At 43.2% G+C, this 144,179-nt stretch overlaps 6 protein-coding genes across 6 annotated transcripts in view; 3 read left to right on the plus strand and 3 right to left on the minus strand.

Annotated features, from left to right (window-relative positions):
- Positions 1-202: 202 nt before the first annotated feature.
- Positions 203-34,683, plus strand: LOC134747692 (V-type proton ATPase catalytic subunit A). The gene is made up of 14 exons (XM_063682298.1): positions 203-315; positions 2,446-2,549; positions 3,855-3,967; positions 4,464-4,691; positions 8,137-8,274; positions 8,443-8,594; positions 10,096-10,220; positions 10,840-10,986; positions 12,016-12,231; positions 25,918-26,077; positions 27,272-27,341; positions 31,746-31,882; positions 32,907-33,096; positions 33,702-34,683. The coding sequence occupies exons 2-14, from the start codon at positions 2,465-2,467 to the stop codon at positions 33,792-33,794; spliced, it is 1,854 nt and encodes a 617-aa protein (XP_063538368.1). The 5' UTR covers positions 203-315; positions 2,446-2,464; the 3' UTR covers positions 33,795-34,683.
- A 1,453-nt stretch (positions 34,684-36,136) lies between these two features.
- Positions 36,137-62,803, plus strand: LOC134747918 (uncharacterized). The gene is made up of 19 exons (XM_063682596.1): positions 36,137-36,312; positions 38,033-38,110; positions 38,617-38,691; positions 40,607-41,543; positions 45,854-45,895; positions 47,626-47,795; positions 54,657-54,794; positions 55,118-55,210; positions 55,827-55,915; positions 56,209-56,315; positions 56,546-56,658; positions 57,168-57,264; positions 57,685-57,797; positions 58,446-58,523; positions 58,872-58,994; positions 59,315-59,458; positions 61,519-61,703; positions 62,122-62,248; positions 62,630-62,803. The coding sequence occupies exons 1-19, from the start codon at positions 36,217-36,219 to the stop codon at positions 62,801-62,803; spliced, it is 2,979 nt and encodes a 992-aa protein (XP_063538666.1). The 5' UTR covers positions 36,137-36,216.
- Positions 62,804-66,016: 3,213 nt separating this feature from the next.
- On the minus strand, positions 66,017-102,281 carry LOC134747693 (uncharacterized). Its single transcript, XM_063682299.1, has 3 exons — positions 102,095-102,281; positions 77,866-80,435; positions 66,017-66,154 (listed from the first exon to the last, which is right to left on the minus strand). Exons 2-3 carry the CDS (start codon positions 80,433-80,435, stop codon positions 66,046-66,048), a joined length of 2,679 nt encoding a protein of 892 aa, XP_063538369.1. The 5' UTR covers positions 102,095-102,281; the 3' UTR covers positions 66,017-66,045.
- A 12,900-nt stretch (positions 102,282-115,181) lies between these two features.
- LOC134747919 (uncharacterized) lies at positions 115,182-132,739 on the minus strand. The gene is made up of 7 exons (XM_063682597.1): positions 132,660-132,739; positions 126,017-126,381; positions 124,403-124,553; positions 123,862-123,980; positions 119,836-120,030; positions 117,313-117,462; positions 115,182-115,317 (listed from the first exon to the last, which is right to left on the minus strand). The coding sequence occupies exons 1-7, from the start codon at positions 132,663-132,665 to the stop codon at positions 115,182-115,184; spliced, it is 1,122 nt and encodes a 373-aa protein (XP_063538667.1). The 5' UTR covers positions 132,666-132,739.
- Positions 132,740-135,414: 2,675 nt separating this feature from the next.
- LOC134747739 (uncharacterized) lies at positions 135,415-137,514 on the minus strand. The gene is made up of 4 exons (XM_063682363.1): positions 137,404-137,514; positions 136,856-137,005; positions 136,432-136,582; positions 135,415-135,602 (listed from the first exon to the last, which is right to left on the minus strand). Exons 1-4 carry the CDS (start codon positions 137,482-137,484, stop codon positions 135,478-135,480), a joined length of 507 nt encoding a protein of 168 aa, XP_063538433.1. The 5' UTR covers positions 137,485-137,514; the 3' UTR covers positions 135,415-135,477.
- Positions 137,515-142,205: 4,691 nt separating this feature from the next.
- The window catches only part of LOC134747699 (uncharacterized), a 3,983-nt gene continuing 2,009 nt past the window's right edge, over positions 142,206-144,179 (plus strand). The window contains exons 1-2 of the mRNA XM_063682308.1: positions 142,206-142,471; positions 144,163-144,179. The exon at positions 144,163-144,179 is cut by the window's right edge and continues 160 nt beyond it. Of these exons, the coding sequence (XP_063538378.1) occupies positions 142,391-142,471; positions 144,163-144,179 (98 nt within the window). The 5' untranslated portion in view covers positions 142,206-142,390. The remainder of the gene's footprint in view (positions 142,472-144,162) is intronic.

Consider the following 144,179-nt stretch of genomic DNA (forward strand, 5'->3'; position numbering starts at 1 on the left):
GTTCGTTACCTTGTTATTACCATTGTAAAAAATCTTATATAATTTAAAACTTAGTTTTGTAATCTGAATAGTTGTATTGTAATCTAGTCGTTAAATATTATTGTAAAATTAAAATAAAATGCATTGCAAGTTAAGTTTTACAATAAATAACATTTCCGTAGATAGCTGAACAAAACGCAAAAAATCAATAAATGACGACCATAGACTTCCAACCATAGAGAAGATAGGTCAGCTGACTTTACTTTTATCATTGGTCTTGTGATAAGTTGTAGTTCTCCGCCATTCTCGGCCCGACTTTTCCATCTTTATCGTCTTGTGAGTCTCATTAAAATATTTAACATCGAAATTGAGGTCTTGCTAGGTTTCTTTCTAGTCGTGCTTGTGTTATTCATTGTGGATATTTAGGTAACATCCTGAAAATTGGTAAGCCTATTTAAGTACAACTCTGCCATTGACAGAATTTTGCTAGGCCTGTAAAGTGACTGATTACTGAATTTTGGTACGTCGTCTTCATTTTACTTCGTTTCTTAATGTAATAAATCATTTCCTTGATCATTACACTTATTGGTTAGAGCTGAGGTACTTGAATTAAGTGCAATTTAATAATTAACGCCCATCATGTGACCAATTTGTGGTACATCATTACCAATACCAACCCAAGAACACCCTACACTAACATTGCGGTGACAAGTTTTCTTATTTTGATGCCCCAATTTTTGAGATAACAAATTAATCGAAGCAATTATTTAATTCTCAATCTGGACAGCCTGTTTTGCAATTTCTGCAACATTATTTTATTCATTAACAGTATATAAATTTTAAATTAAAATAAGAAAGCAGTGTCTTATTAAATTCTTGTAGGCAATGATCACCGGTACCGGTTTTTAAATGAAACGAGATGAAAAATCATTTCTTCATTATTTGTATAACTACTTAAATTTATAGTTAAGTTTATATAGTTTGAGATAAACAATTTTATATATTACATTGGGGGCAATATTTAACTACTTTTAACTTACGTAATATATCTTTAATATCTTTCAACCATTATGTGAATAAATGTGATCCTGTAGATCTACAGAAGTTATGGTTCTTGTTTTTTTTTTTCTGGTATTTTATCATATTGAGATCACATGATGGCTTTCATTATATCAGCTATAAACTAAGTATGATATTAAAATAATAATCCATTGTAGTAATCCATTGTATTGTTTTATTTCAAATTAAAGAAATCATTCATCATTTTCATGTTAACATCAGCGGCATGAGTAATTCCTGTTTGCGTCGGCGCTGTAATCTGTCAAGAGCCGATGCGGAGCATCAATTTAAAATCTGTTTTTGGTAATGGAAAGGTTTTGTTGCCCATGTAAAGATGTTTGGCCCAGTGGTTGAGTGGTAGAAAATGCCTTAAGGCATTAAGTCCTCTATTTGTACTTATAATTTTATGTGCAAAAAATAAAGAAACTTTTTCCAAAAATGTTGCTAACTATTATGATGACATTAATGACTGTTCCTACAAACATATAAATGAACCTTCTTTTTTTTTCATAAATTAATTTAATCCTTTTTAGGGACATTCTGTATTGTAAGGCAAAATTTAATTTTTAAATATTAACTTTTTGTATTTATTCTCGCATAATTTTGAAGTGGCAGAGAGGCTTGAATCATGGAATTCTTAAAATCTGGTCCATTGAAGGATTCAAATTTGACTCAAAATGAAAGTTAAGATATTCAGAAGTGACAATGATGGATAGGGAAGTTATCAGCTGATTAGAATCATCTGATCTGTTCTGTGACAGTTGCCTGGCTTTACTTTAGTTTAAGATATTTTGAGGTATTCCTAGCTATACATCCTACATTTGGAATATTTATTTTACTTGGGGTATCTTAATTGGCTTTGCTAGTAAGTTAATTACTAAATCAATGCACATTTTGCATTACTAGTTTGATGGTTTCGTTTGTGTGCAATATCCAATATTAAAACATCAATAAAATTACTTCTATCTTTCAAGACAATAGTTTATTTCAGAGAACTTTGTGTTTTGTGTTATTTGAATGACAATTCATCATATAAATTTATAATTTTTTTTATATAATTTTCCACAAGTTTCACAGTTCTATTGAACAGCCCTTCAGGTTGCACTCACAGTGTTAGAGTTGTTGGAATTTTAATATTATGTAAATGAATTAAATTTCAACTAGATATTTGCCACACGAAGGGACAGGGTAACTGACAATGGCAGTCTTGGAAATGGCTTAGTATAATATTATAAGGATTGTTACAACTAACATATATTCTGTACAGTTGCCATTAGATATATCTGAGTCTGAGCAACTAGGGGGTTAATCTGTGATCAAGATATTCAGCCACTCCAATATATCTGACGGAGACTGTATGCAAGTCTTTCCTGCAGAAAAGTTGATGTTAAGTTTTTACGTTCACAGATAAGAATATAATTTCAAAATGGCGGCGCGGGCCAATCTGAGGATGATTGCCACTGAAGAGAATGAGGATCAGTTTGGCTACGTGTTCGCCGTCTCCGGGCCCGGTATGTAGCCTTGCCTTAGTGCTAGTTGCACTGCACCATCCGCACGAGACAGACTGATCAACGTCACCCGGCGCGCAGGCGCCGCGGCGGTTTACTATGAAACTTTCCATAAAATTTAGCGAAATCTTTAATGATGACGACGACATACAGTTTAGTGCAACCGACCCTTATTCTTACGGTTCATCTATTGATTACGTCACATATTTAGGGTAGGGAGGGGGTTTTAAAAACGTGACCTGTTGTGACAAGAGGGCACAAATTTTTTTTTAACATCATCTGTAAACAAAAATTGTTATGATATTTAGTTATTTGCTGTACTGCTAAATAACTAGTCTTTATTATTTATTTATTCCTAATCGATCTTATCGTGTTGTGTATTATCTAATGTGGTTTATTACTTTCAAAAATACCTTATTGTAATGTAATTAAATAATAATTCAAATTGATATTTCTTTAAAATATAATTGCCAAATATGTGACCAGGGGAGGAGAGGGTTGCCAAATGTGTCCTGATGTGACAAGGGGGAGGTATTTTTGGAAAATTAGCATGTACCTAAAGATGTTTGTGAACTCGACTGTACTTAATACACTCAAGATCATTTTAAACGGGTCACTTTGTGTAGAAATTTTAGTATAAAGCAACCCGTTTTTATTGTGTTTGACACAAGTCCAGTAATAACCCTTATCTCATTGCAATAAGATGTAGGTACTAACTAGTAATGTTGAAGAGCGTTCAGGCTGTAAATCCTTTACCGACATTGGATGACGTCACCGCTACAGACGCAATACCCTAATTATGTTTGGACAGACGAGACTGTACTAATACTAACAGCAACACGCTATGGGTAGACCTGGACCTTGTGTCTTTGATATTAAAGTTTACCAATGGCCAGTTAACAGTGCACCACGTCACGTCTCGCCTGTTACGTAATATTGCGACGAATGCTTCTTAATTTGCAGAACTGTTTTGAGTTTTGATAATCATCATAATAAAAATTCATAACATAACATTTAGTTACTTTTTTTTACTTATAAGATTAAGCCTAGAAATCTAGTGCCTTAAAGCCAAACAAGTAAAGCGTATCCAAACAACATCCATCTTTTTCGTGCCTTTCGGCAGGTGATTTTATTGAAAACAGTTGTAGCGTAGCTTTGTATTCGCTTGAAAGCAGCTGTTGAGATACTTTCAAGAGAATTGCTTGCAGAAAGAGAGCAAAAATTGTATGATATTAAGGAATTATTTTACCTGACTATAGTAGAACGTAGGTATATGAATATATTAACAATTTTGGTTTCGATCATCAGTCGTAACGGCGGAGAAAATGTCCGGAGCGGCTATGTACGAGTTGGTGCGTGTCGGCTACAACGAGCTGGTGGGAGAGATTATCCGTCTGGAGGGAGACATGGCCACCATTCAGGTATACAAATACAAAAAACTCCTCCTTAGCGATTATCTGGTTACATTGTAGTGTTAAAGTGAACAATTATATCGTAACACACCTTTATTACCATAGAAATATGGATCTGTTCCGAGATATGTTATTATGCTACTTCTGCCGGCACTAGCTATTTGACGCTGAATGTACTTAATTTATCTACATAACGTAAACGTAACGTCGCTGTCGGTGCGTTTGTAAATTTCATAATCATAATCATAAATCATTTATTCGTAAAAACATAGGTACAAAATCAGGTCTTATAAATAAACATTTTACCTGGAAAACTTGACGTACTTTCTTTTCTCAAAAGTTTACAGATGATCAAAGAATTTATAAGCGCAATGACGAAAAAAATTCCCTCGTTTATTTTAGAAAAAAGAACATAAATAAACAAAAGACTGAAGGTATGAATCTGCAGTGTCCAACCGAATGAAATTAAATAACAACCTAATTAATCATTTTCTATGTCCCCCAGGTGTACGAGGAAACCTCGGGTGTGACCGTCGGCGACCCCGTGCTCCGCACCGGCAAGCCCCTGTCCGTGGAGCTCGGCCCCGGCATCCTCGGCTCCATCTTCGACGGCATCCAGCGCCCGCTCAAGGACATCAACGAGATGACGCAGTCCATCTACATCCCCCGCGGCGTCAACGTGCCCTGCCTGTCCCGCGACATAAGCTGGGAGTTCAACCCGCTCAATGTCAAGGTCAGTCATACTCGGCTCCATCTTCGACGGCATCCAGCGCCCGCTCAAGGACATCAACGAGATGACGCAGTCCATCTACATCCCCCGCGGCGTCAACGTGCCCTGCCTGTCCCGCGACATAAGCTGGGAGTTCAACCCGCTCAATGTCAAGGTCAGTCATACTCGGCTCCATCTTCGACGGCATCCAGCGCCCGCTCAAGGACATCAACGAGATGACGCAGTCCATCTACATCCCCCGCGGCGTCAACGTGCCCTGCCTGTCCCGCGACATAAGCTGGGAGTTCAACCCGCTCAATGTCAAGGTCAGTCATACTCGGCTCCATCTTCGACGGCATCCAGCGCCCGCTCAAGGACATCAACGAGATGACGCAGTCCATCTACATCCCCCGCGGCGTCAACGTGCCCTGCCTGTCCCGCGACATAAGCTGGGAGTTCAACCCGCTCAATGTCAAGGTCAGTCATACTCGGCTCCATCTTCGACGGCATCCAGCGCCCGCTCAAGGACATCAACGAGATGACGCAGTCCATCTACATCCCCCGCGGCGTCAACGTGCCCTGCCTGTCCCGCGACATAAGCTGGGAGTTCAACCCGCTCAATGTCAAGGTCAGTCATACTCGGCTCCATCTTCGACGGCATCCAGCGCCCGCTCAAGGACATCAACGAGATGACGCAGTCCATCTACATCCCCCGCGGCGTCAACGTGCCCTGCCTGTCCCGCGACATAAGCTGGGAGTTCAACCCGCTCAATGTCAAGGTCAGTCATACTCGGCTCCATCTTCGACGGCATCCAGCGCCCGCTCAAGGACATCAACGAGATGACGCAGTCCATCTACATCCCCCGCGGCGTCAACGTGCCCTGCCTGTCCCGCGACATAAGCTGGGAGTTCAACCCGCTCAATGTCAAGGTCAGTCATACTCGGCTCCATCTTCGACGGCATCCAGCGCCCGCTCAAGGACATCAACGAGATGACGCAGTCCATCTACATCCCCCGCGGCGTCAACGTGCCCTGCCTGTCCCGCGACATAAGCTGGGAGTTCAACCCGCTCAATGTCAAGGTCAGTCATACTCGGCTCCATCTTCGACGGCATCCAGCGCCCGCTCAAGGACATCAACGAGATGACGCAGTCCATCTACATCCCCCGCGGCGTCAACGTGCCCTGCCTGTCCCGCGACATAAGCTGGGAGTTCAACCCGCTCAATGTCAAGGTCAGTCATACTCGGCTCCATCTTCGACGGCATCCAGCGCCCGCTCAAGGACATCAACGAGATGACGCAGTCCATCTACATCCCCCGCGGCGTCAACGTGCCCTGCCTGTCCCGCGACATAAGCTGGGAGTTCAACCCACTCAATGTCAAGGTCAGTCATACTCGGCTCCATCTTCGACGGCATCCAGCGCCCGCTCAAGGACATCAACGAGATGACGCAGTCCATCTACATCCCCCGCGGCGTCAACGTGCCCTGCCTGTCCCGCGACATAAGCTGGGAGTTCAACCCGCTCAATGTCAAGGTCAGTCATACTCGGCTCCATCTTCGACGGCATCCAGCGCCCGCTCAAGGACATCAACGAGATGACGCAGTCCATCTACATCCCCCGCGGCGTCAACGTGCCCTGCCTGTCCCGCGACATAAGCTGGGAGTTCAACCCGCTCAATGTCAAGGTCAGTCATACTCGGCTCCATCTTCGACGGCATCCAGCGCCCGCTCAAGGACATCAACGAGATGACGCAGTCCATCTACATCCCCCGCGGCGTCAACGTGCCCTGCCTGTCCCGCGACATAAGCTGGGAGTTCAACCCGCTCAATGTCAAGGTCAGTCATACTCGGCTCCATCTTCGACGGCATCCAGCGCCCGCTCAAGGACATCAACGAGATGACGCAGTCCATCTACATCCCCCGCGGCGTCAACGTGCCCTGCCTGTCCCGCGACATAAGCTGGGAGTTCAACCCGCTCAATGTCAAGGTCAGTCATACTCGGCTCCATCTTCGACGGCATCCAGCGCCCGCTCAAGGACATCAACGAGATGACGCAGTCCATCTACATCCCCCGCGGCGTCAACGTGCCCTGCCTGTCCCGCGACATAAGCTGGGAGTTCAACCCGCTCAATGTCAAGGTCAGTCATACTCGGCTCCATCTTCGACGGCATCCAGCGCCCGCTCAAGGACATCAACGAGATGACGCAGTCCATCTACATCCCCCGCGGCGTCAACGTGCCCTGCCTGTCCCGCGACATAAGCTGGGAGTTCAACCCGCTCAATGTCAAGGTCAGTCATACTCGGCTCCATCTTCGACGGCATCCAGCGCCCGCTCAAGGACATCAACGAGATGACGCAGTCCATCTACATCCCCCGCGGCGTCAACGTGCCCTGCCTGTCCCGCGACATAAGCTGGGAGTTCAACCCGCTCAATGTCAAGGTCAGTCATACTCGGCTCCATCTTCGACGGCATCCAGCGCCCGCTCAAGGACATCAACGAGATGACGCAGTCCATCTACATCCCCCGCGGCGTCAACGTGCCCTGCCTGTCCCGCGACATAAGCTGGGAGTTCAACCCGCTCAATGTCAAGGTCAGTCATACTCGGCTCCATCTTCGACGGCATCCAGCGCCCGCTCAAGGACATCAACGAGATGACGCAGTCCATCTACATCCCCCGCGGCGTCAACGTGCCCTGCCTGTCCCGCGACATAAGCTGGGAGTTCAACCCGCTCAATGTCAAGGTCAGTCATACTCGGCTCCATCTTCGACGGCATCCAGCGCCCGCTCAAGGACATCAACGAGATGACGCAGTCCATCTACATCCCCCGCGGCGTCAACGTGCCCTGCCTGTCCCGCGACATAAGCTGGGAGTTCAACCCGCTCAATGTCAAGGTCAGTCATACTCGGCTCCATCTTCGACGGCATCCAGCGCCCGCTCAAGGACATCAACGAGATGACGCAGTCCATCTACATCCCCCGCGGCGTCAACGTGCCCTGCCTGTCCCGCGACATAAGCTGGGAGTTCAACCCGCTCAATGTCAAGGTCAGTCATACTCGGCTCCATCTTCGACGGCATCCAGCGCCCGCTCAAGGACATCAACGAGATGACGCAGTCCATCTACATCCCCCGCGGCGTCAACGTGCCCTGTCAAATCAGGAAATTGTCTTGCAAATAGAGACAACATCTAAGAGCCCCGCTAACTTTTTGACCCTTAAGGAGATAGTCATCAAATGTCCATGGACGTCGGCTTCGGTCCTGCACCTGACTTGTAGTCTCGATTATAATCGTAGTTCTTAAGGAACCTAACTTAGGTCAAGTTAGGTTCTTTAAGTGGGCTCTTTTAATATAGGAAAACTGTTCACTCGATTGTAGCTTATATTTTTTTTCCACATAAACTCATTTCCTGTCAGGTGAAATCAGATGACACAACCCTCGATTCTTCATTCGAGCTCTCCTTCTGTTCGCAGGTGGGCTCCCACATCACGGGCGGGGACCTGTACGGCGTGGTGCACGAGAACACGCTGGTGAAGCACCGCATGATCGTGCCGCCCAAGGCCAAGGGTACCGTCACCTACATCGCGCCCTCCGGCAACTACAAAGTCACCGTAAGTACATTCCTTCATGCTGTTCAATTATCATCTGTGGACCTTATTGCGAAGGTTTACAGATGGCCAGTTAAATGTTGTGTCAGTTAGTTCTGCTTTTAAAAATAACTTTATACGAAATGTCTCGTTTTAGTACTTGGCTCAGAATTTGACCCTTATTGTTTATAGGACATCGTGCTGGAGACCGAATTCGACGGCGAGAAGAACAAGTTCAGCATGTTGCAAGTGTGGCCCGTGCGTCAACCCCGCCCCAGCGCAGAGAAACAGCCCGCCAACCACCCGCTGCTCACCGGCCAGCGTGTGCTCGACTCTCTGTTCCCGTACGTAGTCTGGGATAGGGCGGTGCCTACACTAGTGTCACTAGCGTCGGTCGTTGTATAGAACAAGTTCAGCATGTTGCAAGTGTGGCCCGTGCGTCAACCCCGCCCCAGCGCAGAGAAACAGCCCGCCAACCACCCGCTGCTCACCGGCCAGCGTGTGCTCGACTCTCTGTTCCCGTACGTAGTCTGGGATAGGGCGGTGCCTACACTAGTGTCACTAGCGTCGGTCGTTGTATAGAACAAGTTCAGCATGTTGCAAGTGTGGCCCGTGCGTCAACCCCGCCCCAGCGCAGAGAAACAGCCCGCCAACCACCCGCTGCTCACCGGCCAGCGTGTGCTCGACTCTCTGTTCCCGTACGTAGTCTGGGATAGGGCGGTGCCTACACTAGTGTCACTAGCGTCGGTCGTTGTATAGAACAAGTTCAGCATGTTGCAAGTGTGGCCCGTGCGTCAACCCCGCCCCAGCGCAGAGAAACAGCCCGCCAACCACCCGCTGCTCACCGGCCAGCGTGTGCTCGACTCTCTGTTCCCGTACGTAGTCTGGGATAGGGCGGTGCCTACACTAGTGTCACTAGCGTCGGTCGTTGTATAGAACAAGTTCAGCATGTTGCAAGTGTGGCCCGTGCGTCAACCCCGCCCCAGCGCAGAGAAACAGCCCGCCAACCACCCGCTGCTCACCGGCCAGCGTGTGCTCGACTCTCTGTTCCCGTACGTAGTCTGGGATAGGGCGGTGCCTACACTAGTGTCACTAGCGTCGGTCGTTGTATAGAACAAGTTCAGCATGTTGCAAGTGTGGCCCGTGCGTCAACCCCGCCCCAGCGCAGAGAAACAGCCCGCCAACCACCCGCTGCTCACCGGCCAGCGTGTGCTCGACTCTCTGTTCCCGTACGTAGTCTGGGATAGGGCGGTGCCTACACTAGTGTCACTAGCGTCGGTCGTTGTATAGAACAAGTTCAGCATGTTGCAAGTGTGGCCCGTGCGTCAACCCCGCCCCAGCGCAGAGAAACAGCCCGCCAACCACCCGCTGCTCACCGGCCAGCGTGTGCTCGACTCTCTGTTCCCGTACGTAGTCTGGGATAGGGCGGTGCCTACACTAGTGTCACTAGCGTCCGTCGTTGTATAGAACAAGTTCAGCATGTTGCAAGTGTGGCCCGTAGGAATATGTCAAGTCTGATATAAATCGGCGCCTACACTAGTTTCCCTAGCGTCCGTCGTTAAGTTTCACAGTTTTTCTATCCCTTTCAATTTTTAAGTATTCTCGACTGTTCAATAACGTAAAAGGCTGGAGTATTCATATATCAATCGATTAAGTTTTTATTGTGAGCTTTAAAGCGTAAGCATTAATTAATTTCGGTTAGGATCATGTAAATCTTAAAGTAGCCAGCGTCTATCGAAAAAGATCTAAGAAATTGTAATCGTAAATATGGTTTATTAGTAACACCCAACGAATCCAACAGTGCCGGATAACTGCAAGTCAGACTTCAGTGCGTTTTGTCTGTAGGTGCGTGCAGGGCGGCACCACCGCCATCCCCGGAGCCTTCGGTTGCGGCAAGACTGTCATCTCGCAGGCGCTGTCCAAGTACTCCAACTCCGACGTCATCGTCTACGTCGGTTGCGGAGAGCGTGGTACGTATTCTAAAATATGCCGCTACAGACAAATAATGGACTGTGAGCCGGTTATTTTTTTTTTCAACACACTTGCTCAAAACGACGTTTTTATTCCATCGATTTTTGGCTCATAATCCTAGATATTAAACACGCGTGCTCTTTCAGTGTATTATTCCACTCGTGCTTTTTCATTATATTATCCGACTGAGTTATGAAGCTAACTGATTGCTAATAATATGCATGGAAAGGGAGCCTTCTTTAATTGATCGGACTGGCGGGCACCGGCAGTACGAGTATGACAGATGAAACACACAATACTAACTGTAAAAACTATTAAAATTTGATTAATATGAAAGTTTCTTTTTTTTCTCGCAAGTGTGTTGAAAAACGTCGTATGAAACGCGTGTGCATTGGTCATTACACACATCGGCTTTCTTATTGCGCGCTCGCTTACAGCTCGCGCGCACAATATCGCCTCGTGTGTAATGACCAACTTAGCACACTTATATCATAATGTACTATTGTGACCGGTATCTTTCCGGGAGAAAATAACAAAAAAATTTTTTCTAAGTTTATACAGACACCACTTTTTCTATGACTACTCCTACAACTTTACACAATTCCCCGTCGTTCCCAGGTAACGAGATGTCCGAGGTACTGCGGGACTTCCCCGAGCTGACCGTCGAGATCGACGGCGTGACCGAGTCCATCATGAAGCGCACGGCGCTCGTCGCCAACACGTCCAACATGCCCGTGGCTGCCCGCGAGGCCTCCATCTACACCGGTGAGAGCGCACGTGCACGACCATACTATTCCATCCGAGCGGCCGTCTCAGCTCTATAAGAAACTCCTATGGTTTTCAAAAAGTAGAATTCATCAGTTTCATCACCGAACGAGAGCCTCGCGCCTCTCGCGAGCGGGAGCGGAACAGGTTCCCCGGCACCGGTCTGCCGTTTTTAAAGGGAGTTTTCGGGACCGCGCAACTGACGATCGGAATAATATACCGCCACCAATTTTTAAATTAAAGAGCAAAACGATTTTTAAAATAAAATATCGAATTCGACACGTTAATCAACAGAAACGACAACGTCGAACACTACTCTTTCGCTTAATTTATCTACAAGGAGCAAGTTAATGTCGACGCCGTCGCCACGTATGCTGTCAATGCCGGGGGTACGAATAAAGTTTTTATTTTTTATTTTTTATTATTTATTAAGAAACAAACAGTCTTATAAAACAGATGACTATTTAAAGTAACATTTTTCTGGCAATAGACCTATAGTTTCCTATATGTAAACGACTATTAATAAAAACTTATTACTAAGTACAAATGACAAACAATACATGCATATTGTACATATAGTCCGACAAGAAATTGCAGAAAATTAATAAGAAGAAGATGGGAATAATTTAGTACGGAGATTTTTTTTATTTTTTTATTATTTTTTTGTTTAATTTTATTTAATTTCTACCACTTCATGCCGCACCACACGTGTGACGAGATATATGATGAAATCTTAAATTTACAATCGGGTATTTTTATTTCAAAGACGAATAAGCTAATTTCTTAAACAATCTCAATGAGCTGCTAAATATAAATATTTATCTATCAATATAAGACTAAGACGGGAGCACTCATTTGTACAATGCGCTCCTGAAGTTTCCGGAGGGACCGGTTCATTAAACGTCGATATTGACTAAGCTCTATGTCGCCGGTGCCGGGAACTTTCCCAAAACGGGTAATTTTCCGGGCGTCGACGTATACAATCATAAACAATATTGATTCGATCATCCGTCTGTCACCACTCACCAGGTATCACGCTGTCCGAGTACTTCCGCGACATGGGCTACAACGTGTCCATGATGGCGGACTCGACGTCGCGCTGGGCGGAGGCGCTGCGCGAGATCTCGGGGCGGCTGGCGGAGATGCCGGCGGACTCCGGCTACCCCGCGTACCTCGGCGCCCGCCTCGCCTCCTTCTACGAGCGCGCCGGCCGCGTCAAGTGCCTGGGCAACCCCGACCGAGAGGGTGAGGCGTATCATATTCCGTCTGTCACCACTCACCAGGTATCACGCTGTCCGAGTACTTCCGCGACATGGGCTACAACGTGTCCATGATGGCGGACTCGACGTCGCGCTGGGCGGAGGCGCTGCGCGAGATCTCGGGGCGGCTGGCGGAGATGCCGGCGGACTCCGGCTACCCCGCGTACCTCGGCGCCCGCCTCGCCTCCTTCTACGAGCGCGCCGGCCGCGTCAAGTGCCTGGGCAACCCCGACCGAGAGGGTGAGGCGTATCATATTCCGTCTGTCACCACTCACCAGGTATCACGCTGTCCGAGTACTTCCGCGACATGGGCTACAACGTGTCCATGATGGCGGACTCGACGTCGCGCTGGGCGGAGGCGCTGCGCGAGATCTCGGGGCGGCTGGCGGAGATGCCGGCGGACTCCGGCTACCCCGCGTACCTCGGCGCCCGCCTCGCCTCCTTCTACGAGCGCGCCGGCCGCGTCAAGTGCCTGGGCAACCCCGACCGAGAGGGTGAGGCGTATCATATTCCGTCTGTCACCACTCACCAGGTATCACGCTGTCCGAGTACTTCCGCGACATGGGCTACAACGTGTCCATGATGGCGGACTCGACGTCGCGCTGGGCGGAGGCGCTGCGCGAGATCTCGGGGCGGCTGGCGGAGATGCCGGCGGACTCCGGCTACCCCGCGTACCTCGGCGCCCGCCTCGCCTCCTTCTACGAGCGCGCCGGCCGCGTCAAGTGCCTGGGCAACCCCGACCGAGAGGGTGAGGCGTATCATATTCCGTCTGTCACCACTCACCAGGTATCACGCTGTCCGAGTACTTCCGCGACATGGGCTACAACGTGTCCATGATGGCGGACTCGACGTCGCGCTGGGCGGAGGCGCTGCGCGAGATCTCGGGGCGGCTGGCGGAGATGCCGGCGGACTCCGGCTACCCCGCGTACCTCGGCGCCCGCCTCGCCTCCTTCTACGAGCGCGCCGGCCGCGTCAAGTGCCTGGGCAACCCCGACCGAGAGGGTGAGGCGTATCATATTCCGTCTGTCACCACTCACCAGGTATCACGCTGTCCGAGTACTTCCGCGACATGGGCTACAACGTGTCCATGATGGCGGACTCGACGTCGCGCTGGGCGGAGGCGCTGCGCGAGATCTCGGGGCGGCTGGCGGAGATGCCGGCGGACTCCGGCTACCCCGCGTACCTCGGCGCCCGCCTCGCCTCCTTCTACGAGCGCGCCGGCCGCGTCAAGTGCCTGGGCAACCCCGACCGAGAGGGTGAGGCGTATCATATTCCGTCTGTCACCACTCACCAGGTATCACGCTGTCCGAGTACTTCCGCGACATGGGCTACAACGTGTCCATGATGGCGGACTCGACGTCGCGCTGGGCGGAGGCGCTGCGCGAGATCTCGGGGCGGCTGGCGGAGATGCCGGCGGACTCCGGCTACCCCGCGTACCTCGGCGCCCGCCTCGCCTCCTTCTACGAGCGCGCCGGCCGCGTCAAGTGCCTGGGCAACCCCGACCGAGAGGGTGAGGCGTATCATATTCCGTCTGTCACCACTCACCAGGTATCACGCTGTCCGAGTACTTCCGCGACATGGGCTACAACGTGTCCATGATGGCGGACTCGACGTCGCGCTGGGCGGAGGCGCTGCGCGAGATCTCGGGGCGGCTGGCGGAGATGCCGGCGGACTCCGGCTACCCCGCGTACCTCGGCGCCCGCCTCGCCTCCTTCTACGAGCGCGCCGGCCGCGTCAAGTGCCTGGGCAACCCCGACCGAGAGGGTGAGGCGTATCATATTCCGTCTGTCACCACTCACCAGGTATCACGCTGTCCGAGTACTTCCGCGACATGGGCTACAACGTGTCCATGATGGCGGACTCGACGTCGCGCTGGGCGGAGGCGCTGCGCGAGATCTCGGGGCGGCTGGCGGAGATGCCGGCGGACTCCGGCTACCCCGCGTACCTCGGCGCCCGCCTCGCCTCCTTCTACGAGCGCGCCGGCCGCGTCAAGTGCCTGGGCAACCCCGACCGAGAGGGTGAGGCGTATCATATTCCGTCTGTCACCACTCACCAGGTATCACGCTGTCCGAGTACTTCCGCGACATGGGCTACAACGTGTCCATGATGGCGGACTCGACGTCGCGCTGGGCGGAGGCGCTGCGCGAGATCTCGGGGCGGCTGGCGGAGATGCCGGCGGACTCCGGCTACCCCGCGTACCTCGGCGCCCGCCTCGCCTCCTTCTACGAGCGCGCCGGCCGCGTCAAGTGCCTGGGCAACCCCGACCGAGAGGGTGAGGCGTATCATATTCCGTCTGTCACCACTCACCAGGTATCACGCTGTCCGAGTACTTCCGCGACATGGGCTACAACGTGTCCATGATGGCGGACTCGACGTCGCGCTGGGCGGAGGCGCTGCGCGAGATCTCGGGGCGGCTGGCGGAGATGCCGGCGGACTCCGGCTACCCCGCGTACCTCGGCGCCCGCCTCGCCTCCTTCTACGAGCGCGCCGGCCGCGTCAAGTGCCTGGGCAACCCCGACCGAGAGGGTGAGGCGTATCATATTCCGTCTGTCACCACTCACCAGGTATCACGCTGTCCGAGTACTTCCGCGACATGGGCTACAACGTGTCCATGATGGCGGACTCGACGTCGCGCTGGGCGGAGGCGCTGCGCGAGATCTCGGGGCGGCTGGCGGAGATGCCGGCGGACTCCGGCTACCCCGCGTACCTCGGCGCCCGCCTCGCCTCCTTCTACGAGCGCGCCGGCCGCGTCAAGTGCCTGGGCAACCCCGACCGAGAGGGTGAGGCGTATCATATTCCGTCTGTCACCACTCACCAGGTATCACGCTGTCCGAGTACTTCCGCGACATGGGCTACAACGTGTCCATGATGGCGGACTCGACGTCGCGCTGGGCGGAGGCGCTGCGCGAGATCTCGGGGCGGCTGGCGGAGATGCCGGCGGACTCCGGCTACCCCGCGTACCTCGGCGCCCGCCTCGCCTCCTTCTACGAGCGCGCCGGCCGCGTCAAGTGCCTGGGCAACCCCGACCGAGAGGGTGAGGCGTATCATATTCCGTCTGTCACCACTCACCAGGTATCACGCTGTCCGAGTACTTCCGCGACATGGGCTACAACGTGTCCATGATGGCGGACTCGACGTCGCGCTGGGCGGAGGCGCTGCGCGAGATCTCGGGGCGGCTGGCGGAGATGCCGGCGGACTCCGGCTACCCCGCGTACCTCGGCGCCCGCCTCGCCTCCTTCTACGAGCGCGCCGGCCGCGTCAAGTGCCTGGGCAACCCCGACCGAGAGGGTGAGGCGTATCATATTCCGTCTGTCACCACTCACCAGGTATCACGCTGTCCGAGTACTTCCGCGACATGGGCTACAACGTGTCCATGATGGCGGACTCGACGTCGCGCTGGGCGGAGGCGCTGCGCGAGATCTCGGGGCGGCTGGCGGAGATGCCGGCGGACTCCGGCTACCCCGCGTACCTCGGCGCCCGCCTCGCCTCCTTCTACGAGCGCGCCGGCCGCGTCAAGTGCCTGGGCAACCCCGACCGAGAGGGTGAGGCGTATCATATTCCGTCTGTCACCACTCACCAGGTATCACGCTGTCCGAGTACTTCCGCGACATGGGCTACAACGTGTCCATGATGGCGGACTCGACGTCGCGCTGGGCGGAGGCGCTGCGCGAGATCTCGGGGCGGCTGGCGGAGATGCCGGCGGACTCCGGCTACCCCGCGTACCTCGGCGCCCGCCTCGCCTCCTTCTACGAGCGCGCCGGCCGCGTCAAGTGCCTGGGCAACCCCGACCGAGAGGGTGAGGCGTATCATATTCCGTCTGTCACCACTCACCAGGTATCACGCTGTCCGAGTACTTCCGCGACATGGGCTACAACGTGTCCATGATGGCGGACTCGACGTCGCGCTGGGCGGAGGCGCTGCGCGAGATCTCGGGGCGGCTGGCGGAGATGCCGGCGGACTCCGGCTACCCCGCGTACCTCGGCGCCCGCCTCGCCTCCTTCTACGAGCGCGCCGGCCGCGTCAAGTGCCTGGGCAACCCCGACCGAGAGGGTGAGGCGTATCATATTCCGTCTGTCACCACTCACCAGGTATCACGCTGTCCGAGTACTTCCGCGACATGGGCTACAACGTGTCCATGATGGCGGACTCGACGTCGCGCTGGGCGGAGGCGCTGCGCGAGATCTCGGGGCGGCTGGCGGAGATGCCGGCGGACTCCGGCTACCCCGCGTACCTCGGCGCCCGCCTCGCCTCCTTCTACGAGCGCGCCGGCCGCGTCAAGTGCCTGGGCAACCCCGACCGAGAGGGTGAGGCGTATCATATTCCGTCTGTCACCACTCACCAGGTATCACGCTGTCCGAGTACTTCCGCGACATGGGCTACAACGTGTCCATGATGGCGGACTCGACGTCGCGCTGGGCGGAGGCGCTGCGCGAGATCTCGGGGCGGCTGGCGGAGATGCCGGCGGACTCCGGCTACCCCGCGTACCTCGGCGCCCGCCTCGCCTCCTTCTACGAGCGCGCCGGCCGCGTCAAGTGCCTGGGCAACCCCGACCGAGAGGGTGAGGCGTATCATATTCCGTCTGTCACCACTCACCAGGTATCACGCTGTCCGAGTACTTCCGCGACATGGGCTACAACGTGTCCATGATGGCGGACTCGACGTCGCGCTGGGCGGAGGCGCTGCGCGAGATCTCGGGGCGGCTGGCGGAGATGCCGGCGGACTCCGGCTACCCCGCGTACCTCGGCGCCCGCCTCGCCTCCTTCTACGAGCGCGCCGGCCGCGTCAAGTGCCTGGGCAACCCCGACCGAGAGGGTGAGGCGTATCATATTCCGTCTGTCACCACTCACCAGGTATCACGCTGTCCGAGTACTTCCGCGACATGGGCTACAACGTGTCCATGATGGCGGACTCGACGTCGCGCTGGGCGGAGGCGCTGCGCGAGATCTCGGGGCGGCTGGCGGAGATGCCGGCGGACTCCGGCTACCCCGCGTACCTCGGCGCCCGCCTCGCCTCCTTCTACGAGCGCGCCGGCCGCGTCAAGTGCCTGGGCAACCCCGACCGAGAGGGTGAGGCGTATCATATTCCGTCTGTCACCACTCACCAGGTATCACGCTGTCCGAGTACTTCCGCGACATGGGCTACAACGTGTCCATGATGGCGGACTCGACGTCGCGCTGGGCGGAGGCGCTGCGCGAGATCTCGGGGCGGCTGGCGGAGATGCCGGCGGACTCCGGCTACCCCGCGTACCTCGGCGCCCGCCTCGCCTCCTTCTACGAGCGCGCCGGCCGCGTCAAGTGCCTGGGCAACCCCGACCGAGAGGGTGAGGCGTATCATATTCCGTCTGTCACCACTCACCAGGTATCACGCTGTCCGAGTACTTCCGCGACATGGGCTACAACGTGTCCATGATGGCGGACTCGACGTCGCGCTGGGCGGAGGCGCTGCGCGAGATCTCGGGGCGGCTGGCGGAGATGCCGGCGGACTCCGGCTACCCCGCGTACCTCGGCGCCCGCCTCGCCTCCTTCTACGAGCGCGCCGGCCGCGTCAAGTGCCTGGGCAACCCCGACCGAGAGGGTGAGGCGTATCATATTCCGTCTGTCACCACTCACCAGGTATCACGCTGTCCGAGTACTTCCGCGACATGGGCTACAACGTGTCCATGATGGCGGACTCGACGTCGCGCTGGGCGGAGGCGCTGCGCGAGATCTCGGGGCGGCTGGCGGAGATGCCGGCGGACTCCGGCTACCCCGCGTACCTCGGCGCCCGCCTCGCCTCCTTCTACGAGCGCGCCGGCCGCGTCAAGTGCCTGGGCAACCCCGACCGAGAGGGTGAGGCGTATCATATTCCGTCTGTCACCACTCACCAGGTATCACGCTGTCCGAGTACTTCCGCGACATGGGCTACAACGTGTCCATGATGGCGGACTCGACGTCGCGCTGGGCGGAGGCGCTGCGCGAGATCTCGGGGCGGCTGGCGGAGATGCCGGCGGACTCCGGCTACCCCGCGTACCTCGGCGCCCGCCTCGCCTCCTTCTACGAGCGCGCCGGCCGCGTCAAGTGCCTGGGCAACCCCGACCGAGAGGGTGAGGCGTATCATATTCCGTCTGTCACCACTCACCAGGTATCACGCTGTCCGAGTACTTCCGCGACATGGGCTACAACGTGTCCATGATGGCGGACTCGACGTCGCGCTGGGCGGAGGCGCTGCGCGAGATCTCGGGGCGGCTGGCGGAGATGCCGGCGGACTCCGGCTACCCCGCGTACCTCGGCGCCCGCCTCGCCTCCTTCTACGAGCGCGCCGGCCGCGTCAAGTGCCTGGGCAACCCCGACCGAGAGGGTGAGGCGTATCATATTCCGTCTGTCACCACTCACCAGGTATCACGCTGTCCGAGTACTTCCGCGACATGGGCTACAACGTGTCCATGATGGCGGACTCGACGTCGCGCTGGGCGGAGGCGCTGCGCGAGATCTCGGGGCGGCTGGCGGAGATGCCGGCGGACTCCGGCTACCCCGCGTACCTCGGCGCCCGCCTCGCCTCCTTCTACGAGCGCGCCGGCCGCGTCAAGTGCCTGGGCAACCCCGACCGAGAGGGTGAGGCGTATCATATTCCGTCTGTCACCACTCACCAGGTATCACGCTGTCCGAGTACTTCCGCGACATGGGCTACAACGTGTCCATGATGGCGGACTCGACGTCGCGCTGGGCGGAGGCGCTGCGCGAGATCTCGGGGCGGCTGGCGGAGATGCCGGCGGACTCCGGCTACCCCGCGTACCTCGGCGCCCGCCTCGCCTCCTTCTACGAGCGCGCCGGCCGCGTCAAGTGCCTGGGCAACCCCGACCGAGAGGGTGAGGCGTATCATATTCCGTCTGTCACCACTCACCAGGTATCACGCTGTCCGAGTACTTCCGCGACATGGGCTACAACGTGTCCATGATGGCGGACTCGACGTCGCGCTGGGCGGAGGCGCTGCGCGAGATCTCGGGGCGGCTGGCGGAGATGCCGGCGGACTCCGGCTACCCCGCGTACCTCGGCGCCCGCCTCGCCTCCTTCTACGAGCGCGCCGGCCGCGTCAAGTGCCTGGGCAACCCCGACCGAGAGGGTGAGGCGTATCATATTCCGTCTGTCACCACTCACCAGGTATCACGCTGTCCGAGTACTTCCGCGACATGGGCTACAACGTGTCCATGATGGCGGACTCGACGTCGCGCTGGGCGGAGGCGCTGCGCGAGATCTCGGGGCGGCTGGCGGAGATGCCGGCGGACTCCGGCTACCCCGCGTACCTCGGCGCCCGCCTCGCCTCCTTCTACGAGCGCGCCGGCCGCGTCAAGTGCCTGGGCAACCCCGACCGAGAGGGTGAGGCGTATCATATTCCGTCTGTCACCACTCACCAGGTATCACGCTGTCCGAGTACTTCCGCGACATGGGCTACAACGTGTCCATGATGGCGGACTCGACGTCGCGCTGGGCGGAGGCGCTGCGCGAGATCTCGGGGCGGCTGGCGGAGATGCCGGCGGACTCCGGCTACCCCGCGTACCTCGGCGCCCGCCTCGCCTCCTTCTACGAGCGCGCCGGCCGCGTCAAGTGCCTGGGCAACCCCGACCGAGAGGGTGAGGCGTATCATATTCCGTCTGTCACCACTCACCAGGTATCACGCTGTCCGAGTACTTCCGCGACATGGGCTACAACGTGTCCATGATGGCGGACTCGACGTCGCGCTGGGCGGAGGCGCTGCGCGAGATCTCGGGGCGGCTGGCGGAGATGCCGGCGGACTCCGGCTACCCCGCGTACCTCGGCGCCCGCCTCGCCTCCTTCTACGAGCGCGCCGGCCGCGTCAAGTGCCTGGGCAACCCCGACCGAGAGGGTGAGGCGTATCATATTCCGTCTGTCACCACTCACCAGGTATCACGCTGTCCGAGTACTTCCGCGACATGGGCTACAACGTGTCCATGATGGCGGACTCGACGTCGCGCTGGGCGGAGGCGCTGCGCGAGATCTCGGGGCGGCTGGCGGAGATGCCGGCGGACTCCGGCTACCCCGCGTACCTCGGCGCCCGCCTCGCCTCCTTCTACGAGCGCGCCGGCCGCGTCAAGTGCCTGGGCAACCCCGACCGAGAGGGTGAGGCGTATCATATTCCGTCTGTCACCACTCACCAGGTATCACGCTGTCCGAGTACTTCCGCGACATGGGCTACAACGTGTCCATGATGGCGGACTCGACGTCGCGCTGGGCGGAGGCGCTGCGCGAGATCTCGGGGCGGCTGGCGGAGATGCCGGCGGACTCCGGCTACCCCGCGTACCTCGGCGCCCGCCTCGCCTCCTTCTACGAGCGCGCCGGCCGCGTCAAGTGCCTGGGCAACCCCGACCGAGAGGGTGAGGCGTATCATATTCCGTCTGTCACCACTCACCAGGTATCACGCTGTCCGAGTACTTCCGCGACATGGGCTACAACGTGTCCATGATGGCGGACTCGACGTCGCGCTGGGCGGAGGCGCTGCGCGAGATCTCGGGGCGGCTGGCGGAGATGCCGGCGGACTCCGGCTACCCCGCGTACCTCGGCGCCCGCCTCGCCTCCTTCTACGAGCGCGCCGGCCGCGTCAAGTGCCTGGGCAACCCCGACCGAGAGGGTGAGGCGTATCATATTCCGTCTGTCACCACTCACCAGGTATCACGCTGTCCGAGTACTTCCGCGACATGGGCTACAACGTGTCCATGATGGCGGACTCGACGTCGCGCTGGGCGGAGGCGCTGCGCGAGATCTCGGGGCGGCTGGCGGAGATGCCGGCGGACTCCGGCTACCCCGCGTACCTCGGCGCCCGCCTCGCCTCCTTCTACGAGCGCGCCGGCCGCGTCAAGTGCCTGGGCAACCCCGACCGAGAGGGTGAGGCGTATCATATTCCGTCTGTCACCACTCACCAGGTATCACGCTGTCCGAGTACTTCCGCGACATGGGCTACAACGTGTCCATGATGGCGGACTCGACGTCGCGCTGGGCGGAGGCGCTGCGCGAGATCTCGGGGCGGCTGGCGGAGATGCCGGCGGACTCCGGCTACCCCGCGTACCTCGGCGCCCGCCTCGCCTCCTTCTACGAGCGCGCCGGCCGCGTCAAGTGCCTGGGCAACCCCGACCGAGAGGGTGAGGCGTATCATATTCCGTCTGTCACCACTCACCAGGTATCACGCTGTCCGAGTACTTCCGCGACATGGGCTACAACGTGTCCATGATGGCGGACTCGACGTCGCGCTGGGCGGAGGCGCTGCGCGAGATCTCGGGGCGGCTGGCGGAGATGCCGGCGGACTCCGGCTACCCCGCGTACCTCGGCGCCCGCCTCGCCTCCTTCTACGAGCGCGCCGGCCGCGTCAAGTGCCTGGGCAACCCCGACCGAGAGGGTGAGGCGTATCATATTCCGTCTGTCACCACTCACCAGGTATCACGCTGTCCGAGTACTTCCGCGACATGGGCTACAACGTGTCCATGATGGCGGACTCGACGTCGCGCTGGGCGGAGGCGCTGCGCGAGATCTCGGGGCGGCTGGCGGAGATGCCGGCGGACTCCGGCTACCCCGCGTACCTCGGCGCCCGCCTCGCCTCCTTCTACGAGCGCGCCGGCCGCGTCAAGTGCCTGGGCAACCCCGACCGAGAGGGTGAGGCGTATCATATTCCGTCTGTCACCACTCACCAGGTATCACGCTGTCCGAGTACTTCCGCGACATGGGCTACAACGTGTCCATGATGGCGGACTCGACGTCGCGCTGGGCGGAGGCGCTGCGCGAGATCTCGGGGCGGCTGGCGGAGATGCCGGCGGACTCCGGCTACCCCGCGTACCTCGGCGCCCGCCTCGCCTCCTTCTACGAGCGCGCCGGCCGCGTCAAGTGCCTGGGCAACCCCGACCGAGAGGGTGAGGCGTATCATATTCCGTCTGTCACCACTCACCAGGTATCACGCTGTCCGAGTACTTCCGCGACATGGGCTACAACGTGTCCATGATGGCGGACTCGACGTCGCGCTGGGCGGAGGCGCTGCGCGAGATCTCGGGGCGGCTGGCGGAGATGCCGGCGGACTCCGGCTACCCCGCGTACCTCGGCGCCCGCCTCGCCTCCTTCTACGAGCGCGCCGGCCGCGTCAAGTGCCTGGGCAACCCCGACCGAGAGGGTGAGGCGTATCATATTCCGTCTGTCACCACTCACCAGGTATCACGCTGTCCGAGTACTTCCGCGACATGGGCTACAACGTGTCCATGATGGCGGACTCGACGTCGCGCTGGGCGGAGGCGCTGCGCGAGATCTCGGGGCGGCTGGCGGAGATGCCGGCGGACTCCGGCTACCCCGCGTACCTCGGCGCCCGCCTCGCCTCCTTCTACGAGCGCGCCGGCCGCGTCAAGTGCCTGGGCAACCCCGACCGAGAGGGTGAGGCGTATCATATTCCGTCTGTCACCACTCACCAGGTATCACGCTGTCCGAGTACTTCCGCGACATGGGCTACAACGTGTCCATGATGGCGGACTCGACGTCGCGCTGGGCGGAGGCGCTGCGCGAGATCTCGGGGCGGCTGGCGGAGATGCCGGCGGACTCCGGCTACCCCGCGTACCTCGGCGCCCGCCTCGCCTCCTTCTACGAGCGCGCCGGCCGCGTCAAGTGCCTGGGCAACCCCGACCGAGAGGGTGAGGCGTATCATATTCCGTCTGTCACCACTCACCAGGTATCACGCTGTCCGAGTACTTCCGCGACATGGGCTACAACGTGTCCATGATGGCGGACTCGACGTCGCGCTGGGCGGAGGCGCTGCGCGAGATCTCGGGGCGGCTGGCGGAGATGCCGGCGGACTCCGGCTACCCCGCGTACCTCGGCGCCCGCCTCGCCTCCTTCTACGAGCGCGCCGGCCGCGTCAAGTGCCTGGGCAACCCCGACCGAGAGGGTGAGGCGTATCATATTCCGTCTGTCACCACTCACCAGGTATCACGCTGTCCGAGTACTTCCGCGACATGGGCTACAACGTGTCCATGATGGCGGACTCGACGTCGCGCTGGGCGGAGGCGCTGCGCGAGATCTCGGGGCGGCTGGCGGAGATGCCGGCGGACTCCGGCTACCCCGCGTACCTCGGCGCCCGCCTCGCCTCCTTCTACGAGCGCGCCGGCCGCGTCAAGTGCCTGGGCAACCCCGACCGAGAGGGTGAGGCGTATCATATTCCGTCTGTCACCACTCACCAGGTATCACGCTGTCCGAGTACTTCCGCGACATGGGCTACAACGTGTCCATGATGGCGGACTCGACGTCGCGCTGGGCGGAGGCGCTGCGCGAGATCTCGGGGCGGCTGGCGGAGATGCCGGCGGACTCCGGCTACCCCGCGTACCTCGGCGCCCGCCTCGCCTCCTTCTACGAGCGCGCCGGCCGCGTCAAGTGCCTGGGCAACCCCGACCGAGAGGGTGAGGCGTATCATATTCCGTCTGTCACCACTCACCAGGTATCACGCTGTCCGAGTACTTCCGCGACATGGGCTACAACGTGTCCATGATGGCGGACTCGACGTCGCGCTGGGCGGAGGCGCTGCGCGAGATCTCGGGGCGGCTGGCGGAGATGCCGGCGGACTCCGGCTACCCCGCGTACCTCGGCGCCCGCCTCGCCTCCTTCTACGAGCGCGCCGGCCGCGTCAAGTGCCTGGGCAACCCCGACCGAGAGGGTGAGGCGTATCATATTCCGTCTGTCACCACTCACCAGGTATCACGCTGTCCGAGTACTTCCGCGACATGGGCTACAACGTGTCCATGATGGCGGACTCGACGTCGCGCTGGGCGGAGGCGCTGCGCGAGATCTCGGGGCGGCTGGCGGAGATGCCGGCGGACTCCGGCTACCCCGCGTACCTCGGCGCCCGCCTCGCCTCCTTCTACGAGCGCGCCGGCCGCGTCAAGTGCCTGGGCAACCCCGACCGAGAGGGTGAGGCGTATCATATTCCGTCTGTCACCACTCACCAGGTATCACGCTGTCCGAGTACTTCCGCGACATGGGCTACAACGTGTCCATGATGGCGGACTCGACGTCGCGCTGGGCGGAGGCGCTGCGCGAGATCTCGGGGCGGCTGGCGGAGATGCCGGCGGACTCCGGCTACCCCGCGTACCTCGGCGCCCGCCTCGCCTCCTTCTACGAGCGCGCCGGCCGCGTCAAGTGCCTGGGCAACCCCGACCGAGAGGGTGAGGCGTATCATATTCCGTCTGTCACCACTCACCAGGTATCACGCTGTCCGAGTACTTCCGCGACATGGGCTACAACGTGTCCATGATGGCGGACTCGACGTCGCGCTGGGCGGAGGCGCTGCGCGAGATCTCGGGGCGGCTGGCGGAGATGCCGGCGGACTCCGGCTACCCCGCGTACCTCGGCGCCCGCCTCGCCTCCTTCTACGAGCGCGCCGGCCGCGTCAAGTGCCTGGGCAACCCCGACCGAGAGGGTGAGGCGTATCATATTCCGTCTGTCACCACTCACCAGGTATCACGCTGTCCGAGTACTTCCGCGACATGGGCTACAACGTGTCCATGATGGCGGACTCGACGTCGCGCTGGGCGGAGGCGCTGCGCGAGATCTCGGGGCGGCTGGCGGAGATGCCGGCGGACTCCGGCTACCCCGCGTACCTCGGCGCCCGCCTCGCCTCCTTCTACGAGCGCGCCGGCCGCGTCAAGTGCCTGGGCAACCCCGACCGAGAGGGTGAGGCGTATCATATTCCGTCTGTCACCACTCACCAGGTATCACGCTGTCCGAGTACTTCCGCGACATGGGCTACAACGTGTCCATGATGGCGGACTCGACGTCGCGCTGGGCGGAGGCGCTGCGCGAGATCTCGGGGCGGCTGGCGGAGATGCCGGCGGACTCCGGCTACCCCGCGTACCTCGGCGCCCGCCTCGCCTCCTTCTACGAGCGCGCCGGCCGCGTCAAGTGCCTGGGCAACCCCGACCGAGAGGGTGAGGCGTATCATATTCCGTCTGTCACCACTCACCAGGTATCACGCTGTCCGAGTACTTCCGCGACATGGGCTACAACGTGTCCATGATGGCGGACTCGACGTCGCGCTGGGCGGAGGCGCTGCGCGAGATCTCGGGGCGGCTGGCGGAGATGCCGGCGGACTCCGGCTACCCCGCGTACCTCGGCGCCCGCCTCGCCTCCTTCTACGAGCGCGCCGGCCGCGTCAAGTGCCTGGGCAACCCCGACCGAGAGGGTGAGGCGTATCATATTCCGCACCGTTGGATCACCCTGATCCGGAAACGCTTTGCCCCGTTTTACGAGTTGTCTGTGATGCCGGACTCCTGGTCCCGTCGGGCTGGGGCGTCCCCCGCCCCCGCCCCCGCCCCCGCCCCCGCCCCTGCGGATGCGGCCAGGGCGACCGGCGACCCCGATAGGAAGGGTGAACCGTAGCGGCATATAATATGCTAATATTCCCCACCGTGCCGTACGCGATCCATAGGCACATTGTCCCGTTCTACGACTAGTCTTTAATGGCCGCTCCCCGTGTGGATGATACCTCATGGCGTGCCGCGTATGATAATCAAACACACTTTGAATAATTCTTCCTCCTTGTTTATTCTTACGCCCCTGAATGATTATCTAACGAATAAAAATGTCAGAAAGTATATCAAATTGAATGAAGTACGTTAGCGGTGTCTTTAACGGATCAGTCAACTTTTTCCCTCTTCCAGGTTCCGTGTCCATCGTAGGCGCCGTGTCGCCGCCCGGTGGTGACTTCTCGGACCCCGTGACCGCCGCCACCCTCGGCATCGTCCAGGTGTTCTGGGGTCTCGACAAGAAGCTCGCCCAGAGGAAGCACTTCCCCTCCATCAACTGGCTCATCTCCTACAGGTACCGTATTAGTTGACTTCTCGAACCCCGTGACCGCCGCCACCCTCGGCATCGTCCAGGTGTTCTGGGGTCTCGACAAGAAGCTCGCCCAGAGGAAGCACTTCCCCTCCATCAACTGGCTCATCTCCTACAGGTACCGTATTAGTTGACTTCTCGAACCCCGTGACCGCCGCCACCCTCGGCATCGTCCAGGTGTTCTGGGGTCTCGACAAGAAGCTCGCCCAGAGGAAGCACTTCCCCTCCATCAACTGGCTCATCTCCTACAGGTACCGTATTAGTTGACTTCTCGAACCCCGTGACCGCCGCCACCCTCGGCATCGTCCAGGTGTTCTGGGGTCTCGACAAGAAGCTCGCCCAGAGGAAGCACTTCCCCTCCATCAACTGGCTCATCTCCTACAGGTACCGTATTAGTTGACTTCTCGAACCCCGTGACCGCCGCCACCCTCGGCATCGTCCAGGTGTTCTGGGGTCTCGACAAGAAGCTCGCCCAGAGGAAGCACTTCCCCTCCATCAACTGGCTCATCTCCTACAGGTACCGTATTAGTTGACTTCTCGAACCCCGTGACCGCCGCCACCCTCGGCATCGTCCAGGTGTTCTGGGGTCTCGACAAGAAGCTCGCCCAGAGGAAGCACTTCCCCTCCATCAACTGGCTCATCTCCTACAGGTACCGTATTAGTTGACTTCTCGAACCCCGTGACCGCCGCCACCCTCGGCATCGTCCAGGTGTTCTGGGGTCTCGACAAGAAGCTCGCCCAGAGGAAGCACTTCCCCTCCATCAACTGGCTCATCTCCTACAGGTACCGTATTAGTTGACTTCTCGAACCCCGTGACCGCCGCCACCCTCGGCATCGTCCAGGTGTTCTGGGGTCTCGACAAGAAGCTCGCCCAGAGGAAGCACTTCCCCTCCATCAACTGGCTCATCTCCTACAGGTACCGTATTAGTTGACTTCTCGAACCCCGTGACCGCCGCCACCCTCGGCATCGTCCAGGTGTTCTGGGGTCTCGACAAGAAGCTCGCCCAGAGGAAGCACTTCCCCTCCATCAACTGGCTCATCTCCTACAGGTACCGTATTAGTTGACTTCTCGGACCCCGTGACCGCCGCCACCCTCGGCATTGTTTCCTAGATGTAATCTAGTTTATTACCTTTTATAAAATATATCGTCAAGTATATCAATTCGTGTTTTGTTTGCAGCAAGTACATGCGCGCTCTCGATGACTTCTATGACAAGAACTACCCCGACTTCGTGCCCCTCAGGACCAAGGTAACCACTATACCATATAAAAAAACTGTATATTACCATTGACATGATAAATGATAAAAAAAATACTAGGCTGTTTTTAAACTTTACAAATATTATTCAGCCTCTGAAAGTTGCCAAAATTTCGTTTAATTTTGTTGCGATTTCATTCAAAATACAAATTGTTCAGTATGACTTACATGTTTACTTCCCAGATTAAGAGCCCGGTTACGATTTTAGTCGCAAAAATGTAAAGTTGATAGATTTCTTCTGTGAAATTGTACACCTTTTGTTACCTAATTGAAATAACAAGTACTGGTTTCTATTAGCACGACTTCTTATCTCTAGGTTTATCAGATCATTTTTTTGAAAAAAGGCTTACTAAATTAGTAATGAATTTTTTTCTGATGGACGTTTAGGTAAACGCGTGTAAAGCACTGACTTTGATGCTCTTATTTGTAAATTTCGTAAAGTTTGGACTGCTAAAAATGGTAAATTTGTATTACACATATTCTGTACTCTAGGTTTATCAGATTACATTGTTGTTATATGACTTAGAGTTCGAGGAAATGAAAGTTAAACGAATTCAATTTTCTCCAGAAATGACCTCAAAACAAGTGACAATTTCTCCGAAAATCTACTTATTTTCGACGTAGATTGCATACTCAAATAATCTGCAATGTTTACTTAAACTGTTGCTGTACTTCATTTTATTTAAATTGCAACTTTTATTTTCTGACGATTTTTTAAAAACTTCCCCTTTTTCTGGCATAACATCGGTGACACGCGCTCGCGGCCTCAGTCCCGCGCGGGAGCTGGTAGAGGCAAGACGTTTGTTGATCGGCTCCGCACGTTGCATCGACGACGACGAAGTTATTTATCATTGTGTGCGTCGCTCGCCGTGTAAAAAGTTATATTTGTTTGCGTGTTTGGCTGTACTGTGTGCGTGTAAACTGCGACCAGAAACTTTAATCCTTGGGTTGTAAGTACTTGTTTATTAACCGCCTTCAAAAAAAAGGAGGTTCTCAGTTTGACCCGTATGTTTGTATGTATATGTATGTATGTATGTATGTATGTATGTTTGTTCGCGATTATCTCGCATTTGGCTGAACCGATTTTAATGCGGTTTTTAGAAAAGTGTTTGTTACATTCTGGAGAAGGTTTTAGTATACATAGAGCTGAGCTGATGCTGAACCCTGGCTGTACCTAGTGGAACGCAGGTTTAGTGCAACATAGGCACACGCTGTTTTGGTCTGTCTTGATGAGCAATTAGGAGAGCAGTACCCAAGATGGAGCTGATGCTGAACCCTGACTGTACCTAGTGGAAATCAGGTTTCGTGCAACATAGGCACACGCTGTTTTGGTTATTCGACACGTCTTGATGAGCAATTAGGAGAGCAGTACCCAAGATGGAGCTGATGCTGAACCCTGGCTGTACCTAGTGGAACGCAGGTTTGGTGCAACATAGGCACACGCTGTTTTGGTCTTCTGACACGTCTTGATGAGCAATTAGGAGAGCAGTACCCAAGATGGAGCTGATGCTGAACCCTGGCTGTACCTAGTGGAAATCAGGTTTCGTGCAACATAGGCACACGCTGTTTTGGTTATTCGACACGTCTTGATGAGCAATTAGGAGAGCAGTACCCAAGATGGAGCTGATGCTGGACCCTGGCTGTACCTAGTGGAAAGCAGGTTTGGTGCAACATAGGCACACGCTGTTTTGGTCTTCCGACACGTCTTGATGAGCAATTAGGAGAGCAGTACCCAAGATGGAGCTGATGCTGAACCCTGGCTGTACCTAGTGGAAATCAGGTTTCGTGCAACATAGGCACACGCTGATTTGGTTATTCGACACGTCTTGATGAGCAATTAGGAGAGCAGTACCCAAGATGGAGCTGATGCTGGACCCTGGCTGTACCTAGTGGAAAGCAGGTTTGGTGCAACATAGGCACACGCTGTTTTGGTCTTCCGACACGTCTTGATGAGCAATTAGGAGAGCAGTACCCAAGATGGAGCTGATGCTGAACCCTGGCTGTACCTAGTGGAAATCAGGTTTCGTGCAACATAGGCACACGCTGATTTGGTTATTCGACACGTCTTGATGAGCAATTAGGAGAGCAGTACCCAAGATGGAGCTGATGCTGAACCCTGGCTGTACCTAGTGGAACGCAGGTTTGGTGCAACATAGGCACACGCTGTTTTGGTCTTCCGACACGTCTTGATGAGCAATTAGGAGAGCAGTACCCAAGATGGAGCTGATGCTGAACCCTGGCTGTACCTAGTGGAAATCAGGTTTCGTGCAACATAGGCACACGCTGTTTTGGTTATTCGACACGTCTTGATGAGCAATTAGGAGAGCAGTACCCAAGATGGAGCTGATGCTGAACCCTGGCTGTACCTAGTGGAACGCAGGTTTGGTGCAACATAGGCACACGCTGTTTTGGTCTTCCGACACGTCTTGATGAGCAATTAGGAGAGCAGTACCCAAGATGGAGCTGATGCTGAACCCTGGCTGTACCTAGTGGAAATCAGGTTTCGTGCAACATAGGCACACGCTGTTTTGGTTATTCGACACGTCTTGATGAGCAATTAGGAGAGCAGTACCCAAGATGGAGCTGATGCTGAACCCTGGCTGTACCTAGTGGAACTCAGGTTTCGTGCAACATAGGCACACGCTGTTTTGGTCCTCCGACACGTCTTGATGAACACTTGGGAGAGCAGTACCCAAGATAGAGCTGATGCTGAACCCTGGCTGTACCTAGTGGAACTCAGGTTCATTTATTGTTATCAGAACTTTCACCCCCTTTTAACCCCCAGTACCTACTGCATGTTAAACGTGTGGTAGCTCTGGTCAGGTGGCTGCTTCATCTGGCAGCCCTCCAGGTGTTCCAGGTCTTGAAGAACTTAACCTGCCTACAGCATACTCTACCAACTTCAGATTAAAAGAGTTTTATCCCTGATCCGATGCGTCCAGCAGCACTCCAGGTGTTCCAGGTTTTGAGCTGTCTCCGTCATACACTACCCACAACACGTTGAGCGAGTGTTACCCACCCTTTGCCCTTCACCATTTGCACTCAGCAGCACTCCAGGTGTTTCAGATCTGGAGCTTTCCCCATCATACACTACCAGCGGCACGTTGAGCGAGTGTTACCCGTTACCCCTGACCCCTTGTACCCAGCAGCACTCCAGGTGTTCCAGGTCTGGAGCTTTCCCTATCATACACTACCAGCAGCACGTTGAGCTAGTGTTACCCCTGACTCTTTGCACCCAGAAGCATTCCAGGTGTTCCAGGTCTTGAGCTGTATCCATCGTACACTACACACTACCAGCGGCATGTTGAGCGAGTGTTACCCCTGACCCTTTGCACCCAGCAGCACTTCAGGTGTTCCAGGTCTTGAGTTTTCCCCATCATACTCTACCAGCGGCACGTTGAGCGAGTGTTACCCCTGACCCTTTGCACCCAGAAGCACTCCAGGTGTTCCAGGTCTTGAGCAGTATTCATCGTACAACCAACCACACGTTGAGCGAGCGTTAGAAGAGTGGAGAAGAGAAGAGGATGACTTTGGAAATAAAAATTATTATCACCCTTCCCAACGATTAAGACTATCTCCATAATATCAAATTCCATCCAAATCGGTTTTATTGGATCCCATACAAATTTCCATTCCCCCCCCCCCCCCCCCCTCGTTTCTGGGGTAAAACCTATCCTATGTCCTTCCCCAGGGACTCAAACTATGTCCATACCTCATTTCATCTTAATCGGTTCAGCGTTTATTGATTCCCCATACAAATTTCCACCTCCTTAAAGGGTGAGTTCTTGAATAAAAAGTATTCTATGTCCTTCCCCGGGATTCAAACTATCTGTATACCAAATTTCAACAAAAGGCTAGTTTCCCCTCTGGGTTGGAACGTTGGAAAGTCAGATCGCAGTCGCTTTCGTAAAAACTAGTGCCTACGCCAATTCTTGGGATTAGTTGCCAAGCGGACCCCAGCAGACTTCCATGAGCCGTGGCAAAAAGGCTGGGATAACGCGAGTAAGATGATTATATATATATATAAGATATTGCCTTAGTGCAAATCATTATCATAATGCTATATAATTTGTATGTATTATATGAATACATAGGTAAATTGTTAAGAGTAATAAACGATTATATCAAATTTACCGAAAGTTTTATTTTAACCTAATTAAAGTTATAAAGTGACGCATAATGTTGCGAAAGTATCAATATTGTTTAGGCGGTCGCGTTATTTCAAGCAGCGGCCGGCGTTCGGTTACTGTGTAAAAGTCGTATCTTCGCGCGTTTTCAAATCGACTACGGGCTCTTAAGACTGAGGGTTGGAAAAACATTTTGTGTGTCGATTATCTGAACAATTTTGTATTTTATTCCTCAAAGAACGTTAAACTGACCATTTGATATATGACAGGTCAAGGAGATTCTCCAGGAAGAAGAAGATTTGTCAGAAATCGTGCAGCTGGTCGGCAAGGCGTCGCTGGCCGAGACCGACAAGATCACACTCGAGGTCGCCAAGCTGCTCAAGGACGACTTCCTGCAGCAGAACAGGTACCCGACCCTGGACAATAGTGTAACATCTGTCACAAGGAGACCCCCAGGAGGACGATCTGTCAGACATCGTGCAGCTGGTCGGCAAGGCGTCGCTGGCCGAGACCGACAAAATCACAAGGACGACTTCCTGCAGCAGAACAGGTAGAGCTCGTTCCCACTATGTCGGATCTCGGAACGATTTTTAATCGGGTGTCGTAGCGGCAGAACATTTTATATGAAGCTGTTCACACACGAACGACAACGATTTTGTGTCGAAGCCGACATAAAATATCGTGTGTTTTGTCAGCCCTCCGTCCGGCGGCTGTGTCGGCGGCGCTGTTCACGTGATGCCGGGTGTCGGACCGCCCCCGCACCCCCCGCACCCCCCCGCGCCCCCCGCACCCCCCGCACCCCCCGCGCCCCCCGCACCCCCCGCACCCCCCGCGCGTCTCATGAGAACCTCAAATGGCACCAGCTGCGGGCGTGGCCGACACCCGACTAGTGTGAACAGAGGCGCCGACACCCGATTAAAAATCCTTTCGACATCCGACATAGTGGGAACGAGCTCGTACCCGACCCCGGACAATAGTGTAACATCTGTTGAAAGCTTAGCACTGGTGCAGCTTGTGAACATTAGATGGACAGTACTTACATTTAGACTTCAGCGGCTTAACCGCTTTGACATTACTCGATGTTGAGCTTATTAAGCTAGAGCGTCGCCCGGTGCGCGCGACTCTAGTCCCAGCGACTCCAAAGTAGCAGCTCGTCGCTCTAGAAAGGTTGAGGATTCATTTAGTGTTGGCAAGTCATTGTTGCTTTGATTCTCTAAATGGTAAGCCCGCAAAGTATATTGGTCAAGTTTCCTCTGCAAAACAAGATTTAGCTAGTGGAAACAGTTTTCTCCCGAAATGGAAATTGTATGGTAAAAGTGCCTAGTGTCAGTAGCTATTTTTCCCTCTTAACTCTAAAGGTTCACTTTGTCTACATAATCAGATATTTTTTCATATATTGAATTGTTACTATTCTTTAATCTACTCGACAGCTATTCGGCCTACGATCGCTTCTGCCCGTTCTACAAGACGGTGGGCATGTTGAAGAACATGATCTCGTTCTACGACATGTCGCGACACGCCGTGGAGGCCACCGCGCAGTCCGACAACAAGGTCACGTGGAACACCATCCGCGACGCCATGGGGCCCATCCTCTACCAGCTCTCCTCCATGAAATTCAAGGTCAGGTTACTTATCATAATTGTCTTTTCGACACCCACCGGGAGTCTAAAATGCTCGTAGAGAAACTTTCCTAATCATTATGATTGACGACTTCTACTAAGAGTAGGATTTCTATAACGAATGCCACGAGAAGGCCGATAATTATTTTTGGATAAGTGAGTTTTCTTAAAACTTCCATTAAGAGCCTACGTTTCAGTGCAGGGGCCCGTCTATCAAAAGCTCGGAGCTCGCAATACGAGCGGATGTCACTTTTTGACAGCTTTCGTCACAAAGGGAGTCACTCGTATCGCAAGCTACAAGATAAACGGGCCCCAGACCTTTCGGCGGTATCTTCCGACTCGAACCCGCCAAAACGAACGAATCACTGCATAATTTCTACTAGTCATCTGTGCCTGAAATTTTGAAAATACATAGAAATTGACGGATAATCCGATAGGGAAAATTGTCGGCGGGCAAACGGTTTCATTCGCGACAAGAAAAAAATATTAGCTTTCGTCAGTTCGGGCACGAGCGCTCGCCGGCCGAGTTCAAATCGAGTAACTAGGCCTGAGGCAAAATCCAAGTCGTACGTTTGGAATAATTAGAATGCAATGTTTCGGCGACAGGACCCCGTGAAGGAGGGCGAGGCGAAGATCAAGGCGGACTTCGACCAGCTGCTCGAGGACATGGCCGCCGCCTTCCGCAACCTCGAGGACTAGGCGAGTGAGGGATGGCCGGACCGGAGTGTGGTCCCCGCACCCCGCGCCCCGCACCCCGCACCCCGCACACCGCACCCCGCGCCGGGGCGAGGCGTCACACTATCTCACCCCGTTAGAGCTGCTGACTGCCGAGTGCGGGCAGCCGTTGTGCGGCAGTCAGAGGCCCGCCAGTGTTATCCGCTTGTAGTTTATAATTTTAGCACTTGAACATATTGCACGAAAGTCTCCGGATAGGTGACGCCCCGCCCCGGATCTTAGCCCCAGGAGCCCCCGCCCCCTGACGTCCGGTTTCTTGCGGGATACGGTTTTCTGCAGGATTCCGTTTTATTAGTGTACGTGATAGTATAGTAACGTTCCGTCTGCGGGATCCCGCCCGCGTCCTACAGAAAACTGGATCCTGCAGAAAACTGGACGTCGGAGGGAGAGCGGCCTATTTGTCTATGTAGAGAGTGCGTAGGTTGTTAAGTACGTGTATTACTTATTTAAAGCTGTCGGGCCGCGTCCATTGTAAATATTGTTCCCCCTCGGTGCCTCGCACCTTCGGTCGATTAGTTGTTACTATTAAATAATATATACTATTTATACACCCTCCCTGTGAATTATTTGCCCGATGATATTTTGTGTGAATTTTCGAAATCGACGTATCAGTGAAATATCCTCTTGCATTCCACGTTATGTTTATAGTTAATCGAAATCGTGTAATCGCTTCGGCTCGCCGGCCGGTCGCTCGGCCGACAGTTGTGTTCAGTATTAAGTCGGTTCCAGTTGTACAAATATAAACGATTTCCTCGTATTGCTCGAGATTCTTGCTGTTTCGGCTCTGTGACGTTAAGTGTTGAGAGGAGACGAGAGTTATTATATTATAAATAATAAATATATTAAATATTAATGTTGTACTTATTGAGTAGGCCGCTATCCAAAATGCTGATGTTATACAAAAATCACAATAGAGAATATTATGCGAAGCTCTGCACGGGTGGCGCCCCTTCCACAATCTGAGGGTCTATCGCGAAACAAGAAAAATCGAAATTTCGTTATCTAGCATCTCTGTCGCTCTTGCATATTCGAGCGATAAAGAGGGAGATAGCGAAATTTCGGATTCGCGTCTCCCGGTAGGTCCTCTGTAAACAAACCGCCTTGATGCATCAACGTTATATTTTATTATCTCTGAAAACTTGTCAAAAACCTGTTAAAGGTACAGTATGTATAAGTTAGTCTATGGTTTACTAAAAAGGCTAGTGCTGCACCCTGGTAGCAGAACATTGCAGTAATATCCCCTATTCACAAATTGAAGTCACTGGTAAAAGCGAAGGAATAAAACTCCCACAAAAAAGCCTAACCACATCCACAATAACCTATAGGAGGGTAAGTAAGGACACGAGATCATACCCCCCAAAAAGGGGAGAGGGGGGGGGGTCGACTCCCCAGGTCCAATTCGTCCAGGTCTTAGCAACTAGGGCAAGTAATATATCATTTTCGTGTAATTTATGGACGAGGAATTCATTTTTGAAATAATTATTAAACCTTATCATACAAAAAAATGAAAATGTAATTTTTTTGTGACAATTTTGGCTGTTACAATCATAGTATGGCGAAATAAATTTTTTATAGTGCGTGGCGGTGACGATTTCCATACAAATGGAACTATGACCAGTCAAAGATTAAAAATGTTTACAAAAAATCGGCCGTATTTAATTGATGTTGAAAATTTCAGCTTTTTTGGTTTAGATTGTATACATGTGATGTGATAGTATAACAAAGTCGCTTCCTGCGGTGGCAGCATGGTTGCATTTTTGTCACTTGTCACTAACTCACTATATACATATATATAATTCATTTATTGCAAGTAAGTTACACTCATAATGTGACTATGCCTGTCACTTTCGCACTTACATACTTAGAACGTGACAGGCATGGTGACAGGTGATAAAAATGTGACCGTGCACAGCCCGCTGCTGTCTGTCTGTCCCTATCTACGCTTATTAGATCTAAAACTACGCAACGGATTTTGATGCAGTTTTTTTTATTAGAGTGATTCAAGAGGAACGTTTATATATATATAATAATACATCAGCATTGCACACGTGCGAAGCCGGGGCGGGTCGTTAGTTTGAAGATAACTCCTTTCCCAAAAGTGCAATCTAATTTGAACCTTAAATCTTAATGCTAAAGTTGAAATTGTAATAAATCGTACTATGCCTGGAAAAGGGTTGAACTATACTGGCTGATTCTAAAACTGGTCCTGAAGCAAATACTCTGACATTTAGGTATCCAACTCAAAGAGAATATAACCACTACCCAACTGACATCTATAATCAATGTCAAAACATACCTTAATGTTTGGTCGTTGGTAAATTTTTAGAAATATTTACAAGCGGTGCTTGATCAAGTTTAGTGTCTGAGAGAAGTGAAAAACATCAAAATGTCGGCGATATCGTTATCGTCGCCCACCATGAGCGACAAGACCCTGCTGCTGAGCGTCGAGGACCTCATCTCCATGGCCATGGGCCCCAGAGAGGTAAATCCACAGTTAGATAGGTAGGTAGATAGGGTAAATTGGTAAATATATATACGAGTAGGTAGATAGCTAAACATCAAGATGTCGGCGATATCGCTGTCGTCGCCCACTATGAGCGACAAGACCCAGTGGCGTAGCTAGGCGTGGGCGAAGTCCTTGCGCGAGGCCCCTTCGGGCACAGTGAAAGAAAAGGGCCTCGCAGATGCGATTTCGCCCACGACTAGATTAGTCCACGCTACGCCACTGACAAGACCTACTGCTGAGTGTCAATGCACAATTGCACATTGGACCAAGAAAATGTACAGGTGGAATACCGGCCACCCTTATTATAAAATCTTTGTGATTTTATTTTTCTTTTTTGAATACTTCTTACTTTTCTGCATAAATTGATATTTAAACTTAACCATGTAAAAGCGGGCGGAGTGGCGGAAAGCGCCGAAATTTTAAAACGTAATAAATATAAGAGCCTCGGTAGAGAGTACCATTTCGTTCCATTTGGAGTTGAAACTCTAGGTCCATGGGGTCCCAGCGCGCACAAGTTGTTTGCAGAAATCGCGAAGCGTCTGGTTGACGTAACTGGTGACCGAAGAGCTGGCGGCTTCCTCGCACAACGTATAAGCATTGCGATACAGCGAGGAAATGCCGCCAGCATCCTTGGTACAATTCCTCAAGGGCCTATTTTAGATTTCTTACTGGAACAAGTACTCTTTGTTTCTAATAATGAGCGTAAAGTCTTAGGTAAATGTTGTCGGGAATATCATCAATTTTACATTATTTCGACTTTTCTTGTAAGAACGCTCTTAAGCTAGTTATTAATTTCGTTTACGTAGTACCACTGTATATATCTTGTATGTAAATAAAGAGTTATCAACTTAACCAATTAAACTCTTTCTAGTATTTTATGTGGAAGTGATATCAAAATGTTTATTTAAGGTTAGTTCGTGTTTTTTTTTTAAGAATATTAGGTCCCAGGTAGCAAAGTGACGTCAGCGACGTACAAGTGCGGTCATTTATAGGTCATAATGACGTATTAAATGCTACCTGGGGTATATAGGTACTTTCTTTTATTTAGACCATTGCGATTTTTGTGTTGTATATTTTTTGCCATATGAGTCGTCACGTTTTACCACGCGTTATCTTTGAGATATCACGTCAGCACAGCCCCTAATTCTGTGGACGTCATCAGTGATGACAAGAAGGTACCTACGGCAAACGGTTCACGCCCAACGCTTTACCTTCGCATATCAAAAAAAGAAGTAAAGTATACATGTATACTAATGTTAGGTTAGGTAGACTAGGTAGGTAGGGGTTTTTTTTGCTCCGAGTTTGCCTATATAAAATTCTCACGCGTTTTAATTTAATGATTTATTAAATGAATAAGTACCTAAATACAGAATAACACACATGCCTTACATTTTTTACTTCCATTCGACATCCGATATCGGATTGGGCAATGTGAAAACGCTCTTGGTATAGGTACCTACCTACCTATATTACTTACAAAAGCAAGCTCTAGGTAATGTTCAGTGGTGTAACTAGAGGGGGGGGGGCAGAGGGGGCAAGTGCCTCGGGCGCCATCCAGGGGGGAGGGGGCAAAATGGGCAAAAGGCAGCAGCAGGGAAACTTTTGTCAGTCGTCAGGGGGCGCAAATTTGGTGACTGCTCCGGGCGCTATATCCTCTAGCTACGCCCCTGCTAATGTTATTTCACGCCGTTTCCAGAAAAATACAGTGAACTTCAAGATGATCCAGACTGTTCTGCACATCTTGGCTCGTCAGTTGCGCGTGCTGGAGCAAAAAGTAACTATTAACAACATTATATCTAATAAGCCTCTTGATAATAATATGAAATATAGACATATCGCAGACTGACCAAATATTGGTAAAGCATATTACTTATATTTTTATTGTGGAGACTAAAAAGTCTGGGCTACGAAGCAGTAGCTGAACAGATATAGAGAGATTTCCGAAAATATTCGTTCTACCGGTGGTCAATTACGTGTATGACTGTTGTACAGACGCCATAGGATGAGATAGTATATCGGAACGGCCGAGGTGCTCAAAATCAGAACAACAACACTCACGCCTTTGACTTGACGTGACGTGTCCAGATATTTGTAAGCACCTCGGCTAAAAATATGAGCACCACAACACAAGCCTTCTTGACTTACCGTGGGGCTATAATATTTATTTATTTATTTACTCTTACTTTTTGTTAGTTAGATAAACGTCTGTGCAGGAATAACTTGTACACGTTACTAACGTGTTAATATCTGGAGGAGCAGTCATAGTTCTTTTGAACGCAGGTGGTGTTAGTGGCTGGCGACCTGCCCGTGCTACGGCCAAAACTGGGCCGCCGAGGCAGACGAGACGACGAACAGGTAGGCTTTTACTAATCTCATTCCATCGTCCATACTGTTAACCCCCTTGACCACCAAAGATGTTACATGACGCGTGCGGCTACAACCCGAATATTAATCTTCGTGCATTCTGACGATGGTTCACGATGACGCGCCGCGCACTGACAATTTGGTTGATTTGTAAACATTATTGCAAAGATATATCTAAAGACTTAGACTACACACACCTAACGATAATTATAATGTCAAAAAAAGGTCAGGGGTCGGCAAGCTGCGGCTTGCGAACCGTATGCGACTCAAGACCTATATTCCGGCTTTTTACGTTACTCAGAAAATTATAACTTACTACTACACTTTTTTTATTTTACTACGTCGGTGGCAAACAAGCATACGACTCGCCTGATGGTAAAGCGGTCACCGTAGCATATGGACGCCTGCAACTCCAGAGGTGTTACATGCACTATGCACTATACACTTGCGACTTGAAGGAATTAGTAATGGAGTACGCATCGCTACATCTTTCCTAACAAAAAAAATCTGCCGTTCTTTGAGGGGGACGAGGTAGCACACATACCAGGTGTGGAAAAAATTTATGGGCCCTGGAGGGAAAGTGCCTTTAAAACCATAAGTTAGCGCATTTTACTTAAGGCGGTTCCCAGAAGGAGAAAAATCTCCTTATATGATCATGTTTTTCTAAGAGGCGTTGATATTCGTAGACGTGGAAAAAATATATGTAGTTCTTGACTATATTATCTTTAATATCATAATATAGCTTCCGATACACGAATTATGACACTTCGCTTGATATAAATAGTAATTTGATAGCTTTCGAATTTCGATATTGTAAGGTAACGTTTTTAAAATAAATAAAAATCGACAAAATTCGATCAAAATTGACACTTGGCGCGCATGATCTTTCTCGTTCTTTCTTGCGAAATGTGACAGTGACAGCGGCAAACCGATGGAACGGCCTTAAAGGAAACAATCTTTTGTTTTTAAAAAGAAACAATACTACAACGGAACAATTGCCGTTTGAAATTTATTGATTGACTCAGGGGTCGGAAACCGGTATATGCTCCATACAAAAATACCGGTATTATTACGTTCTTTTTCGTTCTTTTGTTTATAATTTCATTTTTAATGGGACGTTTTAATAATGAAAAATTGTTTCCTAAATACATGATTCAGTCCTACGTAATGAGCATTAAAAAATTCAAAATATTGGGGGTATTTCGGGGTTTAAAAAAAATGCCGGTTCCCAGCCCTGGATTGACTAGTCTTTTTTTAGGGTTCCGTACCTTAAAAGAACAAAAAATTTAAATAGATTTATAATTGAAATAGACACATTTGTAGAGTCCATATCATCCGCTTTAAATATCTGACGCGCTCGAGTAAATTTTTTTTTTCCAAATTTTCGACCCTTACGTATGATCACCCTGCCTGTGTAAACAGGCAGATTAACATACCCTTGTTATCAGAGACGTGTTGCGCGACTGACACTACCAATACAATGTCTGACGCGCTCGAGTAACTCGAGTAAACATGGTGGTTTTTTTACATTTAAAAAAATTTGTAGACGCTTTACTGCTCGCTAAAAAAGAAAATATTACATAAAAAAAAAATCCTATCATATAATCTTTCGACTCCAATAGGTCTCTCCGACGCTCGAGTTACTACACATTTAGCATCATCGCCTCCACGTTGCCACGGGAACGCCCACCTAAAATAAAAAAAAATATATAAAACAAGTTAAATTTGTACGGAACCCTTGGTGGGCGAGTCCGACTCGCACTTACAGTCCGGTTTTTTTCTTCATAGTTTGCCAACCTCTGACCTATTCAAAATGGGACCATTTTCTTTTTACTCAATTAATTATAAATTCGTTGAGAATTAAAATATAATAATGTTTAATGATCGCATTTCTCTGACTGCATAGGTGTACCATCGCGGGACGCCGCCTCAATTCAAAACTGAAGAAGAACGGATCGCGTGGGAGAAAGAACAAGATGAACTAGAAGCACAATCTAGAGCCAGAGCAGAATCTAGACGGAGAAAGAGCAGGGGCTCCTTAGATTTTGACGAAGAGGAGGATGAGTACGATAGGCCTGGGGCGGGGCGTGGCCGTCGTGATGGCGAACCAGGGGGCCGGGGCAGGTCAGGACGAGGGCGCGATAGATATGACGATGAACGCGGGGGTCGAGGCAGATCAGGTGGTAGGGGAGGTACAGATAGAGATAGATCAGGCGGAAGAGGCGGAAGAGATAGACATGGTGAGGACGAGGGACGCCGCGATAGATCTGGAAGATACGACGAAGAAAGTGGTAGTTATGAGTCTGAAGGTAGAGATGAAGGTGGTCGACGGCGTGGCAGAGGTGGGAGGTACAGCGATGAAGATGAAGGGGGAAGAGGGGGTAGAGGTAGATCAAAGGGGCGTGGCGGTAAGGATGGGGTCGAGGAGGACGATGAAGGGGGTATAGGTAGATCACGAGGACGTGGCGGCAGGGATAGGGACGAGGAAGACGATGAAGGGGGTAGAGGTAGATCAAGAGGACGTGGCGGTAAAGATAGAGACGGGGAAGGGGGAAAGGATAGGACAGGAAAGCGAGGTGGACGGGAAGACGAAGGAAGCTCTGAAGGGGAAGGGAGAGGGAGTAGAGGACGAGACGGACGGGGGAGAGATGGCGGACGTGATGGAAGAGGTAGAGATGATGGGAAAGATGATGCGGAACGCGGAGGCAAGCAGGGCATTGGAGTTCGTGGTGAGCAAGATTTTTTTAACAGTTCTAATTTTTTTTTAAACTTAGTAAATGTTTACGCACCTATCTTTATTTCAACAGAAATCCAAGGACCAGGAAAAGAAAAAGTGCTTGTTGGTAAGATTTTTCATGTAGGTGATACATATTTTGGTCAGTGTATTACTTTTACCTTTTTTTGTCACTTGTAGGGTTCACCCTGCCATTTACTAAATATTAATACTCCCCGCGCCCCGCGCCGGAACGGACGCGTGAGAGAGACAGCTCCGCTGTGATTATTCGCAAATAATATAAAATGTCTTTAAATAGCATTGAAAGTAATGTGCAAAAAGTGCTTCAAACTGTAAATGAATTGGTGGATAAAGTAAATCGTTTGGAAAATGTGATTAGTGAGCAAAATTCGCAATTAACAAATCAGTCTCAACTAATACGTGAGCTAACGAGCAAGATGGACGCAAAACAATCTACCACGAAGCTACAGCTAAAAAAACCAACGGTTACACCAACGCAAGCGCAGCCGTGTCCGCCGCGCCAAGCAAAACTCGCCGCTTCTGCGGCTATTTGCCGTGGTACACAAAGCCGAAAATTGAACGCTCCCGCGACGCCCCCGACACAGGTTGCAGATGCATCCGAAGCGAACATAACCGCAAATAAAAAACACGACTCACCGACAATTTCTAACGAAAATAAAATTAGTTTGCAGATGTTGAACTCAGGTTTAATTAACCCTGAATCAAACCCAGAACCTTTATCAATAAATAACTCCGATGGCACTGAAAAAGAAGACGATGACCAATTATGGGAGGAACAACGGTCTCGAAAAAAAAAGCGGAAAATAGTTCGAAGATCCGTAATTAAGGGCAATGGGTCTGCAGACCCAGAATTACAAACGATGGACCGAGTGAGGCGAATTCATGCGTGTTTTTTTAAAACTGGCACAACAGCTGATATCCTAGAACAATACATGAAAAAGAAAAATAATTGCGAGGGATACAAAGTTGAGGAATTAAAGCTGAAACACAAGTACTACGCTTCCTTCTCAATCATATTACCCAGCGACAAGTACGATTATTTCATGAATCCGAATAGCTGGCCGCCAGGAATCGAAGTCAGCGAGTGGTTTCGTCACAGCTCCCGGCGCGCGAGAGGCCCGCCTGAAAGCGCTGAATGTAGTCCGACACGACGGAACTAAAGAAGACGATGACAAAAAACTGTTCCCACAAAATATGCTGCGCCAAGGTAGCTTGTCACCTAGTAACAAGGCGAACACAAATTCTCAGCAGTTTAAAAATCAACTCACCGGCATCAAAACAACAAAACAAAAAATTGAATCAAAACAAGTAACTGTTATTCACCAAAATATCAATCGGTTAAAAAACAAGACATATAAGTTGGAGTGCGAGCTCGAACTTTTGAAAGAAAAAGATGTGTTATGTTTATCCGAACACTGGTTATCATCCGCCGAGATAGTGTCAGTTAATATTATGAACTTCAAACTTAGTGCTAAATTTTGTAGATCAAAACATCAAGGTGGTGGCGTCTGCATTTTCACAAGGGCGTCTCTTCTAGCCATAGAACGACACGAAGTTTCAGAACTCTGCCAAGAAATGAATTTCGAGGCCTGCGCAACCGAGCTAGTCGGGCTAAACGTCATAGTGGTATGTGTTTATAAACCGCCGCCTCAACCAGGTGAGAAAAATAACTTTACAACGTTCCTCAATTTATTGAATCAATTAATTGAGCTCCCTTTACTGAAACAATACAAAGTGCTGATTGTGGGTGACTTTAACATAGATTTAATAACTAACACAACCGAAAAAAAACTTCTGATTGATTCCGTGTCGTCCGCTGGACTTAGGTCACTTGTATCTTTACCTACACGAATCTGTAAAACGAAAGCATCATGTATAGATCATGCTTATACCAGTATGTCAAAGCACGAAATCTTAAGTACAAAATGTTTTGAAATGCATGTATCTGACCATAAATGTACTATTATAACTTTTAAAATTGACATTACTCAACAATGTAATAAGATCGTATTGAAACGACTATTCTCTAAATTTAATGTAGACCAATTTATTTTAAGTTTAAACAACTATGACTTGATATCTCTTTTAAATAAACCTGTTTGTGTAAACCTTACCGTGAACTCAATACTAGACATAATTACCTATTATTATAACTTACATTTTCCCTTAAGGAAATATCCACACAAAAGTGTAACCAGGTCTTGGGTCAATGAATCAGTCAGGGCGTTACGCTCACGTTTACGAAGTACAAAAAAACAAATGTGTAGTAACCCTGACAATTGTCATCTACCCAAAGACTTGACAGCACTAGAGACCGCGTACTTTAAAGAGTTATGTACGACTCGGAGGGATTTTATCAATAAATCCATAGCTAAAAGTGAAAACATTAGCCGTACGTCGTGGCGTGTAATTGCCGCTGAAACCGGTAAGCAAGTAAACAAAAGTGACGCGCTTGATATACTTATAAGTAGGTCAGCGGGTGTGAACGAAGTGCAGCGATGCGCCACCGTCGCTTCAGATCTAAACCGGTTTTACGTTAGCGCAAATATTAACTCACGAGTACACACTGACATTCCATTAGCACTCCAGTATCTCAATAAGCATATCGAGCGACACCCATGCGTATTTCACTTCAGTGGGTTTTCCTGTCAACAAGTGGCCAAAGTTGTGCATAAAATAAAACGCAAGAGCTCAACCGATATCAATGATATGTCGACACGCTTGTTTGACCTACTTCCGCCTTACATTATAGATATTTTTACTAGATTATTTAATGACTGCGTAACAAACGGAGTTTACCCCACTAACTTAAAAAAGGTTAAGGTTCAACCTGTGTATAAAGGAAAGGGCGAGAAACACGCGTTAAAAAATTATAGACCTATTTCGTTAATTCCGATATTTTCAAAAGTTTTCGAGCGGTTATTAAGCGACGAACTTATGTCTTTTTTCAATAGAAATGATATGTTGAATAAACAGCAATATGCGTATCAACCGGGCCGGTCAACAATTGACGCGGCGCGTGACGTAATAGGCAGAGTAATGGGTCACCTGGACGGGCGAAGGCAGGTCGCTGCGATCTTCTGCGATCTGTCACGCGCTTTCGAACTGGTAAGTCATCCGCTTCTATTAGCCAAGCTCGATCACTACGGCGTCACGGGTAACTATCACCGAGTAATTAAATCATTTCTTGATGCACGCAAACAGCTCACGTCCGTAAACGGTGCAAAATCTGATATCCTAGAACTCGGTCCCTGCGCAGTCCCCCAGGGCTCGTGTATGGGAAACAACCTTTTTATTTTGCTAATGAACGACTTCACCTCTGCAACTGACCAGGCGGAATTCGTCCTATTTGCTGACGACGGTTGTGTCATTGTTGCGGCTGAGACTTACTTCCTACTAAAAGTAAAACTGCAAATGGTCATGGATCAAATATCGGCTTGGTTTTCAGCTAATGGCATGGTGCTCAATGTTGAAAAAACCAACATAATACACTTTAGCCTACGGTGCCCAAGTGATCAATCACTAAATAAATTAAACGTCATGTGCAATGGCCAACCTGTACCTCAAGTCGACCAGGTTAAATATTTGGGACTAACCATCGATGCCGGCTTAAAATGGTCACCTCATATAGACGCGCTGTGCCTACGGTTATCTTCAGCTTGCTTCGCCCTAAGCAGATTATGCCCATGTATGGATTTGGCTAACGTAAAGAAAGCCTACTACGGCTACTTTAACTCCATATTAACTTACGGTATTGACCTTTGGGGCTGGGCTGCGGAACGTGAGCGAGTATTCAAACTCCAAAAAAGAGCATTGCGCATCATCGCTGGTGTTAGTTGGGATCATCCTGCAAAGGATTTGTTCATAAAATACAACATACTAACCGTACCTAGTCTTTACATCTTGGAAATGGCTAAGTATGTTAGAAGTAATATTAACCACTTCCATACCAACGCTGATGCGCACGGCTCCATCACGCGACGGCGACATGACCTGAGCTTGCCACACACACGACTGGCTAAAACTAAAAAATGCCTTAACTTCATTGGTCCAAAGATTTATAATAAGATCCCTCCGGCAATAAAGCAGGCCCCGAGTTATGCTTCATTTGTACGACAAATGAAAACAAAATTAGTCAAAGATGCATTGTACACCATTGACGAATTCTTTTTGTAAATAAGTATTTAGGTTGTAATAGTAATAGTTGTTTAATGTATATTTAATATGTAATGTAATGTGTAATCGTAAACAGACGGACGTATAAAATGTAAAATTTTATGAATAAATAATTGAATTGAATTGAATTGAATTGAATTAATTTGAATAATTAAGAGCTAATTTCACTGTTTCGATCTAAGTATATTATTTATTGTTATGTTAGCTATTTTTCGATTTCAGTTGAAAAAGGACCAACTACTGTTGGATCGAGGCGCGATCGAGGTACCTACCTACCTACTCATTGTAAACATTAGGTAAATTGTAGATATATGATATATGTAATTATAAATAATAAAAACAAATTACTAAACAAGATTTAATAATAGACATTATTGTTTGCTCTTTGAACGAGTATCAGTTCCTCTTAAAGATATTCCATATGAGCCCTATTTAGATATGATTGGTTTTTAACGAGGTTTTCGTTGGGTTACTTTCCGACTGTATCATCAGATGTTACCATACCCTATGGATATGGAATAAAACCCTTTACTAAAGCCCTTCTAAAGTTTCGAATGATTCACGGTTATTTTCACTAGACTTATATTGACCGGGATATAGACCGTGATTACCTTTTGTATTATTATATCGGGAGCTCATAAATAATACAAAAGGTAATCACGGTCTATATCCCGGTCAATATAAGTCTGGTAAAGCCCTTCTTGCGTGTGTGTGTACAGTGCAAAAAAACGCATTTGCATAATAAATTATATACCTAAATATTTTAAGGTGTCTTGAGTCTTGGTTGAACTTGTAAACTGTAGTGCGTGATTTTCGATTAGATTTATTTTGTGTAATTAAAATTTTACTCTTGGAAATATTCGTTCAAATAATACAAAACTCTTTTCATTTGGATATGCATTGCTCGTCCTCTACCAAATTCAGGAAAATTAAGCCATATCGTTTTGCCTAGCTGAATTAGAATTCGATAATTTTAAATTTACTTCTGTGGTAGGTAACGGTAAACTATTGTATGTTCATGAACGACGCAAAAAACACGTAGACTGTTATTCGAAATTGACAAGTAATTATTAAAAATTAAAAAAAAAATTAAATTCATTTATTTCAAGCTATTTGGCTCATATATAACATTACAATTAAAAATACAATTAACATTAAAATAATAAATAACACAATAAAATAATAATAATACAATCAAATTAAATTATATCTTAAATAAATATGACAATGTGATGACAATAGAATCATAAGTGGTCAGGAAAAATCAAATTTGAAAGACAAGCAAACAATGAGTTTGCAAACCATACGCCAGCGGTTCTCAAACTTTTTTGGCGACGGAACCCGTTTGGAACGCAAAATATTTGACGGAGCCCCAAATAAAAAAAATCGTTTGACAAATTAACTGTGGATCAGAGATATAGGAGAGCTGCTTATTGATTTGTTTTCGCTTTTTCTCGCGGAGCCCCTACAGAGACTTTGCGGAGCCCTAGGGGTCCGCGGAGCAAACTTTGAGAATGGCTGCCATACGCAATATTACAAATTTCAAAAATGGAACGTCTATTCTATTTGAACACTTACACGTTCAAGAGGGTCTTTAGCTAAGTTTTTTACCTGTACTAAGGCCCACTTGCACCATCCCAGTAACCCGGGGTTAAGCGGTTAAACCTTTAAGCCAGTGTCATATTGTACTGGTAACCATGGTAACTCCAGGTTTAACCGGTCAACCTTGGTTTAGTGGAATGGTGCAAGTGGGCCTAATTCATTAATTCCTGAACAAATGTTGCCTTAATCACACCGGGAAGCGGTTCAAACTTGACTAACAAAAGTTGAATCAATAACGACAATAATACCTATAAACAAAAAAGCCATTGTAACACTGATTTTGCAACGACAAGTGTATCATTGAAGTTGAGTTTTATGGCGGCACTTTTAGACTCTGTTGCTTGCCAAGTGGAAGTAGAATGAGCACTGACTCCGCTTGTTATTGGTAACAGACAGCATCGCCGTGGTGACGCAGTCGCAGTTCGAGCTGCTCGAAGCGCAAGTGGAGGAGCTGCTGCGTGCCGCGGGGCCGCTGCCGGAGCTCACCATGCCTGACAACAAGCGGTTACGGCAGGACCTGGCCGCCGGCGCCTCGCTCACCGACGCCATGCAGGCCATGCAGGTTCACATCCTCGTTGGTGACACACTTCCAGCTAGAAGCGCAGGAGCTGCAGCTTACTATACCATGCCTGACAATAAACGTGATGTGATGTTTAGATTTCGCATATATATAAAAATTATTACGTAGTAAGATTAGGTAAGTTAGAAAGAAGTAGATAGATACATTTTGAAAAGATATCTAATAATAACTAAAATTATAAACAAGTTCTTCAAGGTCGTGACTTTTTAACTGAGCTGACTGAGACAGAAAATTTAACACTTGCGAAACTAATCACAGGATCACTATCAGGATCAGGTATAGGATCACTTCCCTGCACTTAGTAGTAGCGCGCAGCACTGGTAGAGTGGCCCCATAGTGGCCCGCTTTAGTCCTCCGGATCCGGGACCGCCATAGGTCCGGAAGGTGTCCGACTTCAGTACTACAAGATTCTGATCAGAGAATCGCGTGGGTTCTGTTCGGGGCGATCTACCCACTGACATATTTTCATGTCATTGTCAATTCATAATTCATTTATAGATTGCTTTTGTGGGTTTACAATAGGTCTTATAACTATAGAACAGTACATTTACCACAAACCTTGTCAGGGCACTGCATTGTTACTGTGATAGTTTTTAGTGGTTTTTTCCAATAAAAATGGTCAACTAATGCACTATACTTTTTATTTAAACTATATAGAACACTACACAGTACATATAAGGAATATTAGAGAAAAAGACAAACAATTAGCAAATTAGCGTCCGTTCGGTATGACTCGCAATCGGATCTCGTTGGTGGGGTCATCCCCGCCCCGCGCGCCCTCACCCCGAGCGGCGCTCGGTACTCGTCGGCAACATCCTCCACCCCAGTGCTGCTTAGCAGCACTCACCATCTATGGGTATGCGGGCTACGCGTGCAGCCGATCGGGTAAGTACACCACTCTTGGTTTTAATCCTAACGGCTCTTACTCGGCCATCTTTTCCTGGCAACAGCTGTTCTACTAAACCTTTTGGCCAGGCGCAGCGAGGTCCATCTGGGTCTACAATCAAGACGAGGTCTCCCACTCGTAAGGGCCTCACTTCTTGTGTCCATTTTTTACGTGGTAGCAGGTCCGGGAGGATTTCTTTCACCCATCTTCTCCAGTATAAGTCGGCCAGTCGTTGGGCGATTCTCCACTGCTTTTTCAAGAAATATTCAGAGTCATTGTAAGCGCCAAGGTGGGGTAAGACGGAAGAAGAGCCAAGAAGAAAATGGTTAGGCGTTAAAGTTTCTGTGCTTCCAGGTTCTACGGAGACGTGCGTTAGTGGCCGGCTGTTTACTATGCTCTCGACCTCTGCCAAAAATGTACACAAAGTCTCCTCTCGAGGGGCTCTCTCTTTCAGCACGACCTTCATGCATTCTTTAACAGTTCTGATCTGCCTTTCCCAAGCTCCACCCCAATGTGGACTTCCGGGTGGGATAAATGTCCATTTAGTCCCATAGTTCAATGACTCACGCTTAAGGTACTCCTGGTCCAACTCCTGGATTGACTTTCGTAGTTCTGCATCAGCTCCTCGAAGATTGGTACCATTATCTGAGTATAGGTACTGCGGCCAGCCGCGTCGTGCTCCCATTCGTCTAAGAGCCATTATAAATGAGTCGGTGGTAAGTGAGTTGACTATTTCAATGTGCACTGCCCTCACCGTTAAACATGTAAACAAAACTCCGTACCTCTTTTGTCTTCCTCTTCCAACAGTTACTTCTAGAGGCCCGAAGAGGTCAGCGCCAGTGTAGGTAAAGGCGCGCTGATGATGAGCAACGCGGGCAGGCGGTAAGTCTCCCATTCGTGGGATTTCTTGTTTACATTTCCTTATTCTACATAGCATACATTTTTTTGTAACATTTTTAACTGTCGGTCGTAATCTTAATATCCAATGCCTTTGTTTCAGGTTGTTAACAACAGTCTCCTGGTTCCCGTGGGCTGCGAGAACGTGGTGATGCTTCACTAGCAGCCTTGATATGTAGTCTCGTCCGTCCAAGATCGAAGGTCGTTTTGTTTCAGGTCCGACTTCAGCGGCGGCGTCGATGCGACCCCCGAGGCGTAGGACTTCGTGTTCGTCGAGGTACGGCGATAAGGTAAGTAATCTACTTGTTTTAGGTAAGTATAACCCATTTTTCAGTTTCAGGATTTCTTCGGAGAACGTCTGCGCTTGAGAATATTTTATAAGTAACCTTTCAGCTTTCTCCATGACAGCGCCGTCCTCTTCATTTATATGTTTACATTTGTTTATAAACTGTAGCATTATAAAAGTAGCCCTGAGTAATCGTAACCACGATGAAAACCTTGTAGGCTCAGGTATAGGTATGTTTTCCTTATTGCACGACGTCATCGTCATAACACATTCTAACTCGTCATTGTTTACGTCGGCGGTCAAAATATTTTGTGGCCACTCGTTCTCACTTTTTTGTAAAAATGCAGGTCCCTGTATCCACTCGGTAGGCAACACACAACGGTCGTATGATTCTCTGGTAGGTATATCGGCGACATTCAGGTGCGTAGGTACATATCTCCACTCACTCGCGTGCGTTAAATCATCTATTTCACCAAGCCGATTCGCGATATAAGGTTTGTATGTACGCGCGTTGTTTCGTACCCAGTACAGAACCACTGTGGCGTCACACCAAATTATACGGCGATCTGGTTTTATTCTGTGTTCTTTAATTATTGTTTCAGCCAATCGAGCTGCCATAACTGCCGAATTTAATTCCAATCGGGGCACAGTCGATTTCTTCAGGCCTGCAATGCGACATTTACTGGCTATAAATGCCGTACGAACTGTGTTGTTTTCTTGCCAGCGCCAGTATGCTACTGCGCACATAACTTTCATTGACGAGTCGCAAAATAAATGAAGTTGTAAATCTTTATAACTATTCATAGTTAATAAATCTTGTTTTCCTGCAGGTGCATTGCCGATGCCGCCCGCTGCACTGATAGGTACTAGCCGCGTCCCGCTCGCTCTCGCGGCATCTGTGGCTGTCGCGCTCATACTTGTAGATGCTGTTACCATCTCGCTCGCACTTAGAGACTCTGTGACTATCTCGTTCGCACTTGTGGCGGCATGATGATAATATCTAGGTAGACGTATCTCGCGCATCAATTCTAATTGATTAATCCATTTTAGCCATTTTTCGTAGACGACGTCAGGTACTTGTTCATCCCAAGTTACGCCTAATTGCCACGTTATTTGAACAATTAATCTTCCATTTATGGTGAAAGGCGCTAAAAATCCATACACGTCAAAAATCGACATTACTACTCGTAGAATGTCTCTTTTCGTAGGCCTTTCTTTCCCGTGGATTATATTTTCAGATAACTTTTTCAGCGAGACATCGAACCCGAGCGTATCTTCAGTAGGATTCCATAACAATCCAAGTGTTCGCTCGCCCTCATACTGTTGTCCGACTTTGAACTTTACTGCGCTGTTACCGAGAGTCTCTTTTGGAATGCTGTTGATGACGGTTTGACTGTTGCTATTCCAATTGCGTATATGAAAATCGCCTCGTGCATGTATATAGGTGACGTCACGGACTAGCTTCATTGCAGTTTCTTCATCAGGTAAGCTATCGATGTAGTCGTCGACGTAGTGTTGCGTGTATATAGCATTAGCCGCCTCTGGATATGTAGATTCGAAGCGTCGCACATTTTTATTTTTTATGAATTGTGCTATGAAGGGCGCACAATTGGCTCCGAATATGAGTGACGTCATTTGGTAGGTATCTATAGGATCTTCGGGCTTATCTCGGTACAGAAAGCGTAGGGCTTGCTGATCGTCGGGTTTTATTTTAACTCTGAGAAACATGTCCTTGATATCGCCAGAGATCGCGACCTTGTTTTCGCGGAATCGCCACATGATTCCTATTAACGGTACTAGTAGGTCGGGACCTTTATATAGGTAGCTATTTAGACTAAACCCTTTTGTTTTAGCTGACCCATCGAAAACCAGACGGAGGCTCTTCTTATTTGGATTATCCACGCCATGAGTAGGTAAGTACCAAGTTCTAGTAGACGTGAGTGGATTTTTCAGTTTTTCAGCGTATTTATTCTCCAACAAATGTTGTATGCGTTCTTTATACCTTCGTGCATACTCTTCACTCCTTTTCATTTTTAGCTCAACTCCTTTCAGTCGTGATAATGCATTTGGATACGAGTCGACGGTGACACAGTGAAGATCCTTCCAAGGTAAGCCGACTTGCCATTGGCCATCGATAAGTTCAGAGGTTTGTTCCAGGTGCTCCTGGGCCAGTAGGTCCTCCGAGTTCTGCCGAGGTTTAGCAGATACGCCCATTGAATCGATGGAGAAAGATCGACGCATGTCTTCTTGCAGTTCACGTAGAATTTGATTATTTTCGGTTACAATATCTTGCTCGTAGTTATGAGTAAGATGTAATGAAGTATGTATTTCCCTTTGTTTCATTACAGTTGCTCGTTGACATGGACCATGCACGCACCAGCCTAGCGGGGAGCGAGTCGCATAGGGCTCATTTTGGCCGCCCTCCACGATCTCTAGTGGTACATGCAAGTGGTAATTATCTTGTCCAATAAGAATTTCAGGTTTCTGATTTTCAGCACACAAATAGTTTTTTATACGGTCTAGGTACTTGTAGTTACCGCACTTAACAAGTCCTATGTTTTGTACAGGTACGTCCAGATTGCTTGTACTACGCGCGGTTAAGTTGAACATTGTCCCGTCACTATTAGATATGGAGCAATCGATCAGCTGTGTTTCGCACTTCACTTCCGAATTGGCCCAAGCGCCGCGTACCTTTAAACTTTGTCGGCGCCCGCGCAGCCCCGCGCGCTCCGCGAGTTCCGTGCTTATGAAAGACACGGTGCTTCCATCATCAAGCATACAGGTCGTTTTTATTTTACCGTTAGGTCCATGAAGGTATATCGGCACGACTTTTAATAGCACTTCGCACTGGTTAACGTTTATATGCGTAACAGTTTCAGTTTGAGCACTAGTGTCCGACACTTCTACGACGTTATAAGGAGTCGAGCGCGAACTTTGACCGGATACATAATGCAGGAGCCGGTGGTGAGCCTGCGCGCACCCCTCCACGTCACACGCGGCGGCCGTGCACGATTGTCTATCATGGTGCAATAATAAACACTTATAACACAAACCGAATCGCTTCACATACTGCCAACGGTCCTTGCGTAGCGATTTTTTAAACTTTTTGCATTCTGGTAAATTGTGATTTCCTACGCGACAAAAGCGGCACTTATTATTATTACTGTTCGTATGCGCACTTTGCACTAAAACAGTTTGCGGTTTATAGTCACTATTTTCACTATAGTTTTTACGTTTATAGTCTGATCGAACTTGCATAAGAGAAGCACTGCAGGTTGACACTTTCATAGCTTCCTCGTGGAGAAACTCGGAGAGGATATCAAGTTTAGATTTAGTTCCCTCTTTTATTAGCGCGTAACTGTAGTCGTTCCACTTGGGTAGCAACACCGTAGGTATCTTAGATAAGATAATTCCGACTATGCTTATTTCTTGTAGGTACTCTCCGCGACCTAAGGCACGAACAGCTGTGACGTAATTTTTTATCTTAACGGAAAACGTAACTATTTCTTTGTGGTATTCCGGTGGCAGAGCGTGTAGTTTTTTAATTTCAATTAGCATGCGCGATATTATTAATTCCGGATTTCCAAATTGTAACTCAAGAGTTGACATTAGAGTTTCAGTCGATGTGCCACTAATAAGCAGCGCGTTTACGGATTCTTTGGCGGGTCCACGGAGGCACTTTCTTAAACGCCACATATTTTCAATATCGCTGAAACTACACACTCTGGTCGATTCTTCGAAAGCTTGTTTGAATTGTAACCACTCCATTGGTTCACCGTAGAACAAAGGCAGTTCCTTCGGGGTGCTGATGCGGCTCAGCAGTCTTGCGTTTTGGTTGTTGTTGGATGCAGATACGGTGGCCAATTCCTTCAGTGCGCTAGCTAACTCCTGAACTGGCAACTCGGTGCCGGCGACTACTGCTGCCGACGAACACAGCGCGCCCGGGTTATTTCCAGTCTCGGGGACGTGCTGTGACTCCAGTTCCAGCTGGCTGCGCTCGACCCACCTGGCAACATCACTTTTAACCGACTGATGGTCTTGTTCTGACGGTTCAGAATTTTCAGATGGACTGTATTCATCAAGGTTGGCGAGATCTACTTGTAGTTTTTTATCTATCAAGTCCATTTGTATGCGAGCCTTTGCTTCAGCTGCTTCCAGCTCCAGCTTCTTCCTTTGTGCCACAATAGACGACGATTTTGACTTTTTAGAACCCTGATAGCTGGTTTTACGAGAACAATGACTAAGCGAGTTCGCGTTCTTTCTTTGTTCGGAATGTTCCGATTTTATTTGACTACCCTTTTCTAAAATAATAGTCTTGTCGATCGGTTTCTTTGGTTCTTCATCTTTTACAGGTGTCTGCGGCTGCTGGATTGAAGCCTTTTTAAGTTCTTCTTCTTTTCTTTCCTTTTCACGTCTTGTAGTACTACGTGTGTTGACCATCTTCGGCGTATGGAACATCAAATTATCCGGCTTCGAAGACCACTTTGTGATAGTTTTTAGTGGTTTTTTCCAATAAAAATGGTCAACTAATGCACTATACTTTTTATTTAAACTATATAGAACACTACACAGTACATATAAGGAATATTAGAGAAAAAGACAAACAATTAGCAAATTAGCGTCCGTTCGGTATGACTCGCAATCGGATCTCGTTGGTGGGGTCATCCCCGCCCCGCGCGCCCTCACCCCGAGCGGCGCTCGGTACTCGTCGGCAACAGTTACTTATAAACTAATGAAATAACATGCAATGTATTTACTGTGCGTTTCATTACAGGTGTCAGCGCGCGTGCAAGCCGCGGAGCAGGCCATCATGAAGCTGGGCGGGCTGCTGACGCAGCTCGCTGCCAGCGGGGCGCTGCCGCCCGACGCTGCCGGGGCTGTCATGGCGGGCGGCTGGGCGGACGACGACGAGGTAACTACCCAGACTCCAGAGTGTTACTGAACAACACAAAATCTACCGATGCGCAGTTAAGAGTATTGCTTTAGTACAAGCTAGGTTGATCACTAGCATTCAAACTTCCCAAGTTGAAGCTATATCATTGATTCATTGTCAACGAAATTACTTAATTCTTTTAAAAAACTAAACTTTATGACTTATACCGATTTTAAGTACCTATTTTGAATAAAGTGTTTTTTTCACTCTGCAATACGGGAGATAGAAAAACTTACAGGCCAATTCGAACGTATTAATAAAACGTACTTATTGATATTGATATTGAAAAAATAATATTCCAGGCGCTGATAAAATCAACAAATTTGGGCACGGACACGGGCTACCAGTCGGTCCGTATCGACCCCTTGGCCAAAGATGTGCCTGGACACGAACAGGTATCTATATATGTAGGTAATTGTAGGTTGAACTAATCCTAGTTTAAACATGTTGCTTCTAATATTACATATGTCGTCTTCATCGCGGAGACGTAGCCATCGAGTGAGTTGTGGTGCAAGCCAACATCGATGGCACTAGACCATGAGGCAGATGACCGACCAGATTAAAGCTGCAATAGATGGACCTCTAAACGCAAACATATGGAAGACGGCTGTCAGAGAGGAATAATGGAGGCGTCTTGCTCCTACCACTAGCACCCAGCTTGCTACTAGCACCTAGAAAATGATGACCACGACCACTCTGTCAATAGTGTAAACGACGAAGAAGAAGATGAATATTACAAATGTAAAAGTTTATATATTTGGATGATTGTTTAACTGCACAAACTGCTAAAAGCAGGCACACAGATAGTTTAACTTATAAAATACTCGTATTTATAGGCCTCATCGGCTGGCGACGCGCGACGCTTTTGGGTACGTCCTTTCCAAGCTACCTAGCGGAGGGGAGGAATGGCATACACTATATGGAATCTGCTCCCCCTGGCGACGTCCTGGACGTAGCGAATTATACTCTTTGTCCCGGAATAGTCCCCTGAGCGGATGTATATATTTTCAGGCTGGGAAGACGCCGCCAGGAGGGACGGGGGTTCCATCGAAGGACAGCATTTCCGCCGCCGGCAAGTTCGTCACCAAACCGGAGCTGGGGTGAGTAAAAAAATCGTTAATTATGTGTCCTCCTCCTCCCCCTCCTTGCATCGGTTTCCTCATTACTGAGGGTAGTGGTCACTTTTAGGGAGCAGCTTCTCTTAGACAATCTGCCGCCACCTCTTTCTGTCTGTCGCCGAGTGTAGGGCACCGTGGTGGTGGGTGGGTAATTATGTGTAGCCGTATGTATATATATCGAAAACATTAAAAAGGTGTAAATTATTATTTTCCACTAAAATGTCATATTTGATTTTTAAAGAAAATGATACACAAACTAAGCATTTCTCTTACAGCTCCGCACTGACGAAGTTTCGTGATGAAGTGACAAAGTCTCTGCAAACACAAATCGAAAAAGCTGCCACGACTGCCGAGAATGCCGAGAAGACGGCCAAGACCGTCGGTCAGTATCCATAATTAAAGCTTCAAGGCCTTCGATTCGAATTGTCGCCAGCGCACCCTACATTGTGCGAATTCCTCCCAGTTTTCTATGGCGCGTTGATCTTTCTCGACCTCGTCACCACAAACCCTAGGCAATTCATAACTGTTACGTGGTATCCACTCCCTTATCATATTAAGTATCTGGTATTGTTTTAAACGGTGTCTGCGCTAAAAGAAGCTTTACTCCGACAGGCGAGAAGATGGAGGAGCTCCTGAAGATGGACTCGCGGCTGACGGCACTGCACTCCACGGTCGAGGACTACACCGAGCAGCTGAACGGCTTCGACGCTGGTCTCACCACCCAGGTGATCATTACACGTTTAGACATTGTAACAATTATATGATTTATATGACATTGCTGCAGCTGCCTACATGCTTCATTAAATTTTCCACAAAGCTATTCAAAGGTAGGCGCGCTGACTATGACAGTTGTGTGATCAGCAAATAAAACTGAGAGACCGGAAGTGATATGTGACGGTAGGTCGATCACAAAAATTAAGAATAGGGTACCTATTTCCTAAAGAAAAACCTTGGGGAATTCCTACACCTACAGAACCGGCTTCTGTTTTTAGTATTTTGTGTTAGACAGTGCTTTCACTATCTGCTTTCGCTTTCGGTTTGATAAAAATGAACTAAACAGTTTATGAGTGTTATTTTGAATACCATAGTGAAGCATTTTGTTCAATAGTAATTTGTGTCTGATGACATCAAAAGCCTTGGATAGGCAGATAAAAAGTTTATTTGACTGTGGCAAAAACACAGTCGACAAGCCTGTTGATAAGGTAGATTTATTGAACGTGATTGTTGTGTGCAGATGGCCAGTTTCAAGGAGCAGATGGCGACGATGCGCGCCGAGCTGCAGGGAGGCCTGGAGCAGCTGGAGGTCGGCAACAGTAACCCTGAGACTGCTGGTAATCAACCCTCTATCATGGAGCACCTTCCTCCCCCTTTTAGGTGATAAGTACCTCGTTGCAAAGAGCCGTGTGACCCATGACAAAATTTTATAATGCTATTTGATGGTTTTCATTAGCAGTTCTACTTTCTTTACTAAATATAAGAAAGTAAGAAAGTATAAATATATAAGAAAGAAAAAACGTACTACAAAGGAGAAATTGTTACGAAATGGCAGCATGTTGTTAGCGACTTCCAGCGCTGATCATCCGATGAGACGATCGCTGATTTTCCGTGAGACGACCAAGTTTCGAATGTTTCTATCATGCTGTGCTAATCTAGCTATGCCTATAATATTTGAGTAGTTCAAATAAGTGTTACATTCGTCTCTGCCCTGCTTATCTCCCACCACTCGTACACATGTTTCTTGGTATCGGCAGCGGTGATGGAGTTGAACGAGCGTTTCGAGGACCTGGTGCGAGGCCTGGACGAGACCTTACTGCAGCACACGACGCTCTCCAACATGCAGCACCAGCTCACCCTGGAGCTCAAGGTGAGTTGACAGGACTACGTGTGGCCCAGGGAGACGACAGTACTCGGCTACGAACTAAACCATCAATGAGGTGGACGATTCAAGTTAAAGCCGCATTAGATGGCTCAGTAGACAAATTTGTAATACTTGACAATTGTCACTTATCTTTGAAATTATAGCTTTGATTACTAGTTGAGTTTGAGGCTATCAAGACATCAAGAGTTAAACGACAAAGAAGAGAAGACAGAGTATTCGCAAATTTAGTTATTATAAATTAGTAAACATCCAAATGCATTGCTTGTCGGTACCAAAACGTACCTGTAGTGCACGTGCCGTGACCGCTGCAGGGCCTCGACTTCTGGTCGAAGGGTGTCGTGTTTCGGAGGTTCCGGGAAAAATTGCCGAATCCGGCACAAGACCATACGATTTAACGGAGAAACGACGTTTTGTCGTCAAAATAGTGTTTAAAGTTTAGAAATATGTTAGTCTGTAAAGTATGTACCATCGGTCCATCGCCCACACTGTTAACTGTACATCGGTGGACCGTATGCCTTTTGTAATAAGGTCCACCGATGTATAGTTAGGACTGTTTCTGTTTGTATCTGTGGGCTTCTGTTGTCTGAAAATAAATGATTTTTGATTTGATTTAATAACATATTTTGTTTGCAGACGTTGGTGGAGGGCGTCGAGATGCTGCGGGAACAGAAGGCTGACCGCGATGAACTGCTCGATATTCTGCGAGACAAGGTTGCTCCATGGTTTTTATACTTTCCCAAAAAAAGTACTCGAAAAATCCTGTCGGCTTTGGAATTTAGGGTCCGAGGCCGGGTTAATCACGTAGTTGGAAAATGTAATAAGAGAGATGGTAGCGCCTTCTTTTTAGAGCGAGCACTTGTTACTTTCAAACCAAATGATACTTTTCCATGATAATATACTTATACTTGAAAATATTTGTCCATGCTCTATACATATAAATGAAAATGACGTCTCCTTCCCTTACCTCCTTCACGTCTTTCTTCAACCTGCAAACAGATCAATAAAGATCGCTGCAATCGTATTTTGCTCGCTAATTTAAGTTCCTCTGGGTATCGTTAGGCGGACATCAGCATGTTGGAAGGGCTGGTGCGACAGGAGGAGTTCGACAGAGCGCAAGCGGATCTGGAGCAGCGCGTTGATCAGTGCAACGACAAGTTTAAGATGCAGGACGAAGTCTGGATGGTGAGTTCACAAAGAAGTAAAGAGTCTTAAGATCTCGCATCTCCAGAAATTAACTTGGCAATGGGGTAGGTAGGCGCCTGGCTGGAACTTCTTTCATTAACTTCCGAACTGGTTATAATCAAAGCCAACGTCATGCTTTACGTAGGTAGTATTAATGTACATCTTATCATAGGTTTCTGGTTACAAAGTGCGATTTCAGCACCATCATTGTGAACTACGTGTAATGGAATATCCTCCAAGCAGATGAGAATGCACCTTCACCTTGTAAATTTCTATGCGTTAGTTTGACTATAATATATATTGCGATTGTCATATTATAGGAAGCAATAAAGGACCTTCGCGAGCTGGCGGACACGAAAGCTCAGCTAACGGACCTGTTAAAGATCCGGGACGAGGCTACAACACAGGTCCAGTCCATTGATGAGAGAATCAACCGACTCGCTCTCATACTTGGAGAGCCCAAGGTATACTTATCATGTAGACCTCCGTGAACTGATGGATACAAAAGCTCATCTGACGGAGTTGCTGAAGATCCTGTCCATTGATGCTTTCCATAAATACGCTAGTTAAGATAATAGTTAGATACATAGAAAACAACCATAAATCACATCAATCAGAATTCGAACCCACCATACTACACAACACCAGCTTGTAGGCTGGGTCACTAGTCACTACCAGTACCAACTAGGCTAGGAGGTTTTTAACCTTTTCGCCGCCACGTCAATGAAGTAATAGTGTCATCAACGCCATGTCAAAAATTGCATGTAGACAACCCGCATAACATATCAAGTCGTGGCGTGTGGGGCACGAAATGTACTGACTTTATATCAAGTCAATGGCGGCGAAAATGCTAAGGACCCAGATCTGATGACACATAGGACATTCCCTTTCTAGCATGTTACAGAGTGTCTTGATCGTAAAGAGCCTGTTATAGCATTATTTTTAGACATGTCTAAAGCATTTGATTTTGTAAACCATAAAACGCTTCTCAATAAACTTTACGATTATGGCATTAGAGGGAAAGCCCATGACTGGCTTACTAGCTACCTAAGTGATAGGAGGCAGTGTACAGAAGTATCTAAAGTAGTTAATGACGAAAAAGTCTGTGTCATGTCTGAATATAAACTTAATCGACGAGGAGTTCCTCAAGGAAGCATTTTAGGACCATTATTGTTTCTTTTATATATCAATGACCTTCCCGATGTAACAACACACAAATGTATATTATTTGCCGACGACACGACTTTATTGTTTAAATGTACGAACGTGGATACCTTTGAAAATGAGATAAACGAAACCATTAGAACCATAGTAAATTGGCTGAATATACATGATCTTAAAATTAATATTAGTAAAACCAAAGCTGTACAATTTAGAACAAATAAGAGCCAAGCATTATCTTTAAATGTAATGTACAATAATGTTAAAGTAGAAATGGTTAATTCTACTGTCTTTTTGGGATTAACTCTTGACGAACACTGTAACTGGAAAAAACATATTGACCTTGTATGCACTAAAGTAAACCGATTTGTGTACGCACTCAAACGGCTAAAACAAGTCGCATCCCTAGAAACAGCTTTAAACGCCTATCATAGCTATGTGTCATCTGTGTTACGATATGGCGTTATAATCTGGGGTAACTCTGTTGACATTGATAGAGCACCCAAAAAAAGTGCGTCAGAGCATTATGCGGTATTGGTACAAGACAATCGTGTAAGCCCATGTTTAAAAAACTAACATTCTTCCTTTGGCATGTATATATATAGCAGAAATATGCATTTTTGTAAAAAAACATTACGAATACTTTACTTTTATAGCTCAAGTAAATCCAAATGCTAGAGCTTATCGATTGAGCCAACTTCTTAGTACAAAAAACAATTTGGCTCTTTATCGAAATAATGTAGATGGGATGACATACACAATATATAATAAACTGCCACAATCGTTAAGAGACATGCCATTTATTAAATTTAGACGTGCAATTATAATATTTTTAAGCGAGCACAATTTTTATAGCGTTAAGGAATATTTAAATGTAGATTTTTATTAATCTTGTGACATTTTATTATTTATTAATTCGCCTATTCTTGGCTCTAATTTCAATTTGTAAATGTAAATGTTTAATAAATTATTGTAATTGATTGTGTAAATATGTAATATAATGTTAATAGGTTTTAAGTTTTAAATTATTTTGCATGCCTACTATTATAAGGTATTGACATTATCTGGAATAATACTTTTGACTCTACCATCTTATCTGTACATAATGTTAAGCAAATAAACGCATTTCATTTCATTTCATTTCAGCAAAACCAAGCCAACTGACGCGTTTTTTCAAAAATCGATATTTTTTTAAAACTTTTGATTGAGGCATCCCGTAGAAGCCATCGGCTTATGTTAGGTTAGATCGGTGACCCTTCTGAAACATCAACGGTTCTTTAAAAAAACGCGTTCGATCAAATGAAACATCGGGATAAATAATGTTTCGAAGTTGCGATAGGTAACGGTTACGTGATCTTTTCAGGCGGCAATGTTGATGCGTAAGCTGGCGCGCGATGCCGTGTGCGGCTCGTGCCTGGCGCCGGCCATGATGCACCCGGGGGCGGACGCGCTGCCCCCCGCCCTGCCCCCCGCCCTGCCCCCCGCCCGCGGCCCCGCGCCGCCGCCCTGCCCGCCCGAGCCCAGGGCGCTCCACTACCCCGACTTCAGGTCGGTACCGGTGATGCACCTCAACCAAGTGTGGAAACCGCTGGCTTTATGAATTTAGATTACGGACCTACGTGACCTACGCCTATGTTGGGCGGTATTACCATTCTGGCTACAAATACACTATTCTATGATTATATGGTAATCGGAATTTCTCTGTCCGTCCGGAATCCTTAATGATTCGATTAAGATTAGCAAGGATTCGATAGCATTATATAAATAGCTGTATAGATGATCCTCAGAGTAAACTGTACAATCTTCGGTGGTCCTCGTAGAATATGGTGGCACTTAAGGTGCTTTTGGGGTCATCTGATTGACGAAGAATGATTTAGGTCATTCTTTGACCCCTCCTCATTCCTACGGAAAAGAAGATCCAGCTCAAAATGCGTTCAAATGATGACCACCGTATTGTTTTGTTTAGAACGCACAAATGCCACCGCTGGGTGGGCGGCTCCCACACGTTGCTGCCGGCCGGTCGCGTGCACGCCGCGCCCCTCGACCTGCCCGACGTCACCAGCAAGTACACCGGCTACGGCGACGACGGACGGGTACTTGCATATAATAGTTGTCCAGAGTCACCGCTGACTACCGCACGCTGCCGCCGGCTGCGCTCAAGGCGAGCCCGTTGACCTGCTCGAGGTCATAATATATGTGTACACACATATATAATACACACAAAGTTGTGTGTTCCGCACGGCTGCAAAATTATTTGGCGTCTCGTGTCTCGAAAGCCTCGCTACGCTCAGGAATCTATCTTTTCGTTTCGTTCAATCTTAGATTCCTTCACTCGCTCAGCTTTCAATTTCAACACTCACGCCAAATAACCACTTTGCAGCCTCGCATAACAAATAACTATTATTTAAACTTCCATTGTTAATTTCGGATTGCCTTACCGTAGACCGGCTGATATTATTTTGAGTGTGTTGTAGCTATACTGGTTGGAGCGTCAAATGGAAGCGTGCGTGGAGTGTAACCCTGAGCCGGCGCCCGCGCCGCCCGGCACCGCACGCACCGACGTCGGCGCTGCGGGCGCGGGAGGGGGCGGGGCGGGCGCGGGAGGGGACGCGGCGCCGGCGCCGGCGCCGGGGGACTGCGCCTGCTGATGCTGACCGACGTGCAAGGTAAGCGTCACGTAGGGCACAGGCGAGGAGAGCATCCGATCCGATTGAGGGAGTCGCAAACACAGTAACTTACTTACTTAAGTACTCATTATCCATTTAGCTCACTTCCTTCGAAGGTCCGCGGTGTTCTATCCATAGTACTAATACCATTTTAATTTGAAACAGAGTTTTATGCCATTTACTTCAATTAAATTCAATCACATTTCCTCCACTTTTGCTGTCAAATCCAACTGCCAATATTTGCTTAACTGAGTAACAAAGAATGGAAATTTAAAGAAGGGAAAAATAAGGCCTTTAAAACATACTATCATTGGATTTACAAATCTTTTCAAACTGAATCTTTATAATAAACTTTAACTGAGAAAAATTTACATTTCCAGATTTATAATCGTGCGTGGGACGTGGAAAAAGAATCGAATACCGATATTCTTTGTTAATTAATATTTTCTAAAATATTATAGTATGTACGTATGAACAATGTTGGAAAGCTAACCTTATTGTTATAATATCAGTTTTTTTTATATTTTAAACTTTGATATAGATTTTTTTAAACAATTATGCTTTTGCGAAAGCCAATAAAAAAGCCAATAAATTTATAAGCATGGTTGAATAAAACAAAACCTATTATTTCAATTTTATTGTAATTTGTAATAAATAAATAATTTACATCCAGTAAAGCAGTATTTACAACTTACAAGCACCTATTATAAATTAAATAAATAGATTTTTGTATTCACTTAACCATAATCACACAATCAATGTAATACCTGTTTGTGATGTAACGGGCCCACATTTGCGTGTGAAAAGCCCGAGGCGTTGAAAAGTTCAACTATGCCTAGTCTACTATTTTGAACTATAAAGTACTACGCCGTACATTATCTATGCAAAAAGCATATGACCGTTCCATACTATTTCCTATGGGCAGTACTTCATAGAAAAAAACAGACTATAGCCTGCTTTCACTTGCATTATAAAATATGCATCTAACTTACTAAAGGTAGATATCGGGTAATCTTGGATGCCAAGGGTTTGGTTTTGTTTTTTGACGGATTTGAATACAGAAAACCTAACTAAGAAGTTTAACGTAAGAAACGCGAATCATACGTTTTATGTCGTACAAAATAATTTACATAAATAAAAATACTAATTTAAGGGGAATAAAGTAATAATAAATAATTATTTGGTAACAATAAATACACTGATTAAACGTAATTTTAGTTAGTACAGCTGCAATATTTTTATACATAATGCTTTGTGAATATCTAGGAACGAAACAAATATGGCTACTATATAGTAACTTTGTAGTCATTTTAGGAAGTTGATTAATTGTTATTTTATATTGAAAAAGTATGGCTTCGTTTGATCCTAAATAACCTAACAAATTATTGTCTCGCTGCACTAAGTACTAATATAAAACAAGAAATCACCCATCAATCAAACTTAAATTTAATTAAATAATAATAAATTACTATCCTATTAATTCACTGTACATATTTCACCGGGAAATGTGTTACAAGTGTTATAAGCGCTCAGTTTTCCTACATTCCCAAGGTAATCTTGTAAAAAAAACTAGACAATTATTTTTCAAAACCAATTAAACCAATATTCTATTTGATGCGAGATTTTCTCGGGAATGTGCAGGCGTCATAATATCTGTGTCTGATCAGACACTGAGACTCCCAGTCGAGACTGACATTTAGAAATGTAATAGCAATCTATGGTTTTTAACTGGTGATAGCGTGAAAGATCATCAAGGTCGTATCAAAATAAGATCAAAGCCGTAACAAGCTGAATCGGGCTCGGTGTAATTTCATTAATTCCCTCAAACTGAGAACAGAGTCACTACTTGCTAGACAAGATCACCTGTCACACTCGTACACTACTTACATGATGTAACCGTAACACTTTCGCACTTTCTTGTTGCGTAAATATAATAAAATTGTATGACTATTAAGTTCTGCCACATCCGTTAATTTTGCGTTTGCAAATCGTAATCGTTTGTCGGAGAGCCGGTTAGTCGCTATCAATAATATCTTTAGGTACTACTCTACTCTACAGGATGCTCAGATATATCTTATTAATGTTTAAAATATACTTTTCCGCTTTGATAATATTCTTGTTAATATATTTGTAGACATCTAGTTTAAAAACTGTAATAGATGTCATATATTAAAGAAAAAGTGACGAAGCCCTCCAGTGGTGAAGGCCGGATTCGAACCGGCGTCTTTAGCTATCGCGGCTAACGCCATGAACCCCTAGGCCACCCCGCCTATAGGTTCATGGCGTTAGCCGCGATAGCTAAAGACGCCGGTTCGAATACTTCGAATCCGGCCTTCACCACTGGAGGGCTTCGTCACTTTTTCTTTAATATATGACATCTATTACAGTTTTTAATTTATATATAGTAGTGTGACTACTTAAAAAACACAAATCAAAATATTTAATAAAATAATTTGATTTGTTCCCAAACTGGTTAACATCTAGTTTGTTTCGATATTATCTGATTGCGAAAGAATACCGGACATGTAATAAAGTAACCCACTTGGAAAAAAGCTATTTTGTGATGCTCGAAGGCCTTGTCAAACACTTTTTATAATTCGCGTTTTGATAAGAAAACTGATGTATGGAGACTATGGAGTTACAACTCTTTCTTTACTTATATTTCTTTATGCTCGAAACGAAGTTTTTTCTTTAACAAAAAATCAATTAGGTTCAATACAAAAGAAGACCCACTTATGTGATTGCAAGTATAGGCTGTATCTTATTGTACTAAGGTTTGAAGTTGGTTACTTAAGTCTTTGTTCACCATTATCCACACAATTCTCAAATCAAATCAAGCGGTTACTGTAATGACTTGTAATATTGTATAACCGTTTAAGGACTTTAAGGGATTCACGAAAAACCCAAAGTCGAGTGGAGCACGAGGTGGTCGGCTCGCTTCGCTGACTGTAGTACCATCGTTCATACTGTTAACTGTTTCGTAAATATTATTGCAAATCATAAAATCTACCAAAGGTCAGTTGAATCTTACTGTTGCCAGTGCTTGTTGATAGAGCACTGACGAAGAATCAGTCTCTATTCCGTCTACGTCTTAGTATTAGTATTACGCCGTTTACACTTCCAATGCTCCCGTCGCCGTCGATCCGTAACCTGCACTTGAAAAAACGGCCTCTGACGCCAGGCCCAGTGGCGGCGATGTACTCGTAAACGGCATGTAGATGGCGCTAGTGTCGGTCGCAGTAGAACCTCGAGCAGTCGTGGTCGCGGCTGGCCGCCATCACGTCTCCGAGGTGGTGCGCCACGACGTCTGCGCCGGCGCCGCCGCGGGTGATCCTGGAATGAGAGAGAATTATATGTAGTCGCATACGCATTATGGCTATTGAATATTAAGGTAGGTAGAGTCGGACCAAGCTAATTTTGCATGCCATTTGCAATGAATGACAAAGGTAGTAATGTCATCATTAATGTCCAATTTGTAGGAAAATAATGACATCGTCACTTTTTTGTGCACTAAGCTCGTATCGGAAGTTGAAATAGCGTAGTAACTCTACCTATTAAGGCAATCCATTTTAGACTTATGAAGCAGTAAAGCAATATATGAATGACTTAGAGATTGTTCTTAAAGTTTAATTATCTCATTTAAATTACCTAGTCTAGCGTGTGAAAATTTCGTCTTTATTTTAGAATGGTCACAGTAATCTAACCTAAATTCAATCTTCTGTAGTTAGCTACTGTACTAGGTTAGCCTAGTTTAACGTTGGTACTTTGAGTTGAAACTTCGCGAAACTATACCAATTTGTGGTATAATAAAACCCCAAATGATTGTAAGTAGCCCAAATATGGCCGAAGGCCGAACGGCTATCTAGTGCCTTTTACTAAATAATAACTTCAAATATAAATTCACCAACTGGGCCCGCCATTATAATACTACTGCTTCCCTTATACGGTAATTGGGCCAGTTCTGAATTCATCAAAAACACTTATTATAAGACACCGATTAAAGATAATACGTTAATATATTATGTCAACCTTAATATTATAGGCCAAGCAACAAGAAATCAGAAATCAGAAACATTTATTGTTCAAACTGTGTAGGTACAAGAAGTATAGCTAGGTACATTTTTTTATGGGTATCAACAGTTTTACCCTTTTCGGGCATACAATTTATTTTATCTTAAACTAAGCAACAACAACAAGAAGGTATAGAGGGAAGGGAAATGCTTGGAACACAATTTTTGACTCCGTAACTTGGGCGCTCAGGATTCTATTATAGAATCCTTCGCTTCGTTTAGGATTCAATTGTACGCCCTCGCCGTAAATATGTCATTTTGCTCCCTTGTGACACAATCTACTATTGTGACGCAGTTTCCAAGAGAGGTATATTGTAAAATAATTGTAATACTAACTCTAGATTAAGTTATTGTATGACCTAACCCGTCAAGTTCGAAATAAAGAATTTCAATTCAATTCAATAAGTAAAAACCGAAAACTGGGACCTTCAAAATCCCCCCCCCCACCCTGTTGCGAACTCCTTTTTGATGTGTCAAATATTTAAATTTGTATTTTTTATGATTTTTACAATCAATGTCACTGAAATAAATGGCAAAACGTTTAGGGCGTGTTTTCATTCGGGCTATATTTCTAGTAATTTCCTACACACCCAATCATTCTTTATATAATTTCAAGTAAGACACAAATTTCGTTAAACGTTATACATCTTATACATCCTGTTATGTAGGTATCCTATTATGGGTAGTGTCAAAAGAGCAGGTTCCCAGTCCATAAATACACTGTTTATTACGCTTGCTATATTTGTTATTGACTTCACAAAATGTCGCGGGTAATTTCGTGCCGTTTATATCCTCACAAATTACATTGACATACATATAATAAATGACGTTCGATACACGTACGCCCTAAGGTTCGACATTTCTCACGTCTCACGGCTTGCGTATTTAGATTTTCGGCTGTAGTTCAAAATGTTCAAAAAGTGATTGTCAAATTCATCATAAAGTTTTTCGTAATGATGTCATTATAGTTGAACCGATTCTTAAAAATTATCGCACAAAAGTACTCATTTCATTTGTACCAAAGATAGATATAACTCCGTAATAGATAGATACAGTCTAAGGAAAAAACGTGCCTCGAAAATCAAGAAAATTCGATTCTCGTTCAGAGGGCGCTACTAGTTTTGGCCTACAGTCGTATAGATGGCGTTGACGGTTTCGTTTGTTATTTAACAATTTTAACGCATATCAATAAAAGAACATGGGTCAAAATCATAAAAATAATTAATGCAAATAAAAAAAATCATTTATCTATATTTAAATACATTCTATCGTATTTTTATAAATGTTCATTTTTAGTTTTAAAGTGTGTCGACAGATGGCAGTGAATTTACTGGGGTTACAAAATTTACTATGACAGTACCGCTCTAGTATAAGTTACTCTATGATTTGTACCGAAAATAAAGGTAGAACTTAAATTTTTGACCGGTACTGTAGATCAGTACAAGCACATCTACGTCGAAAAGCTTACACAAGCATTGAAAATATTACATCAATTGAATCGGAAGGTACAATCAGGCGACGCGGCACGAGTCACGTTTTGATCTTTACATCTCTGTCTGTACGATAGCATTAATAGGTAGGCAGGTACTTGTATTTAATCGGTCCGACTTCTGCCAAGGGTCAAACAACATCGATGAAAGTGCAATGTTATGTCGATAATAACAGTATACCGGCAGCATCAGTAACTAAGCGGTCGAGGTGACCAAAATAACCTACACACGCACTTGTTCTCTTAACGGTAAGGTTGTGTTCAGCTCATTTTGAACACCTAGCTCATTCAGCAATTTCTGGTGTTACCTGTCGTGACTTGTGAGAGGAAATCAGATGTTGGCGATAAAGTCGGCTCATTATTACGTAAATGTATTCTATAGTCATTTACTTAACGTGATTAGTGATTACATTGGACATGTAGAGATTATTATATTGAAAATTATGATTACTTTTTTAAGTTGATTATTAGTTGCGAGTGATTTTCAACACGGATCCCTCTAAACAGTAAACACTGCCGGCGACGCATTTACGCATGTGACAGTATATATATCCCTTGAGATATAATATAATTATGCTTTTGGAGAAGATGCCAGATAAACATGATACGTAGATAATATTAGATTATTTTAAACCGGGCCACTCACGTATTATTAAGTCGAATAGCTCGACATGTTGGTTTAAAATAATCTAATATGTTTGAGTCTCACGGGAGTTTTATAGTTATGATACGTAATGACGTATGAACTACTTCTAAGCCCTATTTCTATCTTTTTTGCCACAAAGTTGTGGCAAAGATAGATATAACTCCGTAATAGATAGATACAATCTAAGGAAAAAACGTGCCTCGAAAATCAAGAAAATTTGATTCTCGTTCAGAGGGCGCTACTAGTTTTGGCCTAGAGTCGAATAGATGGCGTTGACGGTTTCGTTTGTTATTTAACAATTTTAACGCATATCAGTGAAAGAACATGGGTCAAAATCATAAAAATAATTAATGCAAATAAAAAAAATCATTTATCTATATTTAAATACATTCTATCGTATTTTTATAAATCTTCATTTTTAGTTTTAAAGTGTGTCGACAGATGGCAGTGAATTTACTGGGGTTACAAAATTTACTATGACAGTACCGCTCTAGTATAAGTTACTCTATGGTTGTGGTAAACTAATTTTCTGGTGATCAGTTATCACAATAACCTACATATATGCTCGGGATGTCACTTACGCATTACCTTTAAAAACCAGAGCACACTGGCTGCGTGTGCGTCGACGTAGCCGTGCACGCGAATGCGCAGATGCACGTGCACGTGTACACACGCTCATCCGATGTGCACAACCCTTGCACAGCCCTTTAAGCTTATGGTGGTATGCATTTGACACAAAAAAGTTAAAAACAGGAGATGAAGTGAAAGTGCTCATGTGGAGAAAAAAACAAGAGATAATAGAACATTTCGATGCTAGTGCGGAAAATATGTAATTACTTCACGAGTACCGAGATATCTTGCCACGAGCTGTAGGCGAGTGGCAAGACTCGGGACGAGTGAATAATGACATATCCGCACGTGTATCGAACGACGTTTTTTAATACAGTTGCGCAAAAATAAGAAAAGCAACAAGTATTAAGGAATGGAATTCGAAACTTTTTATATTATTAATTCTGTGACATCATTGACATTGACATTATGAAGAGGTGTTTTTCTAGCTTTTAATCGACTAGAATAGATTTTGTTATTATTATTGAACCCACTTCAATAAAAGTTTTTTTTTTCAAATGCATGTTCTATAAGACAGAAACAATTGTAAATATTAAAACATTGTACTATTATTACCTAAATATCATTATTTACGATTATTTCTGTATCGTATATTTATAAAAACAATATCGAATGTTGCCTTTGGAAACTTAAAACATTCTTGCAGTAAGAAAATACGCCTCTTCTTTGACAGGCGTTCCGTTCCATTCAGACAACTTATTAAGAACGGTTTTTCAACATTAAAAAATAATCATGTTATAATACTTATAATGATGAAGAGGTAAGTAATAAAATATGAAATATGCATATTTTTCGTATTCTTACATTAACAATAGGTTTTTATGTTGATTACAACGTTTAAAGGAAACTAATATAAACACTCATCAATAAGTAGTCATGAATTGGAACAAGTATAAATTTAAAAAAACTGGAAAAGTAAAAAGCACTAGTTCGCGAAAACCAACTTTCCGCACGCTAAACAACCACGAAAAGTAGCACTTTTTGAGCAACTGTATTAAAAAACTAGTTTTTAGTTTACTCCATATATGTTTAACTGTACTAATTGTATTGTTGCAAATGTTCTCTAATCTCTGTCATGTCGACACTAGGTACATGTAAAACTAACGGGTTTGCCGGCTCTTGTGCTACCCCATCGATCAACGTTGATGTTATCACGCAGCGCCGCCGCCGGCTTATCGGCTCATCTGTGTTAGAGCTGCGCGATGCGCGAGCGATCATTGACCACGCGCGGTCCACGATGCGTGCACGGCGTTCAGAAACTATTAGACATTAATACTATTTACATAAACGACTTAATCGCGTATACTTAAGCTTTGGTCTTCCTCTGAGACGACGGCAACAATGTCCTCGAATCATCCGAGATCATTAGTGTTCCGTAATGCCCAAAGGGTTAAAAACGGGACCCTATTACTAAGACTCCACTGTCCGGCTGTCTGCTACCAGGCTGTATCTCATGAACCGTGATAGCTAGACAGTTGAAAAGATATGTAACACAGTATAGTTTGAAAAATTTTTTTTTTTAATTTTCTGATTTACCCCCCAAAAGTGGCCTTCATGTTTAAAATTAATTTGTTTACATTACATGTCCGTCTTTGGGTTACAAACATACATATGTATACCAAATTTCAACTTAATTGGTCCAGTAGTTTAGGAGAAAATATTAGGCTGTGACAGACGGACAGACAGACAGACAGACGCACGAGTGATCTTATAAGGGTTCCGTTTTTACCTTTTGAGATACGGAACCCTAAAAAGTGCAACTTCAGTTTCAATGGTAATTAAACGTAAGTTAGAACAAGTACTATTTTGAACACATTACATTATAGAAAAGCCGAATGTCAAAGGTGTTGGTAGAATCCCGCATTGCCCTCTTGTTTACATATTATGTGTACACAAAGTTGCGCGCGCGCCGGAATGCCGTCCGCGCACTTTCACCGCTTCCGAGTTGCGCAACCAGAGGTTATGTCCACGACACACAGATCTCATCAGTAACACATTCTGAAGGACACGACGACATTCAATCGCGGCAATGGCAGTGAATTATCGGGTAAGCCAACACATTATGCTAAATTAACAACCACAAACCACATACAAAAAGGAGTAGGAAAATAATTCGAATTTACCAAAAACCGGCCAAGTGCGAGTCGGACTCACACACGAAGGGTTCCGTACCATTAACTATAAAAACGGTCACCCATCCAAGTACCCTGACTGACCTGACACTGACCCCGCCCGACGTTGCTTAACTTCGGTCAAAAATCACGTTTGTTGTATGGGAGCCCCACTTAAATCTCTATTTTATTCTATTTTTAGTATTTGTTGTTATAGCGGCAACCGAAATACATCATCTGTGAAAATTTCAGCTGTCTAGCTATCACAGATCACGAGATACAGCCTGGTGACAGACGGACAGACAGACGAACAGCGGAGTCTTAGTAATAGGGTCCCGTTTTAACACTAGACGAAGCACTATTAACAACCATACCGTTCAATAAATACAGTATATAAATACACTCCAGGCCAAAAGTATGGAAACAACGTTCTTGTCTTTAATATATCATGTTTCTATCTTTGTTGTATATATTTGTAAACTAAGACTTACATTAAACCCAAAAGATTAAAAATACACGCTTAATGTCAAAACATCCTATAATATTGTCAAAAAGCTAAAAAAATGAAGTAGGAAAAAGTTACATAATTATACCTACCCTTTAATTACATGACAAAATGTTGAATTAGCAACAATCACAGCCAGAGTAATTTACTTTTAAAATGTTCTATTATTATTTTTATCAAATTGTCAATGAGTAGCATAAAATCCATCGCTTAAAAGATCACACTTTTCTATTGAAATACAAGCTTGTTTCTATACTTTTGGCCTGGGGTGTAACAATATGGGTACTGTTTATAATCTGTGCGTGTCGTAGTCACATTTTTTTGGCGGCAAGCCGTCTGACCGGCAGGTTGTTTTTTTGGTGGCTTAGATTCGGTGATGCAATTGCGCTACGGCGCCTCGATTGCGTCCGATGCTGTCATGCTGTTTTGCTTTTTTATTTGCTTGGTCTCCAATGAGGAAAAAATGTTTTGCTCTGACTCAGCTCGATTAAAAATGGTCCATAGGCTGTAGATTGCGTACGATCGGTACTTTTTGTTGTTCATGACAATGATGTTGATGTTGCGTAACCTTGATTGATAATGATGAGTATGATTCGATTTGCCTGCTTTTTAAACGTGGGAAAACGATTATTACAACTTTAATAGTAGATTGTGTCACAAGGGAGCAAAATGACATATTTACGGCGAGGGCGTACATTGAGTCCTGAGCGTAGCGAAGGGTTCTATAATTGATTCCTGAACGTAGCGAGGGATTCTAAAATAGAATCCTGAGCGTAGTGAGGGATTCAAGTCGTAACGCCTAAGGCGGAAATAATTTTGCTACCATGTGACACATACTGCTTTTCACAACACCTATGAGGAAATTATTGTTCCAAAATATTATTTAGACTAAAAAATTTGTTTTTTTTTACTAGCCTAATTTAGTGTCCCACTGCTGGGCAAGGCCTACCCTCGTTTCCTCCACTCGACCCTGTCGTTTGAAAATAGTATGTAAAAAAGAAATAAAATCGGGTCCTTGAACCTTGAACAGAAAAGTGCCACTTTGATCCCTCCTAGCAGGGTAAAAAAGTGCTACTTTGATCCCCCCTAGCGGGGAAGAAAAAGCCCTTTTTCGAATAGGTGATGTGAAAAATTATTTGGGTAATAATCAACAAGCATGTTTTATAACCATTGATAATTATAGGATTGTATTATAATTAAGAGTTCAGAGTGTAAAGATGGTCAGAGTGCCAAAGACGCGATATAAAAAAAAACATTTATTCTGGCGAAATAAACCCTATTTTACATTTTCTTATTCTAATATTGTCTTCGGTTACCGCGATAGTTACTCATGAAATAAAACTATGAAAACGGATTATATCGCGTATATTGAATTTATAATATTTATTTTTCTTATTCTGCCAAACTGCAAGACAGTTTGTTTGTTGTTTCCTTGCAGTTGTGAAACTATCCTAAAAGTTGGATTACTCACAAAAATAAGGATCATTGATAAGAAATAGGAAATTTTCAATTCGGAATTGGAAAATCGTCCCCTATAGAAATGTTCAGTAGCAGAAAATATTTCGTGTTTTTTTGGAAATTCTACACATGAGCAGTGCAGGGTTTCTCTCTTTCATTTACTTACGACCAGAAAAACCATTAAACTACCGCTGCTAATTCATCGCCAAAGTGAGGTGGTTGAAACGCAAGAATTTTGTCAGTGGCAATCTGAACATTTTTTCTTCAAGACCAGACCAGTATTAAGGAGGTTGTTATTGTTGTTAAAAACAGACAAGCTGGTAACAATGGCTGGTAAAAGTATATTTTGAACGGAGCAACAATATAACAAATAGACAAAGCGTGCTAAGAATATCGGTAGGTATGCAATTTGTCAATCGGAAACCAATTAATCCATCTAACGCAACCGCGACAGGCCAATGATATTTCCTGGAAAACGATGCTCGTACGTTCCAGTCATGCTTCACTCAACTTATATTAGTCGGTTCGCATTTGTATTGGCGGCAAAGTTAATAGCACTGTCGGATAAACTAAGCAAATTGAATTATTGCTAATTAAAATCTTAGGAATCTATCGGGATAAACCCTGAAAAAACGTTGCCATTATGTGTGACGAACTAATTAATGATTGAGGTTTAGGTTCGTCTCTCTTCTGTGTGTCAATGGACGGATATCAGTTGTATTTTTAACCGACATCAAAAAAAAAACTAAAGGCGAATTTACGGTACGTATTCTTGCCAACCCTTATTTTAAATGAACTGCACCATTCTTAACGGAGTTTTGGTGTCAGTTAAACAGTGCGATAAGTCAGAGAGTCAGTCACGGCTCACGGCGGCTGGCTCGCTCGTGATTCTGCTTCGTGACTGCATCCCATATTGCATCGCTGAGACATGTCAGTCTGATTTACTGACGTTTCTAACGAGGGGATCACGTGTGGACAAAATTATTTGCATGCATCAGACAGGAAATTGATGGTTCTTTTAAAAAATGAGATGGTGATAAAACGTACGAGTATAAATATTCCTCTAAATCTACAGGTGAGAAGAAAGGGACAGCTTTCGTTGTCGAGGATGGATGCGTTACATAAATTATTCGTGATACTGATAGGACAAGATTCGCTAAGATAAAGACAAATTTAATTACCAAGATCATTTGTTACAAGATCATAGCGTAAGAAACGGAGGGAATGCTAGACACGCTTATATGTTTCGGGTCACTTGAGCGGCCTTCATTTAACAAGCGTGTTAAACGTCCATCACTATGCAAATATAACGTGTTAATTGTGCACTGTCTGCTGCATCATAATCACTGTCTGCCCCACAGACCCACTGGTACAGACCTACTGGTGCCGGTCATTTGGGCTTTTATTGCCATTACTGCTTTAATGATGGCTATTTGTTTGTGATACGGTCAAGCGATACGATGAAATATTTTGAAGAACTTTTGTAAAGTAAAAGGAGGCAGAAGAGAAAGCTCCACTACCGGGTAATATGATACCAAAAATAATATACTTCAGTTTCAGGTTTCTACCTAAAGTATAGATTTCGGCTGCTATGAAATTTTTTCCATTAACATACCTACTACCTACCCTATAATGGATGTGATACCAATAATGATATGTAAATCACAAAACCCGGTAAAATAAGTATAATTTAACACCAGTTTTTAAACACTGACAACATTTTACCATAAACAAGTGAGATAAAGCTGCTTAATCGTCAGATGTACTTCATGCTCTTTCCTAACACTTTTCCTTGTCAGGTTAGCATGGAAAATCATATATAGTTTTCCAGTAGATTTCCATTCGGATATTAATCGTTGCATTTGTATATATCAGTAAATGTTGACCAGTGTGCCAGCACGCGTGCACATATTATATTACATGACGGCGCGTTGAGGCTGCACTTTCTCCGGCCAGTCACTTTTGCGACTGATGCTACAACGCAAATGTTTGGAGTAACACAAACACATGAGTATTTACATGCAATCGGTCGTACGGTACCCAGATATAGCAGAGATCTCAGATTTCCACTTGTTGAAGATTTTGTCATTTTATTTCTTCTTGTCAGCTTGGAATAAAATTCTCAGTTGAGCAAAGCCTTCCATCTCTTTACCTACACGTGTTTCCGCGTAATATCGCTTAATTACAAAATGAAAAGTGACATTACCAGTTATTCAGACAGAAACTTAACTAGCAAAAAATTTCAATCAAGGGACTGATGGAACATTTCCCTGATGTGTGCATGTGTGTATTTTTTAAAGATTGATGGTATTGTTCCGTTTTGCTGACAAGGGTTTTAATTCTTTTCTTTTCTGTAAATTATGTCGTGAATATAGTATATCGTCAGTATCGATTTTAATTCTTTTAACATCCGATTCGATGAATTGGGTAAATATATATATAGGTATATCGTTGCACACATTTGCACCGAATACCGAATGTATACATATATAACCTCAAGATTGTGAATGCGGAGAAGAATTAATGTGCTTGTCAGTATTTTCCTCTGGCAAAGCGTTTGCCAACTATGTCACAACGGTCATCAACTCATTAACTTGTCATCGCCGACTCGCTGGCTTGTAAAGGACAGAAGATGGATTGAGCTTGTGGGTATTTTTCTCTGGAATAGCATTGGTCAGCACTTGTCCCAACGGTCATCGCCATCGTCATCCCGTTGGGCCGTTGTAAAGGAAAGTTGACGCAACTCGTTGCACTACGTGTTTGTGGCTCTAGCTGTGGCACGGTACAAACATTGGCAGGGTTTTAACTTCGTGTTTCAACACCATAAGTTTATGACAGGATTGACAGGTGTGGTTATTTGTATCGTTATGTGGGTGTGTGAAACCGTAAATGCCGGAAAAGTTACAGACACTACGATTCTTCGCGTAATGTGCACTATGGTTTTATTGTAAATCATGACTAATCACTAAGCCTAAGCTTAAAATAACTTTTGGATGCTACCATTGCTACCGTAATGTTGATGTTTTTTTTATTTATATGGGAATGCAAAAGCAATATTAATTAATTTGAAAGGTTTTAAACGTTAAATGTTGAGTTATTATGGGGCTTATTTGTATCATCACAAAATTGAAGTATTATTAGCACAGTAGGTAGTTTTTTTTATACCACGTCAGTGACAATCAAGCATACGGCCCGCCTGATGGTAAGCAGTTACCATAGCCTATGGACGCCTGCAACACCAGAGATATTACACGGATACGGTTAAACATTGTAAATAAATACGAAAGGAACGTGTGACTTTTAAGCATTGAAAACAATTATTACAAATAACAGTATAATTTCACACGTATTATGAGCCTTATATATTCCCGTCGTGATTTATTGCGTTGTTATTTAAATCACGAAAGTTGGTCGCACGCCGCAGTCCCACAAGAGCGGTCAGCTGCGCGTATAAACATGTGTGAACGTAACAGTGCGTGCGTAGAATACTGCGACGATATATTTACGCTGCGCTGGCGACCTTTGAAAGTGAAACTTGTGACGCAACGACAGTGTGCTCTAATAGGGCAGTTAGTGTTTGTCGTTTGTAGGCGAAAAGTGTGGGAATATACTTATGTATAGCAGCGCGAATGCAATGTGATGCGCTTAAGAAATGGTCCATTACTGCAGTCATCAAGCTTGGAAATTTAGAGTTCTTGAATAGGAACTTTCTTTCCATGAAGATTCCGGACAGGACGGAACAGTGTTGCTACAGTTTCGGAATCATTAAAAGTATAGAATGATAATAAGTGTTTAAGAAATAGGTACTGACAATGATTCAAACATAGGTATACAATGGTAATGTGATGATTGGGGACCGGGCTACTTGATGATGGATACTTTTAATGAAAGCGTATGTTGATACGATTACCAAATACCGAATGAAAGACCAGCGCTGGCTTATAATATAACTACATAGCTAGCATTATGCTGAGTTCGGTCCATTTACGGGTTAATGTTTTATTTCTGCTTTTGTTGTCTGTACATGTTCGTACATGTTTTGTGATTGTCATGAACAAATGCCTAATATATTTAAATATCCTACACCTACCTAATAAACAATAAGTTTTATAAAAACGTTAGTAAGGCTACTTACATTTTTAGTAACGATTCCATCTTCTTCTCCATGGCGAAGATGGAGTCGGAGGTCTGCGCGGTGAGCACCCGGCAGAAGGTGCGCTTGGCGCACTGGTGGTCGCGCCAGTCCGTCTGCCGCACCAGCTCCATGGCCGCCGCCGTCAGCGACGTCCCGCTCGCGTTGCTGTCCAGGTGTTGCAGCTCCTCGGGCATGTCTTCAGACAGAGACCGCCTCTGACGCTTCGTCCTTCTTAAATCCTCGCCGTGATAACTATCTGCCTGGATTAACACATCGCGCTTTGACCTCTTCACTTCGTCGGGAGACATGACTACGTAAACGTTCTCACTCGGCATTTTATAATTGTCATCGTACACTTTCTGTCGGCTGATGAACTTTCTGTCAATGTCGTACGGAGCTCCGGTTAGAGCGCGCTTGTGTTCCTTTTCTAAATCGTCGTAGTCCTCGCTTAAGCTCGCACTTCGCATCAAGTTCCCGTCGAACAGCCGTCCCATGGCTACGGCGCCTATCCCGAGCGCCGCGCCTCCGGCCATCAGGCCTATAGCGGGCAACATTGCCGGAGCTCCAGACGCTACCGCGGCAACACCGATCTTATCCTGAGCGTATCTCTGAGTTTGTAAAGAGTTTGATGGATACAGTCCTAAGTTGTGCGATATTTTCTGCGTAGCCTCGACTAAAGGATCAAAGATCGGTTGCGTTACTTTAGCAATAGGATCAGTTATGGGCTTGGTTAGCTGATGGACGGTCTGGGTCGCGGTGTGGAGCGTGTCCTTCATGGAGTCGGTGAACTTCTTCCAGAGGGAAGGTTCCGGAACTCGCTTAATGTAGCTGTAGCTGTAGGGGTAGCGCGGGCTGGTGTGGCTGCGGTCGTAGTACGAGAACTTGTTGTACTCGTCCTCGTAGTAGCGGTTGGCGTTGGTGGGCCCCTGTGAGCGCTGCTGGCCGTATCCGTCGATGGGCTCCATTTGATACGGGTGAGCGCTCTTCGGTACATTCGTGGTGTAATATTTCACTTTACGTTCCTTGTTTTCGTAATATTCTGGATTGTCGCGCGTGACTTTAGCGGGTTGCACGCCTAGATCGGGATGCGCGTATTGGAGGACGGGGTTCCTCACGCTCTCGTCGAAGCCCGGCTTGGCGTTCCTGGGCATGTACATGGCGGAGTTGGGGTAGTTGACCTCACCGGGGTGCTGCAGCATGCGCCGCTGGATGTGGCTCTCGGCGTACTCGAGGTCGCCGGTGTGCGCGCGCGAGCTCCGCCCGCTGAAGTAATCGCGTTTCGATTCCTGCTCGTTAATTTGCTTAATGTATTCAATGAGTTTCGAGTTGGCGACTTTCGAATTATCGGCTTTAGTGAAAGGACCGTACCCGGATTTCGGATAATAGTTTTCTTTTTTATGATTATACGCGAACGTAGGGTTGTCGCTGGTCATGTAGGGGCCGATGCTGTCGCCCTCGTCGAACTTGATGTTGTCGTGTTTCGTGAAGGGACCGTCTTTCGGTTCGAAATTGTCGTCTTTGGTGAACGGGCCGAAGTTTTGCGCGGGGTCGGCAACAGATACGTCGGGATACACGTCGGCCTCCGGTATGGCTTTGGGGGGAGTGTATCCTTCCGGGTACGGTAGAAGCTCGCCGTTGACAACCCTCGCGTTGCGCCACGTTTTCTTATCGGATTCGTCGTCGGGCATTCTCACGCCCTGGATTTCAGGAATCCCGTCATCACCGAGTGTCAGAATAGACCTGCCGCGTTTGTTGAACTTGTCCAAAACCTTCTTCGTATAGACAGGGTCTGAGCTAATAATAACGGGATCCGGCACTTTCGAGGACCGTCCCTCGCCATCGGAAACTTTCGTGCTGACGACTTCGATGTAGACGGGGTTCCTGTCGTTCTTTATAACCGGATTACTGGGATCGAACCTATAGTTCTTAATAGGGCCTCCGTAATCCAAAAAGCTGGTCGATGTGATGTAAACCTTTTTGTTCTCGGTTCTCTTCTCGTTGTCGTACGTGGGGTAGTAGCTGGAGGTCTCCGGGTCCGCCTGCGGCTGCTTGCCGTCCTCCTGGATGTGAGACTCGGGGTAGACGGACACGGGCGACCAGTTGCCGTACTCCGCTTTGATGTCGCTGGGTTCCTCGGAGTTTTTACGATTTAAGTAATAATCGAATCCTGCTAGGTCGCTGTTGAGGGTGCCTACGTAGTTGAGCTTTCTTTGGTCTCTGCTTTCGGTTTTGTTTTTGTTTTCCTCAGTGATGTTAACCTTCATTTCATTTGCGTCATTTATAGGCAAGGTAGTTGGGGCGATCGTTGTGCTAGCTGGGGTAGTAGGCCTATCCTTTTTCTTGACTATAAGTTGAGTCATGTGCCCAGTTCTGGTGCGGACGTTGAGGGTGGTGGTGGTGTCGGGGTTGAGGCTGCGCGAGACCTTCAGCTCGGTGCGCGTGGTGCGCGCGGGCAGCAGCGTGGTGCGGATGACGGTGGTGGTGGTGGTGGTGGTTGTGTTGTCGTCAGCGGCGCGCGCGTAAGCCACCGCCAGCCAGAGCACGGCGCACGTCCGTATTACGGGAGTCATCTGGAACAAGGGAAACAACTCATAAGATTTATGCCATTTGTTAGTTACCGAGTTAATTTTTGTGTGCTAAACTTTCACAATTTATCTAAGCGTGATGATAATTATTTTGCTTTGCTTAGTTTGGGCACGTTTGGGACTAGGTCGATCTGTGTAGGATTATCCCCATATATATTTATTTTAAATACAACATCGTTTAACAGTAGCTTTGATATATTAGGTCTTACCCATTAGTTTGATGCACTCATTTAATAAAAATCGCTCCGTGACAAGCTGGCAAGGACTCTTTTATCTAAGACGAGTTTTAACTGTAAATGATGTCTTTGATTTCTTTAATATATGTTCCGAGAAACTCGACCCTCAAATAGAAAACACGAGCATAAACCATAAAACGCGGGTTTTATGCAAGTAACTCAAATTAATGACCTATATGTACAGTCGCCATCAGATATATCGGCCATTGAGCACCTCGGCCGCTCCGATATATCTGATGGCGACTGTACATGCGTGCGTGATAGCCGCTCGTCTATTCATTTATTGATATTACTGCGATTACCTGATTAGTTGATTACTATCAATATATAATATTAGCCAATGAGCTTTGATCGCGTTTTCTACACGCATAACACTTAAACCCTCGTAGTGAGTGAAAGTGGCAGGAAACCTATAAACGTATGATAAGCGATGTGATTTTCCGAGCGGAATTAACACTAACATTGCGTGAATAATAAACAATCTTGAGTGATGTTTATGTTTGTAAATAAAAACATCAGTGAAATAAGGTATAAAAGTCAAAATAGTTCTTTAGATCATTTCAAAAAACAATGTGCACCAAACGGAAAAGTATTTCATTTGCATTCGTATCTCCTGTAAGTTACACTTCGGGTAATTTTGTTTTTTATTTAAGACAAGTTCCTGTAAAAAGGGAAAATAGAACATACGTACTTAATTATTGGTTAATTGATGGTAGAAAAAGTATTGTTGGTTTATTTTAAAGAAATCCTTCTTTAAATTAATTTTGTTATTAATTTAGATTCATTTAATTAATTGTAATTAATTTAGATTAATTTAGGTAAATACGTCTGATATTGTTCTGCATGTTAGACTGTATAATTCTTAGATTTAAGGACCTAGAGTTAAGGAACTTAGCATGTAATTCTATTCAAATACAATTGTCATATTGTTCATGAATAAATAAATACAAAAATACAAATAAACCAGAGGGCCTACCGCGAACCACGTTAGACGTGTTGCCTCTCTGTCGCACTTATAAATACGTAAGTGTGACATGAGGCAACACGTCGAACGTGGTTCGCGGTAGGCCCTCAGACATACTTTTTCATCTTTCCCAGTATCCGCTAGGAACACAAGTTTCTAGGTCTCTTATAAATGTTTGAAGTAGCAACGGCAAACGGTGATCTAGCTAAGATTTTTTTTTTTTTTATTACAAAAAGGCAAGCACGACCGCAATCTCACCTGATGGTAAGTGCCGATGCAGTCTAGGATGGATCATGCTTACCTAAAAGATGTCTATTCACTGTTGATTTAAAAAGATTAACCCAATGTTAGTACAGTACAGTGCAACATTAGTACAGAAAAATTTTAACGTTCAAATTGACGTCAATTTGATGATGTAGGTACTCGTGTATAACAATATCAATACCTATCATATATTTATTTTTTGAAGTAGGAATGCCGTTGGGCGATGCGCCGGCGCACATCAAAGAGCGTAGAGAAACGCGGCGGAAAACGGTTGAGTCAGCGGAAAACCCGCTATCCGAGACAGTGAAACGAAAAAGAAAATGCGGCTGCGCGTCTAAACACGTTTCATTATTTTGGTTTACTTTACTCTGTGGCACCGAAACAAATATCTTGTGATAAATAACTACATAGTGAGGCGAAGTGGGAAAGATGCATCAAAAATTTGATTAGTTCCGGGGTTCTTAGATCAATCTGTGAGTCAAAAGGGCCAACTCTGCAAAAGGAAAATTCATCATCATCATTTGCCCTACAGACGCTACTATTGAGTTTTCTACTTAAAATATTTCATAAGTAAATAATTCGTAAATTACCCGTTATATAAAGCGTGAAAGGTTTAACATACGAGCCGACAGTGTTTCTTTCGCATTCATAATTTGTAATTTTTATCTATGGGTTTTTTGCCTGAAATAAAAATATTGATTGATTGATTGATAATATCAGTCTATAAGTACCTAATAATTATGAATTTAATCACCAGATTGTCGTCCACCCGCCTTGGACATTAGTCGCGCTCTGATAATTTCTTTTATCCGACGGAGATGACACACAAAACGCGTGGATTTACATAATAATAGTCTATTACTGAATAATACACTATGAAAGCTATTCTTTGTTCTCAGACGTGACAAAATACGTGTAAATGGCTGTTATGCAACTAAATGTGTTAACATACAACTATTATTGTGAGTTGGAAAGCTAACATAAATATTAGTTAATTTTAGATAGATAGATAAATAATTTATTGCCACAACAAGGGCAATTAAGGGTATTAAGGTTCGTATTCGTATAGAAATAAAATCCACGAAAAAAATACAGTTTTCCAAAGTGAAAAAATTGTCAACGCGTCCTTACGCTCTTAGGAATAAAGTTCGTGTTCCAATATTTCCCTTCTTTCAGATATACATCTGAGACATTGCCTGAACGTTGCATGAATATTAAGGTTAATATTAAGGTTCAGGCAACGTTCAGGCAATGTCTCAGATATATATCTTGAAAAAGGGAAATGTGAACACGAACTTTATTCCTAAGAGAGTAAGGATGCGTTGTCAATTTTTTCACTTTGGAAAACTGTACTTTTTTCGTGGGTTCTATGCGAAACGACGACGCATGTAGATATAAAATTTTAAACAATCTTTATATAATTTTTTTTAAACACAACATCTAAGTAACCTAAATACTATTATCATTTCACATTATGAGCTAGGTACCTAATTAGCAATGAAGACTGTACTAGTAATAAGTACAAATGAAAACTTGCATTACATGGTAGGACACTGAAATGTAAACTGCTGATACGCGGTATATTAGGTAGTTTTCTCATCAAATACATATATATGGTACACACATACAAAAAAGTCTAATTTTCATTTATTTTCAGTTGAATATCGCTACCCTGCATACCATTACCATAGCAGCATAATATTTTTAATTTTTATTTAAGTGTAAAATGGCTAGTGATAAAGCCTAAACAAAAAAATATACTTTCAGAGTAATTGAGATAAAAGGTAAAAGGCGCGATGGCCAAATCCTCCGCCTCCCTTGACGTCCCCTCTTTATAATAAAATGTGAAACTGCCATGGAAACCCGCAATTTTGATTTACGTTCTTGGACCTGCCTATAGTATATATGTACCTAGATAGATAATTACGTGAGAACTAACTCTACTTAATGGCTTGTAAAGAACCTGTCATTGTTTCTCGGTTTCTATAACTTTCCTAAAGGACACTTATCTAATGAACAAGAATTGTGTGACTTGTGTGTAACTGACCTGTGTTCATGTGTTGTCGCTTTCCTAGAAAGTTGCCCTTTAACCGACTGTAAGGAGCGGGTTATGTGTTCATTGTTACTATTGTGAGTCGGCAACTGGAGCGTTCAGTGATTAACAACACAGTGTTGAACATGTCATACCTAGGTATCACATTATAAGAAGGGGCTATGTACGGCGAGCTGCAAAATTGCATGGACACATTATTAATTAATTCATTCATAAAGTAGCAATTTGCGGCTGGGTGTACAATTGTACATGCATGGGCTGAAATAACTATTGGCGTTATTCTTTAACGCTTGTCAAGCCTAACAAGCTTTTGATAATCATTCGGTCTTATCTGTCATTGTGACAATTTGTGTTTGTTGGAAAGGTAGAAAATTTAACAAAGGTTTGCTGTTATATAAAAGAATATTTTTTCAGAATATTAAAAAAATCCATAAAACATTGTTAAGCACCATATCATTTTAGCTACATGTTCGTAAGGACATTAAAATTAAATCATGACATTATATAAATAATCGACACAATATTTTTGAATATTCGTTTTGGGGTCCCTTTGTTTGACATAATTATTGAAAGTCATAATGTAATGATTGTCATATTATCATTAGTCATATGTCTGAAACTGTTAACTTTTCAGGATTTTCCTCAGGGTATCCTATAGATAGGTTAGGTTAGGTTAGGTTTGTTTTATGGCAATCCTGAAAAATGACGCGTTTCTGAGAAAAACCAAATTATGACTAACGAAAATGTGGACAAACAATACATTATGACTATATGGGAAGCAATAGAGACCCATTTGTTTTTGATATATATATTTTTATTAATAACGGGGTAAGTCATTTAGGGTTTTTTTTGTATATTGGCCATTTCAAAGGATCAGTATTGAACAATCGCTAGCTTAAACCTAAGATGGGTCAACAATGAAAGATCACATCACACTGGCGCCGCATCCATACCGACCTAGTGTGATAACAATCTAAACAGATCAGTGGAAGTAAGATGTATCACATAAGTAATTAAATCTGTAATAGATCTTAATTCGATAAATCACTTTCTAAATTATCTATGCTGATAGAGATATTACACGCATTCATCGATCAATATGATACATGCGCGGACGCACATGATCTGTTTTCAAAAGAAGAACCATCAATACCGACTAATAAACACCACTACGCATGTATCATTATGTTCGACGTTATCGATCTGATATAGTGACATTTGGATTATCAATTTATCACGTATGTAGATGACAGCGTCCATCCTATACGCCCGCATCTGCGGGCAAGAAGAAAATGTCGAGAACGTTTGTATGGAAAAATTATCGCTATCCTCTTAAGTGTTAACGCAGAGGGCCGGAGCTGTGTAATAAAAATACTTATATGATGCAAAATTTCCACTTAGGTACTTGAAATAAACATAATTGCTGTTATGCAGAACTGCTTCCCCAAGTTAAGTTAATCACTACTCAACTGCAAGCACACAGGTTGCCGCATAACCTTAACGAATAATCATCAATTGATACCCGCGTTTCCTCTTCGCATGTTTCCAAACTGCAGGCATAAAATTAACAATGAGAAATAATTAATCAAATTCATAATTACTGTCTACTTATGTCAACCGTTCGCCGATAGAAACGCCATTGTCAATATGTCATAATAGAGATGACATTACGATCATCTTTACATCATTCTCGCGCTTTCCGCGTTTCCCCAGTTTCATTACAGGCATTGTGTAATTCTCCCACGGTCTCTATTGGAAACTGTTCCATATTGCTCTTGAAAATAATAATTTACTTACCCGACTATCAGACTAATATAAACGCAGTTGCAGTTGCATTGCTGTTGTGGGTTGTGGCGTCGTTGTTGCGGCCACTGTATCGGTCAATTTGCTTGATATATTGAGTGACGTTCACCGCCGCATTACTGCCGCTCATTCCGTTCTTTATGACGTTCATTCCGTCACTCATTTTATCAAGAAAATTGACTGATACAGCGCCGAGGCGGCAACAACGACGCTGCAACAGTAATGCAGCCGCAGTTGACAGCCAAACGTCATCTAAAGTAACTTGTGTTCCTTCGTCTTAAATTTATTATTATTGTTAGAAACAAACGACGTATTTGGTATAAGTACCTACTATAGGTAATTACCTATATTATATATACAATAATGACTTCATAGACAGCTTTAGCAAAACAAACAACCTTAATTGTATGTATATTATTTTATCGATACATGGGTCGTTTATCTACGGAATATTTACGACACTTTTTCTGGTGGTTGGTAGGACAGGTGATTGATCTATATTCAGATTGTGCTTTGTTTTTGTTAATTTACATTGAGGTTTTATGGTGTTGAGTTTTTTGTTAACCGACTTCAATTTCTAGAAGGAGGAGGTTCTGTATTCGTTTGTGGCTATTTTATTTTATTTGCGTGAAAGAAGATAAATACAGTTAAAGGTAATGTAACAGTATCAAGAACAAAACCATATATTTACCAATGGACGTCAAGTTAGGATTTATTTGAAATAAACAGACTTTTTTTCTAGGTACAGTCGGTTCCCTAACATAAGTATCCACTTTTCTATACAATTAGTATGGCGACGTGGGTACTTAAGTTGGGGTTAAAGCTATATTGGATGTTTTGGCACACGAATGTGCTAGGAAGGCGGCCATCGGAGAAAAATAAAAAAAAGTAGCGTGTAAATCTTGTCACTGAAATGATGACCACGATCACCCTGCCAAAAGTGGAACGACCAAAAAGAATTCAATATGGATGGCTACATGTTTTTTACTAGGACGTTCCAAGTTCTAATATTGGTGTTGTTTTTGAAAGTTGAGCATTCATAATAAGTGGACGGACTGGTTCTTTTAACAACAGCTGTTTTGTGTTGCATCTCCACAATAAACTGTTACACTGTATACAAATACAAAACTTTATTTATAACGCCAAAGTTACAAGTCAAAATGCGCTATATTAACAGTGTCGCTGCCATGTCGCTGCTAACCGTTATCACATCACTTTTTTCTCATAATATTTCCAAACATGTTTTTTGCTTAATCCTGGTACATATATCAATTCAAAACATCCGATCCTAACCATTAAAACACCAACGAGAAACATCAGCACAATAAATATCGAATAAAATTAATAAATTATATAGAACTTACTAACCTATCCGCTGTAACCGTGTCAACTGCAAGACATTACGCGTTAAGAAACCATTTCATGCTGAATTGTTTATACTTTCTAGAGAAATCGTCTGATCCGTCTAGAAAACTGTGTATTCTGCCATCAGCTATCAAGTATTAATGCATCTTTCTGTAATATCTGTTAAATTTCATGGGATCTATGCAGAACTCTCAATGCATTAGTTACATTTACAGATAGGTCAAAATCAAATTTGATTGGCAATGTAAAGTCGCTATCAGATAAATCAGATCGGCCAAGGTGCTCAAAATATCCGAACACGCAGTATAGCATTAAATCATTTTACGGTTTAGACTCACTTGTTTTAGTCACTCGCGCGACATGTTTCGGAGATTGTAAAATGATTTAATGTTAGTATGTCTCACAACAGTTTAAATTCGACGCAGTATAACGTCTAATAAAGGCTTTGTTCAGATATTTGTGACTACGTTGGCCGCTACGAAGGAGAGGCCGCTGAGAAGTTATTACCTAAAAACTTAACTTTTATTGAGTATTGAAAGGTATTGGAAAAGGTAATGATATCGCCGCACGTATATCATTATTAAAATGATAAGAAGCCATTAACCGAATTATCCCGATGTGATTTAAAAGATTAGATTTTTTCGAGAATGATCTGTTTAACATTAAGTTAAGTTATATATAATAATCACTAGTTCCGCCTCGCTCGCACACCGGACGCTTTCCCGGGCTCGTTACAATTATCTACCATCTGTGTGTGGTTAATTATATCAAGACATGTCAGCCACCTACCGTGCTCCAGCGATTAAAAGTCTCAGAGAACCAGTATACTTACAGTCTCTGATTACACATTAGAAGGTACGCAACTGGAGTTCAAGTTATAACAGTTTTTTGAAATATAGAGGCCTGCTCTAGGATAATGTGACCATGCCTAAGAAGATGGCCGAGCCATGAAAGTGAAACCAGTGACTCTGCTAACTCTTGTATGTTAAACATGTAATTACGATCGCTATCGTCGAGTAAATATAGTACAGTTATAAAATATATTACACGTAACAAGCTATGCTAAAAATATCACGCTCTAACGCCTCGGATAATTCTCAGTGTGTGTAATTGGCCAATAATCTCGTTATATTCGCGGCTACGTAATTTGATATAGCCACTTTAATTAGTAGTACTTTACTTCTACCGATTACTTTCTCAGTACCTAACTCTCATGAACAAGCCACTAGAGTAGACCACCGACTGCTTTTTTTTTATAAAATAATAATAAAATTCATTGCGCTGGTGGCCTAGTGGTAAGAGCGTGCGACTTTCAATCCGGAGGTCGCGGGTTCAAACTCCCGGCTCGTACCAATGAGTTTTTCGGAACTTATGTACGGAATATCATTTGATATTTATACCAGTCGCTTTTCGGTGAAGGAAAACATCGTGAGGAAACCGGACTAATCCTAACATGGCCTAGTTTTCCCCTCTGGGTTGGAAGGTCAGATGGCAATCGCTTTCGTAAAAACTAGTGCCTACGCCAATTCTTAGGATTAGTTGTCAAGCGGACCCGAGGCTCCCATGAGCCGTGGCAAAATGCCGGGATAACGCGAGGAAGATGATGAATAATAAAATTCATTTATTGCAGACTCTCTGGGTACATTAGTTTAAACGTCAAAAACTATCTTGTGTTTGTAAGTGGTACGAATAAACTATTCTAAAAATGCTGAAGAACATAAATTTTAAAAGAATAATTGGCAAACATGAAATAATAGCAACAATCTCTCTTCGCTTCGTGCAGTGGTAGTGGTATATTAGCAACCAAACTAGACCGATGATAGGCGTTTGACCAAGTTCACGGCTACGCCAGATCGAGTTGGCTCTCGATGGCTATGGCTCTCCTAGAAAACATCTGTGACGCTGACGGGATCACTGGTCACTGGTTCCACCGCTGGTACTACAGTTACTGTTAGCTGACCTTTCGTAGAACTTACTGCAACAAGATAAGGTCTCCCATTCAGTTAATTGTGTTGTTCAACGTTCAATTATGCTCGATCTATAAATATTTGGCACGACCTCGAATTACGGTCTCATCGACGGCCTCCCTCCTAGCCCAGTCGGTATTCAACTATTGACCCTGCCTATGAAGCAGGAGCAGATTCGAATCCTGGTAAGGGCATTTATTTGTGTGTGTTATATAACAAATATTTGTTCCTGAGTTGTGGATGTTTTTTTATGTATTTTGAGTATGCATATATATCTTTATATTATATATATCGTCGTCTAGTGGCCACAATACAAGCCTTATTGAGCTTACTGTGGGAGTAGGGTAATCTGCGTGAAATTGTCCTATAATATTTATTATTTATAAAAAAAACTTCTACTACTTAGTAGAAGTATTATTTAGAACAAATTAAATTATATACAGAAAATACTTAAATTAGTTTTTATTCTTAAGTAGAAACACTCTATATAAATTATAAACTGAAATAAATGTCATATACTAGGAAAAAATTAACAAGGCCTCCAGTGCCCCAGGCTGGAATCGAACCAGCGTCCTCTGCTATCGCGGCAGGTGGTGCTGTTTTTCAGTTTAAAACCAAGTTAACTTTCTTTTCAATCATTTTCATTCTGCTGAATGATTTGATTTTGATTTATACGATACCTAGTAAAATATGCATATTATTTTTGTTATGTTGCGACAACGCAAATAGATGTAAATATTGTACCTATATTTCCTAAATATGTTCTCATGTCAGTGATGTATTATCTTTATGAGAATAAATGTCTTTAAACCTAAACCTATAATATTTATTTATATTTATAAATATGAGTTGTAAAAATCCAATATTTATTTATGCACTGTGCACAGAAAGTGGACAAGGTCCGAACTCCGTGCGAGATTTACGTTATGCCATTCTGGCTGTCGATCGCCTCATCTCATGCATTATTCGGCGGTAAATATGTAGTTCGCAATCGGCGTCGCCGGCGCCGGCGCACGCATTATTCCGCGCGGCGCGCGGCGCATTGCGCGTCGCGCGTCGCGCGTCGGTGATTCGGTGGTGATTTGGCTGCGCTGCGTGTTCAGAGTTTAGACAGCTTACCGAGTGCAGGGCCTAGCTAAGATGACTACCGTAGTCACGTGACTTTTCGTAACATCTGTCATCCCATACATTTTTGCGATACATATTTTCTATTCGTTTGGCGTTGTTGATGTACGATTATCATCTTAACTAGGCCCCCAGGTCGGTTTAACGATCAGAGGAACCAGTATAATTATAACTCAGAAATTAGGATTGGTAAAACAATCTCCGCCATCCTTAATCATCTTCATTTTTCCTAATTTTTAGGACTGCACGGTTTCTTAATTATTGAAGAAAAATATGAAACTCTTAACTTCTTTAAAAATAAAATAAAAACTTTAATAATTGATGATGGTCTTTATTATAGAAGATGAAATTTAGACTCAACTCATAACATAAGACTACATATTTACATGTATTTGCGGATAGAGTTGGTGTTAGTCGTAAATAGCTTTTAATATTCGTTAGCCAATAGCCAATATTTGATTAAATAATATTTGACTTCTATTTTTTTACAATTATGATAATTTGAATAATTATAATGATAATGTAACGGTGATGATTAAAATGATGAGCATTAAAATTATTTATTTATACATTTTATGTTTAATTTTTCTTGTAAAAGCACAGTCCTCAACTGTGCGTTTCTCCAGAAACTTCCTACCTCGCTGCACTGTGGAATGAACTGTCGCCTGCAGTATTTCCGGACCGATACGACCATGATACGATCTTCAAACCTTTCAGAAAAGAGCGTACTCCCCTGATGTTGCGGGTGTCCATTGGCGGCGGTAATCGCTTATCTTCAGGCTATCCGTCTGCTCGTTATCATAAAAAAAACTAATAAATATATAACAAACTCGAGCTTTGAAACAACTTCTTATTCGTAATCTTTAGAATTATTTAAGCAGTTGGAAGGCATACTCTCTTAACCACCGGCCAAAGTCGAGACGTGTTCTGAATCTCCAACTAGAAATGAGGTAACATTAAAGAGGCTTTAAACTTTAAACGCTCTCATTGTATTTCATTCTGAAGGATTCGCTCGTCTTATTTCGCAATAGCCTTGCCAGTTGCCAGGGACCGGTTGGAATTATTTTGAAGTGCCACAGACTTCTCCTTATTTGATTTCGTATTTCACATTTTTCTGAAGACCTCCTTCATGGGAAAAGTATAGCGAAGCAATTGTTTAGATTAGCGTACGAAAATGAAAATAAATCAATTAATAACAAGATTGATAAGCTACAATTTTCACAATCATAACGTACAAGAGGCATTAGAGGCAGATAGGCAAATTTTAAAATTAAAAAAGGTGAAAGTGACATGATAAATAACATCGGCACCATGCCACGGGGGCCCATTTTAGATGTAGATTTTTAGTTTTATAGTAGTTTTCGTTTAGTTAATTTGTATAATTAATGTGTTTATAATAAAATGATTTACTTTATTTCAAAAATACAACAGTTAATGATAGATTATTTAGTAAAGAACCACGCAGGAAATAGCTAGAAAGTTATAAATCCGACAGAAGTGCTTAGTTAATAACGATAACACCTATTTTTCAAGTATAAATAGCAAGGAAATGTAAGGTAAAACTTTAAGACCTCAACACTAGACATGCTTAGGTAATTAACACAAACGAGCCAATAACTATTATGATCGTAAAGGTAACACACGAATGTGAACCTTAAGTCTTAAACATAACGTATATATTTGTAACGCACTCGAAACTGGAAGCTACTAATAACTACTTAGGAACTAACGGAAGGAAAAAAAATAGTATTCGTAATATGAAACAAAATGAAACTATTAATATTAATACATAATGTACGAGGTCGATTATGTCACATTATGTCATGACTATTATAATTGAATACAAGGTATTTTATAATTAATGAGTGAGAGGAAATAATCTAATGATGTCAGTATTGTCAGTTCATTTACATTAATTTGAAAATAAAATTACTGGTGTCTAAAAAAGTGAAGCGCGGCGCGCGTTTATGTCTTTTACTCATCACGTTTCATAACATAAGGAAATGTGATGAATAGAATCGGGTAGGTACGTGACGATATTTTTTAACACTTCTGATACAGTTAAGAAGCCGATATTTGTCATGATAACAATACAATACAAAAAAAAAAAACAATACAATACAATACAGTACAAAAATCTTAATTGCTCACCAATATGAAAAAGAACATGACATACAAATTAAGCACATAACTTAAACTACGTTAACGTTTGAGAACTAAGCTTTAAATTCAACGGTATGCATATAATACAGATTTCTGCAAGTTAAAGTAACTGCCATATCTACGCGTCACGGCCCCAACAAAGTAGGTCTTTTTGTGGGATGCCCGGGTCGAGTGGCTCATTCATGAGGTCTTTCAAATCGAGGGCCTGACTTATATCTGGCTTAGACTAATGAGTTTCTTGAAGAGCACTTTTAGCTGAATATATCCTAGGTACCTTTAGGGTGTAATCCGAAAAGACATTCAAGATTTGTATAACCTAGATTTAAGAGCAAATATTGCTCTATTGTAAAACAGAATCTATTGTTGGCAACAATAGGCACTTGTACCGTGATGTTGATATTAAAGGTGTCTTGTTGTCAAACTTCACGTCGCTCCACAGTCCACAGCACTTTGTTGGAACTAGGTCACACAATAACAAGTTTATCACCGCGTTACCTAACGAAATGTGAATGGGACTTGAAACTACCGTTAGCACAATACTAAAATGTCGGCCTTTTTTATTGATATCACATTTTATATTCATCAGTCAGTCAAATGTGTTATTTTGAATTTGTTTGTTGTAAATTTTAATTGATATCAACACTAATATTTACCTTAACAAAACAACAAAATTATATTTTTACAAACATCACTAGCGAAAATTTGGTATTATTTATTGTATTGTGCATTGAAAATTAATTTATCGATATAGAAATCCTACCTGTTATTACATTTTGCCACGTAAAATCCGATGTCTGGTCATAGTCAATATTGGACTACCATGTCGAGCACTAGGACATTTACTATATACATAAAGATTAGAAATTAAAAGCGGAAAAATTCACGGTCTCGGGCGACGGTCGAACCCGCGAGTCGCGACTCTGGATCACTAGCACATCGCTCTGCCAACTGTGTGCTCGATTCCATATGCTAATCCCTGTTTGATGATACCATAAGCATAAGCAAACCCTACGGAAGTGAATAATCGATGTTACGGCATCGGAAACCGGCGCGAATCGAAATAAGAAAGCATCGCATTCCAATATAATTATAAAACCGCTCGTGTTTAGGCCCGCGCGCGCGGTGAAAGCACGGTTACGTCAGGGGGCCGATTCGAACGAACATTTTGATATCGAAAATCAAAAATTAATTAATGAGATACTTCATGACGATATTAATGGCGTAGAACAGGGCTCGTACTAATAAATATTTTCCGGAGGGGTAGGCAGAGACCACGGATTTCCACTTGCTACGATCCTGACATACCTCTTTCGCCGCCGCCCGCCGCTTAGTCCGCCGAGGTGTACCCCTTTCAACTCCCGCTTCTACTTCTCCCTTATACACTTTCTTTGTTAGCCTTCTTTCACACATTCTTTCCACGTGTCCAAAAGCGAAATTTCCACATGAAATAATGTCAAATACTTTTTTTTCGATCCGAAATTTTCCATTTTCAAAATGAATTTTCCAAGAACTTACAACTTTCTGGTTTTTTTCCGCAACATGCACATCTGTAAGATTGCTTTTTTAAAATATTAGTGGCAGAAAAATTACAGTCTGATCAGTGTATGTAAACTTATAACGCACAGAAATAATATATGAAATTGTGTAGGTAATATACCTACTTTGCCAAATATCTATTGACCTTGTTGCCCGAGAACTGACAGGTCTCCCATCGTAATGCGATCGTCGCGCCCACCATTGTATTTGTGACTTGTGACCACCTTGTGACTACTTACTTCAACCTGCGCTGCGCACACGCAACAAGGTGTTGCCATTTGTTCAATTTTATAAATTCTAATTTAGACGCTGCGGTGTACGTGTTTGGTGGTAGGCCCTCTGATGCGCATTTCCATCGGACTGTGACGTTAACGTGTGAGTTTCCACGTACAAGTCGGACTGTAAAGTAAACTCGCATGCGAGATTTTGCACCGTCTATTTTTTCTTATATACCTAGGAGGCAAACGAGCAGACGAATTTCCTGATGGTAAGTAATTACCGTCGCCCATGGATACCTGCAACACCAGAGTACGTTGCCGGCCTTTAAGATGGGAGTACGCAAGAAAAGATTCTTGAAGGTTTGAAGGTCGTATTCGTATCGGTTCGAAAATACCGCGAGCGATCATTCCACAGTTTATTTAGTTAAGAGTTTAGTTAAGTAAGTAACTTTTATGTTTTGTCAGTTTTTCAAACGTTTTGCTTACATTATTATGTATCTAGTAGTTGCTAAAGAGGTCAGTTTTAATTTAATGTCGATGTAATCAGTTTCTGTATGTGTTTAATGTTCATGCAGTGCTGTGATTGCGCCGAGTGATGGTCGTTAAACGCATTTAGCGGAGAGCTATCGGCGCGTGACGGTTCTCGCCGGCGCTATGTGGGTCACTGCCTTAGCGATAAATGACAAACTCACGTATGAGATACGTATATTATAAGAGATAATGATGTTATTACGGAGGCTATTAGAAAAGGAATACTTTCCTATTTATATTATAAAAAATAAATCAGAAAACTAGAATTTATAGTCACTTCCACACTATAACATTGCAAAGTCAGCATCAAAAGTACCGTATAAGTATGTAATAATACACAAAAAGTAACACCGTCAAATACTTTTCACCACACCAGCTCGGAAAGGCTCTCTTTGACTTTTGACTTCAGAAACTGATAAGAAAGTTGCATTTGAATCCACATGTGAGTCAAAGTTAATCTGATGCAAATTTTGAGTTGTTTGCTCATGTTGGCTGATAGAATTGACTTTTAAATGATAGTTTTGAATGATAAATATTTAATAACGTTTATTTACATTTGAAGGCGTGTTTACAAAACCAACATAACTACTTACAGTAATAACATATACTAATCTATGATAACTACACTAGACATGAATTTGCAGGAAACGAAAAAAACTAAATGTCTTCTTATATATTAGTTATTGGACATAAACATTGTATAGGTGATTGTAGTAAGTGGCCAATAGTTCCGAAATATACGATTACACATTTCAAAGACCAGTATTTTTGGAAAAAAATTCAAAAATAAGTTCGTCACATGCTGTTTTTGTAAAATTTTGTTAGTTATGTTCTTTTTGTAAGAAAATCAAAACAAACTTTTGTACATCTTTGTACACGTACAGCTTATGGGTGTGCTATACGCAGAGAGCCTATGGAGCCCTCCGGGTCCAATATAACAACGCGTTCCGGGTGCTGGTGGGGCTGCCCCGCTTCTGTAGCGCATCTGGGATGTTTGCGATGGCGCGTATGGATTGCTTTTACGCGACCATACGCAAGCGATGCTCATCCCTGGTGCGCCGGGTGCGGGTGCGGGCCAGCCCCAACCCCATCCTGCGCTCTATTGCGGACAGGTTTGACTGTCCATACTTGAGGCACTGCTGTGAGATGCATGTTTCTTGCAGCCCATATTTTGTTTAACTTATTAATTATGTACTAACATTAGGGATAAGAATTAATATTATAAACTAACAAATTTTATGAGTCATGTTACTTGAAAATAAATAAATTTATTTATTATTTAAAACAAGTTTCTATAGAAATTATGTTTTGTATTCTATCAGAGGGGTACAGATTTATCTTACTTAACTAGCGGATTGTGACTGATTTTGGACAATTGGGGTCATTTTTGGACACTATATTTTGCTCTACGTGTAATACATGGTACAATGAGATGGTATAGATAACATATTTCCTGTAGATCCTGCTTAGACGAATGCTATGATACCAAAAACTCAAATCCGCAAAAAATGTTAGTTATGTTGTTTTTGTAAAAAATGTTAGTTATGTTGTTTTTGTAAACATGCCTTCATTTGATTTGGTCTCATTTTGTTTGATGTTTTACAGTTGGTATTTTCCTTGCGTTCGTGTGGTGAAATTTTTTGTGTTTCACTCGTATCGGTGGTAAAATTTGTTTAACACATCAATATTAGCACGAGCGGTTAAACAACAACTTTGCCCCCTTGTAAAACAGCTACTATATCCATACAGAGATATCTATATCTCGACACTTTTCCTTTCGCGTATAGTCTGATACGCTAGTTTTGATGCTCACTGTACAGTCAAGGGCAAAAATATCGATCCAGACAAATGGCTCAAAAATATGTGAACACGATTTAATTGTCTAAGGTGTAAGAGCGTACAGATATTTTTGAAACTTTGGGAATGTATATATATTTTATGCCCTTGACTGTACATCTAGTAGGTACTGCACTGTACTGTTGTTTGTCATCGAAGCAATTATTAAATGAGAAATTAATTGACGGGAAATAAAAGCGCAGGCGCCTTTCTTTGACATGAATGCTGCGCATGCGCATAAAAGGCGTGATTATGGCAGTTGTGGCTGATTGAGACGTTCCTCGGCCAATCAATCAAATTACCTGACATCCGTTAGGCTGCGTTTCCACTCGTAAGAAATATGTAGTGTGTTAATGAATGCATCTTATACCTAAGTACGATGGATTGCTCCAACCACATCGCGGTATCTTTGTGGACGGAAAGTGGCCATAGCCACGTTGCCGATGATCTTAAGAATCGGAATATCTATAGCTACTGAATAAATTCAGAGGGATGAATTATTGTCTATTCTCTGGTTTTTGGGTATAAATCTCGGGTTATGTTATGCTTTAAAATAGTCGCTTATAGAATCTGTTATGACTAATAGATTTGTAAAAGTATACCTATACCTTTTTAGGGTTCCGTACCCAAAGGGTAAAAACGGGACCCTATTACTAAGACTCCGCTGTCCCCCTCTTATAGAAACATTACTATTACACACAAGGTGTAGTGAGATTACAAAACTGGAAGTGAAAATCTCCACGATATTTCACAGACAGCAAAACCAATCGAAAAATTGCCCTGCAATTGGGCTTGTAGCTAACTGTATTGTTAATTGGAAAGTCAATAGATGAATTAATGGTTCCGATTCTCATGGGAACGAGGATGATTGCGCAACGTGAACTGCACAATGGGTGGTTTAATGCAACAGGCGTGGGTGTGGACATATTGTACAGTCATACTAAACTAAGACTGAGTAGGCAAGCGACAGCTTTTTTATGGTATAGTAGGGTTGCCATATGGAAGAATTAAATGTCCTGATAAAAATCCTGACATCACCCTAAAAATCCTGACATTTCTTGTAACAGAAATTTGGCGTAGCTTGAACGACGCGGTGGGTCATTCCTAAAAATCCTGGCACTAGCAAGTCCGGCCGCAATCCGGACAAAGGGGCAAAAATCCTGACATATCCGGACAAAATATTTATCAGTACGGTTTTTACTCACTATTATTTTTAGTCGCCGCGGACACTCGTGCCTGAGGATGGATTCCCAAAGAATCCGAAACATGTCGCCAAAAGCGACTAAAAATAATAGTGAGTAAAAACCGTATTACTGATAAATATTTTGAAATATGTCTCACGATAGTTTAAGTGCGATATCCGGACAAATCCTGACGAATGGCAACCCTATACAGGAGGCAAACGAGCAGACGAATCGTCTGGTGGTAAGCGATTACCATCACCCATGGACACCCGCCAAAGGCGCCAAAACCCGAGGGGTTGTAAATGCGTTGCCGGCCTTTAAGATGAGAGTACACGCTCTTTTCTTGAAGGTCGTCAATTCATTCTACAGTTTAGCTGTGCGAAGAGGAGAAACGCACAGTTGAGGACTGCCAACCAATCAAGTGGTGAAGATGGAAATGTTAAATTGTCGCGTAGAGCGATGGCGGAAAGAAGTTGGGATTAATCCGAACAATTCCTCGGAGCAGTGAAAGTGCCTCCATAAATTATTTGTTGTAAAAATATGATGTTTGTCAATGCAAAGCCTGTGCAGAGTTAGCTTAGACGGACTTTAGTTATTGGTGTCCATTACACTGTCTGCTGGAGATAGGAATATCTGGTCATTCTGCAACTTCGCCATCGATGTTTGTTTGCAGAGGACAGCAAGGTTCCTCTTTAAAAAATGGCTTCCATCACATTTATGATGATATCGCCAATATGTGAAGTGTGCTCTTAGAGCTTGACGTTGTTCGGTAGTTGCTTTTAGTACAGCTCGACTTTGCAATTAACCTCGTTGGATTGCCGGGTTTTGACTAAAGAATGAAGTTTCAAGTCTAATTCTTCATTAGCTGTACATTTCCATGTTAGGTCACTGCAAAATTAGCTATCAATATTGCATTTTAAACAAAATTAATGAGCATAAAAACTAAAAAATATTCTCGAGACGATTTCAAATTTCAAATCGTTTACTTCGTGTAACTTTGACACATATTTTGTTAGTAAATGTTTCGCAGTTAAATTGGAAATAGCTATACACCATGGCTATTATGGTCTTAGCTAGGTACCTAGTAGTTGTATACGTGACAGTCTGATAAGGACAGTTCTTTGCACTTTGTTCTTTTTTAACAGTGTCATTCTTTTTGCCCTTCTGTTGTGTGTTTCGTTCAATTATATCTCCACTACTAGGCATTTAAATTCTACTAATAAAATTGAAAACAAGTGGTCTATACCACTAGATTCCCAATTTCTATCGCTCGTATTTCAAAAAATTGCATTTCGCCGTTTTCCACCGATTTTCGAGTGACGAAATAAAGCGATCGAAATTCAAAATTGCCCCTCAGTTCGTTTTGAAGATAGTCGATCAAAACTTTGTTCTGCTGTTAATTTAATTGCTAGTCTTCCAACTATGCGTTGCATGTTGCATCATGTAGCTCACGCGACATTAAAAATTTGTGCTCGTCGCGTCCAAGATTACTCAGGCAAAACGTTTGGCATTCTTCACGAAATATGAACGTAACTATGTAGGTAAGTGTACTAATTAAGGTAGAAAAACTTAACTAGAACTTTAATGACGAAAAAAAATGCTGTTGGTGCCTTACAGTTACACAATATCGTTGCGTTCATATAACCCGATTCCCATTGATTAACCTAATTTAACTAATTTATTGATCACCCTCAATCTGTCTGCTTACGTTTTTAACTTTGTACTTTACTTCTAAAGTGGCATATTGCATCATCAAACTACTTATTGTGGTATCGAAACCATTGGTGGATTGTGGTTAGAAATAAAGGAAAAGTAGAAAAACGTAGTGTCTCGGGCTCAGCGGGTAAGTGTCGGTTGCTCGTATCTGTGGTGTCCCGGAGTTGCGAATTCGAGTCTCGCCCGAGACAGTGAGTTTTTGCACTTTTCCTATATTTATACAGGATGGCTAAAAAATAAGTGCATTGCCGTTGCCAGGGAGCAAATGGGATTATACTGAGCCACTTTTACTATGGGACCAACAATGGGCTATTTCATACAGTTTGGCTGGTCCATTTTCTATGGGAGGGTACATATTTTTTTGCGATTTCGTGGTTAGTCCCATAGTAAAAGTTGCTCAGTATAATCCCAAATCCTCCCTGCGAACGGGAATGCAGTTATTTTTTAGCCACCCTGTATAAGCATTATTCGTATAAATATCGTCCATTTCTTTTATGTAGACGAAACAAGTTAATGGTTGATTTTGGTTAGCCTGGATTCAATTTTGATAACAAAATACTTTGCATTATTTTGTTTCTAGCGGCTTTATATGATCTTGTATAGCTTAATTATCTGTCATCGCTCATCGCGTAGGTCGCATTTATGCATTTAAATTGAGTCTGCTGTATGTCATTATCTACGAGTGAACAGAACACCCACAATACCCACATTGCCCATAATCATAAATAGTCCGATTAATTAAGTGTTCATGTGAACTCGTAAATTACTCGGCGATAAATAACCCCGCCCTTAGCCTTACACGTTACTGTTCGTTTACATTTTCACATTTCATTGTATTAGCTCGCTAGTATAATTAGTAATTGTGACAGTTTATAGTTTGTTATTACATTGACTTAATTATCCGATAGCTGAACTTGCTTTGTTATTATCGGACATGTACTTTGTTAAGTCACAAAGCGAGCGTTTAAGTAGTTTAGGGTTCCGTACCTCAAAAGGAAAAAAGGGAACCCTTGAAACGCGAGTCCTACTCGCACTTGACCGATGTTTTAGAAATGTTTTGGTAGAGTAGATGTAGTGTGGACGCCCGGCGATGTGTCCATCGCTTGTCGCGTTCATTCAGCCCAATTCCCTGGTTTTGTTTTGGTAAGTAGATATCAAAATTCTTGAAGCTCTAGAAATTAATAACGGCACTATAAAGGCTCCCTTGGATCCTCTCTATTAATTAAAAGTGTGAATGGATCGAATACTAATTATTTATTTTAAACAACTACGGTACGGTACGGTATACGGTAGAGGGACGGGGACGGGGCAGGCCTAAATGAGTACACCACTAGGTTCGGCGCACGCGCACGCGCACGGCGGCTCATTCATGTCGTTACATAACGTCACGCTCGCCGTTGATTGATGACGGGTCGCGACCTGGCGCTTGCATAACGACTATAATGAGCAGATCAGACTTCAGATGAATGAGCTTATATGCCGGTGTTTTAATTATAGGCTGTAGACATTAAGGAGCTCATAGGCCACCTGAACTGACATCCAGAATTAGGGGTAAACTGACAGGTGCATGTGCACAGATTTAACATATACGCTAGATGACGCATATACCACGACTTGTATTGAAACCAAGCGTGCCGACTTTTTCATACAAAATGTACGCATAATATAATTTTAAAATTACTTATCTGTGATAGGAAATATGTTCTTGCCTTTGGGTGCTCGCCATTTTTGGGCTGTTGCAGTTAATTATCATAAGCATTTTTTAAGTTTTCACGGACGCAACAACTGACGCGCGTGTACTGTAAAGAGCGACGGTCAACCTCGACGCTTGGTCGGGGTTCGGTTCGGATACGCGAAGTAGATGCATTTGCGTCTTCTATGGTATATTTATTTCTGTGTGCAGATGTGTATTTCATGAGATCACCGCGTTATTACAGAAACAGTCTAGGTTCTGCGCGCGACCTGATGATGCGCGATGATGAATAATGATTGATTAAAACTATCTTATGTCCGTTCCTGGGCTTCGTCCAGTTTCGGTGACAGATGGCACTGCTAACCATGTTAGCATAGATATAGCAGGTAAGGTACTAAATTCAACAAGTTTTAATGACATTATATTTTTGTCGCTTCGCACTTTATGTACCCACCTATAGGTTTGGTTATACAGAGACTTAGGTTTATATCTTTCCTGTAGAGTTAAGGGCTCTTAGACCTCATTTTCTATTGGACTCATTTATGGTAAAACTATTAGGTATTATTTATTTACTTAAACTTTATTACACAAAAGAAAAACTTAATGTACAAAAGGCGAACTTAATGCAATAAAAATACTTAAATTACACTTACAACTAAACGGGTCTGATCGCGTACAAGATAAATTAGAAAATAAATTGATGATTTGGTTAGTGGTAGGTAAATACTGCGACAGTGATGTGAGTGTGATACGTTAGGCACGATTCTGGTGGTTATCTTCCCAGAAAAAAATGATGATATCTTAACTATCCTCAGTCACCAAAATGACTACTTGTTACTCTAGTCGCTAATACTCCATAGTTCGCATATAACTTTACCTGTCCACAATCCTACCAAACCCGTCCAGTGGACAACCAACATTTTCTACCCGAGTTACTCCAGGTCACACTTTCATGCACTTTCTTCGTTACGCAAGCCGAGGTCAACTCACCGTGCTGTCGCCGTAGAAAGTGAAAACTCAACGCATGCCCACACTTCACACTCACAAGAAACAAAACACTGCACTTTAAACTTTAAAAAAATCAAAGTTCGCGTTCAATTTGAAATTGGTATCTCGCACTGTTAGTCTGTGATTGGTGCGCGTCGGTTGGCTCGTCAGGTGCAACTGCGCCGGCGCCGCGGTGGTAGAGAGAGCGTGTTGTGTAAGAGGGAGTGGAAATGGCAGCGATCTGTTACAAAACACCTTTTTTTTAGATGTGAAAACTGTGACATGTTTACATAAATATGAGGGTGGATTAAATGACAGAGGTGGATTTTTTTTTTGAAAGTAAGATCGTGTGGCTAATATTGTTTGGGATGCACTTACTAGTTGCTAAATTAATCACATGTTAGGTAGAGTTTTTAACCAATTAAAATTTCAAGAAGGAGGAAGTTCTGTCGAATTTAAATTCTCGAGAGACATACTAACTTTAGGCTATTGTTCTATAGTCACACTGTACTACTGTACTGTACTGTACTGTACTGTTGTAGGTCGCACTGTTAGTGCTTGAAAAAGGATGCCTTATATCCGAAACATGTCGCGCGAGTGACTTAAACTAAATACACGTGAGTTAAAGCGAAAAATTAGCAAGGAAGTTCGGTTGTGGCAATTTTGATATGTATGTTCATGTTATTCCGAAAACCCTGTGGCCCTATTTGAGTAATTCTGTTTTTGTTTGAAAGGAGTTACATCCAAGGTCTATATTAATTGGGGTTTGATCTGATGATGGGATCCATGAGGAATTGAGGGAACTCCTCTATTGGTAAAAGGTCAGAGGCAACATATCATAGTTTGCGCAGATCGCAAGAATCACTACCTACCTATCACCTTAGCAATCGCTACCTAGGACCTTCCGTGTATAATCGGTTGCCAAGCACAGTACGAAATGCAGCATCCGCCCAAAGCTTTAAAAGTAGACTGAAGTCGTGGCTCGAGGAGAATAATCTTTATAATTATCAAGATTTTTTCAATCTGCCTTTTGCAGTATAAATAATATAATGTTTTGTAATTAAATATATATAATGTATTTTAATAAATAAATAAATTAATACTTAAAAATAAGTACTTAAATATACCAAATGTGAAATGTGAAATAATCTAATTATGTATTGACCTATAACTGTGTGTTATGAATAATAAATTTCATTTCATTTCATCATTGTTATTCTTTCATTTCTTCCATTATATGTATATTGCTAAGCCGGTGAATATCAAGTTTAACTAGGTAATATAATTGACAATAATTAGTTTAATCTTCACTGCTGCCAGTACTTTGTAAAAATGTTTTGAGTAGGTAGGTAGGGATACAGATCTCTACTCAACACTAGTTTCACGCAAGTTTAGTGATAGTTTGCCAAAAGCTTTGATAGACGCGTGAGGTAAATTGTTTGCAGCGTTGCGTGTGCGCACGCGGCTGATGCAACGCGCGGAAGGATGTAAGGAGAGACAGACTGGCAAGAGAGATTTTTCAGTGAGAATCTGTGGACGTTGAATTAATCACAATTACTTAGGTACAAACAGCTCGTAACTGACCGTTGATTGGTGAACCTTATGATTTTTTTTGTTTTTGCTATGAGGCTTACGAGCGTTTGTTAGCAGTATAAACGATGGTACCAGTCGTGTCAACCATCGTCTCTGCTGACAGACAATTCCTAAACCTTATTTAAGTATTATGAGTATTTATTATTAAAGTTTCCCAACAGGTGTAATACAAATAGACTTAAATAATGAACACAAAAATTATACCAAAGTATTCACCCAATTATAGGCAAACGCAAAAAGGTCCTCCAATGGTTAAAGGTACCTATATACTCACGTCTCACGTCTATAATATTGAGCATTCGCTCGAGGTGATCATCGAGCATTAAATTAGCAGTTTTCAAGCAGATTCGGCGAATTGTTCGACGAACGCTAGGACATTCTTCTGTTCGTAAGAATGCTCAAGTCTATCAGCACCTTAAGAGTGGTTGGTCCTTATACTGTCCTATACCCCATTTTCAATTATATTTATAATGTAAATAAATGAACAAGAACATATCTAAATACATGTTGGCTTGAAATCGTTTAGCTGCAGTCTTAGAGATTCGCAGAGGTAAATATTTTCCATTGTTTTTCAGTTAGCAAGTCTTAGGTATATCTTCTTCTAGCTTCAGCCCATAAACTCCACGTCGACGCCATATTCATGCACAAAGTGAATAGGAATAATTATGTATGTGTTTCATCCCTCGTGGCCTACATAACTGGCGGCGTGCCACATTCCCGCGGTATTCAGGCTGACTTTCACTACGTCTCTGGCGTTACATGTTGTTACCTAACACTTTGATTTGTCGATGTAAGGTGCCAACTGACTCTTCTCATGGCGCAGCGAGTCGAGGTGACAGACAAACCTACGTGATGTGACCTCTTGAATTTATTTTATTTCATAGGAAAACTTACAGCTAGGTTAACAGGAATATGTTGGTAACGACGAATCGTGCCGAGACTTATCTCGGCACTGCCTTTTGCCCTTTGTCTCGTCTTGGCGGGGCACGACCGTGCCCCCAGATATAAGTAGGCATTTTTTATGCCATAGCCATTACGATAGTCACTCACACATACAGTGTCCCATATACTATATAATAATATATATTCTCATACGGGACGCGCAATGGTAAGCAGATATCGTAGCCGAAGCCGAATTCTTATCTTCCATACGAGTAGGTAAGTGCGTTATGAACCCTATAAAGTCTTACAAGGAATTTACTGAGTAGATAGGTTTCAATACCAAATGCAATGAAATGCATCCTCGCAGGTTTTGGGCACCTGACCATCAGGAACACAGCTTTACATATCTACAAGTTAGTAGTAAGGCCTTGGTCTACAGTTGAGACTATGCGTTGCATACAGCGGCATATTTTATTGGAAGACAGGTACAATTCTGTTTAACGTGACCAACTGACCAAGACCGAGGCCTAAATACCACTTTTATGAGTCTTCATACAGCAGCCAAGTCTTTAGAGGAAGGTTGGCGAGAAACAGCCAGGTTTTGAAGGAGCCATTTTGTATTTTCAGAAAGTTCTAAACGAGTTAAGTACGTACGGCTTTTTACTACGATACTGAATTTCTGTTCTCGTCTAAGTAGAAAGCCGTACTTATTTAATTTGTTGTCAAAATGTTTTTCTGTTAAAAGTTGTATACGCGAATGAATAATGTCAATGGCTACTGAAAGATACAATATTTATACTGGTTAACGCGATCATTAGACTCTGATACATCCACGTTTCGTAGGCGATGAGATTACTCCTGGTCATTGAAATTGAAGGTAAGGTGCGGGCTGACCTTAAATGACACGGTTTGTACTATGTATACATAAGTACGTGTATTGATATGATTATATAATGTCATTGTTAGAGAGCGTCTAGCTAGGATGACAAACGAGCGATAGTGTTAGGAATTTAAAGAAGCTTATGAAGTTCAGTGTACATAATATTGTCTTCGGTTACCGCGATAGTTACTCATGAAATAAAACTATGAAAACGGATTATATCGCGTATATTGAATCCCGCCGTTTCGAACCCTTTACAGCGTTCGTGGTAAACGGGTGACAGTTTTATTTCATAAGTTCAGGTTCAGTGTATTTAAATAATCCGCAAATATTTTATTTTATATTAGTAAAGATTGTTAAATTTTGATTTGGGTTAATTAATATACCTATTAAAATATTAAATAATGATGTTTCTTGTTTTGAAAGCTTGATAATTTTGGGATAATATTTGCATTTTTTGGGAAAACCTTGTCGATTGGTGTGGCCTGCAGCAAAAGGGTTAACAAAAAGATGCATCTTCTTTTTGTTAAGCTATTAGAGAATATCTACTTTTGACGCGTAGTCTGATCCGTTACTTTTGATGCTGACTGTACGTTCTGTGTGAAATTTTGCAAAACACTCGATCCTGAATGAAAAAAAAAAATTGTTGTTCTAATACAGTGTCATATTTAGATACCTAAGTTATTAAGTATTATTGGCAACCAAAAGTACGTTGTTAAAGTAGTTAATATGCTTACTTACCTACTTATATTTAGGGTGGCGTGCACACATCACGCACGGTTGTACTGAGGCAGGTCGCTGTGATTTTACGGCGGTTCCACGTCTGACCCAGTCTCATCTCAAGAGGATGTTGAGACCACATCCCAGTCTCTAAGAGTATGTTTAGTCCTCCGCTAACTGATCTTTAATATCACCTGTCATTAAGGCTCTGACTGGAAGATGCCCGGCAAAAGGAAACATGGATGCCCTAAACTTACTTGGTGCCGTTCCGCGGAGCAAAAGTTCGGTGTATTGGGGACCCGGATGGGGTGGGAGGAGGTTGCACAAACTGCCCAGGACCAGGGGCAGTGGAAGATTATGATTCGATCCCTACACTCCAACAGAGGGTAACAGGATGAAAAGAAGAGAAAAACCCTTAAGGGCTAGCTATGTAGCAGAGAAGTAAGGTGTGCAGCTTCTTAACCGGAAGTCGTAGGTCAAACCTCGCCATTTGACTTTTTACTATGACCATTTGACGTTAATTGGTTGGTTCAACCAAATAAAATAAAAACGGCCAAGTGCGAGTCGGACTCTCGATGCGAATGCGTTCCGTACTTTTTAGCATTTGTTGTTATAGCGGCAACAGAAATACATCATCTGTGAAAATTTCAACTACCTAGCTATCACGGTTCATGAGATACAGCCTGGTGACAGACGGACAAACGGACAGCGTAGTCTTAGTAATAAGGTCCCGTTTTTACCCTTTGGGTACGGAACCCTAAAAAAGGTTCAGGTCGTGTCAGAAGGTTAATAGGAGTTGGCAGAGGACTTTTCCTGTCATCTATAGGTAAAGAACTAATTTGTGTATTTTTTTCAATATATTAGACCCAGTAGTTTCGGAGATAAGGGGGGGGGGGTGGTAATTTATTGGCTATTTTCTTAAATAACATCTAAACTATTTATTTTAAAATTACAAAAAAAATTAGATTCTTAAAATGAGCTATTTTATTTGATATGTAACACGATATAGTTTACCCCCCAAAAATGGCCCCTATGTTTAAAATTCATTTGTTTACGTTACATGTCCGTCTTTGGGTCACAAACTTACATATGTGTACCAAATTTCAACTTACTTGGTCAAGTAGTTTTGGAGAAAATGGGCTGTGACAGACGGACAGACGCACGAGTGATCCTATAAGGGTTCCGTTTTTGTTCCTTTTGAGGTACGAAAAATAGTCGCTCACTTAACAAAAGCCTTGACTTCGGACGCATCCGTTTCTCTTTAAGACCTATTTATTATAATAAATGACACGGCTTTAATACTAAATAGGTTCAAAGATCGCGTTAGTAACTTCTGCAACCATTTTGCAACACAATACATCGCAAATAGTTTCTTCAGTTGTAATAATTACATGTCAAACTGCGGCAAATTATCTGTTTGTGTAATTCATTGCCTTTCGTTTTCTATTTGCGGTAAGGTAAGTATTTAGTTATCGCTTCGAGTGTCGAAAATGTGTGTGTTTAAAGTGTTTGGACAGCGAAAATGGTTTTTAGCGTGTGTTACGTGATTTCCATGTTAGGGTGTAAAGTTTTCTTTGATGGCTAGTGCCTTATCTCACTAACCTTTTATCACCATCTTGAATCTTGTCTTTTACACATACATTTGGCGAAATAATTGTGTGTAACGTAAATAAGCCTGGACACTAACACAAAAAGAGGAGCGCGCGCTGCTGGTAGCCGAGCGGAAGATCTACCGCAAGATATTGGGACCCACACGTCGAGAGGATGGAACCTGGAGACTCCGCAAGAACCACGAGATTGAAGATCTGGTGTCCGAGCCGAACATCATCGGAGAAACGAAAGCCGCCAGGCTCCGATGGCTCGGGCACGTAGTCCGGATGGGGGAAGATCGCGCAGTCTGGAGGGCGTACTCTGGAGTACCAAGTGGCCGAAGACCGTCTGGACGCCCTAGGTACCGCTGGAGAGACGAAGTGCAGAAAGACCTCAACAAACTCGGCGCCGTCGACTGGACAGAAACGGCTTTGGACAGAGTAGCATGGCGGTCTTTGGTGTCGGAGGCCAAGATCCACTTCGGGTCGTCGCGCCACAGCAGTAAGTAAGTAAGTAACGTATATAATGAATAATAATAAGTTAAACAGCATATTCCTTGAGTAGGTATTTACTGTAGGAGTCAATAGAAAATTTCGAAGAGGAAAAAATACTTCTTTAGCTGTTCGAAAAATAAAGCAGTGGGGTTAAAAATAATTATTGCAGGTACTAGTTTTTTAGCTAGTTTTTTATTTGCGACTTTGTCTTGTTTAGTTTATATTTTGTTATTTTAACTTAGTGCCATCTTATTTCTAAATTTAGTTATTGTAATTTGAGTATATCTTTATTGTTAAATAATTGTCAGTATAAGTATAATTAAAATAATTATAATATGCATTATAGTATATTTACTAAATACCTTTTTACGAGGTTACCCGCGACGCGAGTGCACACAACAATTGTCTACAAATAACCTATGCACTGGTGAGGCGACCAGTTGAGCAGGTAAGAAAGCGCGAAGCGATGCGACCGTGAAAATCGTCCAATTTTCACTTCCACGGCCACGGTTCACTGATGCAGCACTCTAAACTTTACTGCCATGGAAGCCCGGGCCATAGATCATCATCATCACTAGTCCGGCTATATTAGCTTGTATTGTATAATGAATAAATAATTGAATTATTGTATATACTTAGTGTATTAAACTTTCTGCAGATAAAGATGGAGAAAGGTACATGTAAGTAAAAGAAAAACTCAAAAAACGGCCAAGTGCGATTCGGACTCGCACACAAAGAGTTCCGTACCATTACGCAAAAAACGGCAAAAAAATCAAGTTTGTTGTATGGGAACCCCACTTAAATATTTATTTTGTTGTTTTCAGTATTTGTTGTTATAGCGGAAACAGAAATACATCACCTGTGAAAGTTTCAACTGTCTAGGTATCAAGGATCATGAGATACAGCCTGGTGACAGACGGACAGACAGATAGACAAACAGACAGCGGAGTCTTAGTAATAGGGTCCCGTTTTTACCCTTTGGGTACGGAACCCTAAAAAATCAGAAATGTTCGCGGTCTTTTCGATTTTTGTCAAAGTTTCGTTCGGCGCTCGAGACCTCTTTTGGATTATTCATTCGGCCAACATAATAAACAAGTCTTTAGAATTACCAGATTTGACGCAAATGCTAAATGTAGGTATAAAGTTAAGTACGGCGCCAGCACCATCCTGGGAGTCATTGTCATCACAGAATACACTAGCCCAAACCTGCGGGGAGTATTCCTTAGCCTAAAGGCGGCAGGCTCGGCCATGTCGGGGCTGGCGATGTCTGTCTCGTGTGGTGTTGAAGGTGACTCCCACGTTGCTGGTGGCTGTGAAGGTGTACGGGACGTTTGGTATCTACGGCGCGACTATGGCGGGCTGCCTGCTGGTGCTGTAATTCACCATTCCGGAGACGAAGGACCGGACTCTGCAGGAGATCGAGGATTAGGTACTTTAATCATGGGAGGTTTATTAGCGATGGGAAAATACACGAGAATGCAGTAGACTTTAGAAATGCATATATAGTAATAAAATCTGTCTGTGCCAAACTTGACATTCCGACACGAAAACCATTCTTGACAAGAGTGCAATTATCTTACCAACAATCTTAACCATGTCAGGCTGTCAGTCTCAGGCCCCCGGGCATATTCCATGTCATGATGTCAGCTACATCGACTCGACTAATGTCTAATTAATAAACCAATGCATGCGAATAGTCCGCATTATAATATTAAGTGACAGAGGCGAACTTTCAAACACACGCTCCCGGACGTCCGACGCAAATATTTTGCACGTAATATTAAAATTGAGTAACGTAACAGCTAAATACCGTTACGCAAATCATATTTAAGCAAAAAAATACGTTACCATCCGTGTCATAAGGCACACTTGAGATTTTTGCAACTTCAAAACGATTGCTAAAATATACCACCTTAAGACGAAAGTGGAGGACCCGCGCGAAATCGCCTTTTCATACAAACGTAGTCCTCATTTTCCTCTCTGGATATTAACATTATTGACAATATTTTGACACAATTTGTTGTATATCAACCATTAGCATTTAATTTATATGAATTTATTTTTATTTTTTATTTATTTAATACAATTATGGTTAAACGGCATTACAGCAAAAACCAATGCGCCGAAAAACTTAAGCTAACAAAATATTTCATTTCAAGAAAATCTGTTTTTCGCCTCTAATTTTTACCATAATCAAAAGAATCTAAAGAAGTCAAACGTAGCTATGGTTAATATACATCCAATTATGTAAAAATATTTTCCATAATGTCAATATCCAGAGAGGAAAATGGAGACTACGTTTGTAATTTGTATGGAGAAACGGCCGTTTGTATCCACTTTAAAACTGCTGTTCTTTAAGGTAAAAACATCTCTATATCATTAAAGTTAAGGATTATTAGAATTGTTCTACTTGATTGTAGCAGCGTCAGTATACCTACTAGTGAAAGCACCGAGCGGTGTAATAAAATGTAACCTTTGTTTGTGTTTTTCATCAACGATGTGTGCTCTGTACACACATGACATGTGTAATGCTAACGGGATTCGTGAACAGGCTTTTGTTTAACATGTTTACATTAAGTGCCAGTTGCACCATCCGCACTTAACAGACTGATCAACGGCAACCGGCGCGCCGCGGCGGTTTACTATGAAACTCCATACAATGAAATTTAGCGAACTCTTTAACGATCACAAACAGTTGGTGCAACCGACCCTTAAACATGTGTAAATATATAAGGAGAAACGAAGAGAATGTTGTTGAATAATAAATTCATTCATTTTGCTAAATTAAGTATACTAGTATTTGCTAGCTTCCGTTCGCGCCTCAAGTAAAGGGGCCCACTGACTCAGTCCGCCGGACGACATCGGCCTGTCAGTGGTTCGGAACTGTCGAAATTTTGTTCTAACTGACAGGTCAATACCGTCCGGCGGACTGAGAGTCAGTGGGCCTCTTAAGTAGCTGTTAATCGTTTGTTTTCTTAATGGTTTAATTGTTTTTGACTTACTTTATTTTGTACTTATTTGTAAAACATTGAGAAGAAATAAATGAACTATTTGAGGCTTGTGAAGTTTTATTTTTTAGAGGGTTAGTGAGTTTCAAATTTTTACCCGTTCAGGGATTAAATTTAAAAAAATCTTTTTTATTGGAGCTATACAACATTTAAGAATACCTATTATGTTCAAACTTTCAACATCCTGTTTTCAACGGTTTAGGCGGTGCTTTTTCTGTATATATGCGCGTACGCGTTTGCTGCGTGCGTTCACGCTGTATGGTGCGTGATCTGTATTTAGCGCGACCGTTTTTCATCCACGTTAAGCACCATATATATAGAATTTATAGTAGTACCTATCACATATTTGTATAACCTTTTCAGAATTTTGTTAGCCTATAATAAACATATTTAATCGAAGTCCTGTTACTTGTAGGTTCCCTACTTGTTTGAATTTACAAATTTACAGTTAGCTATTTAACAAAATTTCACGATATCATCTCAGCCCTAATAAAAGTAGCGCCCTGCGCAATTGGCTTGTACCTTTTAATCCCATCCCATTAGACGCACTATATATATTTCTTCAAGCCCGTTCTAGATCGATCTCCCCGGACGCTATTCCAACACCCTGCAACACATATAATACAGGCGAATCGAACGCTCAGACCAGTATTATGGTCACGTTTGGAAAGCCAAACGTGACCATAATCGCATGCGATTTGCTTTGCGATACATTGCAGCATCTGATCTATCGACTGAATTCGTTTCCTACTATAGCCAGCAATTACTACTACTACTACTTTGGCGCAGCGACCCAAAGTGTGTCTTGGCCTCCAACACGACAGGTCGGCACTGATCCCGGTCCTGTGCAGTTTCTCGCCAGTCTTGGACCTGGAGCTCGCGCAGATCAGCGTCCACCACATCCGCCCATCGGTACCTAGGCCGCCCGACCTGGCCGGCGCGTGCTGTCAGTTTTCCAGCCAGCAATTACTTACCTAAAATTGCTTATATTATGATTTCTGACTACACAATCGACTGAGCAAAGCGAAGTCAAGTTCAACCAGGGGTGCACTGTCTTGATTTTGTTCTAAACGTTTGAGGATGTCTTGAGTATGAGTACCCACAGATTTTTACCCAGATGATGATGACAATTTTCTTTTAATTTGGTAAGAATAAGAATGTAAACTGAAATAGATGTCATATACTGAAGAAAATTGATAGCTCTCCGTTACCCCATCCAGCTTTTCTTTAGTACCTATATGACATCTAGTTGAGTTTATAATTAGGCAATACTGGCAATAGCGTATAGCGTGACTACATAAAAAACACAAATCAAAATATTTGATAAAATTGTGATTTGTTCCCAAAGTTTAACAATAATGTAGTTACATAGTTCATCTTATACACGTTTAAAGTTTGACCGTGCAACACCGTCCGCCGGCGTGTTTTATATAAATTATTTTATCGTTTACTTCCAGTAAGTACCTAGACTTGGTTCACGAGATAACCGCCATGTGGGATGTTGAGTTGTTTCAGCGTACGGTCTAATAGCGAAGACTCTCGACCAACATCTTGAGAGACTCTCGCTAGGTGGTTGGATCAAGGGTCAGATGCAGAAGGCGGTGATCTTGGACACGGCGCGGATAGTCCGCCGGTTCCTCTCTCTGCGGCCCTGACCATATTTTATCTTTACTCACCTAAAACATGGCGCTTCGCAACCTGTTATCGCGAACAGAAGTACAGTCAGCAGCAGAAGTTGCTAAGCAGGCGAGGTGTTCAAAATTATCTTGACGCGACTTTATTGTTAAGAGAATAAGAGTGGGTCAAGGTAATTTTAAACACCTCACCCGCTTAGCAACTTCTTCTGTTTGAGAAAAGAACAAAATTATTTTATATGTGGCTGTCAGTAAACTGGTCTCATGACAGTTCGCCTGCGCCGACACATGGAGAGCTGCGCACACGCACACGTCCTGCGTTTACCCAGACGCGCGCCGCATCCGCCGCGCGCCGCCAAGCGCTCGCGTGGGCGTTTAGCGTAATCGGCTAACCGGCAATTAGTCTTCGTCTCCGTGGCAAGGCGGCCATTAATTCATGGCAAACACTACCGTCGGATCGGATTTGTGGGGTGCCGCCGTAATGAGGCTTGGGAACGTTTGCAATCTACACCAGTGGTATTTCATTCGAGTGTTCCGGCTCGATTAATTCGTAAAAACGGCATTTCTGATTTTGTGCCTTTTTTCCAAACATTACTCGCTCCCTGTACTCTGTACTGTAGTCTCTGTGCAAGATTGTTGCCCTGCGCTGGAGGCTATGGGATGCATTTAGTTATCTGACAGTTATTAGCTATTTGTATGACAATATAATGTCGTCCCGAGAATTGCATTTGTTTCCCATGAATCCCATGCGTTGTGAAAAAACCGGCTAAGTGCGAGTCGGACTCGCGCACCGAGGGTTCCGTACTTTTTAGTATTTGTTGTTATAGCGGTAACAGAAATACATCATCTGAGAAAATTTCAACTGTCTAGCTATCACGGTTCATGAGATATAGTAATAGGGTCCCGTTTTTACCCTTTGGGTACGGAACCCTAAAGACAGAATAATATAAATATTTAAGTGGGGCTCTCATACAACAAACGTTTTTTTTTTGGCGTTTTTTGCGTAATGGTACGGAACCCTTCGTGCACGAGTCCGACTCGCACTTGGCCGGTTTTTCCTAGTTGCGATTTCTGCCATCGTAATTTTCACCACTATATTTTCTTTATTTTAGTTATACATTAGCATTCTGGTATCGTTTGCAAACGTTTCTGTTAAATACAAAAATAATTTACACTGTAATTCTGTTTCTGATTTTGTTTTCTTTTGCGGTGCAATGCAAATAGGACTAATTATTTACTTACCCTTTCAGTCACCTGCGATCTTAATCCGTGCTGTCGGGTGTGGAATGTTGAATAAGCTTTCACATTGTCACTTTTATTTACCACCCAGAGGTTCAGCTTTCTTGAAAGTAAATATGATGGACAATTATAAATTTATAAATTCAACGCGATCACCCGTGTAATACCATTACAGGCTTTTTAGGGTTCCGTACCCAAAGGGTAAAAACAGGACCCTATTACTGAGACTCCGCTGTCCGTCTGTCCGTCTGTCACCAGGCTGTATCTCATGATCCGTGATAGCTAGGTCTAGACAGTTGAAATTTTCACAGATGATGTATTTCTGTTGCCGCTATAACAACAAATACTAAAAAGTACGGAACCCTCGGTGCGCGAGTCCGACTCGCACTTGGCCGGTTTTTTACCATTACAATTAGGCAATGGTTGTTGATGCTGTTTTTGTTTGTAACTGTTCCGTTACGTGTTCTGGGGGCTAGCAAGATGACAATCGTATATCGACAAACGCCAAACGAACAGAAAAAATTTAGGGGTAGATTGGGACCATTCAGACACGGGGTAACTTCATACAGCCACTCTAACAGCATATCGGAACATATTTATTACAGCTTTGCGGTATACATAAGTCCGCGAAGGTAGCCGCCAACGCAGCCGTCGCTAGCGACATGAGAGGAAGTAATGTGTTTTTGCACTCAAAGTAAATATTTGGACCATATTCTCAGATGTTTCGTGCTGAAGTAGTGTTAAATTATATGTAACTATTGCTTAACGGTAAGTACTTAACCCGGTTTACGATCACGAGTAATGTATATATTTTGTAAAAATATGAGAACTTCCCGATACATTACGACGACACGTCAGTAGTCAGCTATACGGATTATCTAAAAACTGAGGTTAATTGAATCTGTTGGGGTCTTGTCAGTCTGGAGGTCTGTGTAGCAGCCAGTGCAGGGTGTGCGCCAGCGCCAGGGCATCCGTGTCGTCGCAGGGCAGCTTATGGCGCACGCGCCCCACTACACAGTCTTCACATCAGTATTAGCTTAGCGGACAGGCTCAAAACTGGGGTTGATTAAATCTGTTGGGGTCCGGTCGGTCCGCAGGTCTGTGTAGCAGCCAGTGCAGGGTGTGCGCCAAGGCATCCGTGTCATCGCAGGGCAGTTTGTGGCACGCGCGCCCGCGCCGAGTAACACTGCAAATAAAACAGATTGACAGGTATTTCAAATAATAAAGCCTGAGGGTCTACCGCGAACAATCGAAATTTCAGTAAGAGTCTCACGCTGAAAAACCGCCAAGTTACGGTCTCATTTTTTACCCCCGACTCCCGACGCAAAAATATGGGTGTAATATATGTTTGTTAATAGTTTTTATAAAAAATTGTTATTTAAATTGTAAAAAATCACGTTGGCCATGGCATGCACGGCGTTGCCCCCGTGGTCTCGGAGAAGACTGGCTAAAGTTGACATCACATCTTCTACCCGCACTTGGTCTTGTTTATAAATCAGCTTGAACGTTTTGCGCACGAAACGTCGGAGGTAAATCTTAAAGCTTAAATAAGCGGTTAAGTCCCGTTTTACAATTTAATAATCGTGAAAGTTTAAATCAGTTATAAAACCACATGATTAAACTTGGCATGAACATTTATTTACGTAACATATACCTATCTATGCCTAGTCTTAGTTTTTGTTGCTAAAGATTGTAATACAAATAAAATAGAGCGTGTAGAAGTTTTGTAATAGTAAAACGTTTACTCGCTCTATATATTTTCTTTGTATTGCAATTCCTAACAAAGAAAACTAGAACAAGACATACATATATATATGTTACTTGAATCCAAATGCCAAAGTTTCATGTAATTTCAGTAAGTTACTAGACTTATATTGACCCGGATATAGACCGTGTTTACCCGTGAACAAGATGCATGTGACTGCGTTGAAATATCGGGAGCTCAAAAACAATACAAAAGTTCCTATCCTATCCCGGTCAACGTAAGTCTAGTGAAACTAACTGTGAATCATTCAAAACTGTTCAGTAAGTCATTAGGGTTCCGTATCCAAAGGGTAAAAAACGGGACCCTATTACTAAGACTCCGCTGTCCGTCTGTCTGTCACCAGGCTGCATCTCATGAACAGTTGAAATGTTTCACAGATGATGTATTTCTACAACACACAACACAAATCAATCAGAAATTTCAATCGAGACGAAGGTTTTAAGATCTCATCCACATGGAACCCAGTCATTAGTAAGTGTAAGCGAAAACAAATATCGAAAGTTGAAAAATCGAATATTGTGAGTGTTGTGTGTCGACCCGGTAACATCCCTAGTGCGCAAAACGTTCAAGTTAATAAACAAGACCAATAAGTGCGGGTAGTTCGTAAAACTCGCGCGCCTAGAAGATGTTGATGTCAACTTTAGCCAGTCTTCTCCGAGACCACGGGGACCACGCCGTCCTCGAAACGTCGGAGCTAACTCTTTAAAACTTATTTTACGCGATTTGAGGTAAATTTAAAACTTATTTTACGCGATTAAGTCCCGTCGTTATTGAATAATAATGATGTATTTCTGTTACCGCTTTAGTAAAAAGTACGGAAACCTCGGTGCGCGAGTCCGACTCGCAATTGGCCGGTTTTTTTTTAAATGTGAGCGTAACTTCGATTGTATGGCGGCGGCTTGTGAGACTTAAAGTACCATCACGCTTCGCGAAAGTCCTAGCTAAATAAAATTGGGTGGATGATGTGGCCGTAGATGGCATAACAATCACGGAGTCTGACTTTACATATTTATCTCTCTATCGATAGAATTTGCAAGAGCGATAGAGCAGATAATGAAATTTCGATTTTTGATGTTCACGAGAGGTTTTCTGGAAATGTATCCTCGGTTGGTGAAATGGTGGCTAATGTTCGTTGGTAAGTAATTTGACAATAATGTAGGCACTGTTGTAAAGTGAAATACATGTCATATAATAAAGAAAAAGTGACCTAACCCTCCAGGGGCGGAAGCCGGATTCGAACCGGCGCGGCGTCCTCAGCTTACGCGGATAACAAACACCCTGGGCCAGTCAGTTTTAACGTACTGTTGTATAAAAAACGCGCTCGTGTAGTAATTTCCCGTTTGCCTGCTTTTTTTAACTTAAGTTGTACTGTTACAAGTGAAGAATAACTAATAGGTATCAGTGTGTTAATAATACCTATGTTGGCTGTGATAATTCTTTTCCGAATGCAGCTCACAGAGCAGGCGTCTGCGACACGGCTCACTGATGGCTGGTGGGGGGGTAGTCGCCGGTGGGGGGAGTGGGTCCAGGACCTCGTCCGAGCGGCGGAACAGTCGTGGAGGCAGGCTGCAACAAGTGAGAAGTTACTGTCAAAAATTTGCACCACACACTTATTGCTGACTGCATATCCTTATTTGAATGTCTATCAATCAAGTGCGTATCGAGACCTTGGAAAGAGCCTAAACTAGATGTGTTTGTGTTTTTCCATCAAGTTCCGCTTGCTACCATCCGACTGCATCATCAGTTCAGCTTCATTAAAATAGGCCGAGTCAACAAGACCATCATGCAATGAGATTGTTTAACTTAGGTATGGTTGGTTTCATTTAAGTAGGTTGTTTCGAACACGCCTCGTACTTAGGAATATCGTTGAAATTGTAGTAGGTAGTGGTGTGACATCCAGATTAAAGCGCCCATAGACTAATACAGTCACTGCTTACCAAGTGGGCTGGCAATGAGAGTACAGCCGTAGATATAAGTCCAGCATATGGCTTTCTCGTTGTTCTGGAACGTCAGATGGCATCCGATACTCGGTGACACTTAGATTTGCAAGCGTCCATACACTACAGTTACCGCTTATCAGGCGGGCTAACTGTGAGAGTACAGCCGTGGATTTATAGTCCTGCATCCGCCTTTCTCCTTGTGCAATGTGCGCGTGCGCCGTACCGCTCAAACAGGATATCCTCCGTGTGCTATGCCTTCAAAATATTTCACTATAATACTAGTATTGATACCTATGTACAATATTGTTCTTAACTCTCTTCTCAAAATTCTAACATATTAGGCCTCAAGGGCTCTATCACATGTCGGTAAAATATCTGTATTGCTTGCTATAGATAGTTAGATTTGGTCTGCTTGTTGTACAAATTCTTCATGTTATCTGATTGCTTAGTTATTGATGAAAACGTAAGTTATAGCATACATTTATAGATTATAGATAATTAATTTTGTATTAATCTGGAGCGTCTGCAAACTCATCTTTGAAAATAGCTATCACGGTTTATGCCTGGTGACAGACAGACGGACAGACGGACAGCGGAGTCTTAGTAATAGGGTCCCGTTTTTACCCTTTGGGTACGGAACCCTAAAAACTGCGTATTAGTTAACTAAGTATTTAGTATTTTTGCATACTGATATCCGATCCACTTTTTCGTTGGACTTAGAGCGTTTTCACATTGTCCGATCCGAAATCGGGTGTCGGATGACCCATGGAAAAACTGCTGCTGGAGTGGGCTCTTTTATTATTTTTGTATTGGCGCTTTATTTTGAACAATAATTATTAATTAAATTGATAAATAAATATAAAAATACACTTATTAAATATATTAATAACGGGTCACTCACGTATTTTAAGTCGAAAAAAGCTCGAGATGTTTCACTCCGTACCGAGGAGTGTCTTCAGTCCACAGGAGTAGAGGAGGGTTGTGTCGAGGTGTGTCCGTTATTTAATATGTCTGGTGTCTCACGGAAGTTTTGTTATAAAAACGCACTTTTTAATTTTTACTTCTTTGTGGTCGTATCTGACATCCGATATCGGATCGGACGATGTGAAAACGCCTTGTAACCGGTGCGTTGGCGTGAGGTTTAACAATTAAAGAATCGTATCGCGATCGCGAGTGAATGGACAATCAAAATTGCTTACAAAAGAACAAACGTTTACGTGAAACGACTTATACGACTTTTATTCCCCGACTGTAAAAAATCTGATCGATCAAAAGGACGGTTTGTGTGTGTAAAAGGTTGTCGGTAACGACGTTTCCGTGGAAAGTGGACGCGGATGTAGATGCGCACGCGATGGTATGGTTGCGTTGCGTTTGCGTTTGTGTCATGCCGCCGCGCCGGTGTCATTATGCCGATTATGCGTCACGTTTTGGCTTTGGTCACGAGCATTACGTAAAGTTTGTGTAAGGAAGATCGCGGGGTTCGGGTTATGTGAGAAAAGATCACATTGTTAATTAAATATAATGAATCATTGATGAGTACTAAATGACATAAAGATAAGGTAATGAAATTGATTAAAGAGGATTTGTAATGACAATGACGCCCACTTCGGCTGTTTAGCTTTTTACCGTCGCCTCAACCGTCAATCTTTTCACACCGCCACGATTGGAGAAATTTTACACGTACCTACATAAGTATAACGCGGCGTTATACGTTATACGTTAGGAGTTATTAACGCCTATGCGACAGCATTTTAACACGGAGCTACATCTACAAATTGACGAATAGGTCCACGGATTTGCTCTGTGAATAAATTCACATGAGGGTTGGCTATGTGAATCTATCACATGTGGTACAGTAGATGATCAACTCTATCTGTAGGTTCCCATTCTCATTCCTCTGATTCCCGGCTCGATTTTCGGCCCGAGGAACGACTCGCAGATTCCCGGCCTATTGGCTTTAGAAGATAATCAACTCTACCACTAAGTCGATAGGACTTACGGTTCAATGCCAGAAACTCCCGGACCCATTGGCCTGATTCCCGGCCCCATTCCCGGCCCGTGCCCCGGTCCGAGTCCCGGTCCGCCGGAGCCGGTGCTGTGTATGGTGACGACGTTAGGAGTGAGGGCGGAGATGATGAGTCCCACGGGGATGAACGCCGTCAGGAGATGTAGGAGACTCTTCCACGGATTCGCACTGAAAAATAAGACAGGATTTTACATAAATCGGTCAAGACTGAATTTCCCTGAAACCAGCGGGCCTACTGCCAACATCGAAACATGAAAGCTTACCCGAGCGTTAGAGGGGCGGATATCGATTGTCGATTTTTCGATCAACACTAAACACTATTTTTTTTAACAAATGAGCTACTCGCTTGATTAGATGTCATGTTGTGCCATGTATTGCGAAGTTAAAATATAAATAAACTAGTATATAGAGCAATAGAGCGATTGAATTTGTGACACCTACTTAGTTGGCAATGGATTTTAAAAAGGCGTGCGATCTGCGGTCTGCGGAGCCCTTAACTGATAAGATTTTAGTCACTATAGCATAGAGATTAAAATAAACTGTATCTGTGGTAAGCCGTAATGTTTCTTGCCAAAGATCAAATACTATATTATGTTTATTTTATTTCATTTTATCTTGCTAATTATTTTAAAATGGTATATTGGTAATATATTGGTATATTGGTAATAATGGTATATTATAAATGTGTATTAAATAAGCCGAGAACTTTCATTTGATACCAAAACTCGACCATACTTTCTTGTAATCAAGATGACGAGGATAGTAAGACCCCTCACAAATAGCCTTCTTAGCTCTTCTAGCTCAATAACCCCCTCATCGAGCCTGCTCATAATTTTAATGACTAAAATATAATGCCCTCAACTACACGTTTACCCAATTTTATTTGAACTAGAACATTGTCCATCTCTGATAGTTCAGCTTAAAAACCTGCCGGGACGTGCCCCTAGCCAACCGCGTGTTCCAATTCCAAGTTGAATGTATATAAGAAGATTCGCTTCGCTCGCTTGTTCGAATAAGCATAGGACAAAGCTTCACACAACTCGTTACAATACGTCGAAATATATCGTTTGAAATCTAGATACATACTATCTAGGTTCCATACTTAAGCACACAAGGTACCAAAAACAACAACATATAAATCACTTGATACAAAAGGTTGCGTATTTTAACCGCCATATTTAGAAGACAAATTCCTTGCCCATCATTCAAGCGGCGCGGCGAATCAAGTGGTTAGATAATGCATACCATCGTCCACATTGTTAACCGACAATAAACCTTAATTCACAGACATAAGGTCCACCTAAGATCAGTTAGTTAGTTGCTATTAGTACATAGGTCACGGTTATTTATGCACGCCTAAAATGGCTACTTGTCCAACATGTCGGTACGTCGGTAGGCTTATTACAATATTCATCGGCATTTATTACATCCGTCTATTAAGCAATGAATGAAACTGAATTATTTTATGTACCTACGAGTACAAGCGGGGATTGAGTCGCAAATCTACTTTCTTTAGCCTTTTGCCATTCAAAATAATATTCGATTCCGCTCTACCCAAGTATGTATGTAACTAGGAGTATTGGGTTTCGTAGTGTATTGCAATCCAACGAATTTATTGTTAAAAGAGATTATAAGAATAAATGTAGATTTTGAAAAGTTTAGCAGAATCTTTTTACACTTTTAGGATGGTATAATAGGTATACCTAATACTTAAGAGTTACGAAAACATTTATCACATTGTAAGGATATTTTCATTAATAATATAACGCATTTTGTATTCTATATATTTTTTTTATTATACAGGAGGCAAACGAGCAGGCGAATCGCCTGATGGTAAGTTATTACCGTCGCCCATGGACACCAGCAAGACCAGAGGGGTTATAAGTGCGATACCGGCTTTTGAGATAGGAGTACGCTCTTTTTATGAAGGTTTGAAGATCGTATCGGTCCGGAAATACCGCAGGATGACCGCAGCCTACAATTTATTCCACAACTGTGCGAGGCAGGAAGTTTCTGGAGAAACGCACAGTTGAGTAAAAGCTAAAATACTTAAATAAATATTAAATTTCGAAACATAAACTGATGACGCAACTACGAAATCTCTTGATATACATATAGTATCTCCGAACTTTACTGTTACATTACATCATCTTTAGACACCTGTGTCTTGCAGCTGTTTTCCGGACTACGACAGACCGTTCGGTGCCGTCCGGAAATACCGGAACAATTAAAAACTACACACTGAATAGAAAAGGGTCTCTCTCGGACATACCTTTCGGACGCTACGGTAGACTGGTCGGTGCCGTGTCCGACAGTACCGAAATATAAAATGTGATCAGTATTTCATACTGATTGGAAAAGGGCCTCTAAAACGGGTGTGTCTCGCGGCATAATACCTGTCTCTTCAAGACTGCGACAGACCAGGCCTACCAGGGCCCATGTGTGACCAATTATTACTCGTATGTAACACCTGTGTACATATTTCTGACATATCTATTGTAAATAATAATATTAATAATGTAAATTACGCATCCATGACAATGTATGATTAATACAAATAAAAAATATGAATATGAATATGAATATGAATACCTACCATGGATGCAATAAATATATGAGTATGAGTATGAGTATGAGTATGAGACTGGTTGGAGCCCTCTTTGACATACCATAATATATCATACCCGAGGCTTACTCGTAATGGTCGTCTCTTCCGAACGCTACAATAGTAAGAGATGCCTTGCCCGGCACAAAGCATATTTAATAACTGTAAAATACTGTCTGGAAAAGAAACGTCTTCTATATGAGGCAAACCTTCCGGATGCTTCGACAGACCGGGGCAGTGCCTTGTCTAATAATAGTAAATAATACCGGAACAATCAATAATAACTGATTGGAAATGAAGGGCTACCTCAGACAAATCCGCGGTAAAATGCTGTCTCTTCCGGACTACGACAAACTGGGTGTAACCATGTCCGGCGTCCGGCATACCGGAACAATGATTCATTAATATCTCGTTGGAAAAAGGAGGGCCTGTTTTAACTTAATGAAAGAGAAAGCGATTTAAAGAACTTATATTTCGTAAAAATTTCTGGTAAAAGGACTGTCGTATTTAATATTACGAGTATACAACCTAGGTACAGAGGGGCGACCGCGAAAACCGAAATTCGCAAATTGCGGGGATCTTCCTCTTTTACTCCAATAAAGGTGTAATTTGAGTGACAGAGAAAAATTTGCGAACTTCGATTTTCGCGGTTATAGCCCAGTTAAGACACAAAAATTTAAGATGAATTTATATGCCCTACTTATTCTCATTCCCAATAACAATAACGGATGTGCAAATTAAGAAAAGTTTTCTAAAAGTTAGAAAATTTCACAAAAGCAAATGCAGTTTCAATGTTCAATATGAAAACTTTTGATTTTGAGAAGTTTCCGATTTATTTCCGTGTGGAAATATTCGTAATTTTTAAACTGTCCATCGACGCATGAATATTCCCAATTAAGTAACAAGTATCTCTAATGGGGTTGGCAACAGTTAAAGGTTTTTATTAGTTAGATAGCGCCAGCATAGGTTTTACCTGTCTCTAGTTTTGTTCTATGAGATTTGGCTTAAACGGCTAGCATCCAGGCCGTAAAAAAAAGAATATTACACTATTCGTAGGATTGACCATAGACATAGTATATACAAGTAGTTATAGACGCGCCACCGAGGGACCGGGGGTAAGAGAAAGAATATTCATATAAAATTTGGGCAGCATAGGATTTTTTCTTTCACTCTTATAAATTTCGGTATTTCGCCATCGTCTCCTACCTAATGATGCCACCCGGTCGGTGATAAGGACAAAGCATGGCACTATTTTCTCTTTCCTCTTATAGGAATCGCAATAAGACTATCTTTCTCTATCAAAGAGTGCCAGGCCCTTGGGATCGACAGAGGTAAGTGACGCTATCTCTAAAGTACTTCGACCTACTTTGACTGACCAACCCCATTCATCTTACCGTTTTTTAACAAGGGTTTCCTTCTCGTCGTGGAATGTCAGGCCGAACTCCTCGTCGTCATCGATGCTCGGCTTGTCCTTGAACGCATCAGGTGTCTTGTACAGCCCGCCAGCTGGCACCTACAGGACATTTATACTAATCATAAAGAGTCCATAGAGGGTGTTCACAGAGTGCGTAAATGTAGAAAGATACATAAATAGAATACGTACTCTGCGTTGCATACCTCAAGTCAAAAACAAATAGAAAGAAAAATAAAATAAATAGGTAAGTAAATATTTGGGGATAATCTTAAAACAAATCAACCTAACCCCAACAACTAAGCAAACAACTAAAAAGTAAAAAGCGATCTTTTTCCGACAACCTTTACGGACACGGGAAGTAGGCCGTGACTCCAGTTCATTCGGCCGCCATTTCGGCTTGGCCCTCGTCAAGATGGCGTCCTGGAACTTGTAGGAGAACCTCTCCAGCAGCGGCTTCATGTTAGATTTGAAGGCGTCTTTATGTGAGCTGCAAATATGGTTGTCGTTGGTGCTATTGTTACCTGCGCGGGCACGGGAACTGTGGGCCGTGACTCCAGCTCGTTCGGCCGCCATCTTGGCTTGGCTCTCGTCAAGATGGCGTCCTGGAACTTGTAGGGAAACCTCTCCAGCGGCGGCTTCGTCTTGGTGGATTTGAAGGCGTCTTTATGTGAGCTGCAAATTTAAACAAATACGAATCTAAAAGTCCTAAGTGTAATAGTATTAAAGTAACAGAGTTGACACGATATATACGATAGTGTAGTCACTAGTCAGCGTCAATAGTAGCGAATAGAACAATGCCCCTAAAGGTTCTGCTATGCTCTCTAATACTTTTACAAATAGATATGTTATCACTAGACTTATATTGACCGGGATATAGACCGTGATTACCTTTTGTATTATTTGTGAGCTCCCGACAGAGCGCTGTCTACACAACTTTGACACCCACCCGCTATCTTCAGTCACCCGTGAACATGATGCATGTAACTGCGTCGAAATATCGGGAGCTCACAAATAATACAAAAGGTAATCACGGTCTATATCCCGGTCAATATAAGTCTAGTGAAACTAACCGTGAATCATTCAAAACTCTAGATATGTTATATCTCTAGGTTGCGTTTAAAAGTATCTGCCACGTTCCAATAATGTACATACATGATTATCTCTTTTTATTCTTTATTCTTTATTCTTTATTGTATTGCAGTCATGTTCATAATACATTAGGTGTTACAGTTTGAGGATGGTAGGTACATGACACCCTGTCAGGGCACTCAATTTTCTTAAGTCTAGGTAAAATTACATGCATCTCATACAAATAGCAATTAAATCAATATTTATAACTTTATATTTTATCGACGTTTATGCAACGTTAAATGTCAAGTTCGATTAGAAAATTAGTAAAATAATAAAATAATGATGCTAAATATTAAATGTCCAGGTTAATTTATAAATAGATGTAAATAATGTGAAACAATATAGTTAATGTTAATTAACTATATGTCATTTTAGAAAATGCATAAATGTCAATAAATGTTTACAATAATATTTCAATAAAATTTAAATAATTCAATTTGGGTAAGTACATAGCATTATTTCAGTGTTTAGAAATTCGTCTATTGTGTAATATGCTTTCTCTAGAAGAAGCTTTTTAAGCGTATTTTTAAACAGTTTATCATTCGGTTCCTGTTTTATACTGTCGGGTAGTTTATTTGTGATTCTAATACATTGATAATAAGGTCCCTTTCTGCACATAGCTAACTTGGTATTTGGTATGGCTAACTGATTCTTAGACCTACTATTAGTTTTACAGATTTCTCCTTTGGTTTTAAACAATTCCGAGTGGTTTCTAACAAAAAGTGCACACTCCAGCTATATTTTATAAAGCTAGTAGAGAATGACGGATATTTTTGACTCATATGACTCCTCAACTGCTGTTGATATGGACTGTATACCATATATACGTACGTAATCCCTGATTTGAAGCTCGTTTCGTTCAGTAATTAATTTCTAAACCTTTTGCATTTTGTAAAAGCTTTCTCTAATTAAAAAAATTAAACATCAGTGCTGATCATTTGAGGCTTTCACTTCAGATCAGTATTTGCTTTTGAACTGTTACATCGCTAATTACTAAATCTTACCCGATAAAAGCAGAAGGCGGTTTCTTCAGCGGCGAAAACCCATCTACCGTCGGCTTGGTCGGTAGCGAAACAATTCCAAAATCATCTTCATCGAAAAAGTCCTGGAAGTGGACACTTGGCTTGAACTCCTTGCTGTCATTCCCTGGCTTTTCTATCACTGGCTCTTCCTTCAACTCTATCTTGTTGCTCTCATTGTTTAATGTTTCAGCTAGAGAAGTGGCTGTCTTGACAGAGTCGGTTTGGTTGGCATGGTCGCTGGTGTTTTTGGAGATGGGGTAGAGAGTGGTGACGTTGTCGGTTTCCTCCTGCGTTTCTGTCACGCCATAGCATGATATACTAGAGAGCAGCAACGTCCATATTATTAACTGGAACAATAAAGTTGCCATCGTTTTGAAAACATTACGTTAGTAGGTATACTTAAATACTTGAAGAAAAAAAAATTTTTCACTGACTTAAGTTTTTCATTTACTTAATATGAAGTAGGTAGGTAACATAGGTTTGGGAAAGGTAGGGGAGATGATTAGGTATTTTATATTTTATATCTTAATTTTTTCAGTTAAGCCACTGTTAAGGATAGTAGTGACGCCCCTTTCGCAGCTAATTGCTGGCCAAGAGTTGCGCGCGCGCTGATGTACTGATTTGGGTGAAAGTGATTGCGTCTTGCGTCACAGCGGGTGCGCGGCGCGAGCCCACTATGTGACCCGACACGATATTAACCTTTTTAATGCCCCTAAAAAAACCAATTTATATACTTACCAGCTTCTGCCCGCGACTTTGTCTGCGTGGGACGATAATAATGTGTATAATTATGTCTTTCCTCGGGCTGAAGTTTGAAAACTATCGCCATACTAAATTAAATCTAAATCGGTCTAGTGGCTTAAGCTTGAAGAGGTAACATATGACGATGCTTATTGGGAGAGAAAATTATTTTAATTTATTTTATATTTGTATCACGATAAGAAGATAAGCATAATTTTGACATTGCTGATTTGTAGTGTAATTTTTATCCTGAAATAAAATAAATCTTAATCTAAATCTAGGCAGACACATATACAGACAGACGTGAGACAGACAGACAAACAGACAGACAGAGATACTTTCGCATGTATAATATTAATACCTACTAGATATGAAATAAAACTATGAAAACAGATTATATCGCGTATATTGAATTTATAGTACATCCCGACGTTTCGAACCCTTTACAGCGTTCGTGGTCAACGGGTGACTGAAAACGGATTATATCGCGTATATTGAATTTATAATACATCCCGACGTTTCGAACCCTTTACAGCGTTCGTGGTCAACGGGTGACACCGGGAGTCGGGAGCCGGGAGGTAGTTTTATTTCATGAGTAACTATCGCGGTAACCGAAGACAATATTACCTACTAGATATGTTTGTTTTTATTTTGACGAAACAATGGAATTTTGAATGATTCACGGTTAGTTTCACTAGACTTATATTGACCGGGATATAGACCGTGATTACCTTTTAATCACGGTCTATTCCCGGTCAATATAAGTCTAGTGAAACAATGGAAACCAAGAAGGTGTCGGTGCTTAAGGTTATCGGAATTAAACATCGTGGGCAACTCTCAAGCATTCTTCCCTGGTTTTTGAACCGGTATCGGTTACCTGCTAGATACCACTGATAACAACACCGTGACACCGAAGTTCGCAAGTTGCGGGCATCTTTCTCTTTTACTCCAATTAAGACGTAAATAGAGTGACCGAGAAATATGCGCGCGATTTGCGAACTTCGGTGTTCGCGGTAGGCCCTCAGTTACCAAATACCAGAGTGCAATTACTACAGGGTGCTACAGGTGTCTTATTGTGAAAATAATCAAAGGAAAGCTCATATTTAAGTGTTTTGTTGATTTGTCTGTTATTAACGTCGTCGTGACAGATTAATGAGAAATAAAAACGTATTTAAAGTGGGAGGAACGCTGTTTCTTTCTTGAACTTATATGTAGTACGAATTGATTTTAGGTTTTAAGGGTTCCGTACCCAAAGGGTAAAAACGGGACCCTATTACTAAGACTCCGCTCGCCGTCTGTCTGTCTGTCACCAGGCTGTATCGCCTGTATCTCATGAACCGTAATAGCTAGACAGTTTAAATTTTCACAGATGTATTTCTGTTGCCGCTATAACAACAAATACTAAAGAGTACGGAATCCTTTTTTAACCCAGTTAGACGTGTGATATGACTATTAGTTTAAGGAATAAAAGTAAAGGGCCTAAGCAAGAGACAATCGGTTGTAGAAAACGCCAACCTCCTATGAACTTAAATTATGTTTGAACATGATGATGTAATATTTCGTCGCATCAGTCGCATGTCCTGATACATTTTCTTTTTCTCAGCTAGACCCCGAGAAAGCTTTAGTAGTAGTATCAAAGGTTACCCCTTTGATTTTTTGTTGGCTGTTATTTGTAACTTCTGTAGCTTTGTATCTGTTGGTAAGCCTTAAATAAAATAAAAATAAAATAACATCACGGCAGCGTTCTCGTTCTCACGGCTCGTGCCGCTCTCACTCCGATATCACGCCTCATCATTGGGATCGCCGCCGTTATCATTACTCATCATTTTCGTCGATACGATCGTTTATGGAAAGTTTCGGTAAAATAATTATGTTGGTGAGGTAACAGGTGACTTCGATTATAGCGTGGAGTTTTACACAAATCTGCAGAATGACTCATTAAAGCCGGCCAAATGCGAGTCGGAAGTCGGACTCGCGCACGAAGGGTTCCGTACCATTGAGCAAAAAACGGCATAAAAATCACGTTTGTTGTATAGAAGCCCCACTTAAATATTTATTTTATTCTGTTTTTAGTATTTGTTGTTATAGCGGCAACAGAAATACATCATCTGTAAAAATTTCAACGGTTCATGAGATACAGCCTGGTGACAGACAGACGGATAGACGGACAGACAGACAGACGGACAGTGGAGTCTTAGTAATAGGGTCCCGTTTTTACCCTTTGGGTACGGAACCCTAAAAAAGGTGCATGTAAAATCAACATTATTATTCATTAAAATAAATAATAATGCAAGGCAAAAGCTAACGTAATATGCAAGATATATTTGTCACTGTTTTGCGTACTAGTGAAAACATGCATTAGACAGGGTAACCTAACAGTTGCGTTCCCCCGTTCACTGTTGACCACAAGAATTTCAAGATAGCAACAGGAAATACTCAACAAAAAACTGTTTAATGTCGTACATACACATTACATTACCTGTCGTGACCCCATGCAATGAAGACTATATCTCTAGTTCAATTAAGACTAATATTTCAGTTCAATGAAGACTAATATCTCTAGTGCTGTGGAAATGCTGGTGGTAACACTGCTGGTGCTGGAAGGGCGCCTCGGGGCCACCCGCGAGCGCAGCGCTTGCGCACGGCATCAACGACCGAAGATGTCGATAAATGGACTCCACAAACCAGGAAAGTACTTAAAATCATACGGGGACAATGTTACTTTGTATTGCTCCTCTCTCACTACACTTGTTATAGAAGAAAACGGTGTACCTCAACGATTTAACGAGCTTAATACAACTACCGTACGCCATACAATTATATAAAGAAAACCCGAATATAGGCGTTTACAAATATAGCTGCTCGGACAATGATTGCGATGACTCCGTGTTCGTTTCCATCAGGCCCGCAATGTCAGTGAAATCACAGAAAGTTTTTCATAAACTAGATTAAGAGTATAATTTGCTTAAATATTTTGTACCACTTGGAGCAGACTACGAAGTATTTTGTAGCGGCGGTAACGATAAACCCGTGAGAGCGCTGATGGCCTAGCGGTAAGAGTAAGAGCATGCGACTTGCAATCCGGAGGTCGCGGGTTTAAACCCCGGCTCGTACCAATGAGTTTTTCGGAACTTATGTACGAAATATCATTTGATATTTACCAGTCGCTTTTCGGTGAAGGAAAACATCGGTAGGAAACCGGACTAATCCCGACAAGGCCTAGTTTCCCCTCTGGGTTGGAAGGTCAGATGGCAGTCGCTTTCGTAAAAACTAGTGCCTACGCCAATTCTTGGGATTAGTTGCCAAGCGGACCCCAGGCTCCCACGGAGCCGTGGCAAAAATGCCGGGACAACGCGAGGAAGATGAGGTAACGATAAACCCCTCCGTATTTTACTTAACAACTACAAACCGCTACAAACCCAGGTGATGGTTTACATAAAGAACAAACAAGCCTCAAATGAGCTGTGGTCAGATGCTGCATGGTATAGTGTAACCACGATGCCCAGAACACCGTGCGCATGTAACGACGCGCCTCAAACATCGGCACCGACGAAAGAATAGTTATTTGTTATACAAGGGTGCAAAGTTGTATTTAACACACGAGAAGTAAAATACATTTGCACCCGTGTGTAACACAAAACTTTTCCCCTCACTATAGCGAGGAAAGTGCAACATCCACAGGCGTTAGATCATCTTCATCAACTGGAATCACTCATTTTTTTTACGATATTATAACAAAAAACTGGAAATTCTGTACTTTTACGTGAGAAGTTTTTAAGTAAAATTTTTGTTGACAATGTTGACATTTCTGACGTATGAAATGTCAATGATGCGTTTTGAAATTGCATCGACTTAACATGTGCGTTCAGAATTATATTTAACATAATTATTAAAAAACAAACGTTTATTATGGAATTTTAAGGTTTATGACTTAAAATCATTAAATAAAGCTAAATCTGGTATTTTTTATTAGATTCTCAAACCATTTATTTAATGATAATTAATATCGAACGAACCATTATTATGAGCGTTTTACGTTTTGTTATCTGTCAAGCTACAAACACGGTCCATTCAAGGTCAAATTACTTTCCCCACTAGTGGATAAAATGCGTTTTTCCCCGCTTCTTTTATAGGATAAAAGACGGCTTTCCGAGCTAGTGAGGGGAAAAGGGAATTATGTAAAGCTTGTACCTTTACAGATGATATTATACGTGAAAAATTGGCGTTAAGAAAGAAAGTTAGGAGTTTATCAGAGAAACTTGGTAAAATTAGATATCTCTCTACATTATTACCGCTGTCAAGAAAAATAAATGCGATAATAAATGATCTATCGTAAAATACCTACATTCGTACTGTTACAATTCTAAAACAGTGATAAATTGATAATTCTACGATTTGTTATCATTTCTACGAGATTCTATGACGTAAATAACATGTGGTTCTTATCAAGAAATGATTATGTTAAAATATTTGTAATACCGTGTAAAAGCTTATCAACTTTTCTTTTACTGTGCCTATCTCTACATACTCGTAAATAAAACAAAGTAGGTAGTTATGTGACTTATGTGGGTATCTAAAGGAAACAGCTAAAATTATATTTTTCTTTCAAAAATGAATTGTTTTTCCATAGTACATAGTACAGTATCTAGTAGTACATAGTACAGTATAGTAGTACATAGTACAGTATCTAGTAGTACATAGTACAGTATAGTAGTACATAGTACAGTATAGTAGTACATAGTACAGTATCTAGTAGTACATAGTACAGTATCTAGTAGAACTATTATATGTACAGTCTCCATCAGATATATCGGAGCGGCTGAGGTGCTCAAAAATATCTGAACACGCACTTAACGCCTTGACAATAGAGGCGTGTTCAGATATTTGTGAGCACCTTGGCCGCTCCGATATATCTGATGGCGACTGTACAGTAAGTAAGTATCTATTCGATATTTGATTGACACCAAAACAAGTATGCATAGATACAGTGAGCTGCGGAATTGCATTAAGAAATTATGAATGAATTCATTGATAAAGTCGCCATACACTTTTATGGCTGATGGTACAGTCGCCATCAGATATATCGGAGCGGCCGAGGTGCTCAAAAATATCTGAACACGCACTCTAACGCTTTGACAATAGAGACGTGAAATAAAAGTATGAAAACGGATTATATCGCGTATATTGAATTTATAATACATCCCGACGTTTCGAACCCTTTACAGCGTTCGTGGTCAACGGGTGACTGAGGAAAAATTACAAAGTGCAAAAATACCCACATACTAAAATAATGAACAATCATAGACTACAAACTTTAAGGCTGGTTGTACATGCAAAATCGGTTTATAAGGCTAGTTATACACTACAATTATTTTCAAGTAAAGATATATATATACGCGATAAAAACGTGTTCAGATATAAATAGAGCCGTGTTCAGATATTTGTGAGCAGCTTCGATATATCTAATGGCGACTGTACATAACAGCGATACATACAGACACAAATACAAAGGCGAACTTAAGTTTTTGAGGGATCTCTTATAGTAGTACCTAGTGTTAAATAAGCAGACCTAGGTGGACATATAATATACAAGCTTCTGCTCGCGACTTCGTCTGCGTGGAATGATGATGATCATTCATAAAAACTATATACCTACCCTATGTCCTTTCTCGGGGCCTAAACTGTTCCATATATAATTATGTCCAAATCGGTTCGGCGGTTTAAGCGTGAATAGGTATTATTATGTAACAGACAGAAACAATTTCGCATTTATAATATAATAATATTAAAGTATGGATGGAAACATGATACTTATCAAACCAGGAAAAATATTGTTATACCTACATACGTCTAATTAAACTATTAACGACAAAAACTGACTCACCATCATGCAGCCACGTATGAACTAAAACGCCTTTTTCCAAACGTCATATTTATAAACTCCATTGTCACCGTGCTTGCGTCTGGCTTGCGTAGAGAAAAGGGGTGTTGTTGTCCTTGCTTACCGACCACAGAAGAGACTTATGTTCATGTAAACCAGTGTAAACGAAAGGCTCTTCCCAGACCCACTGCTTAAGTGACATCAAACTTTCGAAGGAGGTTCCTAATTATGGATGGTATAGAAAGGATCGCAATCTCTTATGGCAGAATTGTTGTAAAAGTGACCGCGTTAAGCTAATAGTTCCTAATCTCTCCGGTGGCGCTAGTTAGGCTCTGGGACATGAGTATAACATGAACCATATAAGCAAAGATAGATATAACTCCGTAATAGATGGATACAGTCTAAGGAAAAAACGTGCCTCGAAAATCACGAAAATTTGATTCTCGATCAGATGGCGCCACTAGTTTTGGCCTACACTCGTATAGAGGGCGTTGACTGTTTCGTTTGTTATTTATAATTTTAACGCATACCAGTGAAAGAACATGGGTCAAAATCATATAAAAATAATTAATGCAAATAAAAAAATCATTTATCCATATTTAAATACATTTTATCGTATTTTTATAAATATTTATTTTTAGTTTTAAAGTGTGTCGACAGATGGCAGTGAATTTACTGGGGTTACAAAATTTACTATGACAGTATCGCTCTAGTATAAGTTACTCTATGATATAAGGCAACAAATAACCCGACCAAATTACGTAGGTTGTTTTTGGTAGTATTTCGGTGTATGGTGGCGCCGCCTAATTATTGTTTTTTGATACTTTTCATACATAGATAGAGATTTGGCTCTTTTATACAGTCTCCATGTTCCTAATGTTCCTATTGCGTCAGAATCTTGGTTTTTTATCTATAAAGCCCCATTAAGAGCCACCGCACACTAGCGTCTCCCGAGCGTCGGCGTCTAGTCAACTCTATAGTAGTGTAACCCGTTCGATTTTTTTTGTATGGAAAAAAAAATATTTTTTTTTCAAAACCTATCGTGTTTCGAGGCGATTCTAAAAATATATCACATCATACATTTCGGCCATTTTTTTAAATTAAAACAAAATGAATTTTCGAAACATACCAAGTTTGGGCTCCTCCAGATACGATATGACTGATTTTTTTTTGTACAATCTACCACAAATGATACGTGATATCCTCATATCCAACCCCAAGAAAGCAATTTTGAAAATAATATCATTAACATTTTTTTTTTATTTTAGAATTTTACAAACTGACACAGGTCTAATTCAATACCTATTTAACGAGACTTATGGAACTGTACTGCAGATACAAAATTCTTAAAAAAAAAATGTTTTACCCCCCCCCCGGGAAATTTTTTTAGGAACTTTGCGGTTTTTCTTTGTAATTGGGGTCGAGCGGCTTCCGCTGTAGCTGCTACTCGACGCAACGTTGGCGCAACTGCGCGGCGACGCCATTTTCCATAGCGCTCACTAGACGCTGTCGCTCAAAAGCTTTCGGTTCACGAGCTTTCGTTACAAATTGTGGTATTTGGTCAATTGACTGAATTAATTGTAGACACCTCTTAATGTATTGAATATTGCATGCAAAGTTCTTGTACCGTCTAAATGGGGCTTATGCCTCGTTTCCTCAATGACGGCAATGGTTGCAGACACATTATTTACTTAGCTGAAAAGTTTGATTAATTCTGTTTCTTTACAATTTAATATGAAAAACTGGGGACACTTTTTTTCTTTGTCTCATTCAATATTACTCGTGATTCGTCTAAATAACCCAAAAGTTGATGGTTTTTCGAATAAAAGTAAGGTACTATTTTTCCTGAAAACCCCTAGGTATTGCGTTTACTGTGTAATTGAAAAGTCTGTACAGTACAGAGTTAACCTGGTCCAACTTTAAGATAGTGTTTTAAAACAGCAATAGGAATAGAAGAAAAGGCTATTTTCCGGGCGGCGAGCACGCGTGCGCGCGCGCACATTGTCTTAGTTAATGGGAGAATGCCGGGTTGCGCAGCTTTTAAATTATGTCATTTTATGTTCGTGTCACGCCTCAATTTGGCACGCAGTTTGGTTACCTACTTGTGGTATATGGGGTTGTCATAACTGTCATAAGGCTTTAAGTACATGAAAAACGATGCAATGTCAATGTGGTGAAGACCGTCATCAGGTCGGCTAAGACCGTCTATATACAAGCTCTGTTGTCGCTATACATACTCCACTTACAGAAGGTTGGTAGAGCAGAAGGAGTGAAGCTCTTCCTTTCTGACTGTCTGTGCGAAGTAGGTACGTATTCAAATACGAGAGTTCATGCTCTATGACGGTCATCCCAACCAAAAACTTATATTTGCCACATTTATCTTGCATTACGTGATATGAGAAGGTTAATAAAAAGCTGTAAGGTAGTTTAGTTTGTAACATGATGGTTGCACTTTTACCGTCTTTCATGTCATGCGTCTCCCGCTCTTGCATTATTGTTAGAAAATGTCGATCACGACACAATAACAGACGATAAACGTGTGACCATATCACAGATCTTCAGGTGTTATGTTTTGGATACTTATTAGATAAAGTGAAGTGAAGTCGGTAACTTGTTGCACTTAAGTTGTCAAAATCAATAAATTATACACAATTTTTAAGAAGCGTTTCTATTATTCTATCTTATATTACCCCCTCGATTCATATTCACGAACTTCTCCTTCATCTCGTTCACGTTCTTCATAGTCTCGTTTGACCATTGACTGAAAGAACTGATCCCTAGCCAGCTTTGATGCTGCCTAACGAATTTGAACCTTTCGTTACTACACGTAGAGATTCTTCTCGATTGCGACAGGCCTCATGAGCCGCTTGCCCGAATCCCACTTAATTTCATCCAGCAGCTCCTCCCGCCGACTGCGGACCACTACTGCCAAATAGAGTAGTATCACTGAAAAAAAAGAAGATTTAATTAATAGGTATTTAACAGTAATAGAATAAAAATCATGCGCCGAGAAAATACATGTACGTAAAAATGACTTCCTAACTTCCTATATCTATCTTCAGATAGGCAAAGCAGTTAAACGATATGGATACGGTGAGGAAAATATTTTTTCTCCCTTCGGAGCCGACTTATAATATCACTTAACTTGTCAATACTCAGAATCAGATCGTAATGATATTGATTCAACTTTAAGAAAGGTAAGCTTTCTGGATTTTCGGAACCTGATTAACGTAAGTAGACGAAATCAGGTAAACAGGCAGTAGTTTACGATAGAAGGATACAGGGTCTAATTAGAGAGAGAGAAGATCGTTGTAACTGGACGCTTTGGGTTACAAAACCCAAACGCAGAGACTGAATATCAGCTTAGTTCAGTTTACAGCAAGAAAGAAAGCCACGAAAAAGCCAAATACGCTGCTTCTAGGGAACTAAGTGGTAGTTAGAAGTGATCCCGAACATATCCCTAGCCTAGGTAAGCCCTAGAATGGACCCCGCAAGGAAAGAGAGGAATAGGTAGGTTTTTTTTCATTGTTCCTTTAATATAAGAATTTGTAATATCACTCGCAGATGTTTCTGCTTGATAAAAAATAGTTTAGAGGAATGGGTCGTTCCAAACAATCCTGGCGGCGTTCAGTAGCATTCGAGCTGGTGACAATCAGGTTATCATGGCCCAAGACGAATCCTGCAGCTCAAACCAGAACAAGATGGCGGCGTACTGTGGACGCCCACTGCCCCACATAGGGGACATAGGACTTTAAGTCAAGTAGAAGGTACTTACTGGAATAAAGAGAATAGATAGAGGTGACGTAACTCTCGCGGACGTCACCGCTGACGTACATCATGACCGTCCCCGCGCTGGAGAGGAGGAGTAGGCCGCCGCAGACTGTCCATGTGAGGAGCAGCCATGGCTGTATGAGGCTTGGACGCTTCTGGAAACAGAAGGTTCAGAGTTTAACCGGATGTCAGAAACATTTAAGCAGCAATAATGTCAAAAGGTCTGACGCGTTTATACGCAGTGGGATCTGAAATATTCTCGTTCAGTTTGAATTGATCATAAATTTATGTAAGTATATGCATGTAAATATGACAAATATGTATTTATGTTGAAGTGTCAATAGGCGGGCCACATAGCCCATAGCAGCAACAGAGCCGGCACCGCGAACATTGCTGACACACAGATGTGATGTAGAATGTAGACTCACCTGGAACAGTCCGCAGACCATGGTGCTGCCAGTGATGAACTGCAGTGCAGACGTGACGGCAGCAACGCTGTAGAACAGCATGGTGGCTGGTGGCAGCCGTAGCAGCAACGCCGGCACCGCGAACAGCGTCGCTGACAGAGCTGCAAACAACTGAACAAACACAGAAATTTTTATAAGTTTCCAATGATAGAACACGAGCAAAATGTTTATTTAATTTAAAAAAGCACCATGACATTTTTGCCTCGGCAACGAACTCCAAGAATCCATTTTAAAATTATTAATGTGAAAGTAATTATGTCCGGCGGACTGTTCACTTTTGGCTCGATTACGATAACATTTTGCCTGTACAAATTGTGGAAAGCTTGATCTTGTCAATGATCAAAAATCAACTTTATCTATATGATTCAACCCGGTGGACTACAGTATGAATCCCAATGCTACAGGCAGTACTTGGGTACTGCCTGCGGGTTGGGATTGGTCCCACAAATCCTAATCGAACATGCGGAACTGCGGACAAACCTGATTGATAAAAATATCTAGGTACTCACCACGCATATGAATCCAGTAATCTTAGCGCCGACATCGAGGTTGATGCAGCAACAACAACTATTCAATCTAAACACACTCATAATCTATTCCTTTACACTTTTCACATAAATCCTCCAATCATTCGTCGACAGAAGTCTAAATATTATCTCTTTCCTACAAATAATTAATAGAGTCAAGAGTAGCTTACTACTATTTATAAATCTACTTCAAATGTGCGTTATTGCAAACTTAAAAATATTTCGTTTACTACAAATGTGTATAATATAGTATTGTTGACAAGGGACTGGCGCCGCACAATCACTAGTTATCATTTATAGTTGATTAATTTTGATGATTTCATTATCCTCGCTGGCTCGTATCTGATAAGGGCAAACACTTGAGACGACGTTTAGGGCCCTGTTTAGGGTTCCCTACCTCAAAAGGAAAAAAAAAACGGATCTCATTTGTCATTATTGTTTTCGAGCTCCCGATAGTCGATAGTTTGTAGTCGATATTGCGACGGAGCTCGAAAACAATATCCCGGTCGATATAAATCAGTGAAAATCTCTGTTTTGACATTTTGCTGGGACGTCAGTTAGCCGCGACCACGACCAGTGAAACCTGTGTCGAGACGTCGGTAAATAAAGGTAACAAAATAAATTCGCGATGGACCCGATTGTAAATGTGATTTTACGAGTATATTTGTTATTAGGAAAACCTATCTCTAGGAATCTACAGACAAGCGTGAGTCGGACTTAAGAAAAAAAAATGTGGTGTACGATACGGAACCCATGGAACGCGAGTCCGACTCGCACTTGGCCGTTTTTAGTGGTAAACGTGCAGCTACGCGAATTTTTAGGATAGTGTTGTCTTGTTTCGGAGAATTTCGATATGTTTTTTGTTAAGAAATTTGTACAAGAAATTCTAATAATTTTCCGACAATTTTACCTGTGTTATGTGTGCCACGAAAAGCACAGCGGCACAGCCACATATTTTGATTAAGATAAGGTGTAGACTTGTAGAGTTTGCGAAGTTAGGGCTTGTAGAGTTAGAAGCTTGGCTCTACCTACATGAGATCTGATAACTTTTTGACAGTGCGAGCCTTATGGTTTCGTCTTGGTAAGATTTTGGCGAGAGTAAAATCCTCTTATGATGTTATCATCATAAGCATTAAACAGTTTTTTTATCTTTATTTGGCAAGAGTTATAGTAGATTGTTAACCAAGGGACGAAAGGCACTCATTCCTGCCGAGGTATTTTGGCGCTCGAACGCAGTGAGAGCGCCAATAGTCTGAGGCTGAAATGATGCCATTCACCCGAGTTAAACACTCTACTTGTTTGAGCGTTATATGTATTGTTTCAAGTTTTTATTGATACCTCAAACAGCTCGGTTTAGATTAAAAAAAAAAAGAAAACAAAATGGCTATTCTCAATAAAATCTCCATGTTTGCACGTTGAACCAGTTTTGTATCATTTTTTGAATCCAATAAATTGTGCCGGCCCACGAGGTCGGACACTACTTTTCATTTCGAATACGAGGAATGTAAAATGAATGTGTTTTTTTAAACATGACTAAGTATAACATTTTTATAGTATTTCTTGAGGGTACTTTCAATTAACAATTTAGGCAAAAGTATCGTTATTTATGGAACGGAGAGTCAAATATCATAATGGAAATTGTATAAAAAATTTATTTAAATTCAAATTTCAATTGCTTATCGTAAAAAAAGTAAAAAAATCGTACTTCGAACGTAAAATGCTCTAGTGCAGACACGTATCATTTTCTGCACACCTTTTAGAACAACAATGACCCTCTTTCAGAGCGTGAGAAATGAAAAATACATTATACTTGCTGCCTGGTTGTAATAAACACCGAATTCTAGTTGTTCTATTTAATAATTAAAAAAATAACATTTATTTCAAGTTACAAAGCTCATAATCAGTTTTAAAATATCATAATTCAAAATCGCCTATCATAAAATATTGGAGGAGACCTTGGTCGTGGATAGGACGTGTTTTGGCGGGTGTATTATTGAAATAGAGCCGGACCAGGCTATGCAGTGACAGAGTGTGGAACTGCCACCATAAACGAAAAATTCCTAGGTAAGTATATGAAAATATACTGTTAAACCTTTCTGAAATCAATGAAGGGCAGATAACAATTAATATATATTCTTAAGGCCGTTCCATCGGTTTGCCGCTGTCTCTGTCACATTTCGCAAGAAAGAACGGGAAAGATCATGCGCGCCAGGTGTCAATTTTGATCGAATTTTGTTGATTTTTATTTATTTTAAAAACGTTACCCTACAATATCGAAATTCGAAAGCTATGAAATTATTATTTAAGTTAAGATTGTTTTTTCTTCTTTTTTTATTTATAGTATCACATAATAAATAACCGAGTAAAGTTGGATTAAAAGTCCGAGTTAGAGGTTACTTTGGGAATTAATTGTATCGAGCGAAGTGTCATAATTCGTGTATCGGAAGCTATGATATTAAAGATAATATAGTCAAGAACTACATATATTTCTTCCACGTCTACGAATATCAACGCCTCTTAGGAAAACAGGATCATATAAGGAGATTTTTCGCCTTCTGGCTCAGGGAACCGCCTTAATTAATTTTTAACAAGCAGATACGTCTGCGATCGATGCTATTAAGCTTAGAATAAATTCCCACCCAAGGCAGTAATTTTTCCACTTTTAAATTTATTCTAAGCTTAATATATATTCTTTATCTGGATTACGCCAGTAAGCTTACAATTCCTCATGGTTGTGAAATACCCTAGGTAGGTATCGAATTTACTGTCGTGTGTCATAGTCATAGGTACTAACATTAAGATAACTGCAAATTTTACGGTTAAACTCAAGTATTTTTAGTCAATCGCGCGACATGTCTCGGAGGGAGAGGTCTCCATTTTCAAACCGACCGGTTAACATAATTAACATTACCTTAATTACTACTACTACATCTACATTACTAGAGGTATCCTAATTAGGTGTGTCGCGATCAATAAGATAACTACGAATTGCTCAATAGGCTACAAGGCTCGCTCGCTGATAACTGCAGGAAAGTCCCGTCGCCGCGGAGTCCGAACACGAACTGAAGCCATTTCAAACTCACATTTTGACATCAAAATTGTATCTAAATGATATCTTTTTGTTATCTTTCGACCGTGCGTCCCGCTCGCGCCAAGACATGTACGTACATGTATGAGAGAAATGTACGCGCGAATGATAACTATATGACATCATATCTTAAATATAAAGTCAAATGTATTTACGTTCGAATTAGGCCGTTAGATAGTGTCGGCTAAAATGACCAAATAAATATCATAAGATCGTAACATTCGTAACACACCTTTTGTTACCGTGGAGATAAGGATGGTTTTTTTTTATGATATAGATACCAAAGGAGCAGATAATTCGCCTAATGGTAGGCGATTACGACACCCGCAACACCAGAGGGGTTGCAAGTGCGTTGCCGGCATTTAAGATGGGAGTACCGTACGCTCTTTCCGGAATGTTTGGCCACATTCGCCGTCACTAGATTACTTTATCATTTAATTATTTATCATTTAAACATTATTGCACAGTAAAAGTTATACAAAAGGCAAACTTAATGCCAGAAGACATTCTCTACCAGTTAACCTTTGGAGTTTGGATCAAATAGTAATAGTTGCATTCTGTACCTACCTAATGTAATTAGCGCAATCTTGCAATTGAAAACGCATTTTTTTTTGTCTGTTACACATGTATGAGATATAATTTATTATACTTAAAAGGAAGTCCCAGCCTACTACCTTGTAATGTAACATTTTATTAATGAAATAAAATATTTTCATTTTCATTTTCATTTTCATTTTCGTTTTCAATAATATTATGTCTGCTTGTAAATAATATTAAATAATATTAAATAATCAATAAATAAATAGAGAAGATTAGATAAGATACCTATATATAAGTCAATCAATTTAGAAGTTAACAAGCTAAAAATCTCTATATAGGTAGGAATTTTGAAAATCAATTGACGACCATCGTAATCTTGATAAAAAAGATAAAAACCATACATAAAATTCGAAGTCGATATTGCCCATATCTTTTTACCGGCGTCACAGCTTATCTTTGTAGAGGAAGAGCTGGCTGCGAAAATATCACCTCATTTTATAACGATTCATGGTAGTCTGGCTAGAACATTTAAAATAATAAGTTTTTTATAACAGTTGTTTTTTAAGGGTTCCGTACCCAAAGGGTAAAAACGGAACCCTATTACTAAGACTCCGCTGTCCGTCTGTCCGTTCTTCTGTCTGTCACCAGGCTGTATCTTATGAACCGTGATAGCTAGACAGTTGAAATTTTCACAGATGATGTATTTCTGTTGCCGCTATAACAGCAAATACTAAAAACAGAAAAAATAAATAAGTGGGGCAATACGTTAGAACACAAGTATATAATTTTAATATAACGATGTTTTTATAAATATTAAATAAATAAAACGTTTATTAACAGGCAAGGATCACCCATGAAAAATATACAGACACTAATTACACTATTTAACACTAATTACTACTTAACTAAGCTTACAATAAATAAATTGCAATTATGTCACAAGTACATCATACGACGTTATTTCCGATTCTCATCTCGGTGTACAGACACCCAATATCGGAAAAATAGGCTATCCGGATCCCTAAAAATGGTTTTCAAAATTTCGTTCTGTGAGCGCCCCAGCCTCTCCCAAAAGGAAGCCACACGTGCCCTCATCACCTATTGCCGCCAGCTCTCAGCCTATTGCAAATCATGGCCAAAGATATCACCTCGGCTACACACACACCCATGTAACACCTATAGTTCTGCGTAACCATTTGTTTACATTCAACTTTAGTGAGTTTGTATGTTGTGCTAGCATAGCGAACTGCATTCATGTTCTCTTAGACACTGAATTTGCTATAAATCTGTTGACTTCAATGTGAAATAGTGAAGTTACGAGTGACAGTGAAATAAAACACAATGGGTGTACCAATGTTGAAGAACTGTTGCTTTTGCGCGAGTTTACACACAGGAATGCTCATTATAGCATATTTGTATTCAGTGAGTATACGGCCTGCAATTCTAGTGCTTACAAATAACTATTCAGTCTTACGTTAACGCCTTTAGTGAAATAACTAAGAGAATATATAATTTTAGGGTTATTTGAAGGCCTAAAATCTGAACTGATTTGTTATCTCAAAACAAAAGGGAATCATATGATAATTTAGACATTTATACCTAAGTGTTGTGACACTACCATAAGTTGTTTAAGTATACGCTTAACTTTCACTTAGAAAAACTGTTTAAGGTTATAATTTCAGGAATGATATGAATAGAATTTCAGTAATGTGTAAGTTTTAACTCCTAAAATTAAAAAGCGTCTAAATATACAAGTGATTACTTTTGCCGTTAAAGAATAAACAGGCGTTATAAAACGGTGAAGTGAAGTAAGGTTTGTAATAAAATTAGGAGACTAATTTTCATTTGTTTGAATATATGACTGAGTATAGGTTTGAGGGATAGGGGCTGCGACCCCCGTTCCGGCTCTTACCTGGTCCAGCAAATATCGCTGGCCGTGCAACGCGGCAATGCCGCTAGCATTGTTGGCACGTTTGGACCAGGTGACAGTCGGAACGGGACATAGGCCTTTTATATACCTACCTATACATTGCCTGTTAGTTTGCTAAAATTATAATTAATTTTATTTTTAGGTTTAGTACTTCTAGTTTTAATTTTATATTATGTGCTGTGTTCAAGATAAAATAAGTATTTTACTATAAATATAATTATTCTATATATGTATGTACTACAGTTTAAATTAAAACATTGGTGTTTTATGACTGAGTATAGTCATGTTTAGTCATATGACAGAAAGTATTTTACTGAACTTCATCTCAGTGGTATGCAGGGTAACGTTAACAATTGAAATTCATAACATAATTTTCTTTTAAACTTTAATCTAGTACGGTTTTGTACACAGTTGACTCTTGCAAATATGATAATATATAGTTTTCATATGTTTCGCTCTGGCATTAAATTTGCCCTTGATATATGAGTAACTGAATTCTTTAACATATTAATAATTATCTGTCAGCGTCATGCATATTATGTGGCGTTCCATACCTAAAGGGTCTTTTATGCTCGATATTGAGTTAAGCGTGGATCCTAACTACGTTATATAAGCTACACACACACACACACACAAACACAAAATAAACCATGACCCTTAGTGCCATACCTACTTATAAAAATGTTAGACATCCTAAAATCGCACTTTTGATATAAAAACTGTGTCCCGCCGTAAATCACCGCTTGTTCAAGCCTTGCACCTGCTAAACTCGCTCCTCGAATCAGCACCAAACTGTGATGTGTTTGCGAGTGGATGGTTGGACGATGAATGCTTGAGGTTCTGCGAGACGAGGAATGAACGGCCTTCTTCTGTTATATGTTAATTTTGATTTGTCTACTATGTGTATGAAATGTCTATTGGTTTCACAGTGCTTTGGATCACTGTTATGCTGTGAAATGTAATGAATAAAAATAATAAATAATAATAATAAAAGAAGATTGAAACGCATTTCAACTATGTTGCAGTTAAAAGTTATAGATGATGACTGGTTATGTATATTAGTGTTTTTCTTTACAATACACCAACATTTTGGTGACACCTTGATAGCAAGTCGTAGAGACAAAAAATAAAATAAAATAAACTTATTTGTGAACTTTTCTTAAATGTTTTGCTTTCTTTTCAGGTATGGGCTCTAGTAGA

This window comes from Cydia strobilella, chromosome 15 (genome assembly GCF_947568885.1).
Source record: "Cydia strobilella chromosome 15, ilCydStro3.1, whole genome shotgun sequence".
NCBI classification, from domain to species: Eukaryota; Metazoa; Arthropoda; class Insecta; order Lepidoptera; family Tortricidae; genus Cydia; species Cydia strobilella.

Excerpts from the sequence above, each read along its gene's own strand:
- LOC134747692 (XM_063682298.1), top strand. The coding sequence starts at position 2,465 with ATGGCGGCGCGGGCCAATCTGAGGATGATTGCCACTGAAGAGAATGAG. Across the intron at positions 2,550-3,854 it reads GTTCGCCGTCTCCGGGCCCG|TCGTAACGGCGGAGAAAATG; the intron begins GTATGTAGCCTT and ends TTCGATCATCAG. Across the intron at positions 8,595-10,095 it reads GTGCTCGACTCTCTGTTCCC|GTGCGTGCAGGGCGGCACCA; the intron begins GTACGTAGTCTG and ends TTTTGTCTGTAG.
- LOC134747918 (XM_063682596.1), top strand. The coding sequence starts at position 36,217 with ATGTCGGCGATATCGTTATCGTCGCCCACCATGAGCGACAAGACCCTG. Across the intron at positions 45,896-47,625 it reads TGGATCGAGGCGCGATCGAG|ACAGCATCGCCGTGGTGACG; the intron begins GTACCTACCTAC and ends TATTGGTAACAG. Across the intron at positions 56,659-57,167 it reads ACGCTGGTCTCACCACCCAG|ATGGCCAGTTTCAAGGAGCA; the intron begins GTGATCATTACA and ends TGTTGTGTGCAG.
- LOC134747693 (XM_063682299.1), bottom strand. The coding sequence starts at position 80,435 with ATGACTCCCGTAATACGGACGTGCGCCGTGCTCTGGCTGGCGGTGGCT. Across the intron at positions 66,155-77,865 it reads ATGGAATCGTTACTAAAAAT|GATCACCCGCGGCGGCGCCG; the intron begins GTAAGTAGCCTT and ends CTCTCATTCCAG.
- LOC134747919 (XM_063682597.1), bottom strand. Across the intron at positions 120,031-123,861 it reads GAAACCCTTGTTAAAAAACG|TGCGAATCCGTGGAAGAGTC; the intron begins GTAAGATGAATG and ends CTTATTTTTCAG. Across the intron at positions 115,318-117,312 it reads AATTATCACAGCCAACATAG|TGTTACTCGGCGCGGGCGCG; the intron begins GTATTATTAACA and ends TTTTATTTGCAG.
- LOC134747739 (XM_063682363.1), bottom strand. The coding sequence starts at position 137,484 with ATGAGTGTGTTTAGATTGAATAGTTGTTGTTGCTGCATCAACCTCGAT. Across the intron at positions 137,006-137,403 it reads TTACTGGATTCATATGCGTG|TTGTTTGCAGCTCTGTCAGC; the intron begins GTGAGTACCTAG and ends GTGTTTGTTCAG. Across the intron at positions 135,603-136,431 it reads TATCTATTCTCTTTATTCCA|TGATACTACTCTATTTGGCA; the intron begins GTAAGTACCTTC and ends CTTTTTTTTCAG.